The following is a 139730-nucleotide window of genomic DNA, read 5'->3' on the forward strand; positions in this document are numbered from 1 at the left end:
ATCAGCAATATTATCCTCTCCCCACCCCAAGGGTGGCATTTTCTGATTTAGACTGTGCAATGCAAACCTCAGCTGAATGGCAAATCTGCCTCTGTAAGTCTCCTTCAGAAAAGGAGGAGGGAAAAGCAAGCAATGGAAAAAGTCCTAAATGGTAGGTGGGTGCCTCTTGGCTTTGACTGAGGTGCAAACACCGAGGCTGAGAAAAGTTTGGGATCCAAATACACCTCCTCAAACACCTGGCAGAGCAGCATGGGTTTGGATGGGGATTAAGGCTTGTGCAGGTCCGTAGGAAAGGTGGTCACAGGGGTGGTACCTGAGAACCATGGAATAGTTTGGGTTGAAGGGGCCTTCAAAGCTCATCCAGTGCCACCCCTACCATGAGCAGGGACATCTTCACCAGCTCAGGTTGCTTAGAGCCCCGTCCAGCCTGGCCTGGGATGTCTCCGGGGATGTGGCATCTCTATATACAATTAATTACAATAAAATACATATTATAGCAGCTCATCAGCCTGTAAAACAGTCTGAATCAGCCCAAATCCTGACCATAAGAGGACTGGGAAACAACAGGATGCTGCTGGGGAAAGGGTGAAGCTGGGATTAGCGGGGCTCAGAGCCGCTATCAGCAGTAAGCTGAGCAATGTAACAAGGCGATACGGGCTCCCCGTCCCGCGGTCAGGTCACGCAGGGATCCTCCTGTTCAGCGCCGAGGGCAAGTCCCAGGGCAATTACTCTCCGTGTCCTTGGGTCCCGCTCTAAGCAAGACTGCTCTGTAATCAGCAGAGCCTTGCTGCAGAGGAAGCCCTGTTTTTTGGTTGTTTTTTTGTTGTTTTTGAAGCACTTCTTGGATGGGCTCCAGTACCTTTGCAGAAGTCAGCAGGAGAGCATAAAGCAGCATCTTCGGTCCCACGGGAACCCTCTCGCAGGGCTGCTGTCATCCCTAACTATGCTCTGGGGGTTCCTAGGAGCAGAAATAGCCCTCATGCCCAAATTCCGCAGCCCCGATGGGGCATTTAGCTGCATATTTCCATGGCACCCTAAGCAAAGAGCTAGGAAGCAGGTCCCTGGGGAGCGTGGCTTTTAAATCAAGGTGGTTTTGGCCATGCTGTTCTTGCTGGAAATGCTTGTGCTAGTGGGAGCTGCTTTCTGCCTCTCTCCTTTTCCCTACTGTGTGTTCCGGGCAAGTTAAGAGTCAAACAGAGAAAACATGAAAAATACGTGGCATTTATTTCCGCACATAACCAAAGTGCTGGTTGTCAATGTCTCCAGATGGAAAACCAGGCACATTTCCTTCCCCCCAAACCAGAGGACTCAGTGCTACATTGTCCTAATTTAAAAAAAATGCCCAATGTCCCTCTTTTTCCTAAAAAGCACATTTTTCTCATTAAAAAATTTCAAAGGCACATTCTAATCAGGAAGGAATGAAGAAATACTGCGTTTTTCCCTCCAGCTAGGGAGAGCTGTTTGGTGCTTGTGGCTGATAAGGGGAGCAGAATGCGAAACAGAAGAAGAATGTTTACTTAAAGCTAATTGCAATATTCACAAATGGTCACCAAAAGAGCCCAAATATCAGCAGAAAAAGGGAAGAGCTGCTGTATCTTGTTGTTGCTGGAACACGTAGGATTGAGGCAATCTTATCTCCATCTGCTGCCTCCATTAGAAGAGAAGGGGAACAGCCGTTTGGGTGATAAGAGAGGCCAGAGGCTTCTCTATTAATATGTAAACTTCGGATGAAAAAGACAGAGGAGAGGCTCTAGGCAGAAGCCACCTCTCAGGAGGTGGGTTTTGAATCTGCATGCACCAGCAAAAGGCACATTTAGTAGGTGTTGGCCTCTATAGGGAGGAGGAAGGGGACATGGTGGGGGTGTGACCCCACTGCTTAGCTTTCCCAGTTTGGGTTAGGTAATGCCCACCCTGAAAGATGTTTCTCTGAAGTCACAGCTTTATCATGTTTGTCCAAGCTCTCTGCAATGGATTCGCTAATCCAGAAAGGACCATGTCAGTCAAACACAATCTCTTGGTCTCCATGGCAACCAGCATCTGTGTTTGCCCCATAAGATGGACTCGAACCACCAATGACTCATTTAAAATAAAAATGCCCAAGGGATGGAGAACTTTCTGGTGTCACCCCTGTTAAAGTAGTAAGTCCTCTACTTTTAGTGTCTATGTCCCATGCTGGGATTCCAAGTAATCTTCAAAGACCTTTTTAATCCACTCTTTGCAAACGCTAGAATGCTTCTGCTCCTGTTGTTTTTAATTACAAGGGGTTTTTAATGGCCTCAGATAATCATTGTAGCCCTGCCTGTCTTAGAGGGAGGAAAAACATGGGGAAAAAATCCCATTGCAGGCACTAGAGCAGGAAGCAGTGGTTGGGGATCAGCATCACCAGGGGATGTGTAAAGCTGCAATGAGAAGCTTTAGCACCTTGGAGACACCAATGTCTCTTTTTCCTTCAGCCAGTCCCTGCTTCAGTCCCCCTATCTCCTTCCAACCTCCTCCAGCATCCAGTGGGTCTCCAGCACTTATACCACACTTTTAAGCTCCATTCTCATAACAATTTTCCCAGTTTCAAGATGATGGTTGAGACTGCAGGTCTGTGCTCTTTAGGAAGGTTTCTTGCAGTTTGCTATGCTCTCCCCTGCTCTGTTTTGATTTCAGCAAAGCTCTGTGGGTTGCATTCCTCTTCTCCCTCCTTCTTCACCCCCCTCCAAGAGTGAATCTGATCCCCCCTGAAATACAGGCTGTTCCCCACCAACAACAGCCTCATCCTTGCTGCCTGATGTGGTACCAGCCAACAGAGTGCAAATCGCCCCCATGAGTTAAGAGGATGGCATCAAGCTGTAAGGGGAATCGAGTTGCCTCCCTATGCAAATAAATGCAAACACCTTCAATTAATCCGGAAAGAACAGACAATAATTGGCAACAGGTTATGCAGCGTTTTGTCTTGCTCCTCTGCCTTTCTCCCTTAGGATTATTCTGGGGTGAATGTCTCTGTGGTTGCATTTAAAAAAATCATTTAAAACCCCCACATCTCCTCCAGAAACAAGCCTTTTCTATGTTCCTAGAGGCTTGCAGCAGTTGCTAAATTGTGCGTTCAAGGAGGGTCATTCACTCCATCCCCCAGGGAATCTCCTTCCCCCTGGCTGCAGATGTGCTTCCCTCCTGCCTGCTTTGATAAACAGAGAGAAAACTCGGTGGTTTGGGGTATAGGCTTGTCCAAGGGTTTCTTGGGTTCTGAGAAACTCATTCATTTGCAAAAAAAGGCTGTTTTGTGGGGAAATCTCAACCTTTGCGGGGAGGGGGGGGATGGAGGGATGGGGGATGGGGGATGGGTGCTCCTCCATCCCCGAGTAAAAGGTGCGTCTTGCTGTTCTGCCACAGTTGTTCTGGTGATCTCACTTGATACCCTTACTGCAGTGTTGTTTTTTTTTTATTAAAAGATGGTTGTGGAGGAGTCGGGCAGGGCCCTTGACAGCTCACATGGGGTTCACAGAGAACTGGGGTGCGGGGTAGGCAGTCATCCAGCCCCAAAGTGCTCTGACTGCCCTATTCTTCTGCTGTCAGCAGGAGGCTGCAGACCTTGGAGTTGGCCCGGTGCAAGGCGAGCTCCCTACCGGGCACGCTGCCCCGCCTGCCCTTTCGAGTTGTGATGCTCTGGCTCCCAGCAGACTTGGAAACTGTGAACATTTCCCTGTGGGACAAGGCAACAGCAAGAGGATGAGGAGGTGGGGACGGTGGACTCAACCTCCTACCCGACCGTGGCCTGATGGTCTGGGCATAGTGCTTCCATCAAGAACTTGCGGTGTCCTTCCACCATCCTTACCGGTTTTGACCCACTCTGCTCAATCATTGTACAACCATCAATTCTGTCCTCTCTCCAAGAAGTCCTACTTAATCTCAAACATGTTATAACGTTTCTACAATATCTGGCCATATGCAGAGCATACCTGTATGGGACCTGCTCCTCTCTCAGCTGCAGGCACATGAGCACAGGGCTGCCAGAAAACCTCAGGATGGTGTCAAAGTGGATTGATGCCTCCATCTCCATCTGGCTTCTCAGGGTGGCTTGGAGGAAGGGGTCATCAAGTTCTGCCTGGAAATCAATGGTGAGGCTTCCCCTGTGAAGTGGAATCAAGTGCGTTTGGTCACCGAGCAATGGGCCTGTGCTGAGCACCATGTACCAGCAACAAACCACCCCACAAGCATCTTAATTTTAGCTCTGACCATGGAAAAGGACTATGTAACCAACATTTATCCCCAGGTGACCACCAGGCAGGGCTGGAGAAGAGCAGGGGGCTGTGGAAAGCCAGCCTAGCTTTGCCAGCCTAGGTGCTGAGCCCCCCGAGTACCCTGCACCCAGAGACCCAAGCCATTTCCCAACCACTAACCTGGTGTTCATGTTGGTTTTCAGTTCCTGCTCCCAAATGCTCACGTCCATGTTGGCTGAAATGTCAAGGCCCAGCCCGCCTTGCAGTTTGACAGTCACTTGGAAACCAGACTGCAGAGGGATGACCTGGGAGATGGAGAAGACAGATCTTGCTGTGACCAGGCACTGCTCTGGGACGAGCAGCTGACACCAGCAGTGACCTGTGGTTGTTGGAGCTGCTTATTCCAAGCCCACAGCCTGGCCTGCATGGTAGGAACTCAAACCATGTGTGGTCCCATGGCAGAGCCGAGCCATCCTGCTGTTTTACCAACCCCAGGAGACTTCTGGTGGTGACACCTCACTCTTAGATGTCTATCTGCAGTGAATAACATACCTAAAATCCATTATGGGGTTCACTAGGACTTGGTGTGGAGGCAGGTCACCCACCCCAGCAGTACCTGGTGATGGTCCATCAGCAGGAGGTTCCCTTTGACCACACTAGTGGGTTCTCCGCTGCTTAATAGGACCTTGGTCATTAAGTCTGTATATCCTTGGAAGAAGATGATGGGCCGCAGCTGTACATCGAAGAAGATGGCAGACATCCCGGCCATCAGCTCTGGCTCCTCTTCACCTTCCAAGGTGTTTTCTCCCAGCATCGACTCCAACCCTTGTGCTTCAATAGTGACCTGGAACACAGAAGCCATGACATGCAAGCTGCACAGGGCAAAGCTGAAGAGTCGGTTTTGTGCCCTGCAACACTATCGGAGTTGTTACACTGGTCCAACCCTTGGATAGGCACCCTTTGAAGCAGGAGGACAGTGATGGGGTGGGTTGAGAGTGGTGTGACACTGGCCCAGGTTGGCCAGAGAGGTGGTGGGTGAACCATCCCTGGAGACATCCCAGGCCAGGCTGGATGGGGCTCTGAGCAACCTGAGCTGCTGAAGATGTCCCTGCTCATGGCAGGGGGGTTGGACTGTGTGAGCTTTGAATGTCCCTTTCAAGCCAAAGTATTTGATGATTCTGTGGGATGGATGTGGCATCCAAGCTATCCCTGAGCACCATGCAGCAGCGGTATCACATCCTTTGTTTTGTGGGGGTCTCCCCTTCTGATATGAGGCACACTGAGTGGGGAGGTGAGGTCAAGCACTGTGAGGGCGTTAAAAGGGGACACAGATGGGGCAGTGGCACGGCCGGGTTGGTGTTGTCACCCCCCCCATGTACGTGCTGACCAGCAGCGCACCTGAGCTGCACGGAGCTGCTGACCACGGCTGAGCAGTGAGAAGCTGGAGATGCTCTTCCTCAACAATCCGCCCTCCAAAAAGAGCAGGTCCAGCCCAAAGGTGGAAAGCAGGTCCTGGGTGACTGAAAGGCAGAGGAACACCCATAAGCATCCCCAGGGAAGGGCCTGGCACATCCCTTTTGTAAACCTCCTCAATAGATTGTATGGCCAGTCCTGTAGAATTGTCCCATCTATGGTCAGGATGACCGACCTGCCCAGATCTCCTATGTTAGCCATTAAATATCTGCTAAAGCTGAATGACTGGGAGGGAAAGCTTCTCTGCAGCATCTCCTCCCACCCTTGTAATAATAGAAGGATTTAGCATTGCGAAGTTTTTCTTCCAGGGTTTGGATGTTTTGCCCTCAATTTGCCCCTATAAGGCTAATGTGAGCAGGGACAGAAATGAGAGCTGAGGGGTGAAGATTTAAGGAGATATCTATCAAGCATCAATCGTTGCAGTCTCTCTGAAGTTTGATGATGTTTATATCAGTACAAGGATGCTCCTCTTTGAAGAGCTTATTAAAAATACCTCAGGGAGGTAAATATCTTGGCTTCTCAGGAAAAATGCAGGAACTCCCACCTATAACCTACCATTGGTGTAGGTTCATTGGTGAAGTTCATCTTTTAAGCTAGTGGGATTTGGGAAAAGTATGTGGCACATCTCAGTCCTCCTGCTGTAGAACACCAAGTGGTTGCAGGAGTGTCAGATAAAGGTCTGTGCACCTTAGGTGTTGCCAACCAGCTGGTGCTGGGAGACATCAAAAACCTCACACCGAGATTTTTAGGGCTTTTCTATAAAGCAGAGGTCTCTTGCGAAAGCTGCCTTTCCCCACCTGGCCCCCTCTTAGCCATCTGAGGGGACCCTGGGATGAGCGTCCTCCATGGCGTCACCTGTCAGAGGTCCTGAGAAGGAAGAGGAGATGCCAGCTTTCGAGAAGAAGTGGTAATTATTTATCCGTGGGTCTCTCAGGATGTCTTTCATTATCTTCCTGGAAGTGAGAGAGAAAGGAAAATGTAAGATGTCATTAAAGAAAACTGTACAGAGAAAAGGAGGAAATTCAGTTCTCCAAAGTGTTCCTCTTGGTTGCTGACTGCCCAGAGGAGCCTGAGCAAAACAGGGAAATGAGCAGATGTGGGCTACCCTGGAGTTTCCTCTCCTCTGCTTTATTAGGATAAACCAGTCAGCTATTTTTCTACTGCTTTTGGTTAGCTCTGAGAAAAATGTCGGTGCTTGGTTCATTTTGTGCAGATAGGGAGATTAACACAGCTATAAATCGTGCGCTGTCCCACGAGCCGCAGCTTTGGCCTCCAAGGTCTCTGCTGAAGCCGTGAGCCTGGGTCCTGTTGCCACGGGGCAGGATGAGGAGGGATGCTGTGTTTTGAGAGCTCCAAGAAGTGATGCAGGCAGGCTTTAACATCGTGCTGGGTCAAAAGCCACAGCTGGAGTGAGAAGAACAAATGATGTAGATCTAAGGGGAAAATGCGACCTTCCCCTCCACACCCACCTTGCTGGGTGGTGGTCGGCATGTAGGCTGCTCTGGATCTTCAGCAGCAGAAATGTCGCCATCTCCACCTCCAGCTCATTAGCGGCCAGCAGGATGTTGATGATGTCCATGGGTGAGGGCTCGTTATCCAGGAGGATTTCTGCAGCAGCCAGGCGACAGGTTTTTTCGTAGCTCTTCCTCTTCTCGTGGAAAATCCTCCTCATTGCTTGTTTCACCTGATGTGAGAGGGCAATTAAAAGGGTGCGATGTGCAAATTGTGACTCTGTGCCCTGGTGGCTTGGCTTGGAGTGGGAAGAAGAGCACCAAGCCTTGGTAGCTTCGGTTCCTACCTCACTGGAGATGTGCTGAGCGGGGAATCGCCGCAGGGCAGAGATGGCCGTGGCAGTGATGGCAGCAGGACCCTCCTCAGCGAAGTCCAGGAGGCTGGGAATGGTTTCGGGGAGCATTGCGTTCCCCAGGGCCAGCAGGTAAATGGCCACCTGGGATTCCTCCTTGGCGCTTCTCAGCCCCAAAAGGATGGTTTCCACCCCACGCTCCACCTCCTGCTCGGGGTTTGCAGGAGGCCAGAAGAGAAGGAGAATGAGGAGGGGGACAGGAGACATTTTAGGCATCCCTGCACCAGGGCGGTTTGTCCAGAAAAGGGGGTTTGCAGAGGACCCACCTGTAGTCCACACAGCTTCTGCTGGCACAGCTTGCTGACCAGAGAGCCCACAGCAACCACCCCCGTCTCACGGACCTCGGGGGCGAGCTGCTTCCCATCCAGCTTGTCCTGGGCAGCGGGAAAGGGGAATTAGGAAGCAGGAAATAAGAGAAAGGGGGGGGGGTGTGTGTGTGGAAGAGAGAGAAGGAATATGTTTTACCTCTTATCTCAAAGCATTTCCCACAAAAGTAAGGAAAAATTAGTTCTTACCTGGTTTGAAAGAGGCAATGGATGGTTTAATTGGATAAAATGCTGGGTTGTTTCACAGTGGCTTTTAATTAAGCTTTTTCCTATCTGTAATGCACTGATTATAAAGCACTTCCTGCTGAATGCTTTTCCTCTGAGAAGCATCTACTCCCATCACCAGTACCTCATTAAAAGCACATAAAATAATCCCATAAGCAGAAAGATGTATTTCTGCAGAACTGTATTTTCCTTTTCCAGGTAAACACAGTTGCTGTTCCCTCCTGGCTGACACAGACTGAGGATCTATGCTGGAGTCCAGAGAGAAATGCTCGTACTTACTAACACCAGGCGGAGGAGCTCTCCTGAAGGCCATGGAGAGAAAGCTGCCGCGTACAGAAACTTCTCCAGCAGGGACGTGGGCTCCTTGCTGAAATCCAAAAAGTCCGAAAGAGCTGCCAAGGATGCCAGTGACCGTGCGGCCACTGCTGCCTCCACAACGAAGGGGCTGGAGCAAGAAGAGGGAGGTGATCAGTGGCACAACCCACCAATGGAGCTGGAGAAGGTACAAGATGCCCTGTGCAGCTCCTCATTCCCCTTTCTCCTCTTGCATGCCTTCCTCTTGCTTTAAGGGTCTTGGGAGCTTCAGTTTGTGGGTTAAAAAAACCTCAGAAGGTTGATTTTTGCTCTGAACTCACCCATGTCTAGGTGTTTCACTGGAGAGAGGAGCCCAGCCCCAGTGCCCACACTGAAAAGAGATGGGTGCTATGGCTATGGGTGGATGGTCTGTAAATAACAGACTTCCACTGATATTTGTAGAGAGCCTTTGTGACGCTCCAAAGTGCACATGTGCAGCAGAGGTATCAAGAAAAAACAAAGCACACTTGCAGTAATCAGGGCAGCTGCTTGGACCAAGTATGGTGGATGGACCAGCACCAAACAACCCCAGCTACCAGGTCCAGGAAAGACCTTCGGTGCCAGGGTTCTACATGCACAGGAAGTCAATTTTGAGCAAGATAGCTCCTGGGGGTCTCACAGCATCTCCTCGGGTGCTCTCCTCAGCAGCTGCAGAACATCTCTCTTTTCGGCACTGCGCAGCATCTGGATGAACCTCTGGAACTGCCAGGTTGTTGCTGCCTTCGAGGTGTCTATTTTGACTCTCTGGCTGTCAAAAGCCTTCAGGTAGGCTCTCAGCTGTGAAGATGAAGTTTGTTAGCCTCTGTTTGTTTAGCCTCTTTTACCCCCATTATCAGGAGATAATGTTTATACTTAGGGAATATTTAGGAGTGGCTCATGGGGGTCATGCAGTTGTCTGAAGGCATTTGCTGCATCTTCACACCCCCATGGCTTAGGACTTGTGCAGTAGCACAAATGCCCCAATTTGTGGTGTGTACAGGAGAACCTGCGAGCATCACTGGTGCCTGAACCTTGTTGCAATCCCAGATTTCCTAGGTGAAAAGCCTGGAGGACTTGAAGAGGCAGAAATAACCCCTGTTTTGTCCTTGCTAGCCTAACCTACGGTAGAAATGTTTCCTGACCTTAGACCTGTGATAAGTTTAAGCCAACGGGATGTGCCCAGCTGTGCACCAGGTCACTTCCCTCATCACAGAAACGCAACTACAGGCCCAGGTTGGCCAGAGAGGTGGTGGATGCCCCATCCCTGGAGACATCCCAGGCCAGGCTGGACGGGGCTCTGAGCAACCTGAGCTGCTGAAGATGTCCCTGCTCATGGCAGGGGGGTTGGACTGCGTGAGCTTTGAAGGTCCCTTCCAACTCAAACCATTCTGTGATTCTATGTCTGGGGAACAGAGGGGTCCTTTCACCATGGGTAGCAACATTGAATGCTACTTAGGAGAGGTGACAGGTTGGGCTGATGCTCCACAGTGCTCCTGGGTCCGCAACCTGCCTCGACAGCACTAACCAGCTCCATGCTTTAACACTAAATCCTCCGACCTTCTCCTGCCCACCCAGGTACCCAGCTTGGGGGAGAGCATGCAGCGAGTTTTGGAGGTGGATGGCATCACCAACCGATGGGCAGTGGGTGCAGACCCTCCTGAAGGGCAAGCTGGCCATGGCCAGGGGCTGGTGCCTTTCCTCTGTGCCAGCCAGCACGTCTGTGAGGCTTTGTCCGGTCACCTCTGCCGGGCCGGGCATTGGAGGAGACATGAGCTGGAGCTGCTGCCTGCGGAGGGAGGAGAAGCCATCAGGAAGTGCTTTATAATTTATAGCCTGGCTGGTTGCTTCATGCAGGTTTGGAAAAGGAGGAGATGTGGGGAGAAGCTGTCAAAGGGTGTCTGGAGCTCCCTCTGTGCCATGCCCAGGTGCTGCACCAGCCTGGCAGGAGAGCAGCCAACACTTCGGCTCCAACAGATGCACATTCAGCCCACACCAATTTGGGCAGTGCTGTGGGGGCATCGCTTACCTTGAGCTGATTTTGATGCTGGTGGTGGACCTAAGGGCTGGAGACAGCACATGGCTTTCTTCTGTCAGCACCGCCTGGAGGAGGTTGTCCTTCACTATGTACTGGCTGCTGCTGCTAGGCTGCCACTGCACTCCAAACATCTTCAAAAAGGAAAAACAAGAGGAATGATGGAACCTTTTCTCTCTTCCCCTTTCCTCAGGAGATTCCTCTGCTTTCTAACAGCAGCAAAAGTGCTTTCCAGCCCACCAAGTCACCCGCTTTGCTTGCAAAACGTAGGAAAGGAAGATCCAGAAGAACCCAACCTCTTTCCAGATGTGGGAGAAGGCAGCACCAGGTGAGGACTGTGGCGTGGGGATGTCCTCAGCCATGGCTGATTTCAGGGAGATGGACTTGGTGACACCACACGAACTTTCTCTTCTCACTACAAAGTGTTGTCAAACTGGCTCAGCCCCAGCAGAAAACGGCAGCAGAGGGAGGGGGGGATGATCCTGCCTGGCATGGGTGATGCCTGGAGATTGCAAACTGGAAATACATGTCCCCCAAAGCATTTCCCTTCCTTCAAGCTAGCTAGATCCATAGTTGTCCCAACGCAGCTGCCTGGTGTGGGAGGAGATCTGGCCCTCAATGCCAAAACCTGCCTCATCCCACACCAGCAGCAAGGACACCCTCCAAGTGAGAGAGAAAGCCAAGCAACAGCAATTTCCACCCAGCTCATGCCAAAAAAAATGCTCAGCTTCCTCGCTGTGCCGCATGGTGACCTTGGGGAAGCTCTCTGGATGTTTTTTCCCTTCCAAAAGCAATGACGCACTCGCTGGGCTTCACCTCTGCCTCATCACCACCCAGTCCCGGTCACGCCGGGAGACGTTATCAGAGCAGCTGGGCTTGCACGGGGCAGGTCTGGGGGAAGTGGAAGAGCTGAACGATGTGTTTTTTGACAGCAAATGGCATCAGCAATAATATCATTGTCTTAATGGAGGGGGTTTTTATCTACAGGCTTTGCCTTTTCCAGAGCCAGGTAGCATCGTTGTTTTGCTATCACAGCTATGGATATAGGCAAGGTCCAGAGAGCTGCCTCAGTTTCCCCACGGCAGGCTTATGGGAAAACCCTAATGCCAAAAATGTGTTCTGGCCTGGTTTTGTTACTTTCTTGTGTAAGTTTGCCATGATTCATACCCCCAAAAAGCTTTTAGTATATGAACACTCAGAGTCTGACTGCCGGGTGTTGAGATGGCTGCCACAGCCTGTGGGGTCTCTGTGTGGTGATATCCAGTTTTTAATGGAATTCAATAGAACTTATATGATTAAAAAATATTCCATTGATTTTAATCATAGAATCACAGAATAGTTTGGGTTGAAAGGGACCTTCAAACTCCTCCAGTGCCACCCCTGCCATGAGCAGGGACATCTTCACCAGCTCAGGTTGCTCAGAGCCCCGTCCAGCCTGGCCTGGGATGTCTCCAGGGATGGTTCATCCACCACCTCTCTGGCCCACCTGGGCCAGGCTCTCACCACCCTCATTGTAAAAAAGATCATGGCAGGTATGTATATAATCACGGTAGGTATAACTGCATTAAGACCCACAGTGTTTCGTTTATTAATGTCAGGGCTAAACACCGGCTACTGTTTTAAAGGAAAAAAGCAGCGTTCTTTGGTCCTGTCCCCTGTCAACCTCCTCCCCAACCTGATGAGTCTGAGACCCTGAAAACATATCTGCACCTCCACTTTCCCAAGCAGGATTAGCTGGCAGGTCAGAAGTGATAACAAGGGTGGGGATGGGATGACCCAAGACATCTTTTCTGCTCCTATCCACCTCAAAACTACCTTGCTCCTGCTGAGGTGTGTTGGTGCACCCCACTGTGGGTATCGGTCTAAGAGCCAGAGCCCCAAGCCAGGCTGGTGCAGGAGGCTGAAGCCAGCTGGGAAAATGTTGGGGGACAGCCCTGATGTATTTGATGTAAGCTGAGCCCACCACCACGAGAGAAATGGACTTGCTTTGTTTACGGAGGTGAACCCGGAGTGTGGGTTTGTGCAGCTGAGGAGATCTTTTGTCTTTGTGATGGAATGGTTGGACACAGCATATGTGACTTGGCAACTCCCAGAGACGTCCTCCTGGAACATAAACGTAAGTGACCATGGTTAAGGGTAATTTGCTTTGATTGAGCGTGAACAAAATGATCAATGCAGAGGACAGACACAAAGGACAAACTAATAAATAGAAAAATAATCAAGAAGCTAGAAACTGGTCTGTATGTGAGAGTGTTGGATGTCTCCAAATCCATCTGGGCAGGAAATTCGCTTTTGCAAATTCAGGCTAACACTAGTGGCAGCATCTTTGTGCCTGCATTTTGGGTTTTGAGGTTTTTTTGGTTTGTTCACAGGTTGTTCACAGCATCAGGTTGTCTTTGGAAGGAGGAATTTTACAGAATCCCGGAATGTCAGGGGTTGGAAGGGCCCTGGAAAGCTCATCCAGTGCAACCTCCCTGCCGGAACATGAACACCCAGCTGAGGTTCCACAGGAAGGTGTCCAGGCGGGTTTGAATGTCTGCAGAGAAGGAGACTCCACAACCTCCCTGGGCAGCCTGGGCCAGGCTCTGCCATCCTCACCATGAAGAAGTTTCTTCTCAAATTTAAATGGAACCTCCTGTGTTCCAGTTTGCACCCATTACCCCTTGTCCTATCACTGGTTGTCACCGAGAAGAGCCTGGCTCCATCCTCCTGACACTCACCCTTTCCATATTGATCCCTATGAATGAGTCTCCCCTCAGTCTCCTCTTCTCCAGCTCCAGAGCCCCAGCTCCCTCAGCCTTTCCTCACACGGGAGATGCTCCATTCCCTTCAGCATCTTGTTGGCTGCGCTGGACTCTCTCCAGCAGTTCCCTGTCCTTCTGGAACTGAGGGGCCACAACTGCACACAATATTCCAGGTGTGGTCTCCCCAGGGCAGAGTAGAGGGGCAGGAGAACCTCTCTGACCTACTGACCACCTCCCTTCTAACCCACCCCAGGTACCATTGGCCTTCCTGGCCACAAGGGCCCAGTGCTGGCCCATGGTCACTCTGCTGTCCCCAGGACCTCCAGGTCCCTTTCCCCTACGCTGCTCCCTAACAGATCATTCCCCAACAATTTCCCTGCTGTTTGGCTGCTGACTCGGCAAAGTGAATCCCACTTGGCAGAAATCTTTGTAGAGCTTTTTTTCCTCCACTTTTCCCACTGTCCAGGGAAAGACGATGATTTTATAGTTGCAGTTTCATCCTGCCCTGGCTCTGCACCTACCTCCACGGTGGTGCCGGCGTGGGGCTGGAGCTGGAGCAGACTGATGACACCACGCTTCAGGTTGGAGATGAGGATGCTTTCTGCTCCGTCCCCATGGAAAGCTTTGACCTGGGGAGGGCGAGAGGTGGTGTCTGTCTGTGGGGATGTCTCTGGGGGCATCTCCCTGCAACCTGAGCTACACCCTGTAGATACCTGCAGAGTTTTCACAAGGAGAACCATACAGCTCAACAGCATAAGCTTTGTGCATGCATATCCACAAAATTTCCCTTGATTCCCCAGCCCTGTTTTTCCAAAGCCTTGAAGGAGAAGGTCAGAAAGGAGCTTATATCCCATGGTTAGGACTGAAGCCCTTTTAATGTGCCCCTTTGGAGGATGGGGCTCCATCTGAGGCTATACTGGACCCCCTGGGAGACTATATATTCCTACATTTGCCACTCTGTCCGGTTCCTCATGCTTTGATACGAAACCAGAGGTGGAGCAGAAGTTCGTACGGGCTTCACAGCTGGGGAAAATTTGGGATATGGGCAGGAGTGTTCTGTGGAGGGCATGACCAAGCCCAGGAGGTGTCCAGCTGACCTTGCCACTGCTCCAGGAGATGAACACGGGCTGCTGGAGCTCTGCCTGCTCCTCCTGGCTCAGAGCAATCTCTGCAAGGGGACCTCTGGGGCCGTCCTCGCCCCTCTCCTCTTCTGGCTGGTGTTGGGCTTTGAGGTCATGGATCTGTGAGAGCAGAAGGTGGCAGGGAGCAGTGAAAAAGCGCGTTTGCTGTGGATTTTACCCACAGTGGTCACAGAGGTCATTTTTCGAGTGGGAAGGGTGTGAGGAAAGGCAGCATCACTGCTCCCAGGAGGAGCTGCAATGGCTTTAGCACCTGACGCACCTGCACCTGGAGCAGCTCTTCCCCTCCCGTGTCCCTCCAGAGCCGGCGGAGCTGGACCAATGCCTCAGCCTGCAGCCGGGCCCCACGCAGGGCCGGCAGGGATGTGTGCTCCAGCCGCACATCCAGGGAATAGCGGTACCGATACAGCGTCCCGGGCTGGAAAGAAAGGGGCTGCAAATCCCCTGAGGAGAGGCACACACATTGAAGGTACGCAACGGTAGACCCCAGCCCCAGCATCCTCCACCCAAGGAGGACCTGGACCCGCAGGGGTACTTGTGACCTGCAACGCTTTGCCTCCTGGAAGTGTCATTTTTATATCAAGCAGTAAGTATAGATGAGATGTTCGGGGGAAAACCTGGGAAGGTTTTAGTGGGAAATGATTTGTGTCTATAGTTTGGGGGTTCTCGGGGTGATGGCTGATCCCTGCTTGTTTTTCCAGCCCGGCCTTAGAAGTGATGGCCAGAGTATGGGATCTCCTTGGGGACTTCAGGACGTATTGAAACTGCCATGGAAACACACCACAGTCCTGCAGTAAAGTTTCCTGAGCATACCCACAGCCAGGGGGGATGTCTCAAAGTGTCTTTTCAGCATTGTGCGTTAACTGGAGCAATGCTAGCGTTTCTATCTGGGGGAGAAGAGAGGCCGTATTCTTTACATTGTGTGTTTCCCTATCAGAGCTACCAATATTTAATTAAATCACTGACTCTGTGATGGGGCAGCTTTAGATCAAAACTCCTTGCTTTAATCTTATTTATCCAGAATGACTTACAGTTCCTTCTCTTGTTCATATACAAATATGACTGTAGGGGGGAGGGTTGCCTTTGCCATGACACAACCAGTCTAATCTATTTTCTAAAGTCATTTGAAATTCTCCTGCAAATCTAATGCTCTTGCTTCTGCTACTTCCTTAAAAATAACAAATGAAAGTAATAGATGGAAATCCCCACTCCCTGGGGCTTTTCTCTGTGAGTCAGACCGAAAAGTCGCTCTATTTCTGCACCACATGCAGTTTAAAAAGCTCCAGCACTCTGTTTTTCCTCATTCCCTCAGAGGGGACTTCCATGGTCCCAAATGACTTCCCCACCTTGGGAGATGCTCGGACCATTTATAGTTGTGGAAATAACTGGGGACCGGGGAGATTTTGGGTTATGCCGAGTCCCAGGGGGCTCATTGTGTGTGGGGATGAGCATCCCACATCTCAGGGCACCTGGATCCCCTTGTGTCCCTGAACCCAAAGCACCCCAAAAATCTCTTACCTTTCACTGTGCTCACGAAGGAAAAGCAAAGCAGGACAACATATCTCTGTGGATTCATGGTGGGTTCTGGGAGCTGAGCGGGAGCCGGGGGAGGAAGGGGGATGGGAAAGGGACTGTACAACAAAAGTGGGCCAGATTAGTGGCGTCAGGCGATGGGGCCCAACCTTCTCTCTTATCCCCGCCTCGCACACCCAAGGAGAAGCAAATGATTAAACCTTTGCCGCAACCCCCAGCAGCCACGCAGGGTTTGGAAATCAGCTGAAGTTTGCCAAGGACCAGCAGGAGGTGGGGGGCGAAAACTGCAAAAAACAGGCTGCAAGAAGCATTAGCTGGGTGTGGGAGGGGGATGCTCGGTGACCTGCTCTGTCCCCTGGTGAACTATCGCTCCCCACCAGAAGGGCAAGGGGAAGAAATGGTTGATTTTAAAAGAAAACACCCAGAAGGGGGAAGGGGAAAACCTGCTTTTCTATGGTTTTAGTTAGAAACTGGGATTTGTAGCCTGGAGGCTCAAGTTACTTAAAGGGCCAGGCTGGAGGGGGATGTGGAGAGAATGCTGATGGGTCAGAGGGTGAACGTGGCTACCCTCCCCAAAAACACTGTGGGAAAGGGTTTAGGAGACGAGTGCTTTGCTGGTCGTGCCCCACACAGCCTGCTAACCCCTTGGCCCACCAACCGCGTTTTTTATTGTCCGTGCGTGAGCTTTCTGATTGCTGAATTTAACTGGTACCTAAAGGCACTATAGGCCGCACAGGGACAAAGTCCTTATGAGGTGGTGATGGAGTGGCTTGGGGTCCTGTGAAGTCTTTTTGCTAAAAGGCTCTCTGTTTTGGGAGTGGGAGAGAGCGAGGCACGTTGCACCCTTCTTGTACAGGGATCTGAGAGGCAATAATGTTATTATGGAAGTGATCTGTATATTGCAGATCAGACCCCAACAGTTTCGGTGTTGCGGCATTTTCAAGGGCACATCTTCCAGCTCTGCATCACCGCTGGCTTTTTGGCCACTACTGTGACCTGAACAGCTGGGCAGATTCAGCTGTGAGCTACCCGGGGAAAGCCCAGCTCTGGGTTTCCCATGTGTGGTGTCTCCACTTCATCCTCTGATGTTCTTTATGGACAAGTAGCCCGTATTTAGGTTGAAGCCTTTTCTTCTCTTTGTTCTGGCCTTTCTTTCTGGTTTGTCAGCTTTTCATTCGGAAGTTTCTCAGGCACGAGGAGGAAATTGTTGTCCCTGAGGGTGGTGAGAGCCTGGCCCAGGTTGGTGGTGGATGAACCATCCCTGGAGACATCCCAGGCCAGGCTGGACAGGGCTCTGAGCAACCTGAGCTGGTGAAGATGTCCCTGCTCATGGCAGGGGTGGCACTGGATGAGCTTTGGAGGTCCCTTCTAGCCCAAACCATTCTGTGATTCTACAATATTTCAAAGAGTGAACAGGAAAGGCAAACAAGTTGCCTGTGAAAAAAAAACCCTTGAAGATAAGCTGGCCTCAAACCAGAGCTGATCTTTGGCAGGTTTGCTGATCTAGATGTGGCCACTGAGTCCTCCAGGACTGGGGTGTGGGAAGCTGACAAGCTGTAACCTGCTGTCCCGTAGGCAACTCCGGACTTGCTGAGAATGTTGAGAGGCAAACCCATGCGATAGTCCCTCAGCAGAGTCTTCCCAGAGGTACAAATGAAGGGAGTTTATCCACTGTCTGTGCTACTGGGGATGAGCTGCTGAGCTCCCACTCGAAATCTGCATGGGAGGCATTGGTGTCACCTCGTGATCTCCTCTGACATAAGCTCATCCTCATGATAAGGCAGCAATAGGTAGGGAAAGTAGTTGTGTAGCTGGCAAGTCACCAGGAATGGGATTTATTTTTAGGTTCCTAAATCAGGTCTCTAGACTCAACCAACCATCCCAGATCCTTCTAAAGGCAGCGGCAAGAGAGAGGTGTCTTTGGAGGATGCTCCATGCTGCTTATCTTGGGCACTGCCTTACTGTGACCTTTATCTCCATCTGATGGTATTTATTTAACTCTGTCAATTACGTAGGCAACTTAATATCTAGCTCAGACTTTGTGTAACTTTGAAATGAATCTTGCACTCTGTGCAGTTTTTCCAGTCGCTGTGACAATTTCTCTGCCTGGAGAGAAACCCCCCCAGCTTTACTCATGCAGGAGGAGAGCCAGGGATGCGCAGTGATTTTCAGTGCCTGTTCTCATCTGGTTTCTCTTCCTCCTGACCCAGTTCTTGCTTCTGTCTCTGGGGGAATCACTGAAAGAGTAAAGCAGAAGAAATCAGATGGTTTATATTCCTGCTGCTGGTCATGAAAATGAAGGGCAGATGGCTTCATGTTGCTGTGTTTGTCTGCTCCATAGTGACTATCCAACACTGTAGTTGTGAGTCCAGGCATTACTACTCATTTATTATTACCCTACCCTGTGCTTTCATCTACGTACTTTTCCCATGCGTGCTGGACCTTCACTTTAAATTTCTCATTTTAAAATTAGCCGACTTTTATTAGTCTCTAATTTGCTAACCCTTCTCTCATCTGGGGCTGTCAAGCTGTTGAAACGCTGCCTTTATGAAGCTTTGCGAACCTACAGACAGATGCACAATCCTAAAAATGTCTCTGCTTACACATGGGATCTCCCATTTCCATCCAGGAACTACCTGCCAGTGTAAATCCTCTTCTAAAAAATTAAATTAATGTAGTACAGTCAAAGGTGCCTCTTAATCATTTCACACTGTGCTGCTATCTAATTGCAGGTTCCTTTGGAAATGACCTGGTGGCAAGCTTTGTGGGCAGAATGGGGGTGCCAAGCCCACACTCTGGTCCCCAGCCCTCCTGCTCCAGGTGTTCTCACCTCGCTGGCCAGCTGTGAGCAGCCACTGCTGATTTCCCATGGGGGAATCTGGCTGCAGGACCTGATGCAGCAGCTCTGAAATCTGTTGGCAGGAGAGTGGAGCAGAGGGGGTCGGTGTCACCGTGCCCCTGGGTCAGAGAGGCATGCGGGGACCTGGCCAGTGAGGTGTGACATCAGGGTGGACTTTGGCAAAGGTTGGTCAATCTGCCCAGAGGCTGAACCGACCTAGATGAAAGCAGGATGGAGGCAATGAGGTGGGTTGCATCAAAGCCCCAACCCATGAGTGTTTGCAGGGGATTTTCAAGTGCAGAGTCTCATAAATGCATCTAGTGGAAATAATGAGAGCCAAATACTCCTCACCCGCAGGAATACCAGTACTGGTGGCCAGGCTCTCTGCTTGGAGGCTACTGTACCGAGGTGACAGATTTCCCAGCCCATATCATGGCTGGCTGGGGAGTTTCCAGCTCTGTTTCCAGTATCTGATCAGCCTGGGGCAGGTGGAAGAAGGATGGAAGGAGAGACTCCCTGAGAGCTCTGTTGCTTTCCCATTTTTTGCATGTGATCTTTAGTTACGCACCCACTCCAGCCTCTTATTATTCAGGAATTTTTAGGAAAGACCTGGAAGCAAGCAGAAAAAAACCTCTGGTGCTAAAATATGCAGACAGCCTAGAGGGAGCGGGAAATAGGAGATAATGAAGAGTATATAACAGGCCCTGGGGGTAAATCTTTAGAGGGTGACTTGGTGGAAACCAGCAAAGGATGCAGATTGCACCTCCAGAGCAGGGGAGGTGTCATTTTCCAGAGGGACATGGTGGCTGCTGGTAACCAAGATATCCCACAGCAGGTCCCCTGGGCAGCGGGGATGATCCACCATGGAGCAAATCACCAAGGGAGTCAGGATGCTCCATCCCTCGGTAACCTCAAAGGCAGAAGGACGGCTTTGCTGGAAGACATTCAGCAGCACGAGGATAACCACGTGAAATTCTTCATCTCTGCTAAACACGGCAGATGATGTGATATGATAACCTATAGTGGTTTTACATCCCGATTGGTGCCACTCAGGTTTTCTACTATGGGCCAGAAGCTTGTGAGAACAGGCTGGTTGTCACAGCCACCTCAGCTTCAGCTCCTCTTGTCCAGCCACTCCAATCTCTTTTCCTCCCCAGAAGCTCTTGCGGTTGGAAGGAGAGGGCAGCATCATGTTACACTTTATTCCCCATTTGCAGAGGTCTCTCCTTCCAGCTTCTGCTTGAGCCTCTTCACTCCTGCTCCAGATCAGCTTTTCCATGCCCCGTGGTCCTCCGTGGTCTTCCCCCATGGTCCTCCTTGCCTTTCATCTCCAGCTCTTGGTCCATCTTCTTCTGGGGTGTCAAAGTTGGGGCTGCATTGGCTGTGGTGTGTGCTGAGGCACGACTGGGCTCGTGATTCAAGGAGAAAATAGCTGTGTCAAACCAGTTCTCAGTTTGGCTCAACCCACTTTGTTTTTGTTGCTGCTGGAGGCACTGGGTTGGAGTGGTGAAGGCAGGTTTCCAGTACCCCAGGGAAGGGGTTCACGGGGCACCAGAGACTGCGAGTTTGTACACGATAAAGGGATGCAAAGCGCGTAGGCTTGGCATTTAGAATGGGAAACCCAAAGCTCAAAACTCTCGTTTTTCACCCTCCCATCTTTGCATGTTGTCGCATCCACAAGCTGGTGCCCACTGAAGTCGGGGATGGGAGGAGAAGCTCTGTCTGATGTTCTCCCATGAACAGGTGAAACCAAACCCTTGCCTCGCTAGAGAAACAGCTGGGTGGAGAGCCAGGCTTGCAACCAAATCACGTGGTGTGGGGAGCGAAGTGGTGGTCAGGCAGGACAGGATGTTTTCTGACTGATGGTCCACCTTGCTCTGCTTAATTGGGGTGCTCCTAGTCAGGTAGCCCCTGATTTTGCCTTTACAGTCACGTATTTCAAAAGTGAAGTCCATGCCCCTTCACGGGGGGACGACTGAGGGGCTGTTTGCTTATGCAGCAGCTGAGCTGCCACCCTGCAAAGGTCCCCAACGACTCTTTAAAGGCCAAGGCTTAAGTATCTAGTGGAGAAGCTGAATTGTCTGTTGCTCTTCTAAGCTACTGCCCCTCTACCCTGGACCATGCATCGCCTGTCTCCTCCAGGCTGGAGGTGACTTCTCCATGGGGATAATGGAGAAACCTTGAAGGAGTATCTTAGAGTCATAGTATAGATGGGGTGGGAAGGGACCTTCAAAGCTCATCTAGTCCAACCACTGCCATGAGCAGGGACATCTTCACCCAGATCAGGTTGCTCAGAGCCCCATCCAGTCTTCTGAAGCCTCTTGGAGCTCCCTGGGAGCTGTTGCTCTCCTCCAAAAGCATGCAGCACTTTATTAGGGCGATTGAAGGTATGTATGGCGATGCAACAGTTTCTAAACACCCGTTCTGGTGTGCCTGGTGGGCACTTCCAATTCTTGTGTTCATAAACCTGTGCAGACTCTTGTTCTTCTAAAAACTGTGCTTTATCATGGAGTCTCTTAGATGGGGAGAAGCAGGTCTAGTCTGGTGCCCTGGGACACACTGATCAGGAGGAGCCTTAAGGCCACCTGTGTCCAGGATAAAGCTGAGGGCACTAATGAGCCTTAATGAACCTCACCTGGGGCATCCACCCATGAGCCCAGGAGCATATTTAAGCTCAGCCAGCAGCTCTGGGTGAGTTTATGAGCCTGTGCTTTTGTACTTGCTCACTTGCTCTTTCTGTCCTGTATCCACTGTTTCTGAATGGACCTGAAGTTGCTTCACGTCCTTGCTGTGTCGGGGGTGCCGATAGCACCTTTTGTGAAGACCCATCCTTAGATGCTTCTGGATGGACCTTGTTGATCAGGTCACTGCCTGTACTGTATCACCCTAGCTCATTCCCGTGCATCATCTGGGTCCTCCGAGGAGCTGTTATCATTCCAAAAACATCTATGTCTTCCTCCTGCTTCCCCTTGCACAGGCCTTTGAGGTAGGTGGGATGAATCCTTGGACTTTTTGCTGTGCAATAATGTTTTTGTTGTTGTTGGGCTGGGTATATTGAGCACTCACCACTACAGTTCATCATATAAATGCAATGAGATATCAGGAGTGATATTGTGTAGATGTTTTTTTCTACAAGATAGCTTAGGCAATTCTATATGCTCTTGCACATCAGCCTGTTGCCTGCCCTGTGAGCAAGGGCAGGAAAGTATCTGACTGGTACTGGTGTTAACTTTAAACAGCAAATAATAAAGAGAGGTGAAAAAACTCAAATGCCCTCAGGCAGCAACAGTAAATATTTGGCTTTGAGAGGTTTGGGGCTATTTTACTTGTGAATCTGTTCTGTGGTTTTTCATGCAGCTCTGGTCTTGGACCAGGCCTTTTTAAGATAGTTCATGTAAGCCGGGTCTGGCAGCCAGAGGTGTTATCCTCCCAGTCTGGCTTTTAGACAATTTCTTCCCAGGGGAAAACAGACAGACAAACTTAATTATGGTACCTGAGTGGAGGAAAGCAGTCAACATCAGTGATGCGTTTGTTAGGAGATTTATAAACGGAGTTGCACACCACCAACCCCCCAAAGCAGCTGAAAACCCTCATTTTGCAGGGCGCTGTCTGCGCGTTTTGTGCTTTATTGTGTGGAGGTTGCTAGGCTGCTTTTCTTGGGGCAGCAGCAAAGCCTGCCACCTTTTTGTCTTCCTTGTTTCTCTATCCTTCCGCCTGAAACAGGCTGTGAAATAACCTCCCGGGCTTGGATCCTTATGAGTTGTGAGTTGCTCACCATAGCTACGTGTCAGAGAGGCTCAATTGATGGGGTCACAGGGGTGCGCAGAGCCTGAGGACGGCAAAGTGGTAGGAGTTGGGTTTAGATCACAATCTGAGGTCTGATAAGCTGAAGAAAAGACTTTGCTGTGTTGTTGCACAATGATATTTTGTGCAATTGCAGGAAAACAGGGCTGGGATCAACTTCAAGAGGTCACCTGGCCCATCTCCCTATGGCCAGCTTTACTGTGACAAATGAGTGTCCAACCTCTTCGTAAAGAGTTTCTGCTGATGGAGACTTCTCAGTTTCTATAGTGAATTTATCCCAGCGCTTTACTACTATAAAGATGTCTCATCTCGCTGCAATTTTACCTTATTACATCTAACCCCACCTCCAGCCGACATGCAAAGTTGTTTCTGTTCCTCAAGACATCTCGGCTACAACTCCATTTCCCTCCTCACTTACCTCAGAGCTCCTGTTTTCCAGACATTGTTCTTTCCCTACAAACCCCTGATGTCCCCAGCTGAGCTAGAGGCTCCAGTTCCCCAGCTCAGACTCTGGTATTTGCTTGTTTTCCTGGGAGCTATGGGTGAAGGTCCAGCTTTGTAAAGCCCATCCTGCTCCCTTTGCTCAAGCAACCAACCTTGTAGTTATTTTAATCTCCCTCTGCTGCTCTTGCTTTGGACTTTGGCACTGACGAGGGCTTCCTCAAGTTAATATGAAGCATTTGCTGAAGTGAAAAATATCCAGGAAACTTTTTCTTAAGGCTATAATGCTTTCTCCAACTCCTTGAAATGTGACCATATTTGTTAAAAACTGACAATGGAAGTGCCCTCCCCCCATCCCTTCTTTTCCCTGCATGGTTCATTAGTTTGTAATCTCAACAATTGCCAGGGAAACCTTTCTAATCTTGTCAATTGGCAATGCGACTGCTTTTTAATTTAGTTTTAAAATAGATTTTTAAGTCAGGCTGTGCCTATGCTATTAATTTGAATTCCTGATTTAGTAAGTCGCTGCTTAATAAGATTTTTGCTACGCTTCTTTAATGCCTTTCTCCAAGGGTCAAGGAGTAACATTTATGAGGGGGAAGAAGTGTTGTCCAGTAGTTATTTACAAATGCAATGTATTAAGCCAGGTTTCTTTAAAAGCCATCTTGTGTAATTTGCATTGAGTGAAATTAAGGCATTGAATTAATTTGGAAAAGAGAGATCCACACTGTAAAACGTAGAGGTTCACCTGATGTGTCCTTCGACCGATGTAGGGTCAGCCCCTTCAAGAACTACGTCTGGTTTGAGCTAAGCCCAGCAATGTAGAGGAACAAGGCATAAGTTGAGTTTAGCGTGCTGTACACGTGAAATCCCCCTGATGAGCCTGAAGCGTGGTCCTCCCCGGCAGCTTTTCTCGTAGGTTAATTAAAAAGAAGCTAATAGCTGATGCTCGGTACTTCGGGAGGGGATGAGCTCTGTTATTGCGGGTTGAGCGGTGGAGTATCGCCAGTCTGCAGACAGATCGCTGCTGGTACTGATCAATTCAATGCAAACAAGAGGCTTTTTAGAAATGGAAAGGATTTAAGAGAACAGAAATAGGTTGGAGCACCGCTGGCATAGTAATTGATATTTTACTGTTTATATACTTTTTTAAAAATATACGTACAACATTAACTTTTTAATACAGTGTTTTGGGAGAAACGCTATAGAAAAACCTCACAATGCTGCTGCTTCCTTTGTTCAGTTTTAGTGGCCAGTTTTCTTCATCCACACGCTTTACTCCTGTGGTCAGCTGGTTTCCTGAACTGAGATCCCTTGAAGTGATCAAGTTTCGTGACGTCCAGAGCCTTGTGCTGCCTGAGAGTTTCTTTTTGATGACACAGATGTGTTTTGGGAGAATCTTTAGGACGTTGTGCACCTTTGCAGCTCCGGTGGTCACTTTTTACTCCGATTAATGCCAGGGGAGCAGACGGCTCGAGTGAGGGATGACAGGAGCCGCCTTTCTGCAACTGTTGGGAGTGATTTCACAGCATCTCGTCTCCGAGACCTAATGAGGAGATGCTGACATTGGCTCTGCAGGAGTCAGAATACCCCGAGGATGTGAAAAGCTTCATGTCAGTGCACATTCAAGTCCTACTTGGCCACAGATTTTTCAGTGTATCATAAACAATGTCTTTGTTTACACGCTGAGGTGTAACTACTGGGTTACTTTGCTGAGCATCCAGTGTTGAAAGCAAGATGTTCTATTTACCGGTGTAACCAAAGCTGGCTGGACACAGGAGCAGGGTCTGCTAACAAGCACCGAAGTGGCAAGAGAAGCCAATGCTGGGGTCACCTTTGAGCTGTTCCTAATCTCTGCTGCCACCAAAAGCGTCACCTTGTTGCGTGGTGAGGATGGAGAACAAAGTCATGGGTGGTCCCCAGTTCGGGGTCCTCACTCTTTAACTGGTATTTTAACTGATGTTCCTCAGGCATCAGGAAATCACGGAGGCTTTCCTGGCTCTGACACACATCTTGTTACCCATCAAACCACTGCTGAGCTCCAAGAGAGCCAGAAATTACTTTGAATTAAAATGACGCTTGACAAGCCTCAAGTGCAGCTGAAGAATCTCTTGTTTCTCTCTTTGGAAGGGATATCCAAGTTGTGAGGCATTAGGCCAAAAGCTCACTGCATTTTATTTACATTTTTACAATTAAACAAGGGGTTGATAAGATTGACAAGGAAGATACGCCTTAGGAGGTTGTTAAACAGCAACCTCTAAACTGTCAGGGTGATTTAAAGGACAGTAGGGTACGAAGAGACTTTTCCAGTGTGAGATTAATCAATAACAACATGCTCACAGACATAAATCACTTCTTAAAAGCCATTTAACATTCAGTGAAATGCAGGAGCTATAGTGTTTGACAAAGCCCCAGCGGAACCATGGAGAATATCACTGACTGATTTCTTTCTCTTGTTATGTCAACGAAGAGCAATTAATCATGCTTAAGTGTGGTGTGTGGGGCTTTTTTCCTCTTCTGCGATCCCTTGTAGTTTGAGGGGAAACAGTATCCAGGGGCATTAATGATTTAATCTGCATTGCTACTGCCTTCTGCGTGTGAGGTCTGGGTGTTGTGCTGGGAAGAGGGGTCAATATAATTTCTGGGCTGTATATTGGGACTTGGAGTTGAGTGCTTGCTTTATTATTATTTTTAAAGAGGTTAACACTGGAGATTCAGCTCCCTCTATGGCCAAAAGGAGGAGAGACACTTTCCTTCAGGGGGTCTTTTCAGATGATGCTCTTGCCAACTTGTGTAGCAGCTGAAGTTTTGCTTCTTCCCAAATTTGTGGTGTAAATCCCACTAAGGGTGGTAAACCCTGAGCTGTGAATTGAATTGTGCCCTTGGGGGCTAATACACCTACTATGGTGTGACAGGTGGTGCAAAAAAGCTCGCAAAAGGACAAAAAATAATCAGGAATGGTATGGAAAAACTGCTCTGCATTAAAAGACAATAGGCTTCGAAATGCCTGTATATTGCACTGAAAATTTGGCAAGAAATGGAGTGTGTAGTGTGTTAAGCATTCTTGCCTAGGGCCTGCTGGAGGTGAGATGGGGCTAGTGCACAGGAACTGCAAGTACATATGTTTTTTTGCAGCCAGCGGCCTGTGTGGATTTGCTGTAATTATGAGGCTGTGGTTTATCAGACTAGAGGAACCCCTTAAAGAACTGCAGAGATGGGATTTTAAATGTGCATCCTCAGTTGCTGAGCACATGTGGGCTTGGAGTCTCTGGTTGCCTCTTAGGAGAGCTGAAAGGCACAATGTGGGCAGCAGTTCCTCCTTGATCACCTCTGAGCTGCTCTGTTGTGAGCGGGAGAGCAAGGAACAGCTTTGAAGGCAACATGCCCTGTTCGTGGTCAGGAAGATGCTGCTGCTGCTGAACCTTCTCGATAGATAGCTGCAGATAATGGGCACTTCAGTGAAGTGGGACAAATCCTGGCTGTGGTTTCGGTCCCACACAGATAGCAAGGAACAAGCATGCAGGTTTCTCAGGCTGATTTCCCACCATGGGGCTGTTGAGAACAGTTTGCTATCGTTAGATGTTGGAAGGGGGCTGTAAGTGCTGTTACATGTCTGTGTACCAAATGGAGTGGTGGTTGCAGATGTGGCTGTGCTATAGGAACAGGTCCCTTGTGAGGCTTGGAGATAATAAACTATACATGTGAGCACAAGCATGTGACAATAGAACACAGTTGTCCAAAATATGGTTTATTGTCTTGAACATGGGGCAGTTGCAAGCACCTTTCACAGGGGTTTCATCATGCTGAAGCTCAAATTGCTGCGCCATATGGAATAGTCTATGTTGTATTTCCATGTTACTGAATATATTTGGTGTCAGTACGCGAGGGCAAAGAAACAAATACGGAAATCCTTTGGCATAATATTTGAGAGAGTTTTGGCCCAGTTTGGTAAAGAGCATGGCTTTTCATTTCTGCTAGCTTGCCTTGCAAAGCGCTGGGGTTTTCATGTTGAAGGGAGAGCTTATTGCTTCCTTCTCCCTTTCCTCCACAGAGTGAAGCTAAAAGGTTTTTCCACTGAGGAGAAGCTCTGAAGAAATCAGTGAGGAATCAGTTGTGAGACTGAAAGAGCAAGGTTAAACTGCAAATATTACTACAGCCATTCTGAAGCCAGGATGATGAGGTACTTGTTGCAGTAAATGTGGCTGGAAAGGTGCCTCTGACAGGGAGTGATGCCTCTACCTAGTGCTGGGTAAGCAGGATTTTCTCTGAATTCCAACAATGGGGAAGGTGTTAGAGGCTGCCTCAGTTGTGGTCTAATAGTCTGGTAACAACCTGCATTGAATTTATCAATACTCTATCAAGGGAATAGTAAGAAGTTTATATCCAAGTATTTTAATATGTATTGGGCTAATTCAGTCCAACGGTAAAACTACTACCATTACGTTGGCAATTGTCATCTTCTTGGGTTTGTCTGGTTTATTTTGCAACTCTCAGGAACATCACCTTGTGTTTATATAATAAACCACCTATTTTTCTGGGTCGATGCTAGAATGCTGCGTGGATGGCAGCAAGATGCGGTCATTTATGGAATTTCTCCAAGCTGGGCTGGGTCCTGGTGCTCGGGAAGGTGAAACAAAGTGCTTGCATGAGCACCAGCTGTTACAAGCCAGCTGACAGGGCAGGATCCTACCCAAACCCAAACCTCGCCAGATGCACCTTTGCATGTAACTTCTGCTCTGTAATCAAACCAGGATGTGACACCATGATTCTCTGAGCTGTTCAGGGGTATAGCACTGGAAAGAGTCGCACAAATCACACGCATGGAAATGCATTAGGACACACAGTGCTGACGCTGATGTTTGGTCCATCTTGTCCTTTTCTGCCAGTGGTCTTTAATATATCCAGCACCTTTGGAAAGAAGCAGCATGTGGCTTGAGCAGGGCAATTGTCAGACCTATAGGGATCAGAGGGATGAGAAAGGAAGAAACCAGGATGGGAACAAGAACAAAGACTGGAGCACTAGAGGTGACAGGTTGGGGAGGACCAGCAGGTGACACCAGGATGTGTCTGGAGCACTGCAATGAGATGACACCTTCCAAGTGACACATGACAGTCCCTGGAAAGGAAAACCTGAAGTGTTCTTGCCATAGACAGCGTCAGAAATGTCTTGTTTGGGAGCACTGGGATCAGTGTTTGCAAGAAACCCTTAGGTTGGTTGAAAAAGTAGACGCTGCAACTTTGCTCCTCAGCATCTTGGATTGTTCAAGGAGCTGAAGGTTTCCTGTTCTCAGCTTGTGGCAGATGGTGTCTGAGGCTCATGGCTCTGCACTCAATAGGCTTTGCTCTTTGTTTTGGAAGGGCAAATTTCTTTTGTGGAGCTACATTTAAAACTGGACAGGAAAGGGGAAAAATATTCCCCTCATTTGTTTTTCCCTGTTTTTCTTCTAGAGAGCTGCTGCTCTTTGATTTGCCATTTCTCAATCTTGGACTGTAGTCATTAAGCCAAGTAATTCCTTCAGAGTTTATACAAAACCAGAGCTTTGTATTTCTTTCTTAATACATACACAGAAGGCATAACACAAATATTTGTTTCCATGTGCTCATATTTCAGCACTTTGAGGAGCTTCTGTCCTGAGCAACTTGGAAACAAGAAAAGACACGGGATTCCTTTTAATTCCACCAATTCCAGTGTAATTATCTATAAGATGAGAACCTATGCTGCCTGCCAAACAGGAATATTGTACAGCTGTGTCAGGAACTGAGCCCATATGTGCACAATATAAGGTTGCATCACTGAAGATTACAGGAAAGAATTTTGCTAGTGTAGCAAATAGCTGCTGGTTTTGATCTGTTTAGTTATAAATCAGACAAATCAACAGGTAAATCCTAGGTTAATCAGACATAATGGGTTTTTTATGTAAACCCATGTTAGGCTTTCATTGTGAGGGCCCTTAGAGCTCATTTAGTTTTATATTGCTTTTTAAAAGTCTGTTCCTCTGGTATGAGTTTTCGTCTAGTCCTCATCCCTCAAAGGTGTATTCATGTGTTTAATTTTATGCACCATAAATTCTGATTAAGCTTGTGCTGTACTTTGAGCTGAGGCTTAGAGCATCTGCTCTAGACAAGACTTGCCTCTTTAGGTCTTCAAGAGTAAGCTGGGAGAAGAAAGCTTCCTGTTGGCAAAGATCTATATAACCACACTTCTTTTAATGCAGTAGTTTGCTGGATGTACTGTACCTGGCTAAGTCTCTGCAATGCATTGAACCTCTGTCTCATGCAACATGACAAACAAATCCTACAAGGCACTGATGCAGTTTTCCCCGAGGCAATTTGGGGTTGTAAACAGCTTAAATCTGGGTTGTCCTCATAACAGCACCTCCCAGCGGAGCTACAAGTGCCCTGTGTAATATGGATGTGAGCAGTCGGCTCAGAGCATGCTGTGCTGAAATATGTCCCGCTCCATCTTTGCAAAATCGTGATTGTTTGTTTGTAAAAGCTGCTCAACGTGTGTGTGAATTGGGGTCCTGCGTGATGGACTGTGCTCCAGCAGGCACTTGGTTGGGTTCACACATGTGAGCCATGGAGTGGGAGAAGGGAAATATTCCTCTTTACCATCAAATCTCTTGTCCTCTGCTCCCAAGGTTTGCACAGAACCACACTAACAAATCAGACTAAATGACAGGAGGAGTGTGATTTGGGCTCTGTTAACATCATGGATGTTTGGATGGAAATGAGAGTCTTGATTTTTTCACAAATCACTTGTGGGTAACAGTGAATTTACTTAGTTTTGCCACATCTACTTTCTGTTCCTTAGTAGTGGTCAGGTGCTTTTCTTAAAACGATTCAGTTAACTATATCACCCAGGTTTTTGAGATTACCTGCTCAGCTGATTAATTGCTTAAAGACTGCATCTGCTCTGTACTAGCTGGGGTCCTTCATCATGAGAAGGACAACTGGTACTAGAGAGAGTGCAGAGGAGGTGACAAAGCTGGTGAGGGACCTGGAGCACAAGTGTGATGAGAAGTGGTTGAGGGACCTGGGGCTGTTCAGCCTGGAGAAGAGGAGCTGAGGGGAAATCTTATTGCTGTCTACAACAGCCTGAAAGGAGGTTGGAGCATGGAGGGTGTTGGTCTCTTCTCCCAAGTAGCAAGTGATAGGACAAGAGGAAATGGCCTCCAGTTGCATCAGGGGAGGCTTAGATTGGATATTAGGAAAAAATTCTTCCTGGAAAGCATTGTGAGGCATTGGAACAGGCTGCCCAGGGCAGTGGTGGAGTCACCATCCCTGGAGGGGTTTAAAAGGTGTTTAGATGAGGTTCTTAGGGACATGGTTTAGTGCCAGAGTTAGGTTATGGCTGCACTCCATGATCCTGAGGGTCTTTTCCAACTGGAATGATTCTATGATTCTAGTTATGAACACTTTAGTGGGTACTTGGTGTGATATTGCCTGTTCTTTAATTAGTCAGGTGAGCGGACGGTAGAAGCCAGTTTGGATGGTAACTTCTCCTTGAGCCTTTCATATCCTCCAAATAGGCAAGTGAAAACTGTCAGTGGGTTATTTCTATTCCAGCTCAAGCCTCTACAAGCCATGGCTGGCTGGAGCAGAGGTTGTAGCTCCTGCCTGTTGCTGAAGTGGAGAGCGATGTTTCTTGTAGGCTTATTGCACCTTCCTTTATGTCTGAGAATTACAGCTGGAGGTTTGCTAATGGCTTGGCTATTGATTTGTTTCTTAATGTGGCATTGGTGATTCGTTTAGGTAGGCAACATTAAACTGCTTGTAAATGCCAAATCTGGATGATGGTAAGTCCCGTGGAATCAGAGGAAGTAATTTAGTCTCTAAAAGAAGCCTTCTGATCAAATGTAGATCAAAACCTTAAATCTACATTAAATTGTGTTACTTCTCCCTGACTTTTAAAGGTTAGCTCATTCCTCCTCTTCAGGACTGCCAAATCTAAGCCAAGTGGGGTTGAATAAGTGGAGCTGTTAGTACCTCAAACTACATCAAGAATATAGTATCCATCTAAAATCCTCACCAAAAATACTGAAACGTGCTTTTTCCTCCCCACTTTTTGCAGCTGTCTCATCCGTGCTTGTTGAAGCCGGGGTGCTGCTGAGACCTTAACTGAGAAGTTCTGTCTCCTGCTGCTTCATCGCAGCTCCTTCTGTTCCCTGGGCCAGCTGGTTGCTGCTCACTTGTGGGAGTGAGCAGGGAGCATTGAGGCCAAGGGAAGAGGAATTTGTCCCATTCAGAAAGTTATGATAATCCCCGCTTTTCATTACTTGGTGGAAAGAGGAAAAAACACTCCTTTTTTCATACTCGACTGCCTTCAGACTTTGCTTTTTCATCAGCCCTTTGGGCGATTAGTCCTGCTGGATTGTTCTCAAGGGCATATTTTTCTCTTACAAATATGCAACCTGTAATAGCCACACACAGCCCTGTTGGCAGAGAGGAGCATTCTTTCTCCATCCCCTTTTTTGAGACAGCCTTTAAAGGAGAGTGCAAGGGCTCTGTTTTAGCATGGCCAATGCTGGCAGGAACCTTGCTTGGCAGAGTGGAGGTGGCCAGACTGTGTGACTCCGTGGAGAAGTCCTCTTGGCATCACTGGGAGGCTGCAAAGCCCAAGGTGCTTTCATCTTATTGTCATCTGAATAGCGGCAAAAGGCATTTCTGCCTGGACTTTGGAGAAGCTGTGTGATGGACCAGAGAAAAAAAACATGGAAACCCTGGTTTATAATGAATACGGGAAACCTAATTGCCATGGAGTAAGTCTCCCACTTCCAAAACAGGTTCTTAAACTCAGGTGTAAAGCTCTGAAGGAGCTGTGGTCCTCTAATGTGCTTTGGAGCAGCAGCTCTGGCTTTTGAGCCTTGTCAGTTATTATTGCTCTAATGGAAAGGCTGCTGCAGGACCTTGGCTCTCTCATGGCTTTAAAACCCCTTGCAGTTCTCAGCCTAAATTTGCATCCATTTGTACTCATGCCACCATTGTCCTTTCACCCAAACAGCTCCTCTTCCTCCCCCACCCATGTATTTATAGTGAGATAGTTTTCTTCCCTACCTGTGCTTTTAGTCAGATTAAACAAAGCAAACCCTTGATTTCCTGGCATTGTGTGAAGGTGTATGTATAGATTGGCAAGGCTTGCAATGATGCATCCTAAGAGGTGTAGTTTTATGTTCAAAGGGACAAACAAGATTTCCTCTCACTCTCTTGAGAGCAAGATGTTACACAGACATATATGTGGTTTTTTTTAAGGTTATTTTACAAATAGCATCATTTTTCAGCAAGTTTGAGGGCCTCACTGCTTATTGCAAAGGTTGTTTCAATCACAAAACACAGCCCTTCTGGGGTCATCTCGAATAGATGCTTTCTCGCTTGGCAAACGCACAGGAAGAAGACCTACTTTTTGAGACTGATCGTGGGTTAGCAACAGATCTGTTTGTTCCCTTTTCTGCTAAAAAGAACATCAGACGTCTAGGAATACTTCTAAAAACACTCCCTGGAGGGCAGTTTTCTTCAGATAGAAGTACTGCCTGGTGACTTATGTAAGATGCCATCTTCTGTGAGGAGACAGCTTGGATGGCACAGCGACAGCTGATGAAAACAGTTATCACTTGTAATGGAGCACAGAGTTAAATATTTGTACTAACTACAAATGCCAAGAGCTGGTACTTGTACACCCATCTCAAAACATTATGAAAACACAGGAGGGGAGGTTAAATGCGATCACTTAAAAAGCCACACCAGGGTCTGTGCAAGAGAATGTACAGATTTATAGATTTTAAAACCAAGATATATTCTGGAGTGACTAACCAGAAGTCTTCGGTTTTAGTTTTCATGAACCCAATGTCTTAGTAGGTTTGGAAGCTTGCAACAACAGGTGTATCTCCAACACAAGGGACAACAAATAACTGCAGGTTTTGATCTCTGGCAAGGGTGTCAATGATTATTCAATAACTGGCTTGAGTGTGGGCTTCAGTCTCTGCTCCCCAAAACCTCCGGTGTAGGTCCAGGTGAAGATGGGCACTTGCCCCTGGTGTCATCTCCAAGGAGGGAGCAGTTGCTCAGAGTAAAGCACCAGGCCGTGGCAGAGGCAGCACCCTGTGATGCCCTGACCTGCTCCACGCGTTAATTTTGGGGCTGGAAATGAGCCAAATGCTACTGTGCTATTTGTGCAGCTCACACCAGTGCCAATGGAAGCATTCACTTGTGTGTTTGCCCTCAAAGTACAACCCGACCCAAAGTCAGGCTGCTCTGCTGTTGCTGTGCATGGAACTACTCCTTCAAAATGTCTGCCTTTCTTTGTGGCACTGCCCTTTGGGTGTTTGCCCTGGATGCCTAAAAATTGCCGTGCTTGCAGGCGGCTGGACCCAAACGCTGTTCTACTTGTTGTGTTGCACCAGGCTTCTGTCTCATGGGGTTCCCCTATCCACCCAAAAGAGTTAATTGTGATATTGACTGGTAACTCCTGTGTTGTGTTCTGCACAGAACATTCTTCAAAAAAAAAAAAAAAAGGAGGCAGGAACACTGTGCATCTAACAAATGTATCATAAAACCAGCGATATGAGTTTAAGAGGAAATGGATGCCCCGAATAACACATTTCAAGGGCTTCGGCTGCTCTTGTGCCAACCAAACCTGTGGCACGCATGAGGGTGTCAGTGCGTTAACGCGGAGTTTTTAAGGCAAGGGAAAACGAGGGGCTGTCCTTGTGTCCCTGACAGTATTTCATGTTTTCTTTAAGGTCTAAAAGCCTGGATTTAATGTTAAGAATCTCACATGACACATTTGAAAAGGTAAGCTTCTGGTTCTCATGGCTGCAGAGAAACCTTGATAATCTGAATGTTAGGCTGCGTAATCAGAAGACAAGCACCTCTACAATCTTTACGTTTAAAAAATCCCAACAAACTGTAAGCAATCTTGTACTTTTGGGAAACCTGACTCCTGAATTTGCATGTTTCGATTTGACATTAATGCTTAACTTCAGCTTTGCAAAACAGTCTTCATGTTAATGTCTAAGTCTTCATATTTTCCATAGGAAATTGTCAGGCTCACTCATTTTTTAGGGACTGCAGCTTTATGACTTGTCAATATGAGTTTGTGAAGACCATAAACACAAGTCTTTTCTAACTATCACAAATAATTCTCTTTTCTCACCCTATTTCTGTATCAAGACCCACTTACTGGATTTCCACATCTGAATTGAAGGAGGCATATATTTATATTTAGAGTATGTTCATACTCAAAGCATGCTGATATTGATGGACCTTTGCAGCTAATTAATTAGGAGGCAGGCTCTGAGAACCGCTTGCTTGTTTAATCCCTTAAAATGCCATTATCAGGGGTTTTCCCTGGCTGTGGTGGTGTGAGGAAGCAGCTCATTGGACCTGGGGTGTCAACAGGGGGAGCTTATAAACCGCTTTTTTTCTTTTAGGCTTTTAACCAAAAGCCAGCGTTATCCCGAGCCGCAGCGCTGATTCTTGTGGCTTTAAAATTGAGGGCAAAAAGCTCTAAATTAGGCCTCATGGTGGGGGGGTGTGTGTTTAGGCCTCTTCGTGGCGCCGCAACCAGCAGGGGGCTCTGCCGGGAGGGAAGCGGGGCGGGAGTGCGAGGGGAGGCGCCCGGGCAATCTCGGTACCGGGGCGGGGAGAGCTCGGCCACGGAGCCCCCCCTGCGAGGAGGACGAGGGAGGAGGAAACAGCAGCAGCGATGGTGAGCGGGGTGTTGTGTGGGGTCGGGCGGCACACGGAGGAAGGAGGGAGGAAGGTGGCCCGGTGCGGCCTGCGCTGTCCCGGGCCCTGAGGCGGCCCGGCCGGGGCCTTGTCCGGTGGGGGACGGGTGTGGGCCGGGGGCTCTCGGTCGCTTCTCAGGGGGCTCCTGGCCTCGCCCGGCCGCCGGCGAGGGGGGTCGGGACGGGGGGGTGGTCCGGCGGGAAGGGACCCTTCCCGCCGGACCCCCCCAGCCCCGTCCCGACCCCCTTCGCCGGCGGCCGGGCGAGGCCCCTGCTTAACGAGGTCAAGATGGGGTGCTACCGAATTTTTCACATATTATATATGAAGATAGTTCAGCATGCCATAACTCTGTCTTATCACTCTGTTACTAATCTGATTTTATATAGATCTGGGCAAATTAAGGCTGAAAACCAAGCTGGAGTAGAGCAGTTTGTGAGTTTAGAGAAGTCGTGTAGCGTGATTAAGGCATTAATCAGGTAAATAGTGTTTAAACTTCCCTCCTCTCATTCTATACTTGTCACAACCAAAGATGTGTCGGACTCGATGATCCTCGTGGGTCCCTTCCAACCCAGGGCGTTCTGTGTTGAGTCCTCAAACTCGGATGGGATGCTGTCTTTTTTATTTTATTTTATTTTTTAATCCCTGCAGGAAGCTACTTTGAAATCGTGGCTGCCACTGGATGGTAGATGAAAGAGCATCATCTCTGGCTGGCTGCCTTTTCCCACTTGCTCGCAGGGAGCGGCTGTCGGTGCCCAAACGCTCAAGTGCCGCTTCCTCTTCCCACTCTGGCGTGGAGCTGAGCCCAGCCAGCATGTCACCGCCTCTGTATGGGTGACAAAAGCAGAGCCCATGGCATGCCTGTCAGCACAGGTACCCTGGGAAAGCACTGAGAGTTTGTACCGCTTGTGTTTCGGTTGCCAAAAGTTAGCTGTTTTGGAACAGAGTAAATATATTGCATACCTTGTGCACCGTGTGGTCTAGACTGGCCTGGGGTTGCTGGAAGCGTGCTGTGTGGTCAGGCTGTTCTTGCTTTAGTCTCTCCGTGCTAAGGTTTTGGGGAGAAAAGTGCTACTTACAGCGTCTGGAGGAGTTGTGCAGGTTTGCTGTTTCATTTGTTAGTCTAGACAGTAGCTATTGGGTTTGGGGCTTCTGGAATGCTAAGTTGGTTGTATATGTGGGGGCTGGAGCTTTCTCTGGAGGAAAAAATGAGTCATAGTGTTTTTCCTATATTGTGGTTTTTACTCTGTGATCCTTCCCATGGGGAAGGGATTGCGAACCATTGGAAATTTTCTTACCTAGATGAAGAAGAATCTCACTTCTCCCAAGTACTGCACACTTCTAGGCTACTAAGAGTTTTCTGCCATATCGCTGCCCTTAAAAGTTACAGATGAATTGCTAACATGAGCAGGGGAGGGTCTGCTGAGATGACACTATACTCCTTGCCTTTGATTTCTCCAGTGCATATTTCCACTGTTTGGTAGTGTTAAGATAAACTTAATCACAGCATTTATTGCATGCATGTGGTTTGACTGGTGCGGCAGTGATCAAAACCTCGCTCTGATTCTCTTGGCAAAAGGTATTTTTGGTACAGCTCATTTCCATGAGTAAGGATTTTGAGATACTGCTGGTCTCTTCTGCCAAACGCGCAATTCTGGCGATAAAAAGACGTCGCTTCAATCTGATCTCCTCTCGCACCAGCCGTCACCCACCACAGACCCCAGTATGCGGTGAGCGTTGTTTTGGAAGCCCTGATTTGGAGTGACGCATTTTTGACCTAGAACTGTCGCTCTCATTCCCCGCATCCCAGGTGGTCAAAGGCTTTTCCTTTCAAGTATCAGCAGGCCTGCTTTCTGGATTATTTGCTACCGAAATCTCTTTGTGCATTGGATAAACGGCTGTGGCCTTTTTACTGGTTAGTGTAGCGATAGGGACTTTGAAGTGGATTTTAGTGCTGTCCTTAGTGTGCGATGTGTAACTGAGATTTGGATTTCATCGATGGATGCTGTAGTAGCAGGTGTGTTGGTCTCTTTGCACTGGGCTGTGGTGACTGTGATAAATTATTCTTTTTTTATTTTAAGGAACAATTTGTGTTTCTTAGAAATTTGCAGGTAAAAGTCATTTGGAAGCCCTTGTTTTCTGAGCATTTCCAGTTCCTTTGCCCTCTGAGCTCATCAAGATCCATCTGGGCCACATTTCTGGAAGGTGTGTGACGAGGTATCGCAGTGTCTGACAGGTTTTTGCACATTGGTGTTGATAAGATGGCCCTTGAGGATCCTGCACTGTGGTCAGAGTTGCCCAAGAACAGGGCCCTTAACGAATAATAGTGACATTCAGTTTGTGCTGATAGTAGAGGTTTTGTCAGAGGCTTGCATAACCCTGCTAGGAAGCTGTGCCAGGTTTTGGTGCTGTCTTTGTTTGCCAGTGCTTGTCCCCAGAACAATTGCCACGCTGTCGTCTGCTTGCAGACAGCTCCCGTCAAGAGTTTATCTTTTAATGCTGCGTGTACCTCTGCATGGCACTGAGCTACTCGCAAAATGTTTCAAATAAATAACTAGTTTTGCCCTGCAGAAGGTGTATAGAAAGGACTGTGTGATCTACATCTGGGAGTACGCTGAGTGGAGGAGTGAAACAATGAGTCTGGGTGAGTCCCAGCACACAGGGAACTGAGTGCTTCTTTTATCCTAATTATTTGGTATGCCAAGAGAGGAGGTTTCCGTGCAGGAACTGCACCTTCTTGGAGCTGGTGACCCACCAGCTGATCCGTGATGGGTTCATGTAAGGCATCTGTTGAGTGAATCCTGGCTCTTGTGAGACTTCGACATCTGTGCTACCTCGTATGTGCCAAGACTTTGCTTCTATAAACTGGTTTGTTGTAGTGAGCACAGTGAAGAATAGGTAGCAACATCTGTGTTTTGGGTTAAAAGAAATTTGAAATTGCATCTAATTTTGTAAGTCCTTTGGGCTCTCATAAAGTTACACATTTTTTTGAGCCTCAAGTCAGCCCTTTTCTATCTTGTTTTGGTTGTTTCATGCTCCTTCTCTACAGTGGAAGCTGGGATGCTGCTGGCCTTACTCCGAGTTGCTGCCTTGTTTGTTTTCGTGCTGAAGCTATAATTAGTCCTAGTCTAGGCACTCCCCTTGAACTCTGAGTGCTGGTGGAATAGTGTGTATACGGTCATTTTGCAGAGGCGAAAAATAATTGCTGTCACTCTGGAAAAAGTAAGATTTCAGTATGGCTGTGGTGGAAATAAACACGACGCAAAAGAAGCTGGTGGTACCAGGGAGCTGTGGTGACATGAGCATGGCCTGGATGTGTTTTTCTTTCATGTAGTTCAGCCTGTCCATCTGAAGGTTCATGATTCTTGATTTCTGAGAGACTCCTGTGCCTGGTATCTCTGTATGCCCACATCCTTTGGTGAGGAGGGCAGCACGTGAATCCAAACCTCCAGCTATAATTAGGAGACAATTAACAAATATTCTCTTACATAGTGCTTATGTCAAGCTGTTTGTCACACTGGGGGTGGCAGGGAGGGCCAGAGGAGCTGCCTCATTGCTGGGGCGGGACTCAAAACACTGCAACTGTAGCACCCTCGGAGGCGGAGCTGGCATTGCTCAATTCCCATCCCGGCTCTCTGGTAGGAAACTGATGGGCTGAAGGCTGCAAGTCCAGGATTTACCTGCGGCCAGGCCAGTTACGCTGGTTGTAGTTGCGCTGGTCAGACGTGTCTTTTGCAGCCAGAGCCTGCGCTGGCAACAAGGTGTTAACTGAGGCATGGCTAATTGAAGCCTTCCTCCTTCTTAGAAACAGAATAAATAAACAAAGCTGCCGCATTGTTGCTGCTTTTCTGCGGTTTATTTTCAGTCGGGAAGCCTTCTCTGGAAAAAAAACAAACTTGTTGCGTAGGAGCACAGACCTTAATTAGGGTGGCAATACCTGTATGCCGTGCATTAGCCTAATCAGAGTTGACCTGTCAGGTGCTGTGCAATCTCCCTCTGCCTTGATTGACTGCGTGCCGAGTTGGGTGACACGGCGCCTCGTTCGTCAGCTTCAGCTTTGTCCAAGTGAGAAAAGACAAATGGAAAATGCAAACGTGAAGGTTTGGACACGGGAAAGGGGGTCAGAGGGCCCCTGGTTTGGGAAAACTTGTGGATTCAGGTGGAAACTGAAGATGTGGTTTGATTTTTGCAGTTTCTGCTCTTACAGTGAGCCTAAGATGCATGCTTCTGCTCAAAATAAACTTGCCTTTAAAAACCAGTTCTATTCTGTGGCCCACTTTAAATACTCTCCTGGGTAAAGCAGATTTTGCTGATAAAACTTGTTTTTTTTTCTCTTTGCACAGGTAAACTTTAACAGTGCTTCCCCTTTACAGTGTCAGAAACAGGGGGCACTTGTAACAGAAGTGTGAGGTCCTCCACTTTATTGCCTTTCTGTTTTTCCTTCTCTCTTTTTAATTTTTAAGGCTTAGTTTAGTTCTAAAACACGCAGCTGAGGAAATGCTGTTCTGGCAAAACTGCGCTGTGTGCTCTCGTTAGCTTGGGCATGTTTTCCCCCCCCTCTTTTTTATCATCTGGGGCAGAACAGCATTACTGCAGTTAATTTGTCCTCTTTTGTAGTGGCGTAAGTGCTATCACTGGAACTGGCTCAGCTAGCTAATGGCTTTTAGAAATAAAGTACTAAAGATGTATTCCTAATCTGTGGAGCTAAAAATTCAATATGTAAACTGCTTGGGTTGCTGGGTGCGTTAATATTGGTACAAATGAACACTGCAAGTCCTAATGATAGCAATTAGTATTTTATCTGATACCTGCGTCTGTCTTAATGCTTTGAGAGTTAAAAACAAATCCTCCAGTGGAGATTTTTCCCCCCATGCTTTTTAGCAGGCTCATAAGTCGGGCTTTTAGACTGCTTTGAAAATACTCCTGTCTTGTGAAGCTTTTGTGGGGGGGAAGATTCTTTTAAGGAAATAAAACCAGCTTATCTACTCTCCTATAATGGAAGGGAAACCTTTTTTAATTATTATTTTTTTATGTGTTCACAAAGAAGCAGGTTATTTTCTTACATGAAATTCTGTCCCGTAGATAGGCTTAAAATCAGGCTGTAGTCCAGCTGGGGAAGCGGTAATAGCAGGAGCGAGTGGATGCTTTAATCCTGCCAAATGCATCCTGTCTTACTGCGTTTGATGAACTTTTCTTACGGCTGAAGTTGATTAGATAAGAAAAATCCCTGGTTTTTCCTTTGTTTTGAGCAGTTCCTTCAGGGCTTCAGGGAAGGGATTCAAAGGGCTTGTTTGAATGTAGGCAACAGATGTATTGCAACCTGCCTCCTCCCTGGAAAACAAGGAAGCGGTGTAGGACTGCAGCTGTGAGACTGTAATCACACCTCGTTGGGTGGAATAAAGAGAGTATGTTTGAATGGGACCTGCTAAATGCCCTCTGGTTTTTCTGGGATTGAATTAGTAATTGGGAAAGCAGAGGTCTTTCCTATCTTGCTGGGTCCTTTGGGGCAAAGGGAGGGTTTAGAAACACTGAGTGCTTGATTAGCCAGGGAGCTGAGGAATGGTATTTCATTGCTAAGTCAGCTTCCATGCCAATTCTTACATTTTTATTAATCCTTCTTTTTAATATCCTCCTAAATTGATCAATCTCTTTCAAACTCTTGTAAGTATGAAATGACTGAAGTAGGAGAAAGTGAGGAATACAGAGGACTTTACCTTGTCAAGCTGTATTCTTTGCGGAGTCATTTCAGGTTGTTTGTTAAAGTGAGAAAGTGAAAGAAATTCTTCAATGGCTTAGAATGAACGTCATAAAAGAAATCTTCTCTTATTTAAGTTCAAAACTTGAGCCATAACCTTGAGTTCCCATGTATCAGTGCTGGTGTGCGTGCTTCTAGCTTGGGCTAAACTTAAGGTAAAATATTTTGTCTTGTGCAGTAATGGAAAGGTGAGCCAAGCTGCAATGTCTTTACTGTGCACCTGAGCCTTTTTTTTGCTGAGATAATAATATGGCTGAGCAGACACCTTTGTGCAGGAGCGGCTGGGGTTACTGCAGTGTCACACCCCGCAGACACCCTGGCTGCGCTTTGCTTCGGATCACCTGCAGTTCGGAGTCTGAATTTACAGAGCAGGCTCTTGGAAAAGAGAGGGCAGAAGGGCTTTTCTGAGGGTTTGCTTAGTTCTGCCATTGGGTGCAAGTTTTGCTACTGCTATTTGTTGTGTCTAGAAAAACTGACTGATTTATTTTTTTCCTCTTTTTCAATGGGGAGTGTGTGATTTGACCACAAAATCTACAGTTGGCTTGAGTCTTCTGCCCAGAGCTTTCCCTGAGAGCAAGATCAGTCTCTTGCCAGACTTATTTTAATTTGGCTACTTACTTAAATGACCACTGTCTAAAAGTTCGTGTTCTGCTTTGATTTTGGGCTTGTAGCTTACAGTATCCTCCATCTTCGGGGGGACAGAAAAAGCACATCCCGCTTTATATTTGATCCCGAAACATTTTTTTGCCATCAGTTGAGAACAGCTATTGAGACACCAACATGTAGGTGGCTCTGTTTCCATCCTTCAGGTGCAGCTCCAAAGCTGGATGCATTAGCTCCTAGGCAGTAAGCCAAAGTCACACGCCTTTCCAGAGGGTTTTCTGAGAAGGCTGTGCAGACTCAGTGAAACTGAAGTATCACCTCTGGTTAGTTGAAAAATGTAGCTCTTCCCTTAAATTCTAGGGTAAATTCCAGGCTTTGTGGTGGCCGGATTGGAGGACATCAGCTAGGACATTGCCTAAGTGCTGTGGTTTATGTGACTCGCTTGTTTTCAAGGCTGCAGTAGCTGGTATGGTTTTAAATCTCCTTTTTGCCAATGGATGAGTGCGAATTTGATGTCTCACAGTGGAGCGCTGCTCCTTGTGAGGAGTCCTGGCTTTGTGTGTTCAGTCCGCATCCTTCGGCCCCTGCTGGGGTTTGGGTGATATTAGCGGGTGCTGCTGTTTTCCTGGACTCTTTTAGCTTTATGTTTGAGTTGCTTAAATATTTTTAAACTCTGTTGCATTATATGCGTTTTACTGCTTTTACAAAGTAGTGAATATCCATTAGTGTTATTTTTGTAAAGAATCCTGCTGTCCTCCGTTGATTATTTGGAAGAACTTGGCCTTTTTATTTTAGGCTGTCCATAGCCTTTCCAGTTGTAATGGAATGACATGTTACCCCTAAAGGTGACCTAAAATATATATATCTTAAATGTTGCTTCTGTTGTTGCCTTGACCCAGAGGTGAGATCTGTAAAGGGTGCTGAGAAGGGAAGCTTGAGCAGCTTTTAACTCCGTGGTTTATTTATATCCATCTTTGCAAGCTGCTCTAAGCCCACTAAGGGTATGACAGCAGAGGTATCAGGATGCATTCTTTCCAAGGTTTATTAACAAACCTTTTGAAAGGCCCCGTGTACTTTAGTGTTTTTTGGTGGGCGAAGCTCTGTAGCATGGGACACTGCCCCCAAGAAAGCTTTCCAGTAAACCTGGGGCAAGCTGGGCTTGGTGATGGGTTGAAACGGCAGAAAGGGTGGGAAAAGTGCTCTGTTGGCAGCTGAAGAGCTTTTTTTTTTAAAAAAAAAAAAACAAACGAGTAGCAAAAAGCACAAGCTTTTGTCTGTAAAGTGCAGCAAAACCTCCAAATGCTGCTTTTTGGTTACCCAAACCAGGTGTGGTTATCTGGATTATTTTTATCTCCACAGCCCTTTTTCCAGGGAGTTGTACTGCAGACCTCTCTTTTGGGGGAAACAGCCTTTTCCCCTTGTGTACATCAATTTTCCCCCACCCTGTTGTTCTGAGACTCTTGAAGAGTGTGCTTTGAAGCTATTGATGAGGTACTTGGGCTCTGTTCCGATATTAATTGCTAGTTTGCCATTGTAATTGTTGCTGCATCACGGTTTGGTGTGCTTCGTTTTGTTTTTTGGCAGCAGTAGTGTTTGTCTCTTACTTCCTCCCTTCATATGGAACATACTAATTAGATCTTAAACTTCGGGAGTTGCTGAGTTACTTAACATCTGCTTTAAAGATCCAGCTCTAGGTACTTAATAAACCTGTTTTAGTGGTACCTGATGAGTGGTGGCTCCTCTCTGATGGGTTGTAGTTGTTCAATCTTCACTTGCCACCTGATAATACCTTGGTAAAAATATTGAAATGAAGACATTTCTGTGGGGCCATGGTAAGATCTGGTGAAGAGCTTTGGGACTGTGAAGATTGCGCATCCTTCTCCTCTGCTCTTGGTCTTTCTCTCTGTGTTTGAAATCTCTTGAAATATGTATTTTATCAGTGCCTCTTCACTACAAATTGTCATTACTGTCTCCTGCCTGTTCTGTTTGCAGGAATTAAGGAAAGCGTGGGGTCTGTGTGCTGAAAAACACCTATTTAACAGACAGTAGACTCATAGACTCTTGGATGCTCTATTTGTGTGCATTTGAACTTTTCTCAAGGTCATTCCCGTTTTCCTTTGCACAGGATGCAATCATTCCCTACAAGGAAATCTTCCAGATGTATTGGGAGAAAGCAACGAGCTTTGTGAATGCTCAGTGCGATGGACTTGAACCCTGGCAGCTGGTTGCATTGACGTTTTCTTCAACGCTTGTAGGCGTGTGGCTGCACGGCTTCCTCTTCCAGTCTGAGAGTAAGTGCTTGAAATTGGGGGCTTTCCTATGGCTGGGGGAAGGGAGGGAGGACAGAGCTGTTGAGTAGCGGAAGGAAAGAGGACGAAACAAGACTGAACACTTATTAAAACAGACTTTCTGCTGTTGACTAGTATTAACAAAACCCTCTCCCAAATGAGGGTCAAGGTCTCTCACCATTTAGACACCCCCATTCCTTCCCAGGGTGCAGTAGGCCAGCCTGGAATGCGCCCGCATCTCCTTCACTTCCTCTCATCTCCCTTTTGCTTTTGGCTAAACCATTTACTTATTGCAACACTCTGCTTGCTCAAAACCCGGGAGAATTTATCTGAGAGCTGCGTTCTTGTGAACTTAGTCACTGGTGCAGGGTGTCTGGATAACTCTTGGTCTTGATTGTTTCCCTTCCTGCTGGGGGAGGAGATGTGGTTTAGATTCAGTGCTGGAGGTATGTTTCATCTTCAGGATGTTCAATAGAATTGCATGTGGTGTTGTGTGAATCACCTGAGGCATCTTCCCGTTTTGTGCAGTTTCTGATCTCGATAGCTCTTCAGTGAGATCTCGTTTGATGAACACGTGTGATGGTCAGAGATGACTACCTTGCCCTCAGAGGGGAACATGGTGCTTTACAGTTCGCTTTAGGGTTACACTCCAGTGGTGGTTTCTTCAAAACAGACGAGTTTTTAGCTTGGTGTTTGCTTCTGTGCGTCTTTGTTCCCCAACCAGCCTTTTGTTCTTTTTACAAGTGAGAGTAGCAGAACAATGAAAATGTCCGTGGAAGGAAGACGTGTGAAGCTCTTGCTCAGGACGGGGTTATGTTAGCTTCCCTACTGGTATTTGTGCTGTTAGTATTGACTGACTGTTGTGAGATCTGATTGTCATTTCATTTCAAGAGTTTTCAGTATTCTCTCGCTGTGGAAATCCTTAGTTAAACAGTGCAATGGGCAACAGAAATATTATTGTCAGAGTGTTAACAAGTGTTTGCTACAGAATGTGCCAAACTGCATTCACTGTCCCTCTGTAGCTTTTCAAAAGATATATGAAGTATTGAGGCGGAATAGAGATAAAATTGCAAAGTCCTGAAATGATTGATTTTTAAAGTTTTAGTTGTTTGTTGGTGTGTCCTTTAACTGCTGCTGCTCAGCTGAAATGCCTGTGGGACTCGAAAGGCATTTTTGGTGATTATAAAGCATCTGTGTCATCCTGCTTTCATTCCTGCCTTTAGAGCTACCCTGGGAGTTTTCCAGTGTTTATCATTCGTGGCTTCTCCCATTTCAGCGTTTGGACTGCGGTGGAATTTCTGCTCTGCCCTCTGTCCATGCCCCGAGTCACCTCCCGTTGCATCATGCGTTTCCTATGGCGGGTGCGCAGGCGCTGACTGGGTGAATCCTGGTCACGTTAGGGCTGAACTGCTGTTTCCTGCTTTGACCTGGGAGCCTGGTTCACGTTGCTGAGTGTTTTTGTGTTGCAGCACTATTCTGGTTCGAAGATGCAGAAAATCATTTCAAAAAGTATTTTCCTTTTTACTGGAGACCTTAACCTTTAGCAAACCCTAAAGTTCTTCTGTGAAATTCAACATGGGAGTGCAAATTCCCTTATAAGTAAGAAAACAAGTCAAATTATTGATTCCCGTAGATGGCTACTGTTTTGCAGGCCAGATGTCATGGTCACTTTTGCATGTTTCTCTTTGATATGCTCATCTGTCTCATCATGTATCTGTGGTCACTGCGTCATTTTAGCCTGGATCCAGAAATACTGAGTCTTTGTCACGGGCTGGATCAGAAGTGTTGTGCTCAGTCTTTTTCAGTTGTTTTTTTTTTTTTAGTCATCTTCGGTTAATTGCTGACTTTTTATCTTCCAGGTTTAACATCACGAACTAAAAAACAGTTCTTTAAACTACTGAGAAAAATGCCATTTGTCGGGGCTATAGTAAGTATTTGAACAACTTTTCTTACTATTACCCCAGGTCCTTGTTTCAGCCTCCGTAACACTCTCTCAGACACCTCACTCTTCTGTGCAGCTTTGCTGTCATGTTACTGTGGTCATAGTGATCCAAGAATATACACCTGGAAGCTCTTCTGCTGCCACTTGGTTTAATTAAAGATATAATTCCTACCTAGTATTCTTGTCATAGTATTGCTCTTGTGAAATGGGGTTCCACCTCGTTGAACTTGAGTTGTTCTTTGGAAACAATATCTTATTCTTGAGCAAGTGTGAGATAGCCAGGTGCTTGCTGTGCAACATGGAAGGATAATTTTCTTATCAGATGACTGACTGTGATTAGTTTAGAGGTCAGATACCTATTAACAACAGTTAGTATTATAGCACAATTATATCAGAAGTTTGTGCAATCATTAAAATAAGGCAAGTTTAGTGTTTGGGAGATTTCTTTTTTGGCATAACGACTTGAAACTACAAATGTCAGCATGTTTTAGCATGTTACCAACTTAACAATCAAGAAATGCCAAGTTTGGTTCATTTTGCCTAGCAAATGATGCTGTCACACTTGATGATTGCCTTTCTTGCTGCTCGATGTGTCGGCAGATTTACATGTTGATTTGGGGCACCAGGTCTGTTATAGGTGATTTTATCAAATGAAAGTAGCAAAGAGGAACTTTTTCCTTTTGCTGTGGACACAGAAGCGATTCTCAAGTTTCTCCTCCAGCCCTTTGGAAGGGACACACATCCCACCTGTCATGTTAAGTCCTCCAGCTTTCATCTTCTGGCTTGAGTAGCCCTTGAGCAGTTGAATTAATGATTTGTTCTCTTCTGCTTATATCTTTTTTTTTTGTCTGCCTGTTAGAAAAAGGCACTTTCTGGGCCTCTTGTATACAACCCCTGTTTTGTGCTGACTTGACCTTCTTCGGGCTGGCACTATTAAACTCTCCCATGCCATAGGATTCCTAGTGGGCCCTATCTGTGTGCTCTTTCTGCTCTTTGGTAGGCTGATACCTGATAACCTATCAGTTGCTTGCAGGAGGCCTTGACTTTGAGGCGTTCCAATGTCCAAAAGTCTTTAGAACTGATGATAGCCCAACACCTGGGCTGCCTGGAAGTCAAGTCTCTACTTTGGAATGTGTTGTGAGAAGTCTGGGCCTCCTGAGTGTAAGGTGTGGGTAGGAAGCAAGAGATTGCCTACCTGTGTCTGTAGTGGAGATTTCTCTGTTCTGTTTTCATGGGTTTATAAACTGTGTATGCTGGCAGTTCCCAGTGTGATTTAGAGACTGACGTGTGCCAGTTTGCTCCTCTGGGCAGCTTGTGTTTGGAGGGAGAGGTTGGTAGGAAGGAGGAGCTGAAGTGTGTGGCTGTGCACTCTGCTGTGGATTTTTGGTCATGGAGCTGAAGCAGTTCCTGTCTATTCTGGTCAATAGTGTGGATGGAGCCAGTGAGTTCAATATTGCATGCACTCAACAATTATTTATAATTTGGCCAGTGCCAGTGTTGATATGGTTTTCCTTTCTTTTTAGATTCAAAAGAAGATTGATGAAGCCTTGAATGATGTCACTTCCAGTTTATCCTTCCTGAAAGATGAAAAGGATTATATCAAAGCGCTGCCGGAACAAGGCATGAGCCAGCCTGAAGTACTAGAGAAGATGAAAGAGTACAGCTCAAAAGGTATGAATGTGAGTCTGTGCTGCAGCAAAGGTAGGTCTGCTTCACAGGCCTAACATGAAACTGCCCTCTTAAATGAGATCTAATGGCTTGTGCTCATGGTTTCATCTTAAATATTTCTTCCTTGATGTTCTTTGCTTGCAGATTTTTGTCTGTTTTCCGCCTGGAAGTCACTGAGATCAGTATTCATGGCTTCTAATGCTGTGTTTGGGTATTTACATTGAAATTCTGTTCCTTGCCCCAAGAGTTCTAAACTGGTGATGGCAGAGCTGAGGAGAAGTATCGAGGAAATGATTTGAATGCAGTTTTGGTTACATTTCTGAGCAGTTGCCTTAATGTTGGACTGTTACCAGAAATGTGTTTTCTGTGAAGCCCCAAGGAATACTCATAATAAACAACACAAACAAAAACGAACAAACGAAACCTACAAGGAAAAACCCCAACAAAAAGACCCTGAAAAACAACAAAGGGAAACAAATAAAGGCTCCTCCAAGACAATCCCCTAAACAAACAAAACCCAAACTAATACAAACCCAACCAATATCAATCAAACAAACAACAACCCACCCAACAACTTGCAAACAGGATTTTTAAGGAGTTACCAAGACTCTCTCTCTGAACTGAAGTCATAATGGTTTGCACCTTGAAAATACCACTTAAGGGAGGAAGAGTCATGATGTTCTTCTCCTGGCTTGAGTCCACCTAAACACTGTCTGATACTTAATTTGAGTTGCCTCACTCATGCAAGTATCTCCACCTGGGTTTGTGCACTTGTTCCTCCCAATGAGCAAAGCGGGTGACTTGCTGTGCAGAGGAAAAAATATGGCTGCCCCAAATTTAAGCAGTGCCTTGAATTTTCTGCTGGAACAGTGTGCCTACTCCAAATTCAGAAGCAAACAGTTTTGCAATCGAGTATCCTGTAACAACTTCCTTCTTTTCTGCTTTTATGTATTGCTTATGTAGCTTCTGTCTTTGTTTTCCCTCAAATGATTATTTCCTTCCTTCATTGGGTTCTTTCCTTTTTTCTTATGGCCCCTTTCTTCTCACTCATATTAAAAATTTATTGGAAATGAGGGTTGGATTGTGACTATGTTCAGCTTATATATGCTTGTGAAGCTGATACTAGTGAGTTTTCTGAAGGAAAGCCGATAACCAAACAAGTGGAAATACGTTGCTGGGGTGTTTGTTACGTGCTTAAGTACCATCGTGTTGGACAGTGGGTTGAAACACTGTTCAACAGGGTGTGCTGCTGCTGCGGTTCCATCTACCCGGTCTCATTTCTAAAGCTTCAGCAGCATATTGTTTTAGGTGGAATTTAATTGAGGCACCTGGCACTGTAGGTTTTAGCAATACAAGCTTGGCCTTTCCATCTCTTCTCACCTTGCAGTGGTGATGGGTGCTCTTTGAAACTGGCTGTTAATTTTAGCAATACAGGTGGACAGCAGTTGGGGGAGACTGAGTGGGGATTAAGTAGATTACACATTAATATAGCTGCTTGCTGCTGCTAGATGTTGTTTATGTGCTGACTCTTGAGTTGCCATCACTTGCAGTTTGCTAAGTTCATGGGATACATGATGCCACAGGTTTAGCGTCACACAAAAATCATACTTGTTCCTCATCAGTGACATCTCAAGAGCTGAATTCTCTTTTGCAGAACTGGTGAGGGGACAGCTTTGCACTCTACATGCTTTCTGCAAGGAGTGTGCTCTTCTTCCTTTTTCAGGAGACGTACGTTGGCAGGATGGGAAAGTCTCTGGAACGGTGTACAGTGGTGAAGAGAAACTCACCCGTCTGCTAGTGCAGGTAAAGTGCAAGCAAAAGTTAGATTTTTGCATCTTTGCAGATACTCTTAGCATCTTCAGGGTGACCAGAAACCCCGCAACACTGCTCCCACATCTTTCAAAATAAATAGGGAATCTTTGAAGCTAAGACTGCCCAACTATGAAGACAGACCCTGGGGTAAATGTAAGTGGAATTATTCGCAAAGCTTTTGGGCGGTGTAAGACTGGCCAAGTGACTGTTGCTGTGAAAAGAACCATGTAATCAGGATCCAATCAGATAAGGTGTTTTGAATAAGAAAATAAGAAGCTGGAAACTGGCACTGATGTTCTAATTCGGGGAATGGTGGGAGGCATAAAATTGCCATAGGTCAGGTTCAGCAAGCCCCCCTGACCTGTGTCTTTGCTGCAGGTCAGAGTGGAAGCAGCCTTGGCTGTCCTGCTGCCGTGGGGCCGGCCGTGGGTCCTCAGACTGGAACACCCTCACTGAGCAAAACTGAATTCCTCCTGGGTTAAGCAAAAAAGAAGTTTGGAAAATGTTTTTTGGCAATCCAGATCTTACAACAATGGAGCGTTGGCATGCTTCAGTGGTGTATTTGTTAGATCTGTTTACCTACTCAGGAACTTTTCCCTTTGAGAAGGTTGGAAAATAACCTCAACAGCCCAAATGTCTGTTTTCAAATATATCTAGTTCCAGAGGTTTTCTGGTAGAAAGGAAAGTCCAGCCTTCTTGCTCCTGGGAACTGCTTTTATAACAGCTGTAATGAGCTCTGTTTGGTGCTTGCTATTGCCGTTTTCTCCTGCGCATCGACTTTTTCTTTGCCACTTCTGGGGAAACATAAAGGTCAGAGCAGCCTTTCTAGAGGGGCCTCAGCTTGGATCGAGTGTTGTGGAAACATTCCCTCTGTTTGTGCTGATTATTCACTCTTTTTTCTGCTGTATTTCTTTTAGCGGCCCTGCAGTTGCTTTTTGATCTCAGCTGCAGGAGGTCAGAACTGGCCTGTTCCACCTGTATCCTGTGACCCCGCAGTTGCAGAGCAAGCATGAAATACTGGTTTCCAGGGCCACTTTTGTTGCGGTGTGGGTGGGCAGCTGTGCTTTTCTAGCTGCCTCAGAATTCCCCTTTAATAGTCAACTTCAAAACTAGTTGTGCAAAGTGAGCTTTTTGACCTACTTCGTGTCAAGCAATCATAGGGTGCGCATTGTGTTCTTTTTAAAAAATAGCCAGACAGTTCAACCTGTCTTCCCAACAAGAAATATTGCGATGTTATAGAATCACTCCAGAGGCCAGAATGCCCTAGAAAAACAAATAAACTTGGTTTTTTTATCGCCCTCAGCTGTAGCTTCCCAGCTTGTGGTGTTTACTTGCAGCAGGAATTAAGTCCAAGGAGATCTGCAGGATTTTTACGGCTAAACACAGCTAATTTGCTTATACAGTGTATTACAGTGGCTTCCCAAATCTGCACTGATAACCCAGTACTTCATCTGTCAGGCTAACTTTCTGTCTTTGTTTTCCAAAGGTGTATGAAGAGTTTGCCTGGAGTAATCCTCTCCATCCAGATATATTCCCTGGTTTGAGGAAGATGGAAGCAGAGGTGGTGAGGGTTGCCTGCACACTCTTCAATGGAGGCCCCAACTCTTGTGGTGCTGTAAGTAGCTTGTCTTCAAGCGTCCCATGAACGTTTTGGATGTATCTGACTTGGATTTAGGGGCAAATGCACCTTGTGCTCTCCAGCAGAGGTCAAACTCATTGTGGTATATGCTGTGCCAGCATGACTGTATGGTGGACAGTTGTTAATTGCTTTATGAGAGATCGTTTAAATCAGGGAAGTACTTCTCCAGACAAGAGGTTTGGTTTTTTTTCGTACTCTTAAATGATACAGGCTTGATGGCAGCTGGAAAAGGGGATTTGCGTAATGTGGTTGTCAGTGGGGGATGACGAACAGAACAGGGTCACTCTGAGTAGCTCTCCCTCAGTTTTAATCTCTGAACTGGAACGTGTGAGCCTGCCAGAACATGAAGATGGAGGAGAAGGCCAGCTGGCTGGCTGGTCTCCGACAGGCAGCTCCAAGTCTCGGTGATGGAGCAGGCACGGCATGTGTTGTCATCTGTCCAGCTGGAAAGGTGTCTTCCCACACTTACATGGCCTTCCAGTGTGCCAGGGTAGAAACCAGTTTTAAAGCCTCGATAGTGTTCCCAGTGAAAGACCAAATGTGTGTTCTGAATCTGATGCTTTCAGCGCTGGTCCGGGAGTAAAAGACGTGAGCTTGTATGGTGAATTATTGTTATAAAAATAAGCTATGGTTTCTTACGTTCCCCTCTCTCACTTTACCTTTTTGGTAGGGATCCTGGATTCCTTTGGCCAAATTCTTTCCCTGTTTACATGGTGCGTGGGACAGTGAGGTCAGGTGCAACTGGGATACAAACAGGCTGCTTAATAACTCGCGAAGAAGCAGTTTCATTTGTGAGAAGAATGCAGATAAGATATTTCAGAGCCTGAGTGTGAAGTGGTTGCAGTCTGCAAATATGCGAGGGAGGGAGAAGGCCAGAAACGGTTGAGGGTCAGTATGGGAAGGCAGTGGTGACACTAGAGCTTGTGGGCAGAACTGGCCTTGAATGGGCTGAATCTGACAGTTGGAGTCTTGTCTGTCTAAGGACTGGCTTAGCCTTATAGTAGTAGGTGTCGTTGGGACCAAACTCCAGCTGAAGATGCAACTTGGCCGTGCAGTGTCTGGGAATGTAAGACATTATTGTCTTTGATAACAGGAGCACCCCTGGGACTTTATTCCCTGTCCCACCTTCAGGTTTTCAGAAGGAGCATGACCCTTTGCTTATAACAAGCATTTCCCCTCCCCTCACCTCCTTGCCGGTTTGCAGTGCTGAGAACACTGATGGGATTATCCCTGGGGCAGGGAAGAGGCTGTGTTTAAAGCTATTGAAACTCATCTTTATCAACAGTTAGGATGTCAATCGATACAACAGTCAGATAGCTCTGTGGCAAACATTGTATTCTTGGAGGACTTTGTTTGCTGAAGTCTGTAATGCCTGCATTCAGTTTTTGCTACATGAAGCATGTGTAAAAGTGTCAACCTTGGCCCCGTGTGCTCTTCCACTCAAATGTAAAGGTGAAATTGCTTAAGAGGAAAGGTTCAGAATGAGTAAAAAACTGTTCCAAAACAATGGGGTGGTGATCACAGCTGACAGGGGAATCCCGCTTTTCCCCCTGCTGCTTTCTTCTTCCTCTCCCTTCTGAGGATCACGCTGTGAAGCCACAGCTGAGATTGCAGCAGAAGCAACCAGGGAAGTGTGCAGCCTGCCGTGGGGTTACATTCTAGCAGGTTGAATGGGCAAATTTGCAGAGTGAGAGGGAGGGTTGAAAAGTTGATTTGCTGGAAACAGACGATTAATTGCATCCTTGTAGTTATCTTGTCCAAAGGAGTCTCTTCGGTGGACTTCTTGTCTTCCTCCCACATTGCCCTTCCTGCCTGAAGTATCCAGAGCTGCTAATCATTGATGGAGAGATGTGGGTGGATGTATGGAGGTCACATACCCTTGAAGTAGTTGGGATCAAAGGCTTCTCTTAGTTTCTTCTCCCCAAACAGAATTAACACTTCAGAATTGTTTCTGGAGGCTTGGACAGCTACCAAGTCCTTTAAAAATAAATAAATAATATATGTATATATTTCCAAACTGATGCTACGCTTTCTGTCTCTGGAAGGTCTTGCTGTATAGCTGGTCGCTCAGGTTGTGGGCGGTTACACTTCTGTAATAAGTGATTCTGTAAAACAGAGATGGCTAAACCAGGGAGGGTGCAATGCTCCCAGTTACTTTTATCCTTAAACTGCTCTGCTCAGGAGGTGCTGCTGGATTTTTACTGAGAAGATGCCTGGTTCAGCTTTCATAGGGTGGTGTGAGAAGTGGTGTGTCTTAGTGCCAGGTCCACTGCCATTTCCTAGCTTGGTTTTAGCAGCTGGTGCTGGTCCCTGAAGGCAGATGGAGCTTGTTAGTGTTTCTGGAGAGTGTATCTGTGGCTATGCAATGTGGAAAAAAGAAAACAACTCCAAAAGTTTGTGTCTGTGCTTCTCAGTGAAGCAATTTCACTTCCTTTGCTCAGATTTCCATGACATGTTGCGGAACAGCATTTTTGGGGCTGATACTCTGCTGCTTAGTCTGGGAAAAGCAGGACAGTGACGTGTTTGCGCTGTTCCCAGGGCTTTCGCAGCCTGGGGATCCCCCGTGGTCCTGTCCGTTGTCACGGGGACGTGTCCCTCAGCAGGATCTCTACAAAGCAGTCCTCTGCCTCCTTTTCGAAGGTTGTCCATGCTTTTAATAAATACTAAACCGAAATGTGTCTTTTTAGAGTTCCGAATGTTGAATCAGATCAGCAGCTTGTGCTATGTATAGAAGTTACCTTTATTTGGGAGATGGGGGCTCTAATTCTCCTTCGTTTAAACCCACTGATGATGCCCTTGTGCTAGGGGGCATGTAGGCACTTTTGCCTTAAATTGTGCGGAGAGATGTTTCAGGTTTTTAAGCAGGTTTCAAAAGTAATCATTTTCAGCAGTGGATGGATGCTTCCTATTTTGCACTAATTACTGCTTTTGTTCTTACTTCTGATTATGTTACACAAGAGTAAAGAGGCAGGAACTGGTGATTTTTGGCTCCTGGGAGATTCTCATCACATTTTTGCAGTGATTTGGGAAGGACTAATTAAGTTCAGCATGCAGAAGAGGAATGGGAGAGGTTGTTCCTGTCTCTGTGTGTGTGTGTTTTTGTTCACAAGGTGCTTTGTTTTGCAGCGCTGACTCTGGATTTCCCCTCTAATTTGGGGAGAAATCACCACTTTTTATGAAAGCTTCAATTATTATATTTTTAGTAGTTTTTTGAACTTCAGAGAAGACCAGCTTTGAAGTGCAGGGGAGTGCAGGTGTGTGTATTTGATGTCGATCTCTTGGTTAATTCTTCTTTGCATTTACTCTGCAACAGAGGACAGGAGAGAGGAGGCAAAATCAGCAAATGCAGACCTAGAGCCTCTTGTTTCTTCCCCAGAAATTCTGTGACTTCTGTGCTTTGTTGGGACTTTTAACAGTAAAGTATGAGTAATGTGTTTTGGGGGATGAGAGGGGCTTAAACTCTGCAGATCCCGTCAGGTTTTACCTGTAGAGACGAGCCGATCACCTTGGGAGGGACAACTAGTGGGATGTACAACCTGCAAGTTTATGGGGGTTTTATGCAAGTCTGCCACTCTGTTATGCAGTGGATTATGGTGTATTTTTAGTCCAGTGCTACCTTAGAAATAAATTGTAGTTTGCTCTCTTATTCGTGGGTTGGTTCAGCTCGCTGAAACTCTTGGTCAGCGTCGTCTCCAGGGTCTGAATGGATGTGTTTCCGAAGGTGAAAACGTGAGCAAAACTTTAGGGACCATGAACCAAAGTGGTTCTTTTATGTCTGACAGTTTTACGGTGGCATGACCAAAGAAATTCTACAATAGGGACTGTTTTGATGGTGTGGAAGGGCTATACTGAGTAACCAGCAGGAGGATAGTTTTTACCCTGTGCTTTCTCATCTCCTCTCCCATTTGGAAAATAATAAATCAATCGAGAACAAAGAAGTCTGCTTGCTTGCCTTTTTCAACACACTTTGTCTGGCTTTTGAAGATAGCTCAAGGTTGGAAAGCTGCTTAAAACAATGCCTGTTTCCAGCTCTTTTTTTTTCCTATGGCGTTGCTGGAGCCTGTGAGTTTTCATTTAGAGGAGAGAGGGGGGAAAAAAAACCCCGACGTTTGCGCGAGCTTTGGCGGGTGCTGAATCACTGCGTGTTGGCCCGGTGCCGGCTCGCCGCAGGCGCTGCGGAACTGTATCCTGTGACAGTGATTCAACAGCAGAATGAGTTTACTGTTGGTAGCAAAAGCCGACAAAACCCTCCTGGAAAGAAGCAGACTCCCTCTGCAGGTATAAGCTGCCCCAACCAAAAGGGGTTTTGCTGTTCTAGCTTCACCACGGGGAAGGTGCCGCCGTAGATCAGGCTGGTCTGGCACAGCTCTGTGGTGTACGCTCATGTTGGTACTGATGCGCTGACTCTGGGCCAATTTAGGAAGCTGATCTGGCTGAAATTTGGCTTTTTGGGTGAATTTTGAGCTACCTGAACAAGCGTTCTGTGCGGTCATCTGCCCGGGAGGAGGATCCGTCTTAGATACTACCAAAAATCCTTGGCTCTGACCTCCCCAAAACTGTGTGTGACTCAGCATTGCCATGCAGGTGATAAGCCAGACTTTGGAGAAAAGTTTGTCATATGTGAGGGCAAGATATTGGTGGTTTGGTGGAAAGATCAAAATGGGAATAAGCCAGAGGCTGCTCTTTAGAAGAGAGCAGAGGTGGGCACTGCTTGCTCAACAAGGTGCAGACCTGGTGGCACCGAGTGTCTGCTTTTCGGTAACAGGAATCACAAGATCCCCAGGTCATGCCTAGCGAAGTTTTCACAATCACTGCAATATTTTAAGCGATGTTGCAAGCAGTGTTGTGGAATGGGATTATTGCATACTTGTTTCTCCCACCCCGCAGTAGGAGGGCATCCATGCTATTTATACCAGCTGTTTCTTTCCTCCAGAAGTAATAGCTGACAGCTTACGGATCTTTTCATAAGAAGGGCTGAGAAGTGAATCACACAGCCCATAAAATGCTTTGGACATTGTGTTCCTGCTACTATTTGCTTCATAATAAATGCAACGATTTCTTTTTCCAGCATGAAGCTCTGCTGGGGTTTTTCTGCGACAGCTGTTGCTTTACAAACTACTGAAACAGCAGAAGTTGTCTGTGGTGTGGCAGTTACTTCCATGCTGCTCATGGTGGCAGCTGCTGCTGTTTGGCTGGTGTTAGGAACAAACAAGCTGCTTCATGTGCCTGCGAACTTTGTTCCTTATCTCTGTACTTAATGTTTAGTCACTGTCACGCAACCGCACTTCTTTGCGTTTTTGGGGTTTGCAGCTATGTCAGCTGGGGAAAAAAAACAAAGAAAAGCCCAGACTAGCAGATGTCATGAGGCTCCTTTTTAATCTTTATTTTTTGGGGGGGAAGAGGTTGAAAGGGGAAGTTGCAGTTGGTTCAGCAGAGCTGAGGATCAAAATTGGTCCTCTGTAAGCGCTATATGTAGCTTTAGGCTTCAGTCTTTCACCTGCTCTTCTGTAGACCTGTCCCAAGTGCCCCCATCCTCACCCAGCACCGCAGTGAATCAGCCCTGCAGGCTGCTTGAGAAATCCACCTCACATTTTACTGGGTTAAAGTTTTACTTTGGAAGGTTTGCACCCACATGCTTTTGTGTCCCCTGCCTGTCAGAACTCATAGAGGCTGGCTGACAAGAGGCAGTCGTCCCACTTGAGGAATTCCTTCTTGTAAAGAGTTTCATTTGCTTTATTTGCAACAGCTCTTGAATTCTGGTGTGCGGTAGTGAAGTTGATCAGACAGCCTGTGCATGTGCCTTCCTCTGTTCCACCCCCTTGTTCTCCTTCCGGTCAGGGTAAAGAGGGCTGGAGCAGGATGGTAGGAGGTTGTGCAGATACTAAGGGACCTGCTGGGGAGAATAGTGCAGAAATTCCTCCTGATATAAACTTTCTTGGGTCCTTGAGGACTTGAAAGCTCGGGCCTGGTGTTGACCAGTCCTAGACTGGCCTCTGCAGAGAAACGGTGGGAGAGAGCTCTGTGGCTTTCCAGGTTTTGGGAAGGTTTTGTAGCTCAGGAGCAGTGCCAAGGCTGAGCCGGCTCTGTGCCTCAGCTTGGGCACTGCTCCAGACCTAATAAACCTTGCTGGCTTCCCCTTGACTTAATACTGAATCAACTTTGTTGTGTCCATATATATGGTGTAATTAATCTGCAATCCAGCTAAATAACACCTGGGTACTCAAGTGCTTAGTCTGTACTAGTAGTGTCATGTTTGGCAGGTAGGGTCTGTGCAGTGTGGTCCCCTCTAATCAGACTTTGAAGTTGGAGATTTTTTTTTGTTGTTTTCCCTTTCCTCCTCCCTCTTTAAATAGTAGAGTCAACCTTTATTTAGACATGCGCTTTCAAGTGGAATGGCAGAAAGATACCTTGAGCTGTTTGCTGTCGTCTTTTGCCCTTGAAACCTGAGTTGTCCTGTACACCTCCTGCCTCTGAAGCCTCTCTGGGCAGAGATGCTGTGGCAGCATCCCTTTTTTATATTGCTTTGCCCTTTTCTGCAACATCCATGTAAGTGGTTGTTTTTCTTGTTTCTTCTTTTCTTCACTGCAGATGACATCTGGGGGGACAGAGAGCATTCTGATGGCCTGCAAGGCGTACCGAGACCTGGCTTACGAGAGGGGCATCAAACAGCCAGAAATGTGAGCAATCCCTCCGCCTTGGTTTTCCTTTTGGGAGCTGGTGGGATTTATTGTTCCTCTGAGTGGAGGTGGCTGCTAGGCCCCAATATTCCTTCATTTACTAGCTCATTACTACCTCCTCCTTGTCCATCTGTGTCTGAAAGAGGAAAGCGTGGGTCGAAAAAGGTGGTGTAAAAGCAGAACCACCTTGAATCAGCCTGAGGGGCATGAATGTTGCTGGGGGGCTGTGGTAGCGATGCTGTACAGGTGTGTTTTGGCAATACCTGCGTGCTGCTCTAGACAGAGCCTCCTTATAGCTGCTTTGGGCCCCTCTCGAGCAGAGATTGTCAGGCCCTTTGAAGTGTTTAAGGGTTTTGATTTAATCAGATCAAAGAGGATTTAGCCTGAAAAATCTGGGACTAAAGCTGGGTCTGGTTGGAGCTGAAATGAGGAATCGTGCTAATTGTTACACTGCTAATAGAGGATTTGTTCTCTCTAACATGCTGCTTTTGTCTAGACAGTGCATCAAAAATATCTCTGTGTTTAATTGCTTATGAGGGGAAAATGTAAAGAGAGATGAAACACTGTGGTGTTGAATTTCTGCTGTTCTTTTCTTCCCTCTCTAACATTTTTGAATGCTATGAAGGGCCCTGATCAAGATACGATACCTTAGAAGACAAGGTTAATTAAGGCTCTTCAGCTACTGCCATTTGAGATGGGAGACAGCAAATGTTATGTTCCTTTGGTGTTATTGATCCTGCTCATTCCCTTCTGTATCATCTCACATGCCCCTCTGAGGGTGGCTGGTTGGTTGGAGATAGTACAATATCCTTTGATATGAAAGAAATCAGCTTGCTTGGCAGTTCTGGTTCCTAGTTCACAGAAGACCATGCAGTGGAATAGAATCACTTTAATAGGTTTTTCCCTGGGTTGCTCAAGGGCTGGTGTTCCATCATTTCAGTTCAGAACAGCACATGGTCCCTATTCTGTCCCAGAGAGTATTTTCCCCAACTCCTTTATTTTTTGCAATCCGTATGATTTTTGGCCGGTTGAAACATGCAGTGGGTCTGTTTGTGACCTGTCACACAGAAATATCTACAAGTTGTTTGCTCTTTCCCCTCCTGTTCGTGGCAGATCTGAGTCGCTGCCTGGGTTGACACCTGCAATCTGTTCCTTTTCCAGGTTGGTGCCAGTGAGCGCTCACGCAGCGTTTGACAAGGCAGCGCATTACTTTGGGCTGAAGCTGATTCACATCCCACTGACCAGGGCTATGGAAGTGGATGTTCAGGTATCGCTTTTGGCAGCATGGCGCTCTTCCGCTGGGAAATAAGCACTGTACAGCAAATAGCGAGAAATCCACCTACCCAGGTGACAAGTCGGTGGACAGAGGGGGATGAATGCTTTCTGGAAATAAGGAAAAATGGCAAGAATTAAGTACCTGTTGTTGCCGATAAAGCTTTGTTTGAAATAATTGTATGTAAACCATCCCTTCCCCCCCGTGTGATTAATTTAGAATAAAATAATTTATGTATCTCAGAAATAGCCCCAGATTTCAGATGAGGGCAAACAGAAGTTTTCTAGTATTTCTGAGTGAATGAATTAAATTACTCAGCTGCTGTCTGGCTGATGCCTTGTAGCTCATTGCTTTGCTTTCTATAGGCTTCTGTGTGTTGGTTTTTAAGACCAGATGCTGCACGTTTTCACTCTTTATCTTTTTTGGCAGGGTGGCACTTGGTAAATGGAATGTGAGCATCTTCTCTCTTTAAATCTTCAGGCAATGAGGAGAGCCATCTCGAAGAACACAGCCATGCTGGTCTGTTCCGCTCCCCAGTTCCCCCATGGGATTATGGACCCGATTGATGAGGTGGCAGAGGTAGGATGCCCCTGGGACTTTGGGATGCTGTAGCAATCAAACCAACATGTACAAGAAGAGCCGAGGAGGTCCCAGGAAGCCACCCAGTTAATCTGATGGGAGGAGCTGACTGGTTGGGAGGGTATTACTGTTCTCAGATCTGGCGTTAACCAGGGTGTGTAGGACACAGTTAGGAAATAAGGAGGAATATGAGACTGTTCTTTTGCACTCTTAACTGCTGTGGGAGGGTGTACTTTAAATACCACAAGTACCTCTGGGTATTGTCACGAAGGTGTGTGTTTGAGGCTGGGTTTCAGACCTGAGCCGGCACACGCGGTGTGTCTCAGCAAGCCTTCTGTGTGTGCTTTGCCTCTGAAATCTCAGGTCTGTCCCACAAACTTCTGCTGTGACTGAAGGTATATGTTGTGTACATGACTTAGGGCTCTGCTGCACACACTGCTAGACCAACCAGAAGGACTCATTCTTTGATCTCTGAGAGGAAATACCAGCAAAGCAGTCTGGCTGGTTAAAAGGTTTTGATTTAGGGCCTCTACTAGTTAGAGCAAGCTTGGTGCAGAGGTCTGAGGAATGTGTGCAGGGAGTAGGAGTTAAAGGGCCAGGATCTTATTTTTCAAACGTGCCTATTGATGTTTCTCTCCCTGCTCCAGTTATTTATTTTGTATGTAACCAGCCAAGGCCTCTGACCTTCTTTTCATTTGGATCACGGCCTTACACTTTATTGCGGATACTCCTTTCAGACCACGTTATTGCATCTCTTTAGCAAATACAGCAAACTGCCAAAACGTGACGTTTTTCATCTTGCTGGCTACCTTCAAATATGTGGAAGGCAGGAGAAAGCACTCCACAAGTAGCCAGCCCGTCCAGGTCTCCTATCCTCACCAGCTTGAAAGCGGCATCATGTTCCAAAAGGGTCCAGGAAACATTGACTTGTGAAATGCAACGTACCTTTTGGTGACTGGAGTTTGGCTGCCCTGACAACATTGTTTTTTTGCCTGATTGCATGTTAGTAACATGAATCTCTTGTTCACATGCAGCTCGCGGTGAAGTACAAAATCCCCTTCCACGTTGACGCCTGCCTGGGTGGTTTCCTTATCACTTTCATGGACAAGGCAGGCTTCCCTCTAAAGCGTCCCTTTGACTTCCGCGTAAAAGGCGTGACCAGCATTTCTGCCGATACCCACAAGGTAAGAAGTGGGGAGAAGAGTCATCCAATTCTTTAATTTTTGGGAGAAATTCCTGATGCCATCCCTGCCTTCAGATGTTTCCACTCCATGATGTGGAGGAGCACTGATGGGCAGGGTAAGGGCTGTCTTATCTGTTTTGTGCGACGCCCCGAAGTGTGGGCAAATGGGATGTTGGTGACGGCGCATAGCGAGTGCTTGAATCTGTTCCTCTGCCCCCCTCCTGCTTTTTAACGCTCTCTGTGCCCCTTGCAGTACGGCTACGCTCCCAAGGGTTCCTCGGTGGTGCTGTACAGCGACAAGAAGTACAGGAGCTACCAGTTCTTTGTAGCACCCGACTGGCAAGGGGGTATATATGCCTCCCCCTCTGTGGCGGGCTCCAGGGCTGGTGGAATCATAGCTGCGTGCTGGGCGACTCTGATGCACATTGGTGAATCGGGCTACGTTGAGGCTACAAAGAGGATCATTAAAACGGCTCGTTTCCTCGAATCAGAGTATGTGTGTGACTTGGTGTTTTGGTCATGCTCTTTAGTCCTGTTCTGGATTCCTTCTCCCAAACTGATTTTGTTTCTCTTGCAGCTTTTCTTTGTGTTTTTCCCCCTGGAGAAGCTATAGCATGTTAGCTGCCAGGCGGGGATCCACCGGGCAGTTACGGGTGAAGATGCTTTGCTTATGGCCAAGCTGCTGTCCTGTGCCAGCCAGCTGAGAGGCACAGAGAGGAGCGCTGCAAACATCTTGATTTGGCTGACTTTGCTTTGAGAGTTTCTTCTGCTGCAGCTATGGCTGAAGGGGAATCTGCAAGGGCTGACTCAAGATGATGGAAGAAGGGTTATACTCTTTCTTGTTGGGGTACTTGTGTTGCTGCATGAACTGATAAGCTGATCTTCTAAGCTATTCTGTCTTCCCTTGCCTCTCTGTCTTCCCTCTTTTCCCTTTCTTCCTGAATTTACTTCACCTCAGAGACTTGAGTCCTCTTGCAAGTCTCAATGGCCTGGACTGGTTGCGTGATTTTTTGATAGGGATGTGCTGTCTTCTGTTTCCTTCTGTAGCTTTTCCTTTAAGGCTCCAGACAGATGGACAGTGTCTGGCCCCCATAACCCTCCCAATCAGTCACTTATTTTCTTCTTTTTCTTTTCAAGATTGAGAAAAATGGACAGCATCTTCATTCTTGGGAAACCTGAGGTGTCCGTCATTTCCATCGGTTCGGAAACTTTTGACATTTATCGATTATCTAATTCCTTAGCTGCAAAAGGATGGAACTTAAATGCCCTACAGTTCCCACCAAGGTGAGTTTGTGGTCACAGCAGGAACCATCGTTGTAGACTCATTGTAGCCAAGGTACACAAGATACTCATCTTCAGGTCATGTAGCTCTCTTGATTTACAGAGCTGCGTTGTCCATATCTTGACTACTCCATATGTAGACTTTTCCTCTGCAGAGCAGGAGTTACCTTTGTGGTAATTGAAAGAACAGGGAAGGGCTGACCATTTTCCAACCTGATGTAAAATTAATGGTTGTCAGAAAGTTTCCTTGAGTGGGTATTTCTTTACTTTTTCCTGGGGGTAAAAATGGCAGATGCTACCAGATGTAGCTGTGCTGAAACAGTTTTGGACTTGCGGTTAGTGTGAAGCAAAGTCTAGAGAGACTGAAGGGGTAGCTCAGTTTTGAGGAGTTCCATTCCTTCTGGTGGATGCAAAATTCCACGCAATGGGTGACTGGTGGTTTGTTTGCGCTGTAGAGGAAGACAATGATGACAGGGATCGCCCTTCTTGCAGGCAGCTGCGTTTTTCCTACCTGGAATGAGGTGATATAATTATAGCCCTTTAACTGTGTGTGGTGACATCTGGAAGGAAGAGGGAGTTGCCATTTTGTGAAAGAGCTGAACTCTCTGCAGCTTGGTTCTAGCAACTATTTTGCAGGGATTGCCTTTAATTGGAAGGGAGTGGCTTGTCTTCTCCTGCTGAAATGCTCAGGAAACATGGACCTGTTCATACTCAAGGTGGTTAATCTTTCCCCTCTCCCTTGCCCACCCAGCATTCACCTCTGCATTACGCAGTTGCACACAAAGCCTGGGGTTGCCGAGCAGTTCCTGCGAGACGTCAAAGACAGCATCGAGGAGATCATGAAGGACCTCAATGCCAAGACCACAGGCATGGTAAGGCGACCAGCACGTAGCGAGGGAGTGTGTGTGGGGTGAGGGTGTTTCCCTGATGCCTCATAACGACCTCCTCTTCTCTGCTCAGGGCGCAATATATGGAATGGCCCAGTCGGTCCCAGACAGGAGCTTGGTAGCGGAGATTTCTCAGGCGTACTTGGACGGCCTCTACAGCACGGATGTTCCTTGCAGCGAAAAGCACATGAACGGCTCTCCCGGCCACCGCTGACTGTGGAGCAGCAATTGGTGCCTTGCCAGCTAGCACTGGGGTGGTTCTGAAGGTTTTGGAGAGCAGGAGATTGCAGTGAGCCTTTGTTCTGTCTGATGGCGGCTTCATCTTAAAACTTCCTTCCGCGTCTTAGTCTGTTCTGAAGTCCACGTTATTTTCATGCCCAGCTTTAGTTTTAGGGCTTTTCTTCTCTTCGCCTTGCCTATTTTCATCATGACTCTTGATGGTGAATCAAATGTCCATTCCACAACTCAAAATTCCTCAGGTATTCTGCGTGTCACTTCATTCCTTGCTGTTTCTTCTCCTCAGACCTGATATTCAGCTGGCATCCAGCCAAGTGTTAGATTTGAGTTCTCACGTTGTGTTCCAAAGCTTCAATCTTCCCACAAGTTGAAGGGAGAAAATAAATCGGATATTTTGTTTTGAGTATTTCTGCAAGCTGCTGCATTTAACAGACTGCGCTGGGAACCTTCGAACTATGTCATTCAGAGCTGATAAATTGGCAAAGGAAAGATGGTCATGTACTCTTTTGGAAATCCCTTCTGGAGATCTCAGTGAGACTGCAATCGATAACTGCTAAAGGAGGTAAAGAAACCTCAAACAAAACCCTGTTTCTGGAATCTCTTGGTTTGAATAACAGCAGCAATAGAAACCAAGTGGGTGGTATAGGGAGAAGAACTGGATGGTGCTGAAAATCCTAGGTACGTAGTAACCGTTTTGCTTCCCTGCCTCTTTTAGAAGCATTTGCCACTTAGAGTGCTTGTTGAACCTTGCACAGTTTGAGGGATGTGCAAAACGGCGATTTCACTGTTTATAACTTGAAGGTTTTGCACTATCTCACGATGCTGTAGTAGAGTCAGCCCAGCCCCGGTGTGTGCCGCGGCCAGGACTTCACCCGCAAACGGACGGCGCCAAAGCTGACCTGTTTTTACTGTGATCTTTTAGCATAAAAGGGCGACTTCTGTCACAGTAGCGATCTCTGCTCTTTGCACTGATTGTTTTAAGGCACGTTTTCAAAAAGGGCATTCACCATTGTGCCTTGATGCTTCTCTGGCTTTTTTTTTTGCTCGTGGGATGCCAGGGAGGGTTTGAGGGTTCAGCTGTCGACTGCAGCGTCTGCTGTGCTTGTTTCCTTATGGTACTATACTGAAAAACAAACCTCAAAGGCAGACTGGCCTCAGAGAAAGCACACTTGCCTGTAAGGTAGGAGAGGAGTCGTACTGAGCCACGTTCCTTCACAGTATTACAAAGATGCTGGTCCAGCTCTGATAGGATGCAGCAGGTTGGGAGATAGTCAAGCCTTGGGTGTGTGGCTCACCCTTCTGATTTTTCTCCACTGTTTTTATGGTGAGAGAGATTTTCCAGTGCAACTTGTGAGGCAGTTGTGGCCTTAAGGACAAGCTAGAATCTCTAGAGTTACTGAACAGCGCTGGAGTTACTCCTGCAGGACTTTCCCTCAGCTTTTTGCAAGCTACCAAGGAGAGTTTTGCAGGCAGAATTTAACACTTGAGAGAAGACTTTGTGCCACACCTGCAGAGCCTTGTGGGGGGCTGAAGGCGTCTGTCTTTTTGCTGTAGTGGGCTTGTTAGCCCTAAAGCTGACCCTCACTGGCCTAACACTCGCACAATAATTATATGAGAAGGTTATTTACCAGGCACTGCACAAACCAGTGGAGCCTTGGCCCAGCCATAGAACACTTGCTTTTTAACAGGCTCATTCTCAGTGCTAAGGCACAAAAGTGTTCTGGCGTTCTGCCCTTAAATGGGTGACTTCATGCATGTCTCTGAGCCCTTTGGAAAACAGTTGGATTGTCTGATAGTCTCTTGATGGTGTTACCAGCTCTGGCAGTCAGTTTGTGTTGGACCTGTTTATTCTGGTAAGACTTGCCAATGTGACCATTATTGCGTCTCTGAGTTCACTGTACTTCGGGGGCAGTCTTGAAGTGTCTGGCTACTGTGATGGTTCTCTTTAGAACCGAGATTTAGATGAAACAAGACAAAAAAAAGGAGGTACTTTTTGTGTTTCTGCTTTAAAAGAGAAAGACAGGAGGGATGGATTGGAGTGGGGTGAAGGAGAAACTCCTTCCTCTTCACTGGCTGCGATCTCCTCCCAAAAGTAGTGGATCTAACAGATCAGTGCTCCATTTCACATTTCTGGATGTATTTAAAGATGTTATTTGTAAGTCAATGTATTCCATTCTGGGCTTCACTTACTGGTAATATTTGTGGGTTTAATTGTTTTATGTGTGTTTGTTCTATACTGTAAATGTAATCTTCTGGTCAGGAATAGGACGCTGTAATTTACTATCTAGTCTTTATTTATCCTCATCATCTAACTTGTAATCTGCATCTCCTTTATCATGCCAAATGGTCTTAGAAAAAAGGTGCGATTAACAGGCTGTATAATTATTTAAAAGGTGAAAAAAAAGAAGAATTTTATGGACTGGATTATGAGCTGAAACTGGATGGTACTTCAGACCTCAAGGGATCTTTGCAACTGTTAATTCCTGCAAGATTTCTGTGAGACTTTCCAAGTGGGACACTGAATTTGTTGCTTGTACAAAGCACTCCCAAGGGACTTGAGTGCTCTTAGGTACTAGAGTGAAGAATATCCAGTGGGACGGACCAAGGAAAGTTGGGTGTCTTCATGCCATGGATTTCATCTACACTTTCTGAAGTGGAAGGGTTACGTACAACACAATGATGTCTTGCGTGGTGATTACACGTGGACTTTTTAATGAAGAAATGGGATGAGTGTTCTGTATTGCTCTAATTGGCCACCGTACAACTGTAGGCTGAAATAGCTGAAGAGATGGTGAAAATGAGCCTAGTTTGTATTAAAATGGTGCATTTAGCTGTGTAGGCTCATTGAACTCTTTATGATTCTGGTGTCAATGCTTATTTGAATGAATGGGGACCTATTGCTGCTGGTCTTTGCTCATGCACAACGCAGTGTGTGGTTGGGAGAATGGCTTGTGAATTATTACTAACTCTGCCCTGGGGCTGTTCTTTCCTTCTGTCAAGATAAAGCTGGTACCCATGGCCACATCTCGCATGTGATCCTCAAGGATGCTGAAAATTGCCATTTAAGAGCTATGGATTTTCTCTTAATACTTTACAGAACGTCAAAGAGTTAAGAAAAAAAGCGCCAAGTTGGGTGTTTGTAGTGTTTCTCCCAGACTGTTTTGTTCCTGTTCTATGGAAAATGCAGCAGTTTGGCTGCAGACTCCCCGGAGCTCTCCCACCACCAGACCCACCTGCATCCTCTTTTGGGACGTGTTCCCCTGTAAGCAGCCCCTGGGCTGCTTTGGTGCCTCTTGGTTGTGCCTTCCCTGTATTCGTACTTGGCTACGGTACACTTTTTGGTTGTAGCACAAGCAGCTTTTATCTGATCTGCTGTGACTTTGATCGTCTCATTCTCTTTCAGACCCCGCTCACTTTCAGGTTGCAGGCCTGTGAAGCCACATTGCCGTTTCTCCCTGTTGCTTCATCAAGAAGCACCTTTCTGAAAGAGCGGTCAGCCAGTTACCTGCTATGGGAAGGCCTGTTGGCACAGTTTTGACAGTGAGGCCCCCTTCCAAACTCACATCAGGTTAACCAAGACCTTTATTCATAAATGTTTTCAGTTGGTATACTGCTAGATGCTGGTTACAAGAGGGATGAGAACACATGCCTGCTTATAATACTGCTAGAGAGAGGTTACACTCAGAACCAAATTGCACATCACAGTTGCATGTTACAGAGAAACCGAAGGGTTCGTGTACCATGTTTTGGGTAGAAAGCATATTCCAGTAGGTAAAAAAGCGATGACACGGTGGCTGGGTGTGGTTAGGCTCTACAAAGATTTACTGGCGCAAGTGTGTAACAGGGCTCCTGGTAACAGGGCTCCTCTGCTGAAAACTCAGCAGTTTGCGAGCTCGTTTTGCGCAGCGAGCTAAGGGTTTGAGAATGGAAGCAGCAGGATTCTGGGTGGATATATGCAAGGTGCTTCCATCCACCTGAGCTGCGGTGGGGCTTCTGGTGTAGTGTCAGGCAGGCTGGAACTAGCTTAGGAGCGGGAGGAGGCTCTAGGTGCAAGCGTCCAGGTAAGACATGGGTTAGGGCAGTGGCGGAATTGAGTTTTGACTTCCTGTGTCTCTCTCCAGTCAGGAGAGAGAAGCTGCAACTTGCTCGATGAAGCTGGCCAAGTTGATGTCTCGCTCCGATAAGCCTCCACACTCATGGGTGCTCAAGGTGATGTGAACCTAAGGCAAGACAGACAGACAGACTGACCAAGTGTTGCTGGCAGAAAGAGCAGGAATGGTTTCCCCCAGTGCTGCAGACAGTTTGCACCTGATGAGCCAGGTAGTGCTATTGCTTTTTCCAGACTTGTTCAGCAAAATTTCCTGGGATGGGAGAGGTAATCTGGTGTTTTGCCTGGTTTTGTCCTTCCTACGGCTTGTTCTGGCCACGAACTGTCACTGCAACTGCTGCCTCGGTCACAGCAGCTGGCTCTGCCCACCTTTTGACTCACCCTGCATTTCTCCAGCAGCTTTTCCCCTTGCTGCTACTTCTGATACTGATTTTAAAAAGCAAGGCTGATTTTAAAAACATACCTCTGTAGGCTCTACCAGCTCAGCTGGGCAAGAGGGGAAAATCCCAACAAAACCAAATGGACCAGAAAAGGGAAGGGAGAAAGGATCTGTAGGTGGTAGCTGTAGCCTGTCACTGATATGCCAAGGGAATAGCATCTGAGAAAAGAAGGTCCCACTCATCTGAACGGGCTTTGCTACTGCTGGTTCATGCCTCACAAAAGGGATCTGCTCCCTGAAGAGCTCCGGTTGCTCCTGCCGTCCCTCTTCCTTACCTTATTGTACACATTGAACCATTCGGGGTGGTGATCCAGTTTTTCCGCCTGTAGAGCCACTCTGGTCATGAAGCCGAAGGCCTGCCCAGTGGAGTAAGAAGGAAAGTTACCTCTGAACCACTTACTGTGCAATAGAGTTTTTCACCTCGTTGCTATTTATTTTACACCACATCTTTCTATGCAACCCAACCAAACGCAAGGCATGACATGTTCTGTATATTTTTTTTTGGATTTTCTATGGGTTTTCCTTCTTCTGGGGAACTTTTCCCAGGCAAACCTGGTGTTAGGTCAAGCACTTTGGGGTCTTGGGCAGGTTGTCTCGCTCAGCCATTACATTTCAGGAGAAACACGAGGGATTTATTTGGCTGAGCCCTGCAGATGGGACTCCCCGCTCTGCAAACCAGGTTCCCGCCGCATTGTAAAACTCTTCACTGCCATCGCTCGTACCCGGTTGAAGTCCTTGAAGTGGAACTCTTTGAAGATGGCGTCTCTGCCTTCCACCTCGTTCCAGCCCACGGCTCTCAGGTTGGGCAGCAGCTGCTCCCTCTCCTCTGTGCTCAGCCTGTGGGCTTTCCCTGCCTGATGCCGCAGGGACGGGAGACAAGAAGAGCAGGTCAGTGTGGCAGGGGTGGGATGAAGCGGATGTTCCAAGCAGCAAGGCGTCCCGTGGGGGGGTGGAGTTGTGGGGCCGAGGAGACAGCTGCAGAGTGGGTGCTGGGGTCAGAGTGTGGGTGCAGACCTGAACGGGAGGGTACTGAAATAGGGGACATGGATGCTGTCCTGTCCCCAGCCTTGGGTACATCCTGTGTGTACACAGGCCAAGCGACGCCTGGCTTGTCACTTGTGTCTTCTGACCTGTGACACCTACCGCTTTACCAGTGTATGTGTATATATGTATATATATTCATTATAACCCAAGGTACTAAGAAATTATGACTGTGCTCCCAAATACTTTATATATAATTTTCTGGGGGAAAAAACCACCAGACCAACCAACCAAACCAAACCCAACAACCCTGAAATTCTGTGATGGCTTCTAGAACTAAGAATTACTTGCTTTGGAGGTTTTGCAAAGCACCCTCCTGAAGCGGGAGAGCTTTGTTTGCAGGTCTCTGGCTATGGAGCCCTACTTTAGAGAGGAAAAAAGCAGTGTGAATCAGACAGATGAATCACACTGAACTGGAGTTCAGCTCCTTTTCCTTTTCAATCTCCATTATGTTCCGATGGAGTTTAAGAGGCTGTTTCTATCTGTGAGTAACAAAGGGCAGAGGGAGGGATTGGGCAGAGCTGCTGTTGTTTGTTTTTTAAGAAGAGAGCAAAACCCAGCAGTTTCTTGGTTTTGGGAAGTGAATATAGGCAAAGATGAAACTGAGATGGAGTTCTTGGAGATGGGGGTGCCAGAGCCAGGGTATCCTCTGGTTCAGTGTATTGCTCTATCTGAAAGGTTCTAGCAATTAAAATTCTTGCCTAGTGGGTGATCTGATCTTCAGAGTTAGTGAGGATTGTTTCTTAATGACAAAGGCCCCGCATCTCTTTGCAATTAGATGTGAGTCCCAACAAATGCAGCTTCTTGTGGGTGTTTGCTCAGCTCTCTAAACCGCTGCTTCTGAGCGACAGTGCCCAAGCCGAGTGTCTCCAGGAGCTGCTGAGCAGAGAAGGGCAAATTGTCCTTTCCTACATTCCACCTGCTCACGGGCTGTACCAAACCAAAGAGGCAGGCATGAAACTCATGTTTTTTGTGGGAGGTTCTCTGGTTTTGCATGTTGTGAGGAAGATGGCAAAGGTTATGCCCCGTTCCTACGTTTCTCGGTCTGTTAAGCCATTAGGCTGTGTGGGTGCCTCCCTGTCTGCATAGCTGTGACAGTGCCAAGGGGTGGGGTGGGGTGGGATGGGGTCTCCCCAGCATTGTGGCTGTGCGTTATCCCTCTTGCATGATGTTTGCGGAAGGCAGTGAGTAAACACGGCTCAGTGCAATAAACCCTCAGCCCTTGCCCTTCTGTGCTGATGGTGTGATAAGCTGGGTGCGGGTAGCTTAGCAACTGGATGAGGTGGGGATGGAGGTGGGGACAGAGGCTGGCTCTGCATGGGGGGGTCTGGAGGGGAATCGCAGAGTGGGATAAGGGCTGGGCCAGGTTTTGGGAGCAGGGGCTGAAAGCTCCTGCTGGTGTAGGGATGCTAAAGAAAGGCTGTGTAAAGGCAGAGCAGTTGCTTGCCTAGCTGTGGCTTAATTGTTCTCTGAAGCCTTTTCTGTGTCACAACACATGGGAGGCTGGGCCTGGGGGCTTTTTCCAGGCCCAGCATGGCCAGGCAGAGGTTTGGCCAAGGGACCACACAAACTCCAGCTCCTCTGGCTGTGTCTCGTGAACCCTTTGCCTGAATTGCCCTCCGTGCCTTCCACCCTGCTCCCTTCCCTCCTGCTGCACCCCAGCGCTTTGGCCAGCCTGCTGTTCTGTCGGTGTGGCACGTTAATGCTGTCCTGTGTGCTTACCCCTTTAAAACATGTTTTTCCTATTAGGGAAATTTAATTATTTTGTTTGCTCTTGCTGGCTCTCAACTGCCAGCAGGAAACCAAGTAGATGCATTGTGCAACCAAAGCAAAGGAACCAGCATGGGAGACTGGGAGTTTTGGGCTTTCTGGAGATGAAACAATCCTTTTTGCTCAGACTAACATCTTCCCTTTTGGGGTGAGTTGTCCCCTGGGAGAAGATGAAGGGGAGAGCCCCGGTGTGAGCATAGACCACTAGGCCCACAGTTTTTTTGCTTCCGTCCCTTCCGCTGCTGTGGAAGAGCTGATTTCCAGAGGGCTAGGGTGAGTTGCACAGGTGGGATCCCACTTGCCACGCAGTATTTGAGCGTGGGTTGCGCTGGGCTCTTTCCCTCCCCCTCACAGCAGAACCCAGCCTGCAGAGCGCTGGCTTTGCTGATTCCACAGCGGCCGGCGGAGCTCCCTGCGTTACTGATTAACCACAGCGCCGAGCTCTGCTCCTTTCCTCCCTCACCTCCTGCCTCATCTCAGCAGCCGGAGCCACCGCCGAAACCCTCCTGCCCTCTCCTTTGCTGCCGCCTGAAAAACCACAGCCGGATTTCCGAGCAGCGACTTACCATCGCCCGCGGGTCTCCGTGGCCTCCGTCCCTGGTCCAGGTGCACGCTATGCTGTACCGTACCAGTGTGCTGTACCGTATCAGTGTGCTGCAGCCCTGGCTTGTTGGTGGCAGCCAGAGGCGTGGCGAGGGGGCCGGGTCCACCCCCAGCGAGCCGCTGCCCATGCCTTTCCCAAGGCAGCGGTCGCAGGGGCCGTGGTGCTCGGGGGATGCTAAAACAAGGTCTCTGGGAACCCCTGCACACCACAGTGGTGATTTGTGCACCCCTCGACCGCCCGCCCCTCTGCTGTCGGGTCACTTTTAACCTCTTGAACGAGGGGGATGGAGAGGGGCAGCTAAAGCGGGTACCGCTGGCAACAAGCGTGATGAATGCATCAGTCACCCTCGCAGAGCGTACACTGCCTCCCAGCCCTGGGAGCTCTGTGAAGCGATAGTCATGAGCGGGAGGCTGTGTTGTCTGGGGGCAGCTGGGGTTATATCACAGCACGTGGGCCAAGAGCCGGGGTGCTGAGGGGAGCGTATGCGGCTCCGCACTTCTGAGCGTTTTTAAAGCATTTTCTCCTGTTGCTGAGGGAACCGTGTCTGCGTGGATGCTGCGCGCTCATCCCTGGCTTGTTTTCGCTCTCCAGGCCTGCTGGATTTGTGCCTGTGTCCTGCAGCTCGTCGTCTGCTAAACCCACAATAGGCAATTTTCTAGCGCTGACAACAATTCTGTACCATGCTGATGTATGTTGCAGACAGAAATTCAGTGCCCTGCTGTACCCTCGTGGGTCTTTTTACCCTTGAAGCGACTGATTCTGGAAATTTTTTAATATAGTATGACATACATACCTTGTATATATGGTTGTGCACATTTGTTTCCTACCATTAGGGTTTGTGAGTGCCACAGAGATTATTTGTTTCTCCAGCAGGCAAGTTAGATGGAAGCAAATTCTTTGTTTCCTCTTTTGAACTCTATAGATTCTCTTTCAAGGTAATGAAAAGGAAAAACGAGCATCTTTCCTGTCCTGGGAGACCCCGAGTGTCTGTCTGGGGAGAAAAGACTTGCAAAGCAATGTAGCACTTGAGAAGAAAATAACTGTGTGCAGGTAGGAAGCTGGAAGCTCTGATGTGGATGAGAAGGGGTGCTGTATGGTTTCCAGCAATGTTTATAAGGTTGGGGAAAAGCCAGTAGAATATTTTCGTGGTGTCGGTTTGGATTGTGTGACTGGCAGTGTCACCAGCACAGCCCAGCAGAAGCGTCCCCGTAAACAGGGGCATAAGCAGGAGGTATAGGAAGCAATATTGTGAATTTGCAGGTGGAGATAGGGGTGCTGCAGGTATCAGCTGTGCTTTTCTCAAGAAAACGCAGTGGCTGTGCTGCTGGTGGTTTGTCAGGGCCTTGAATGTGCCTTGGTTAGGGGATGGTGCTTCTCTTGGCCTCCCTATTGATTTGGAGATGGGGAGGAAGCAAATCCCCTATCTCTCACAGTACCCCACTTGCCCCCAGTTGGATTTTGTTCTTGGGAGCTGTTTACCTTGCCAATGCACGTGCTGCCAGCATAGAGCAACCGATGGACATCTCCACGCATTAGAGGTGAGAATTTCTGTGCTTGGAGAATATCAGGAGAAAAAAGATGAATTATACTGTATCTGCTGATTACCCAGCTCCTTTCTAATTGCGTTTTCTCTCCTGGATTGTAAATCAAGCTTTAACTTCCAGCCTTGTATGAGGTCTTTCGTAGAGCGACATGCTTTTGCTGGAAACTACCAACAGAGCTGTTGTGATTTTCCTCGATCCATGCTGTAAAATTGTGGCTGGGGGGAGTCCTTTGGCCGACACCAACCCCTGAATGTGTGAAACATCCCCTCTGCATGGCTTTAATGTTTACATTTTTAGATGGACCTCTTTAGATTTGCTTTTAATGATTGAGTGATGTTGGGCAAGGTGTTTGCTCGGAGCAGCTTCAGTCCTGTGCGAGGGGTGTGCTTGGATACTGGCCACGGGTTTTCTTTGGTTTTCTCTCGGTTTCCTCCCATCCTTGCCCAGTTTAGAGCTGTGCTGCTTTGGGCTGGGTCAGTGGCAGCTAAACCCACATGCCTGCATTGCTTCTGTGTATTTGGAGGGAGCTCTTGTATCGCTCACCTCCTATTATTATTTCATCAATACCTTTTTCAACAAAATGTACCTGACCCTGAAAGCTGCTTTGGTTGAGACCCACCTCAAGATTTGCTTTTTGAATTCCCCCCTTTTCTCCTTTCACGCTCTCTGAAATGTTTTGACGGTCCCTTTGAGGGCAGAAGGGGACACAAGTTTTCTCTGAGAGCGCTGGCTGCAATATGTGGCTGCTTGCAATCACATAGGATGTGGAGAGCATGGTCCTTGCTGCTTCTTGGAGAGAGAAACTCCTTGTGGGAGCTCACGACTCCAGGAGCAACAAATGGCTTTGTAATTCTTTTGGTTTGTTATTTCCCCATGGTCTGTGCTGGCTCCTCACTTAGCAGTGTTATAAATGTGCTCAATGCCATCTTCCTGCAGGTGTGCTTTTCCAGGCAGCCCTTGGGAGCCACTGCCCTGTGAGGTGTACATGAATATGGTTCAAATCACGGTAAATTCACTCTGATTCTGCCTCTTGTCCCGTCTCACAAGGCAAATTGGATTAACTGGTAAAGAAAGCGATGGCTTGTTTGCTGCAGTGCAGGTTTGCATTGGGTTAGCAGAGCCACTGACTCAGCAGTGGGATGTTTGTTGATGACACTGGCAGAAGGAGTCTTCTATCTCAACAAGGAGCAGTTCCAGGGCTGGGTGTTTGCTTTGTGCTGTACTTTGGAAGGAGGGTGCGTGTCCTGCAGCGCTGCCTAGGAGAGGTTTGTCTGGCACGGACGGGAGGGACCCGCGGGGGATTCCTAAATGGGAAAACACACACCATGTGAAGATGATGGAATAGTTGGGATGGGAAGGGACCTTCAAAGCTCATCCAGTGCCCCCCCTGCCATGAGCAGGGACATCTTCACCAGCTCAGGTTGCTCAGAGCCCTGTCCAGCCTGGCCTGGGATGTCTCCCGGGATGGTTCATCCACCACCTCTCTGGCCAACCTGGGCCAGGCTCTCACCACCCTCAGGGCCAACAATTTCTTCCTCGTGTCCAGCCTGAATCTCCCTCCTTTAGTTTAAAACCATTCCCCCTTGCCCTATCGCAACAGGCCCTGCTCAAAAGCCTGTCCCCATCTCCTGTGAAGGCAGAAACATAGAGAAGGTTCCTTTGTGTTTGATGTGTTCTTGCATTTCCCAGGTTTGCTTCTGCCTGCAGCTGGAGACAGACTGAACTCGATCCCGTGTCAGGACGGCCCTTCCTGCTCCTTGGAGAGACTTTTAGAAAATTCTGGGTGTGCTTTTAGTTTGCTTCACCTTTAACTGATGCACGTGGCTCCTCTTTAGATCTGGCACCATCTGCCATTCCCTTTTCCCACTGTTTGGGAGGGAGAGGGTGTTTTGTGCATCACTTCTGTTCCCCGAACAGGGGGGCCCAGGGCAGGAGGACTGTTAGCAACTCATGAAGTCAGGGAACAGACTTCTGGCTGGTGGGTACTGAATTGTCCATGTATTGTGTGGCTCTGAGTTTTCTCCCATGCTGAGATTGAAACTCGTGTGTTACGGGCAGGGTGGGAACAACTGCTTAGTCAACAGGGAAACAATTAACGAGCTGTGGAGCCTCAGGAATTCTTCGGGAATGTGTTTTCAGAGTTTGCATCCATGCTGACGGCATCTGAGCAAGTTGCTTGAGGGTCACAGGTGAACCTCAGCCCCCAAAGGGTGTTCTAAGCTGGGTTGGGCCAACCTCTTTCATCACTGACTGATCCACTGGTATCTGAAGTATTGCTCTTGTGGCACAATAGATTTAATTAAAGGGTTTGTTTAGCACTGGAGGGGATTTATGGCAGTTGTGACAAGTTTAAGTTGACAAAAGGGCCCAATAAATAGAGATGAATCATTAATTATTCCTGTGTGAGACGTCCTCTTGTTAGAGTCATTCTATCAAAGTCAGCGAGGGCTGGGAATTGGCCTTAGTGCAATGAACAAAATAAATCGGAGGCTGATACAAGTGTGGGATTCTCTGAGCTGCTCACATGATGCTTTAGGTTAAGGGTCCTGGTGTCGGGCAGTGTGTGGTGCCTCTGAAGAAGGCTAGATTGGAAAAAATGTCAATAAAAGTGGCATAACCACTTGTAGTGCACAGCAGACGTGGATACCAAGGCGGGACACAGCTGCGTGCGAGGCGACGGAATATCATGTGGAGAAATCTTGCATCAAAGGGATGTTTCCCAGAGGAGGAGGAGGAGGAGGATGCAAACGTGAGTCCAGGGTACCTGAGTACACATTGCCACGAGTACCTTCTCCTCTATCAGACTGGTGCTGGAAGAGATGACCCATTCCTAGCCCGTGCGCCGAGAAACCTGGCATGAATTAGACTTGAAAATTTGGGATTTAGACAGCAACAATCCTTCTTTGAGTTTGTCCTTGAAACCAGGTGTCACGACAAAAACAAGGGCCGCGCGCCCTGGCAGTTAACACACTCCCGTGTCACAGATTTTACCCTCGAGGTCCCCAGGAGTGTGCTCTATGGTCCGTGGCGGATGGCGGTGGGATCACGCAGTTTGCTGCCCTGCCGAGGTCGCTCCGTTCCCTGCAACAGGATGCTTTTGCCCCGAGGGAAGGTAATGCTTCAAAACGTGCTTTGTCCAGTCTGCTGATGGATTAATCACGGAACCTGAATCCCTGGGCACAGCTGGAGCCTGGTGCAAGGGAAACTTCTTGAAATCAGCTTGTCTCTTTGCTAAACAGGTTGGATTTTCTGGCAAATTTGTGGGGGTTGTGGAGGGTGAGTAACTTGATGGATGTGGAAACCTTTCTTCCATCTTAAAGAGTGAATTTTGCTCCTTGTTTATGCAAGGCTGGTCAGGCACTGTGTGTGAAGCGGCTGCTGTACAGCCATGTCTTGTCACTAGGGGTCAGGAAGATGCTGAGAAATGGGAGAGCTCCCTTGAAACCTCAGTCCTGGCAGGACAGCCCAGGGCTGGCGCTTTTGGAAAGCCATCTCATCCCTGCACCCAGGAGCGAGTGCTGACATGATCGGCCCTGCTAAAGAGTGGCTGCACTCAACAAAGCGGCTCTTCAGCAGGACCTTTGCTGCCAAATTGTTTCTGGTGAGAAACATCTCCAGATCCTTTGGCAGACCAAAGCATTGGTACCCCTCCTGGGGTGTGCTTGTCCATAGATATATAGCATTGGGGATGTCTCTCTAACCAGATTGGGAGATGCCTTTGATTACCGTTGCTGTTTTCAAGTCCTAGAAGCCCTTAGGTTTTATTTCCAGCTTCACAATTGCTGGTCTTGCGGTAACCCGCCCTGCGGCAGCGGCAGGAGGGGGCTCTGCGTGTGGATGTGACAGGCAAGTCTGTCTGCACAGACCTTTTATTGGGCAGGATTAGAGAAGGCAGAGAATCTTTTGGGCATACGAGCTCTTCCTTGATTGGAACTGGAAATGGCAGGCTTCTAAGGCAAAGGAGTTGAAAACTGCGGCTCGGTGAGATATTTAACGTGCGGTTGCTTTAGAAGCAAAGAGTGTCTGTAATGTGCAGGAGATGATGATGGGTGAGTGAAGAAAAAGAATGTGCGAAGGCAGTGATTTCCTTGGAGACAGAGACATGGGGAGCTTATGGCCCGGGCTGACAGAGGGGACCGGCCAGATCCAGGAGCTTTGCTCTGTGGTACAGTTGTGAATTTTATTTCCCAGAGCTGCCTTCAGGAGGTGTTTTGTAGTATCATAGTACTTTATTTTATTTATTTTTCCTCAAATCACAGATGAAAGAGCGGAGGGAGTGATTTTTTTGGATAAACGGTCCCAGTCTGGCTGCTGCGTGTGCTGGTCCCTCGCAGATTGTCTGTAGGAGCCTGTTTGGGTGCTCGGCTGCAGCTCCAGCCTCCCCAGCAGGGCGAAACGTATCGTATCCCACTGCTGGGAGCACAGGGGGGTGTCCAGGCATGGAGGAGCTGCTGGAGATACAGGGGTGGTGTCCAGGCATGGAGGAGCTGCTTGGAGATACATTGGCAAGTTCCGCATTTTTCTGTACAGAACCTGATTGCAGAAACTCTTGTGTGAAATCCATGTCAGGAGCAGTGCTGATTTTATTTTTTTTTTTTCCTTGTTAGCATTAAACCTTTTGGTGAGGTTGCTCTTCTATTTATATTACCACCTCTCTTTTTCCCCAGCCTAATGAGTTTGTACTGCTTCTTACGGACTGAATCCATCTGCTTTGCTTGTTCTCGCTCTTGGTAGGAACGACCACTGGACCATGCTGTCTGTGCTGTTTGTTCGAAGCAGGGTAGAAATTAATGGGAAAATTGTGTACGCAGCAGTCCCCAAGAAACCAAAACACCACTGTGAATCACCCGTCGGGGATAGCAAATTAAATAACGTAGCAGCTCACTTCAAAGTCTGAGGTAAAGAGTTCCTGTGGCAGGCAGGGCAAGGAGGGAGAGCTGAAATGCCACCAACTGCCACCGATTTGCAGCCTGTGCTGGAAGTTTGCTGATGTGTTCCAGCAAAATGGAGCTGTGTTTAATTCCAGCTGCCTCTGCTTTCTCCTGTGACAGCTGTATTGTAGTGAGGTGTTGGGACCTGTTGCTCATAACAGTGTGGCTCAGCTCCCAGACCTCTGCTTACATCCCTCTGAGGTGCTGTTGAGGGTTGTGGTAGCCCAAGCTTGTCTTGGAAATTGCTGCTTGGTGTAGGCTTGATCTGAACCAGAAGCCTTGCAGAGGGTCCTTGTGAGAGCTTGGTCCTCGTGCTGATCACACAAAGGGAAGGTGAGAAGTGGGAGTGTGCCCCAGGATGGGGAGACAATGATTGTTCATGGGATGGGAGGGTTTCTAAAGTGAGGGTGTCTTGTGGGGTCCACCTCTGACATTCATCAGGCTCGGGAGAACTCATTTGCTGGTGATACCCCCTCCTCAGCCAGCATGGTCCCTGCGGCTTTGGACAAACTGCCTGCGAATTAAATGGAGAGGGAACACCTGGTTGAAGTAGAGCTGGGACAGGGACAGACCCGGTGGCCAAGGGCAGAAGAGGGAGAATAAACCCAGGAATTTTCTTCCCCAAAACTCCTATTCCTGCATCAAGCAAGTTGCATTAGGAAAAGGACCATCAGTTTCAGTGCAACTGGGAGATGTGATCTTGCTGTGGCAGCAGGGCCTGAAGTCAGCAGGATCAAACAGCAACCTTTGTGCCCCAGCAGCAGCATCACTCCACACAGCGGGGGTTTCCCTCCAGGAACCAGCTGTTGATCAGCAGTTTATGGTGAGTGCCCAGCATGTAAATAAATACAGACACTGTAGTGCTTCAGCCCACCCTCCAGGCCCGCGGGGCCATGTGCTCTGGGATAACTTGGCTGTCTCCTCTGCACAGTTAGAGCAGGTGAAGCTAATGCACTGGTGACTGCAGCTGATCCACCTTCTTCAGTAGGTAACTAGTGGCTTATGGGGCTGAGAGATGCCTTAAATCAGCATGGATGCTCCATGAGGTATTGGAATGTACCTCAGCCTGCTAGACGCTTGGGAATCCAGTCTTGCCTTTGCTATCAAATTCAGCACAGGGAGGGAGGACTGTGATTTTTAAAAGCACTTGCATTTTCGGGTGCATCCCTGATGCCATCGTGGTTCTTCACGTGGCTGTTCTGGGGCGAAGGAGTGAGAACCTGTCTGCTGAGAAACTGGGCACATCTCACCCACACCCCTCTACACACTAAAATTTGGGATCTGAATTGGTCTTTCTGGAGCTTTGGTGTGAACCGCAGCTTAACGCTTCCCTTTTGCTTGGTGGTGCAAAGCTTTCATTAAGTGATGCTGTAAAATACCTACATTACGGGCTATGAACCAGAAGAATCAGACCGCGGTTGCTGTGGTTCTGGATCACGTTTTGCATGCGCTTCATTGACACAAGTAACCAACCAGCAGAGATGAGCTGGGCAGAAGGTTTTTACTGTCTTAGTGGTACTGTCTTCCAACGACATTTGAGAGACAACATGAGGTCTGCTCTGTGTTTAGTTTAAGAGAAAGAAAATAGTGTGCTGGTTTTTAACTTTAGTTGCTTTCACTACTCTGCTGGGAGGTTTAGCCCTACTTTAGAGCATGGAATTTATTTATCTTTTACAGAACCCCAGAGTGGGCATTTTAGAGCTTGGAGGAAACTTAAACAAACTGGAGAACGGGCCAGGATCTCACCCTCTTCGCCCTGTGTCTGTATCTTCATTGGCGCTAAGCATGCTGCAAAAAGCACCTGTCTTCTTTTCCAAATCACTATAGCCAGTGATGAAGTCTGCCTTGTCAACAAAAAGCATTAAGACCTCTGCTTTCTGCTGATGCAGAACGATAATTTGTGGCTCAGGCATTACTGAGATGTTAGATGCTGAAATTATGACCACTCTGTCAGATTCGCTGGATAATTTTTACTCCTAAACCTTCCACCAAGATGATTTTCAGTGCTCAGAAATTAGTCTTACTCTGCAGAGCTGTCAGTGTCTCCCAGCTGTGTCAGTATGTGCTCCAAGAAATGTGTGAATACATGATAGAGTTATTTCATCATCATTCCCTGTGCTCCTCCAGACACCTGGGAGCTTATCTTAAGTGCAGCTCTCCTCTCCCAAGAATCACTTTTGTTTATTCTTTTTTGGATTGTTTTCTGGTAATGTAGAAAAGCCCCACAACAAGCTTCTTGTTATGTTGTCTGGGTTTTTTTAGGCCTTGTAGACACATGGGGAGAGAGATTTTGTGCTTTGAGTAGGTTATGCTTGAAATGGATGCAGGGAGGTTTTATTTATAGAGGCAGGAAACTGAGGCAAGGAGAAATCAAGACCTCAGAGGTCTTAGAGACCCAATTCTCAGTGAGTTTCTATCCCCAAATGGTAGAAGCCAGAAGATTATTGTACAGGAGCGCTGTACCGAGGTCTCTTGGGCAGGTCTGCAAGGGTTGCAGGTTCCCTTGCAGAAAGGGGAAAAGCAGGGCTTAAAACAGTAGATCTTGGAGAAAATGGAGCACCCATCTGCTAACCTTCCACCTTGGCAACCTGCAACCACACTCTTGGGTTGGTACAGAGGTTCCATCTCCAGGGCACTGTTCCTCCCCTGAGGATTCCTGGCCCCGCAGCAGCTCATCCTGGTCACGTCCCTTCCTGGCAGGGGGTGGGAGATGACAACGAGCCCTCTGGAAGAGCTGCTGCCTTTGTTGCCTGTGTTGAAGGTGAGTTACAAGCCAGCGGTTGCCTCATCTTCTTTTTGGATATGTTCCGCGACCGATTTGGGCTCTGTTATTAGTAGCTGATGTGCCAGTAGGGTCACTCTCCTCCTAACTCTGCTAATTAATGCCCTGCATGGCAGCTCTTGACCACTAAATAATTTTTAGTAGTATCCAGACCCAACAGCATGGATGAACCCATCTGTCTTCAGTAGCTCTTGGATTTCAACATGGGGAACAGGAGCCAAAAGTGACAGCAGAAGGGCAGTTTCCTGTCCAGTCCCTTCCTCATCCCACACAAAACTGACCTTGCTGGTATTTTTATGTTCCATTCTCCCTGCCCCATATTGTGTGTTGGTTTAAGGAGAAGGTGGGCAGTAACTTCAGCTCCTCTCCTTATGTAAAGTGATTATCCTTAGGAAAACAGTGGACAGAGGTAGACAAACAACATATGATTACCCTCGTTCTGTAGGTAAAACGAGAATGTCTTTCTGAAAGAAAGTGAAAATCAATAATTATTGATGTCTGAATTACCCTCTTCCATGCCAAAAATTAACGTTGCCAGTGGTGAACTGCATCTGTGCTTGGTAACGCTAAACTGGCCAGAATTGTGTGCTCAACCTCAAAAGCAGGAAGAAGGAGTTACGCTTTGTGGAAGCATCTCCTGACCTCACCCAACATCTGGTGTTTTCCTGGAAGCGATGAGAAGCCACTGCTGCACGCTCAGCCTTGTCCTGCAGAACGAGAGGCCATCGCTGTCCTGGCTCACTCGCGGGGTTGTTTCCTGGACACCGGTGTGTTATAACACGGCAAATATTCCCTCATGCTGGGAAGTCGTGTCACTTCCTTCCTGCCAGTTTGTGCCCCTGAGGTGATTCCTCCTTTTGAGAGATTAATGTGATTTAGGTTAGAGAACTAAAAGGCCTCGGAGAGGCCTCCTGAGATGCTGAGCTCTGTCCCCTGCTCTTGGATTCTATGACGTGGTCTTCCAGTCCATGAATGTTGTGAGGGTGGTGGGTTTGGCCTCTGTTAGCTCCAGTTTCTCATAAAGCACATCCTTTTCTGTTGGATGGGAAGGAAATAAAAGAAGAGAATAAAGGCCAAGCTTTGAAGAATTGAGGTGGCTGAGCAGCTTTGCTGTTCCCATCGGGTGTTCCACACCACATCCTCTGTGCTGCCCAAAGACCCGTCCCACGCGATGGTGGCCTGTGGGGTAGGCAGCGTCTGTCTGTCCCTTCTCAGTAAGAAATTGCACTGCGTCTTGCAGACCTGTTCATTTTCCCAGTAGTGTTTTGGGGATGATTTTTTCCCCTTCTGTATATCTTAGTGGGTGATATGTGTCTGTATCTGCTGAGAACCCTTCTATCTGTGCCCAAAGCCACCGCTGTAAGTTATTTATACAGTGATTAGTTAAAGCTTCAGATGTTTAATGCAACTTTTAAATCACATATCCACCAACAGCTATTGGTCACATAAAATTTCATGGAGCGGTATCTATCACTTACTGTTTTTCTCAATGTGTGCATACATTTAATTTTCTACAGACCTCTCTTGCTAATGTTTTCTGCTGAGCAAATAGGAAATCGAGGGGCTTCAAAAAGTGTTTTGTTGCATTGCAGTGAGTGACTCGTAAAGTGAACACGGGCTATAAAAATTCATCTTGCAAAAACGTTGCACTGCTGTATAAATCCCATCTCTCTCTGTGTTAACAAAAGGCTCAAACCTTAAAATGAAATGTATTTTCACAGCATATGTAGCTAGTAAGGCCTCTTACAACCAGCCAGCTTTGAATAGCTACCCTTGTTGGGTTTGCTTCTGGTTTTTGCCTCTTCTACCTCAGCTTGTGGTTTGCTTATGGGACAGCATCTGCTTTGTACTGGTGGTTTAAAGCCGTGCGTGCAGATTCAAATGTACAGTCAAAATGTAATGTTCTTTGGTTGGCTCAGAAAGCCAAGTTCTCCAGCTCAGCAAAGGAAATGAGAGTTGGAAGAAATGTGGGTAGAAAATGTAAAGCTGAAGTCTAATGAAACGAACTTCATTTTTGGAACAGGTATCATTGTTATTATGGTAATTAAGAGAAGTGAAAGAAGATTATGCCTGCATCTGCAAGTGGAGTGTCTCCAAGAGCTGGCCCGAGCCCAAGCCAGCACAGGCCCCGAAGTGAAGTATCTGGGTACAGAATCTCAAGAGAGATGCCTTGAATGAATCTCGGGGGCCGATTCAGACCCTGGGTATGCTGAACTGCTCCATGATGGTCCCATCTACGACCCCCGCTGGACCGGGAGCAAAGAGCCTGGAGCTTGAGTTCCATCCTAAAGATTCAGGTGCTTCTGTGCACGTGCAATGCAAATCCTCTTTTTCAGGTGTGTAGGGCAGTTTGGAGAGCTGTGCTTTATTTGTTTGTCCTCAGCTTGGTATTTAGGGGCACTGTTTTGCTGTGCATTTGAAAATGTTGCAGTTTGGTTGGTCCGGAGTTGCAATATGTTCTGTAATTAGGTGATTGATTAAAGAACTCTCTGAATATTTCCTCTCCCCCTTTTTTTGAAGTAAGGATGGAGTCAGACTTCCATTTGGCCAAACCGTACCTGATGGGACTAAGTAATAAAGACACAGTGGTAAGTGAATGGAGGTGATGGAGGGTCCTACCTGTGTGTCTTCCCAGGCAGCTGTGAGTACTTTACTCCAAGCCCTGTTATAAATAGGGGCTTGACCTCTTTTTGAATGCAATTAAAAGCAGCATAGCCCCTTCCCAGCATTGCGTGGTGTAGCACAAGAAAAGTAGAAAACCTCCATGGACTTCAATGGACCCTTTCCAAGAGCAAGGGAGCTCCTGCTGTATTTAAAGTTCAGAGCCAAAGACTGTCTTTCAATACATTGTATTTAACTTTGTCCAATTCTGTTCCCTTTTTCTGCAGTGATAAACCTGCTATTTGCTCTTTAATCTCTCCCCCTTTCTTCTCAAGTAGATTGTGTGCAAACAGCGTTTTGGGGCACTAAATCACCAAATGGAACCATGCATTCATAAAATGCTTTATGCCTCCCTCCATCAATATTTCAAGGTGCAACACAGATGCCAGCATTTCATTTTAATTACGCTGCAAATTTCCCCGTCGAGGAGGAAAGCTGAACTCTGCTAGGTAGCCCAGCCTTGTCCCCTCCATGCCACGGGAGCACTGTGACATCCAATTAGCCATCACGTCTTTTGTTCCTCCGCGTCATGGAGGTGTCTGTGTGCCAGCCGGGCTGAACCTGGCCCTGATCGTCCTTCTAGCCATGGGGTGAAGAGAGGTCTTGAAGCTCGTGCCCTTGCGTAGCCCTCACTAGGAGATTTAAGCTTGGAGCTGAGTGGCCGTACAGGAGCCAATACGTTGCACGCACAATTAATGTGCTAACCCTGCCAGAAGATACCGTAGCAGACTTGCTCAAAGTATTAAATTCACAGGTACGTGAACCAGGATAAAAATATACATGGCAAAATGCTAAAGGAAAGGAGGGGGCCCCCTAATGCAATGGAATACGTCCCTCGTGGTGGTGCTGTTCCATCATTGTCAATTATAAGGAGTGTTAAATGTTCCTCTGTAGCAGCTGGTGTGGGGTATTATTTTAGAGAGGGCATTAAATTAGATGGCTTATCAGTGTAATTCAATATGACAATTTCTGTGGTCATATCCTGGAGACAGGGGAAAAGGTGGGGAGAGGGAGCAGCACCCGTGACACGCATAGATGCCAACGGGGAGGGAAAGAGGCTTTCATTTCTTGTTAGCGCGTACAAATGTAAATGTACCAATTTATGTAACCTCCCAAAGCTGAGCTGCTCAGCGCCTGGAGAAGCGTTCCTAAAACACACATCCAAATTAAGACGCCACGTGCCAGACAAATTGCTTAGTGTAGAAACTTTGTTTGCAAAGTCAACACTTTTCTAAACACCTTTTAAAAGTCCTTAAAAAACATGAATTGTCTGGAGAAACAAATGTCTGTATGTTGCTGGTGTCAAGGTCCAAGAGGTGATTTTGAAGACAGAGAAAACCAGGGTCAAGACAACCCAATCTTGGATGGCCAAGTGTTGACATCTTTGCATATGTCGTCGTTAAAATGAATTCAAGTCCAGACAGCACCAAAGGAGTAATGGAACAAATGAATTTGATTATTTTGACTGGGCTGAGCACAACGATTTGGGATTCTGGAGTGGAAGGCTCAGTGTTTCAAGCTGAGCTGGGGAACGTGGGATGTGTTATGCTTCACCCAACATCTCAATGCAGCATTTCCTCTGCGGGGGAAGATGTGAAAAGTAAAGTTAAAGCTGTGATCTCTCTTTTTTCCCCCTAGAACTGTTGTCTCCCTTTTACTCAAAGCTACACCAGGCTCACAGAGCGCATCTCTCAGGTAGTGTGAGCCACGGGGTAATGGGTTTTTTCCTACTCTGTATGTATGCTTAATAACATATATACGATGCCCAACTGATGTTAGGGCAAGAATAGTTACCATTTTGGAGAACCTGTCCTAGAACCACCTTGAAGTTCCTCTGAAAAGAGTTCTGGGTGAGCCCCACTCTTGCAAAAATTGATTTGGTGTCTGTGAAGACAGAAACCGGGGAAGCACGTACAAGGCAGAGGGCCCTGAAATAGAGCTGTTGTGTAGAAAGACCATCAACCAGCTTCACCCGCGAGCTGGGAGAGACTCGCCTGAGCTGGGAGCTGTTGGAGGATGTGGGATGGGAGGAAAGCCGGGGACACCCCCAAAAAGCATTTCTGAAGAGACAGGACCTGCAGTCCTGCTTGGGACATGGTGGGTGCCAGATGGGTCACCCTGTGCATTAACAAGGAGGATTTCCTTGCGCGGTCTTGAGATGACACAGACCATCCTAACAGCCAGTGCTCTTGAACAGGAGAGTTCACGAAGAGGTGGGATTTGTCTGTCTTTGCAGGAGGGGAGCGCCGGTGGGTTTGGGCTGATCTGCAGGAGAAAAGAGTGTGGATGGGAAGGGTTCTTTGCCGGGTTAATTTGCCTCCCTGCACGGTGCAGTGGTTGCTGTGGTCTGTCCCAAAGAACCTGTGGCTGGTGTGCGTGGCCTGTCGATGTTGTCAGGGAAATTTGTTTTGGGGTGAGACCTTTTTATCTAGACCCTGAACAACAGCACAGCAGTAAAAAAGAAAAAAAGTAGTGTTTTCTGAGCATGCCCTCCCCAAATACCCATTGGCATGTCCGCCTGCAGCCTAGAAATAAGCAGAAGGGATCTATTGGCGTGCTTCTGGGTTTGCTGTCCTTGGCTCCTGTTGGAATACAACTCCATCCCGGAGTTGTCTTGCATTTCACCAGGGAGTCTTTTGTCTAAAGGGCATCGCCGCTACAGCAGAACAGAGCGTGTCCCTGCCCCTGCTCTCTCCAGCGGATATCACATTTCATTACCCTGATGAGCCCCAGCGAATCCTCCCGCTTGTGTTAATTTGCCCACAAGCCAGCCTGTGTCACGGCCGCAAGAAGCCTGTGACATTTTCTGGCCTCCCTCATTCCTCCCGCTTTTGAAACCTCGATTAACAATCGCAGCTTTGTCCTAATGCTTGATTTTTTTCTTTCCTTGAAGCCTGGGTGCATCACTAGGGAGAGGAGCACATAGCGTTGGACAACGGATGCTGTAAACCCGGGATGCGAATGCTGCGTTTCGGAGTGCCCTGCAGGCAAAGCACAGAGGAAGGATTTAAAATTAGATGCGTGGGGGCAGGTGAGAAGTAAACTATTTGTGTTCTCAGTGTGGTGCTGCTCCTTCCCCAGGTCTTCCATTTAATCCATGTTTCCTATTGCACAGATAGTACTGGAGAGTTAAGGCTGTTTCCCAAAATGTTGCTATCCAAAGGTGTGAAATCAGGTGTCCTTCTGGATGTATTCGTGTTGGGTTTTTTTTTTACGTTAAATAATGAAACTTCTGCTTTAGCTAATGATACATTTAAATGATGATAATTTTGCTGTTCTGGTGGCCTTGGAGTTGAGCTGTTGAAAAATCAGCGGTGCTTGTATCAGCCTGACCTTAAGGACAGGTTATTCATTTCTGAAGAAGTCAAACAAGCTCTAACAGGACAGAGAAAATTAGCTGCTGATTATCGGTACTTTTAAGAGACATGAAGACTCACTCTTTCAAGGTACTTCTCCCGTGATTATGTCCCTCATCTAACCATCCGAAGAAGGCAATTCAGCATTCTGCGAGGCTTAGCCGTGCCGCGTGCTCTTGACTGGTTATTGGGCCTTTTGGATAACCATCGTTCTCCGTGTTCAGGTTTCTGAGAGGAAAGGTTAATTCAAACTGGCTCATAAAAAACCGCTCTGAATGCGCCGAGATGCTTTGTGCTGAGCGCACGAGAGCCTCGGTTGTGCGTAGACAAGAGTCACTTGTGCACGGAGAACCGGCGGCTGATTGAAAAAGAGTGTGAGGCTGTAAGTGTGTGAAGGGGCCTTTGGGTGGGTTTGGCTGTCTTGCAAAGCTGCTGCTGGAGAGCTCTTCAGCAGGAAGAGAGAGGCTGCAACTAAGTGTTGGTTGTGTGTTGGATCAAAGACGAAGGGTTGGGGATTGGAGTGAGTGGATCTTACAGTAAATGATCAAAGAGATAAGGATACGGAAGAAAATGATAGGTGAGAGTAACCACTAATGAAACTTGAAGCCCCGAGCGCTTAAAACATGGTGAAGGAGCTCCAGGAGCTTCACTCAGCCCTCGATAAGCAGGGTGGGTGAGTGCTGACCAGTAACGTGCTCCTGGGTGGGACAGGGTGATGGTCTGGGTAGCCACGGTCTGCAAGGATATTGGGAAGGATCCAATTGCGGATAGCGTGGGTGTAGCATGCATGCCCACCCCTCAGACCTGATTGGGAAGCAAAACCCTTGTTTTTTTTTTCTGAGAAAAGGAAAGCCTGGGAGTCTCAGGCAGACTGGGTGACAGCTGGGAGGCTCACCATGCGCTAAGGCTGTTGTCGAGACCCCTTGCTTGGCTTGCTTCACACCTGGGGACGGATACGTAGCACCATGGATCCTGAGCATGTTTCTGATTCGTATTAACCATTTCCCTTAAGACCAAGGCGGTAGGAAGGTTTTGGGTGCTGTTGAGGAGAATGTTTGGGGTGTCCTGCCTGAGTGCACCAGCTGTTGAGATGTCTGCTTCTCCCTCCAGGAGCCTGCAGTCCTAACCTCACACTTGAACATTTGGGGACATCAACGTACCTCCGTGGGACAAAGAAAGATGTAGCCCAGCCTGAGCAGAAGCAGGTGATCCAAACGCTCCTAGCCTGGCCAGAAGCTGCTATGGTGAGGGATTTCTAGTCCAAAGAGAAATTTCTTGTCTTGACATCCCTCCGAGACCTTTGTCTTTGCCCTGAAAGGATTCCTCCCTGTGTGTTGAGCCACGCTTGAAGAAGCACTTGTTAGAGAAGTATCGCTCAGCTTTGCTTAAAACAAATGAAGTTGATTTAATAGGGCTGTAGAGTGGCCAGGTATCTGTGTTATTTAAGAGTATAGGCGCTTTGAAGGCCGAGAGCTAAAAGCAATTCATTTCTATTTCGACTGTTAATTGAAAAATCAGCTGGCTTGTCTTGTTCTTTCTGCCACTGCTCCTTGTCCTCGGCTCCCTCATCCCCTTGCGATGGCATCACAGCCGTGAACGCAACACCCCTGCTCAAAATGTGGCACGAGGCCAGGCTTTCACTTGTGGTTTATTGGTTTAATTAACCAGGCTCTTGCTAATGCTTCTTTGTGAGGCAGAAATGAGAGGGTCTAATGTTTCTTGGGTTGGATCCTTACATCATTTTTAGGTACCTGGCGAAGGCACCAAGGTAAGAACTTGGCTTCTCTGATTAACCTTGACTGAATCCAATAATACCTTGGAATCACATTATTGCTGACCTTGTGTTTTGCTACCTTCTCATCTTTCTAATTTGTCTGTTCTTCCTGCCTCTGCAGTAACAGCCAGAAGTGTTGAACAAAGTCTCTTGCTGTCTCACGGGAGAGCTTCTCTACTTGCAGTATTTCTGTTTAAACTTTTCAGTGTATTTCTTGGTTGTGTTTTTCTTGTGTTTACACAAGTGATTTGCTATTCTTTGTTTTCCTTCTGTCCAGGTTCCTGCTGACGTGCTCTCCTCTCATTGTTTTGGTCTGTGCTAGCGAAGGTGTGTGTACTATTTTGGGTGAGGCATGGAACTGAGGGTCTGAGCACTTGTTATGACCTGTGGAGTCTGTGGCATCTGTTTAGGACAAAGTCCAGGGTCTTGTTTAGGGGTATGTGCGTGGGTGAAGCAGAAACCTTGTAGATCAAAGGACAATAAGGCCAGACCTTAAATTCCTTTAAGAATTTTGAACACTGTAGCCCTGCTGCAGTTCCAGTTTTGGGGTAAATGCCATTTACCCTTCCTGCTTGAAGTTTGTTTCTCTTCTCTTCATTTTCCTTTACTGATACCCAACATCATACACGGTTCACGTGGTCCGCCCTAAAAGGTGGTGGCAGTGATTCTTTATTAGGACTTTATGATGATCTGAAGGGGAATGGTTGTGTTACAGATAACATTGATTATTGTCTTAATTGATGCATCTCCCTTGCTGGGATCTCTGCAAATCAAGCCTATGGCAGGTCACGTTCTCATGGGGTGTCTGAAGCGTGCTGCCAGTTTCTGGAAGCATCTTATCAAGTGGGTAAATAGTTTATTAAGACTTGTCTTCGTGCAGGGATTTTTCCACTGGAGTTCAAGATTTCTATGCGAGCAATATCTCCTTTACTAGGAACTTTGAAGCAGAAATGTGGAGCTTGTTTCAGGCCTTCAGGAAGAAAAAATGCTTGCAAAATACCCCAAATACCCACAGCCTTCAGTGGAGTGGTTTCTGGTCCCTGTGTGCGTGAATGGCTCCAAGATAGGCTGCAGGTGGGTGAACTGCGTCATGCTCTGTCCCCTGCTGTCACCACCTAGAACCGCTCTGATGTCACCCCAGGAGCTGCAGTCACTTCACCCACCTGCTGATGGTGACAGAGCCAAGTGTAAGGAAAAGACCATAGTTGTTGTCCTTGCTGGAGTTGGTAGCTAAGGCACGTAGCTGGTATTTCTTCAGTTCTCTTGACACAGCTGCTTGGTTGATCAGTGTGATCACCAGTGTGACAAGGGTTTGGCCAGAGAGTCCTTGCATTTAGGTGTAGGCAGGTGGGGCTGGCAGGACCATGGTGTTGGCTCCAGTTCCCTGTATTTGTGGGCAGCCTGAGATGATGTTGAGTCCAGAAGGGTCCAAGGAGCTTCTGTTGTCCATAGCTACTGCATGGACTGGCTGCCAGCTGTGACTTGTCCTTGCTCATCCCAACACCCAGCACTGGGAGACATCTCTTTGTGAGACGGCGCTTGCAATGTGCTCTGCAACAGCAGCAAATGTAAAAATCTGGTAAGTATACTGCTTTTTTCCTCTCTGGAGCACGGTGCAATGCTAATTGCCTGCTTACTACCGTGTGCAACTTAACGTGTCAATTGCAAGAGCAACAACCATAAGTGACATGATTGCTGGCTACCTGAAAGGTGATCTCCTTGCTTGGATAGCGCTTCTCCTCTTGCAAATCACAGTCGTGGCGGAGTTCATGGTCTGGTGGATTTGCGTAGGACCATCTCATCTGGAAACAGATTTCATCCCTCAGCTAATCCTCTGCTGACCTGTCAGATGCATCGTAGGTCCCAGCCATTTCTCCGGGGCTTTAGGAAAGGGGTGCTTACGAGATACAGGATGTTTTATCTTTCTTTGGGGAGTGGGTTTAGTCCAAGAATAAACCAATATAGATTTTTCTCACCTGCAGGTCAAGAGGAAGTCCACGTGTATTTTTAGAAACACAGACAGTCAAACGATTAAATTAATTTGTCTTTGCTTTAATAAAAGTGCTCCTTGCCTTTAGAGAACTATAATGGTACTAGATTAATGTATCCAGGAGTACCATCGTGAGTGGCAGCTGGAGAATGAGACCTTGATGGGATTTAAAATGAAAGAAAAATGTTTGCAATCAGTTTTGTGCTTCATTCTCCTCTTACCCCAGCTACCTGAGATGTTCGACACATAATTCCACAATTATGCGGTGTTTTTTTTAAAGAAAGGCATTGTAAGTCTTCCATAAGAAACTCTCAAGATGCTATTTTCATGCAAATAGCTTTGTGTGCTAAATTGAGGAGCTTAAGAACCACAGAAAATATAGGAAATGTGGGCAGAATGCATTTGAAATGTAAAAGTTTCCTGGGAGCTGTCAACAGCTCTTTAAGGAGTGTGTTGCCTGTACCTTTCAGCAGCTTCTCTTTGTGATTGCTGGGGGGAGAAACCCAACAATTACCCAAGTGAAAGGATTTGATGTAGCTGTTGCACCAAGGAGCAGCTCTTGAGAAGTAGTAAACGGAGCAGAGTGAAGTTTCCAGTTCCTGATGAAAATCAAGACGATGGCAACGCCCCGATTGTTCTCCTAGTTCCCAAGCTTAGAGTAAGAGACTCCCCATTTCCTAGATGCTTTTCCCTTCAGGGTTCTCTGGCACGTGTCCTCATACTCCTCCAGTGCCAACCCCAGCAAACAAACCCGAATTTCCTGGTAGGAGGATCTTGATTACTCCCACAGGCTCGTGCCGAAGATGAGTGTGTGTGCCTTGATTCTTGAGGACAAACCCAGCCTGGAAAACATCCTCTTGAAACGGAGTGTGGTATGAATAAGGCGAGTGACTTTTCCACACCGCAAGGATGAACACTTTCTACTTCACTGCTGCGGATGATTAAGGAAAACAATTGCGTTCTGACAACACGCATTGACATTTGAAAATGAAAAAGAAATGAAGAATAGATTCTGGGAGGCATGCCATTAATGATAATGGATCTCCCTGAATGGGAGCCTTTTTCAAAGTCTGATTCTACTCTTTTTCGTCTTTAATAATGCTGCCTACAACAGGCAACCCTGTCACAGGGGATAAGGTCAGGGAAGTTCAGGGGGGTCATCTGGGGAACTGTTCTCCAAGTAAAAGGAGCAGAATAGCACTACACATACAGCCATGAGCCCACTTAAAACCAGACAAGAAGAATGCTTGTGAGAGCAAAAGAGGGGAGGGGAAGCTAGCTTAATGTTGATAAATGAATATTGGGCATTGAAGTTCAACTTGCAAATGAAAACTATTGTGTCAATGCTGCGGGAGACGGTCTGTGCATGTTTTGGGACTTCCCCTCCAGAGATTAATTCTTCTTTGATTAACAAAAAAAGTGAGAAACGTTGGTTTTAAATGATAGGCAGTGTGTGCTGCGCGTGGACAGCAGAACCCCGCTTGAGCGCATGGCGGGGGCTGTAGTGTATGTGATAATGCAGCATTGATGGAAAAGCTTTCCAGACAGGTATAAAACCTATTGCACATAGCCGTTTTGCTGTAGAACTGTAATTTTTGTGATAACTTTCAGCTGCGGGGTTGAAGCTGGGACGTTTACAGCTGCATGTTTTTATAGGCACCATCTGATAGGTAATTTTATGTGAAAAGATCTGTTTAGTCCCCTGATGGAAGAAATAAACTTAGGTGAGACTCTTCTTGGCGTGCCTTAAAAAAACTCAAAGATCCGAAAGATCAGCTGTAAAACTTGTGCCTTGTTAAAGTTCCAATGGGAAGATGCACTAAATGGATTATTTAAGCATACATTACCGTGTAATGTTAATCTCGGGGCGCTTGGATTTGGGCTGGGTGGTGTACTGTACTCTGCCTGGCAACCTCATGGTGGCTGCTGGGGTGGAAAACACCAACCCTTCTTTAAATAATGCATCCCTTCCCCGCTGTGTCTCTCCTCTGCTTCAAAGAGCAGTCCCCCGTTAAAGTTTAATCAGTTGTTTTATCATTGCTCATGGGCAGAAAGTACTGATCCACAAAAAAAAAGCCTTGGGATGGAGGAGTTGAACACTGGGTGGAATTGCACCTTCTCTTGATTCCCGCAGTTTTTCATTGATTCTTCATAATGATGCTCCTGGTGCTCCCTGGTGCCTTTTCAAGGGTGCTTGGAGGTGATTGTGGGACAGGAATGGTTTGTGTTCCCAGGGGATGTTCCAGTCACCTCAACCTGGGCCTTAATTTCCATGCGTCTTGTTTGGTCTAGAGCCTGCTTGGCCTTTTGGGCTGAGACTGAATTAATCCTGGCTTCTCACATTACTTAAGAAGGATACCATCAATCTGTTGGTATATTGGCACACATACGGGCATTAATATCATAGGCATTCTTGCTTTCTCGGAGACTACTACTAAGCCAGTATTGGGCAAAAGGCTCATTTCTCACTCAGATTGAACGGTGTTGCCTGGGGTCTCCTACAAGCCTAAACTGGGCTTACAAAGCTGGTAAAACCAGTTCAGCTTAGGGCAATTGAGACAGAGGATGCTGTTGGTTTTGCTCAGTGGGTTCTGCTCTGTTCCTCAGTCATTTTTATGCTTTTCCAGCAAACCTTTCCTTGGTCAGTCTGCTGCCGCGTTACATTTCGACTCTTCCCGTGTTGCTTTTCTGTTTGAATAGAGATGCAAGAAAATCACAGTGTAACAACCGGGGCTGCGAGACATTTCCAGCCTTTGAAGAAACTGTATGGGATTTTTCCTCCTTTTTTTGTATTATTTTTTCTTCCATGATTGCTGTCCCCACAGGTAAAACCAGGCAAATGCTGATAATTCAGATAAAATGCACGGCATTAAGGCCTTGTATTGTTAGCTGTAGAGAGGAAAAGAGGCATTTAGTCCAGCTTTGCAGTGGATTCATATGGAGACGGGAGCAGAGAAATCTCTGGTGTGGGGTTTTCTCAGGAGCTTGATGCAGAATTTTGATGCAGCTGCACAGGTATTTATCCATGATCTAAACAGGAGATTGGCATCTTTATAGATCTATTACAGATATGTTCTCAGCTCGAGGTGGCAGTTGTCTTTGTTTCTCGCGTGTGGCTCATTTGCTGCCTCCCTTCACTCTGGGCTGCGATCCACGCTGTGACCTCTCCTGTCTCCCGCATCCAGGTCCTGTTGTGCTGGTTTTTATCTACAGGGGTTTCTCCTATGAGCCATACCTTTCCTTGGTGGTGTTGTATGGATAACATTTAAATGTTTGGGTTTTAAATTGTGCAGATTCTAAGCTTTTTTGTTTGGAATCTAGTAAGCTTGAGGGTGGGAAAAGCACTTGAAGGTCTTTGTTTTTACCTCTTAAGTGTTCCCCATTCATAGGATGGGTTGCTTATGAAACCGTCTGGCTTGCTGCTTCTTTCAGCCAGAGCTTGATGCTCAGATCATGTCAGATTGCTCGAAGCATCACTTGATTCCCCCTCACCATGGGTTGCACAGTTGCCTGTCTGGGTTTTCTCTCCAGCTCAAAGCCCAGCAGCTGCCTTGGAGCCTCTGCAGCTCTGCCATGGCAATGTGCTTCTCCGTGAGCTGCGCTCTTCTTGTCCGATGAGAAGCAGCCTCCTGCAGAAGCCATTCCTACCAGGCAATGAATTCCAGTTTGACTTCTCCCCCGTTGGGTGGCTCCAGGTGAGTCCTTTCTGTGGGACGTTTGTTCCTCTAGACCATTGTTGATGTGTTTGATGTACACCTCGTCTCAATTTATTGTCATGACTTACTTTTACTTTCTCTAGGTGTAATATTTTGGAGATGACCACAGTTTTCTTGTGTTCCCATTTGTGATTATTTGCCAGATGACTTTTATTCTTTTGTCTGTAGATTCTAAAACACAGTAAGTTCCTGGTGTTTAAAACCTGTAATTAGAGAGGTGGATAATTTTACAAGGATGTACTAATTGTCTGTTTCCTCTTTTAAAGGGGTAATGTTTTAGGAATGGCATTTGCATCATGGATTTCCTCTTCTGTCAATTCAGATTTTATTTTGCAAACATTCTCCAATATTCCTGTAAAATTCAGTTTCACCAAATGTTTCCTTCTGGAGACTTCAGCTGCCAAACTGTGCAGAGATACCGAACGCAGAGCAGAGAATTCACGGAGGTTGCTAGAAGACGCTCTTGGCAAGCTGCATTCAGCGTTTTCTGTGGGATTATACCAAGGAACCCAAACCCCTTGACTCTCCAAGCTATTTAATAGTAGTTTTGTGCAGCTTCCTTCTCCTCCCCACCTACCTCAGCCTACTTGCTTAGCCGAGCAACACCTTTCCCATCTAACCTTCAAGGCTTTCTCTCCAGCAGAAATGCCTGCAGGTGGAGCTGGAATGACGTCCTGCTACCGGAATAACATACGAGGCACCGGTTGTCACAGAATAATTGCTTCCTGGTGTGCCCATGCGTGCAGCCGCCTGGCCGGAGCATCCTGCACAGAATCACAGAATGGTTGGGGTTGGAAGGGACCTCTGGAGATCATCTAGATCTTCTAGTCCAGTGTCCCTGGGTTCTGCTAAATGAGATGGTTCGGCCACTTCTGGATCGTGAAAACTGGAATATTGAAGGATGTTGTGCAGCAGTTGAGTTTGTTTTCTTATAACAGGTTTAATTCTGACAGGAGGGAATTTTATTGTGTGGTTTGTCCCCTAAGGACTGCAATGAAAGGCGTGGTTTCTAGCAGAACACAGTTTGTTACTGGACTCAGCTATATCAGTATTATCCATTATAAGATGGCTTTGTGGTGATTTATCTAGAGAGACCTCTTAGCTTTCCCAGGTGCTGAGCAGCTCCAGGATACCTGAGGACAGCAAGAAAATCAGGGGCGGGCTGCGCTGCTGGTGGTTGATTCTGCAGTTGAATTGTTTTCTGCAGGTGGCTGTTGGCTCTGAACCTCAAACCGGAGCTGCGAGCCACCGCTTGGGCTCCCCCTGCGCCTTCGCTGTGCTGTCACATCCCACCAGCAGAGTGTCTCCCAGGCTGAGAAATAACAGCTGAAGCACAGGATTGCTCCAAAAGGTTTGGAACGTGCTCAAAAACACCAAAAAGAAAAGGATCTGTGCAGGATTCCAGCTGTGGGCAGCAGTGTAAAAGGGTGGAAGCTTGTAGGAAAGGAAGGAGACAGGTTGGGTTGTGTGAGAAGACTTGAGAGAATTGTAGAGGGGGCTGGGATATTTTCATTTCAAGTTGTTCTTCATCCTGGAAGAATATAGTATGTCCACTCTGGAAAGGCTGTCTTTAGGGCCCTGCTTCAGCAAAGTGACCCTTATTTCTGTGCACAATTGCTGTCATTGAATGGTTTGGCTTGGAAGGGACCTTCCATGCTCACCCAGTGCCACCCCTGCCACGAGCAGGGACATCTTCACCAGCTCAGGTTGCTCAGAGCCCTGTCCAGCCTGGCCTGGGATGTCTCCAGGGATGGTTCATCCACCACTTCTCTGGCCAACCTGGGACAGGTACTCACCACCCTCATCGTGAAAACTTCTTCCTCGTGTCCAGCCTGAGCAATGCTGTCCTGTGGGTGCGCTGGAGAACGGGATGCTCAGTGTGGGCCAGGTTGCGTCTCCGCTGTGCCTGCCCTCAGTCACCTGCTGCAGGTGGCGAAGGGGCTTGTAGCTATGGGTACAGCTGGCCGTGGGTCCCCCCACAAGGGGACGTGCTTCTTGGGACCACACCAACAACCTCACAGCCCCTGTGCTACTGAAATGTGCCCATCAGCCAATTATTTTTTTGCCCTCTTCCAGCCTGGGATATTTTGCAGCTTAAGGGCTTCCTAAGCTAGAAGTGAATCTGTAATTTGGTGTTGAATAGCCCTTGATGGACTCCTGCCAGTTTGCTTAAACATTTTTGATGCCTTATTGCAAGGAGCTGTGTGTCAGAACTGGAGATGTGTTTCAGTAATGCTCCAAAACCTGGTTTTCCTGTTATGCTGAGGGTTTTTGCAGCTACCTCTAGAGCCTCCTGCATCCCCGACCTTTCTCCATCCAGGAGAACACCTTGCAGTCTTGCTTCTGTGGTCTGTTTCACTCTCTGAAGATGTTTTGGAGAAGGGTGGTCCCACCACCACAGGCCAGGGCTGGGTGAGCTGCTCTGCAGACTGTGGAGTAAGTGCTGGGCTTTGGCACGAGTCCCACAAAGCTCTGCGTTAAAAACACAAAGAGAAAAGTACGTTCTCAGCTCTGTCCAAAACAGCAAAGCGCCGCTCAAATAGCTGAGCTAAGTCAAGCAAAACATTCCCTCCTTCCCTGCTGCTCGGCTTTCGCTGCATCTCCCTGTAAATATCTGCTAGAAGACCTCGTGTATGCTCATGTCACTGTCTACCCAGGCATGTCCGTGCCCCTCATGCAGAGCTGTTGTTCTCACAGTTCCCTCTCCCCTGGGTGTTTTCTCTTTCTCTTTTTTTTAGTTTAATTTTCCCTTGCAGTTGAAGAGCCCAGGTTATTTTAGCACGCTAAACATTTTTTTGAGAGTTAGTGACATGAATAAATCTTTTCCCTCTCCTCCCCCTAGTTTAGTATTTAAAGGGAGAAGATGATTAAACCCAGCAGAACTGATTGGAGTTCTCAGTGAGCAGGAAGGGGGGGCGGCCAATCCGCAGTGTTTGCGTTGATCAGCAACTTGGGAGAACAGTGATGCCAGCTGCTTAGAAACATCTGGTTTTGGTTCTTGTCCCCCCACCCCCACCTTTACTTTTTTCCTCTGTTTTCAGAGACTTAGCGTTACTGCTACTAAGCGTTGGCTCTTATGGGGAGCGCAGCTTGGTTTCTGCTCAAATACCTGAGCCCTGCCAAGCGGTTGGGTTGGAGTCCAAGCGAGGGTCAGCAGAGCAGTACAACCTCCTGGCTGGTGACAGGTTTCTGAGGTTTTCTGTTGTGGGGCCGTGCTCCGTGTGCCCGAGGGTTTGGGCTCTGGTTAATGTAACGCCAGCATGAAGCAGGGAAGGAAAGCCAGGGCCCCTCTGTGCAAAGGGAGAATGTGTTTTCCTAACCTCGGTGGCATGGAAACACCAGCAGTGAGAGTGAAAGAAGCCCCAGTAGAGTTAATTAAATGTTGCATTTAGAAGACAGTGTCAAATGGAATTGCTTTGCATTTATTGAAGTTAGCTTTTGCCCGCTGACGAGGGTTGAGTACCTGTGCTGTTCGGGATGGGAAGGTGATCTCAAATCATAGAATCACAGAATACTTTGGGTTGAAGGGACATTCGAAACTCATCCAGTGCCACCCCTGCCATGAGCAGGGACATCTTCACCAGCTCAGGTTGCTCAGAGCCCCGTCCAGCCTGGCCTGGGATGTCTCCAGGGATGGTTCATCCACCACCTCTCTGGCCAACCTGGGCCAGGCTCTCACCACCCTCAGGGTAAATAATTTCTTCCTTACGCTGATCTTGAAGCAGTGCATTAGTGTGAACGCAGCTGTGGGGTTGGAGAGAGCAGCCGTGAGCTCCTCTGAGCAGCAGTTTTGCTCGCCAGCAAGCCCTCAGCTCCCGTACGCTCAGGAAAGATGCGAAGGTGGAGGGTCCCCTCCTCTCTGTCCCCTTTCCTCTCGTCTTGACTAAAAGCTGCATCTGTAAACTGGTACCTGCTGAAGACTGGATGAACCAAGCTGGTGTCATCCTGTCCACAGGTGCTGCTCTGTCATCTCCCTGTGGTGCTCATTGCTGGCTAATTAATCAGAAGCTGGATAACCCAGGCAGTGCTAATGTGATTGACCAGCTGGGCGTTGGCTTGGGTTCTCCATCAGCTGGCGGAATCAGTGGCTGTGCAGTGCAAGTGTCCCCTAAAGGCTGTGGCTTGGCCATCGCCGAGGTTAGGGACCTGCAACTTGAAGCAATCAGTGCTGTTTCCTGTGGCCTGGATGCTGTTAAGGCTGGAAAATTCAAAGTAATCTTGTTTGGTGTCTGCCCGCGCCTTGCTGGAGGAGACTTCTGTTCTGCTGGAAGAGACGCAGCGCACACCCGTGCCAAAATCAGCAGTTCTAACACATAAAGCTGAGCAGGGTCCTTCTCTCAGCATTGAAACAGAGCTCCTGGCCTCACTTGGTCACATCCCCCGCTGCCAGTATTTCAGTGGGATGGATGATGTCTAGGGGTGTTTTGGCAATAGAGGGTGACTTGCAATATCTCAGATTTTCTTGAGGTTGTCCTTTCACCTGCCTGTCTTCAGTCTTCTTTATTATCTTTGCTATTTCTAACCCTGTTTTTGGTCCCTGTTGGAGCTTGATTTCTGCTGGAGGGAAGATGGAAAAGGTCAAGCTCTCACTAGTGAAGCTTATTTAATTTATTTGCCGCATCTGTGGGCAAACTTATGTGTCTGTTACAGGTATGAACTACCAGGACCCTCTTGGACACCCAAACCCCATGGTTGCTTATTTATTTACCTGTTTTCTCTGTGGTTTTTTTAATTATCTTCTTTTTTTTTTTTTTTTCTCCCAGTATTCCCAGTTTTATCTTTCCTATAAGAGAAAAGTTTAGTGGACTCCAAACAGTGAATGCAACTGGTATTTGCAGCAGTCGGTGTGGTACAGCAGGACCAGGGTGCAGCACCACTTCTTTGTCTGGGCTTGTTTCCACTCCTTATTTAAAACCTCTTTTAATCAGGAGCTAATGACAACTTTTGCTTGTGAGAGCTGATGCACATGAAAAAAAACCACCACAACAGTTTGCATTCAGAATAATGCAAACTGTTATAAATAAGAAGATCTGCAAGGATATAATCAAGCTAAATTGCCCATTGTTACTCTCACCACAGATGATTTCTGGTCTCTGCTATTTGAGTTGGATTGTCATCTAGGTTTAGGAAAAATGTGTTCTCTCCTTTATTCCGGTTCAAACCTGTGCAGCAGCACCTTGTGATTGCAAGAGTGGGGTTTGCTCAGGTGGTGGTTTTTTGGTTTGTTCTGTGCGGATCAAGCAGACACTTTGGTGGCTTAGATATTACCATTTGAATTGTCTCGGGGAAAATTGTCTAACAGGCTTCTGCCACTCTCTTTCTGCAGCTCAAGTGACCCCTATGGTGGATGCATCTCCCTGGGGAGTGTGTTGCAGACAGATGTGGAGGATTCTTGCAACAGGTCAGAGCAGCAGCCTGCCAGGAAAACAGCTCCGACTCTGCCTGCAGATGGTACGCAATAAAGCTCTGGATTTTAATGACTCCTTGCAATTTATCCTATTGAAAGTAGCTGAGCCTGTAAAGAATTGGGAGCTGATGCTGAAGACTCCAAAGAGATCGTAATACATTTAATACTTGGATAGTTTGTGTTCTGATTTTTCTCAACTGTGTTGTACATGAATGCAACGTAAATGCAGCGTGCTTTTATTAAAATGGGTGTTGAAGAGGTGGCTTGTAAACTGGGCAGCCGTATTCTGGCCTTCTGATTTTTCTGCTAAAAGGTCTTTTTACATTTTTTTATAATTTTGTTGGGTGTGTTTTTTTTGCTTTACAGTTCTCTGAAAAGCGTGGGTGTCTTCAATTCTGGCATGGTACTGTAAGTACCACAACATGACAAAAGCCTTCATGGTTGTGGAAGTCAAATGCTGCTTCATGATGTCACTTTTGTCCCCAAACACAGCATTTTGCTCATTTATTCTGCATGTGTCCTTCTCTGAAAGCGTTTCCCCTTCACTTCATTGTGTGCGGAGGAACCTTTGCTGAGGAACGATGGCGTCCTGAGGGTTAAGCGACCTAATTTAATCCGTGCTGCTTTCTTCTTTCTAACCTCAGAAGACAGAGACCCTGAACTGAAAAGTGTATAAAAAGATTCTAATTAGTTCAGGACAAATAGGAAAATAAGGCCTAACTTGAGAAGGGGATTGATTTTAATTTTCTAAATTAATAGAAGGTAGAGTTTAGACCGAACTGCAAGTGTGGCACCTACTTGAATGCTCTACAACATCTTTTCTTTCCCTTTTTCAGCCTAGTTCTTGGTAGGAAGGCAAGCACCTCGGTAGAGATAGAGCTCTCATCAGAGAGTAGTCTTGTTTGGACACACTGACAAGTCACCAATGACCTTGTCAGCTGTAAATGTCAACGTGCCTGTCAGAAGGCAGCCATGGCTGAGAGGTGAGAGTTTCTGGTCTCACCTCCTGACTGCTCGTGTGGCCTGCTGGGGACAGGCAGCAAAATGTGGCTTTGATGAGCAGCTGGGAAAGGCTACTGGCTCGTGGTTGAGCGTGTCATCAAGTCGCATCTCGAGGCTGTCTCAACCCCCTTCTCAGCATGAGGTGCTGCGAGGAGGAGCTGCTTTCCACCTGCCTTCACCTCCTCCTCCATAACAGACAAAGACAGCCCTGGAAAGATGATTTTTGGAGTGACCAACAGTGGAAAACTCTTGGAAAAAGGCCCTGAGTATCTGGGTTTAGCCAGCAGTAAGACATCATGGCTTGTAGCATCTTTGGCCAAATACCTGGTGAGCTCTGGGTGCGTATTTTTGTCAAGTTAAGAGGAAAAGTTGTGGGCGCTTGGGGAACCTTCTCCTCCACCTGCAATTGTTTGGCTGAACCTTCATTCATCTTTATTGCTGTTTTTCTAATTCTTCTTTGGGCTCCTAGTGACAGTGATTATACCAAATGTGGCACATTTCATGTACTGTTGAAATGATTTTCAGGCCCAGTGCTTGGAGGATTGTTAAAAATACACTGCTTTTTAGAAGGCTTTCTATCCTCCCTACTCTATTTCCAGTCCCATGTTAACCTGCAAAGTAGTAAAACTGCTGACTTTATTATGTTGCATTAATTAATTATCTCTATAGCAACATGCACAGATGCCATAAATATGGGAATGCACCGGCACAGTTGTATGGAAGAAGAGCTAATAGATAAATGGGGAGAAAGCCCTTTTTTTTTTGTTTTGGTTTAAATGCTTGAATACCTGCAGTAGTTAAGGAAACACAAGATTGTTTTGCATGGTGTCTCTTTGACTGCCCCATTCCCCTTCTGACTGTTATGTAGGTCCTGCTGAAGAGGTTTTTCCAAGCTGCTGATCTGCCCCTCCACCTGCTCAGAGAACTGGGTTATCTCCTATTGGTATGAAATACTGATACCGGGAAGCACAGGCAGCAGGATGAGTCCCTTCGCCAAAGGTACAGATCTCGAGAAGGGAATACACTTAATTTTGGCACTGGCAGGAGATGCCAAGAGGCAGAGGAGCTGGAAGAAGTGGATTTTGGCTCTGAGGCAGCCAGGACTCTCTGCTTAAAGTGTGTGCCAGTGGTGATGACTTGTCTGGCTATTAGGAGCCCTGGGTTACCTCCAAAGCTCCTGGTCAGGCTGGTCCCTGAACTGAAAAGTATATAAAAAGATTCTAATTAGTACAGGACAAATAGCAAAATAAGACCTAACTTGAAAAGGGGATTGATTTTAATTTTCTAAATTAATAGAAGAGTGGAGTTTAGACCTAGATTTTTCCTGGCCCCAGTACTAATGTTTTGGAGGAAAGGCAGTGGAGAGGCATCTGCAGGAACGGTGCCTGCGCATCGTGCTGGTGCTGAGCCCTCTGCAACAGCGCTCAGAGGGGACTCTCCCTGCCCGGAGTAGTTGTTTCAAGGGAAGAAATATGGTAAGAAGAAACAATAATTGCACTGCAAGTCTAAAGCTCCCCAAAGGTTGAGACCTCGTGCTTTTCTAGCAGGGTGCGGAGGAGGCTCAGTATGCAGCGCTGCTGTGTATGCAGCATCCTGGCCACGCTGATGCAGTTTGCGGGGTGAAGAGCTGCTGATCTCAGAGAGAGCCGTTTAGAGTGCCAGACGCTCAGTGTTCTGCTTCATGTAGAAGGAAAAGCTGTCGGGATATTTGCTTAGTTTTGCACTGAGGTGGAGCAGAGAGAATTCACAGCACGGATGTGATGGACACTGATAGGTAAGTTCCTTGGGATGAAGACACTGAGGGTTAAAACCCTTCTCTGCACCAGCCCCAATCATTGGCCACATGGGAAAAGAAGGCCTAAATATTGCTGGTCTGCTCCTTATTTAATTAACTGCTGTACCCAAGCCGGGGAGGATTTAAGGCCGAGTGCAGGACACTGCGCAAACTTCACTTTGAAAAATCAACACTTTGTGCTGTGTTATGCACAGAAAGGGTTAATCTGCCGAACAACCTGCCCTGTTCTAGATAAATAAAAAATCAAAAAACAAACGAAGAAACGAACAACACAACACAAAACTGTTAATTTGGGAATATTTTTATTTCTGCGGAAAAGTGTTTATTTTGGTAGCGTGTGCAGAGTTTCAGCTGTTCTAAAGCACTGCGATTTCACAGCCAAGCTTTCGTGTTCCCAGCCGAGAAGGAGGTGAGACACTCAGAGAATGTCTGTTCTTATTCCAGCACCGCACTCACCAGCCACATTCTCAAAAGTGCCCGGTTTGCCAACATAAATGGGGTTACTGATGTGCTGCAAGAGAAGGAAGCGCCGGGGAACATATTCCTCACCGGGTCCAACTCTCTCCCATTTTATCTTGTTCTTCCATATGTTTCCTCTGTAATGAGAGGAATTATTTATCATTAAAGCGATACATAATTAAAAAATTAAAGCTAAAGTTAATGGACGCTAAAATTAGTTTACTGACAAAAATAAATGTCTGTCCTTCAGATCCTATAGTTTTAATTGGAGTGGGCTACAGCTTAATTAACATGTATTGATTGTGGTCCTGTGCACATTTATAGGTGGTTGGAGAGAACCTCCTCGCAGACGAAGGTGCGTTGAGATCTGCTGATAACGTTCTGAGTCATTGTCTCGCAAAGAGACAGAAAAGTCTTTGCTCTCAAGCTGTTTTCTCCCCAGAAAGCTTAAACAAAATATGTTGTTTAAAATTAGGGCTAAGGATTGGCATGGTCACTTTAGAGATGGGAAGAGAATTTCTGCTCCAAAACCGTTAATGATCTGAATCATTAATTAGATGCATGATGAACACAGAAGATTGGAAGGAAGTTAGAGTGAATGAAGAAGCTGACCCACCGGGAAGTTTTATTTTGGGGAGCAAAATGTAGGCTTTGGTTTGGTCCTGACTCCCTCTACTCTTTCCCCGTGGGCAGATGTCACCTGTTTCCCAGTGCGAGGAGGAGGAAGAGGGCAAACCCTTCCTCCTGCGACAAAACTCCCCGCCTGATGCTGAAGACTTTTTCCCTGACTGGTTCTGCACGGCAAAGGAGCCGCTCCCAGCCTTTGCCAATCAGTCTCTTTAAGGAGAATCCTGTACTCTCCGGTGTTAATATTTTATGTTTTGTCAATACTGTGAATTAACGGAATGGAAGATGTGCCACGTCTCACCTTCCAGCCTCTAAATGATTCAGGACACCCTTCCTCTCTGCTATAAGTGGTGTGAAAGGTGCCCACAGGAGCCTCTTGGCCCTTTGGGGTGGGTTTTCTATGGATGCAAGGATGTCCTGGAGAAGGGGGTTGCTTTTCAGATCTGAGGAACATAGAGGGATGATAAACCTGCTGTGACGGGCAAGGTGATGTGCCAGGCTGTGGGTGCGGAGCGGAGGATTCCTGTGCTGAGCTGGCAGCCCTGTTTTTGCCGCTGTACCCATCCCAGTTGAAGGCAGAGGAGATGGAGGTTGAGAGGGCACGGGAGGGGGCGCAGGGCACCCTGTGCTCAGTACCCAACTTTTCTTGGCCTTTTAGGGTTTGCTGAACCATGGTGATGCCACAGGACAAGCTTGCAGCTCCTCCCTTCTCTCCTGCATTGGTCTTCGTGACCACCAAGGGCCACGTGGTGGCACAATCTGGAGGTTCAACCCTCAGGCTTCTCAAGCTCCACTTTCTCACCTAAATCCAATTCAAGGTGCCACTTCTCGTCCTGTAGTGGGGCAAAGATTTTGTAATGACAGCCAGAAACAATCTAATGAGGTTGTGGCATTTGATGGAATGTATGAGTCACACATGAGCCCCTTCAGGAGGTGTATTTTGATTTATCCAGCGGGCCTGGGTAAAGGGAGACTCCCCTTCCAACTTGTCAAGCCCAACCCTTGCGTTATCCCTCTTTATTAATGTGGTGCACAGGCAATGCCTTCCCAGAGACTTATTTTTTCTCCAATATATTGAATAAATTCTACATCAGGAAGGAAAGTAACTTTCGATAATGAACCATCAGTGGGTATTTAAGATTGCTTTAATGGGTCACATTGATGTAATCTGCACTTTTTCCTGGGAAGATCATACTGGGCCATAACCTTAATTCATATTTATGTCAGAAGAAAATATACAGTGGAGATGGCTTAGAAAGAGCATTTCCCTGCTAAGCAGCTGGATATGAATGTGCAGATCTCCTAGAAATATGGTAGGTGTTGGAGGGGGTGGGGGCTGTTAGGTCTTTAGGATATTTTCTTCTTGCATAGAGAAGTTCCTCAAAAACTGGTTTCTCACCCCAAGATGATGTTTGCTCATGGGCCCAGAAGTGTGCAACTTCAAGTTTACCTTTAAGAGCATCTTGATCATATTATTATTATTTATTTTCCAGTCCTCTGTTTTGCCTGTGGCTTATAAAGGTATGGGAACATGAGGGGTGGCTATAGGTAGTTGGGCTGGTTTAACAGAAGGCCAGTGAAGAGTGATATAAATAAAAGCAATTGAGTTAAATATGATCAGTAAGGTTTAACCTTCCAGTCGTGTCCCTCTGTGTGTTGGTCAGACTCCTCTGAGGGCCACAAGTGAGACTGGAGGGGGGTATTAGCGGCATTTAGGTTTTTTGCAGGGGAAAAGGATGAAAATTGTATTTAAACCCGTTCCTCTTGGCCAGGACAGGCAGTTCTGTCTTGATCTGCTGCAGGAAGATGAGGTAAAATTGCAGGTTCGCTCGCTCGAGATAGATGTGGATACAGGGGAAAGCAATGAAAACAATCCAGATTATTGGAGCTGGGAGGAAGGGACAAACATGACTAACGCCGTGTGAACCGTTTGCGGAAAATGATTTATTCGACAAACTTTACCTTTATAGAGGCAAACTGTCAAAGGCCACAATGCGAGGCTGTTGATGGGTTCATGAGTCAGAAGTATTTAATGAGGAAATGAAGCGCCCGTTCCCCGGGCCTCAGAGCCGGGTCACCCGGAGGACTAATGCTCCTTTCGACAAGGAAGGAACCCAAAGAGCGGCTCCAAGCAACGAGCACGTGTTCTGGAGGCCCCTCCGGCTCCTCCGAGAAAACAAAGCTGCTTCATTGGGTTTTTTTGGCTGACGGGGAGCACGTCTGCGGTGCCAGGAGCTGGGCAAGCTCAATGTGAAGAGGGGATCAGTAGCGCAAGCGTTCAAGCGTTGACACTGGTGCTCTGTTTCTATACATATTTCTAGTGGTTTGTATCTATACACACTTTATATTTTTCCTTTTCTGATACACCGCCTGGTTTTCTGCTCTTTCCTTGTGATACACCTGTGAGAAGAATGATTCATTCGGCTGTTTGTTTGGTGTGATTATCTCCAGCAGAAAGCCAACAACTAAAAATTAGTGGTTTTGCACCAATATAGGCTGAAGAACTAGACTTTCCTCCTTTTTTTTTTTTTTAAAAAACATACATAAATGCATGTGTTGAGAAGTAGGGCTTGAGGTCAGCTGCAATGGTTTGTGTTGAACTCAACCAAAAATTACAATAGAAAGTAGCAATTTGTAAAAAATCAAACCAGCTCTTTGTGTGGTGTTGAAATGAGATGCTTTGACTTGTGTTTTTTTTAAGTGATGTTTGGAGCTTCAATGAAGCCGGTGCTGACTTTGAAAAACAGTGTTTTATGCTCCACCAGTGAATGTATTTTCTTTTTGCCCCATTTTCTCCTTGCTTTTAATTTTGTTTAGTAAGAAATAAGCAAAACTTTCTTGACTTGCCCCCACCTCCCTGACCAAATAGTAGTAATAATAATAATAATAAAAATCTATGAGTTAGATGGTTATTAAGTGGTCGAAGCTCCCATGAATAGAAACACAAGGCACAAGGAAAGCTGCCAAGCGTTTGACATTTTCGTTCCAGCAAATATTTGCTTTTTTCATTTGGTTGCCTGAGCTCCGATTCGGGAAGGCGTTGCTTGCATGCCTAATGATGAGTATCCACTTAATTCCCTTTGGCTTCTTTGCTTTGAGGTGCGTCTGGCCACCTCTCTGAACCGGGAATGCTTCGAGGCTCCTTTGTGGAGGCCACTGGAACCTGGGGGCTCCTGGAGGACCTGCAGACCCATGGGTGAGGTCCAGCTGCAGAAGTCCTCTTGTCTCAGGTGTCCATCCCCCCTGGTTCTTGGGTACCTGCACAGATGTGACCACCCTCTGGAATGTTGGACGCGACGGTGAAGCGTGATCTGAATTTTCGCTGCTGTGAAAATGGAGATAATAAGCCACCAGTGCAAGCCAAAATAAGTGAAACGAGGAAGGTGGTGACGTGGAGCTGGGTCTCTTTAGCTTGGAGAAGAGGAGACTGAGGGGTGACCTCATTGATGTTTGCAGATAAAAAAGGATGAGTGTCAGGAGGATGGAGCCAGGCTTTTCTTGGTGACAACCAGTGGTAGGACAAGGGACAATGGGTTCAAACTGTAACATAGGAGATTCCACTTAAATTTGAGAAGAAACTTGTTCATGGTGAGGGTGACAGAGCCTGGCCCAGGCTGCCCAGGGAGGTTGTGGAGTCTCCTTCTCTGCAGACATTCAAACCCGCCTGGACACCTTCCTGTGGAACCTCATCTGGGTGTTCCTGCTCCATGGGGGGATTGCACTGGATGAGCTTTCGAGGTCCTTTCCAACCCCTGACGTTCTGGGATTCTGTGATCTGAGCAGTCCCCAGGCTGTCCAAGCACTGAAGAGCAACGCCTTAAAGTAACTCCTGCCATCTGAGGTGTCTCAGATCCCTTTTTGCAATGCAAGGGGCACCAAAAGGTTGAATGCTGCAGAGGCTGCTGGAGAAGCAACATTGGGAGGGGAGGTGATGTGTGGCCTGATCTGCAGGACGGGGACTGGGCTTTGCTGCATTCCCGCTGCCAGAAAGCTTCGAAGCCTCCCCCTTGCTTGCCACACAGGTATCGCTCCCATCAGCCTCTCCTGGGATAGGGAACGGCTTGTGCAAGCGTGGAAATTGCCGAAGAGCTAAGTGAAAGAAGACGGCATTTTTTCCTCGCTTTCCCAAGCAGGAGATTCATGAGGTGACCTGGATGAGTTTTAAGGGAACTTGCAGTCTTTTTATCATATTGATGGGTGGATGGATTTTGTTTCTTGGAGTATGTTTAAGACTTTAATTAAATGAGGAGTACACTCTCTGTGATGGTTCCCTGCTGCTTATCAGCCTCTTAAGGCCTTGATTCATTACTCAGTATTATTTTTACAGCCTAAAATAAGCTTTAAAGTCCTGTTATTGGAGAGATTAAAGTTATAACATAAACTCATATGCATGTTGTTTTCCCACTGAAGATGCTTTTAGTATCGTATTAAATGTTGCAAACAAAACCATTGCTTATAGCGAGCTTTGCAGCCTGGATGCTTTGAAGGGGTAGGTACGAACCCTGTTTGATCTCGTGCTATTTGGGGCTTTTTATTTGCGTTTTGTGGCTCTTATCTTGTAAACAAAGGCTCCTTTATGTGTCTGTAGATCAGGATGTCGCTCACAGAGCTCCGCGGAGATGGGAGACAACTCCAGAGGGTGCAAGGGGGCAAATAGAAATCAGGGATGGAAAAACACTTCTGTTGCAAGGCTTGGCTCATCGCAGCAGAGACTAGAGGTAACTGTGCTGTTTTTGCCATGTGTGTTTGATTTTTGAAGAGGTTCAAGGCTGCACCTGCCACTGTTGTTGCTGGTGAATTCACTGGAAATTTGCAGCGCCTCACCCAGAAATGCAGAGAGGTGCAATATTTGCCCCTGGGCATGGTCCCAGTGCCACGGTGAACTTCAGCTGTGCATCAGAAGGCAGGGAGGACAAGAAGAAGAGGGCAGTGAAGAAGAGAACCTGTCCATTTGTTTGCTCGAGGGATGCATTGTGCTGGGAGTCGGATGGGGTGGTTGTTAGGGGAGGGCTCCCCGTTTTTTGCAGGCTTGCTCGTGGTGTGCAATGACCTTGGACCATGGGAAAGCTCATGGCCGAGGACTGGTGACTGATGCCTGCTGGAGAGGAAAACCCTGTGGGAGCAATGAGGAGGCTCCAAGGGTCCCGCTGCGCCAGACACTTGGGGTTGTGCCACCACGCAATGCCGTGCACAACCGTGGGTGGCCTCTGGTCCTGGGCCCTCGAGTGCCATTGCCCTGTGGGGTGGGAGATGGGTGCCCCCAGGTCCTCTGAAAGGCAAGCCTGCTAAAAAGCCACCCTCCAAAGCCACCCCTGCATGGTGACAGTTGAGGCTGATGCGGTGGCAGCCAGAGCATCGGCCCTTTTGACACGCATGTACGAATGGGAGGACGCAGGAATGAATCAGGCGCTCGCTGCTGTTGTGTGCGAGCAAGTTTTTTCTAATATAGTTATCTCTGTAAAGGTTATAAAAGTAAATAATCCTGCAATAACAGAGTGTCCTCGCAGTCCCCGCATAGCTCCATGGATAACTCTTGTTGAGGCTGACTCGTGCTGATTAATACACTACACAAGGAAATGTTTGTGGTTTTTTTTGAAGGGAGCGAAGAACTAAAGCCGAGAACATGCCTTGAAGAAGCTTGTTCCCTTCATGTCCCGCATGCTTGAGGCTGATTAGCTCTTGTTTTCTTCCTCCAGCCTTAACCAGGGGAACGTTGATCCCCAGCAGTGCAAGGGTTTGCAAGCGGCCAAACGCATTGGGAGGTGACTTTGCTCTGCTGTAAGATCCCTTCTTGCAGGCCTGGAGTGCTGGGATGCCAGGGGGAAGCAGGGAGCATCCCTATGGACCAGGTGAGCACGCCGTGTAATGCCCAGGGAGTCCGGAGAGGGACTGAGGAGAGGATGGGAGCGATGAGGAAGCACAGGGCTGGGCAGCAGAGATGCTGGCACCGTGCAAGAAGAACAGAAATGTGTCACCCCTTCTCTTCTGCCAAAGTAATATTTGCACTGGTCCGATCTCCTGTAATGTTTTTTTTAGCACTTTTGCAGAGATCTGTGTGGGGTAATTCTTTGGGCTGGAGCCAAGAAATGGGGGACCACTGGTAATGAGGTTGGTGCTGCCCAGTGTTTCTCTGAGGAGCATGGCAGGGTACCAAGCACAAGTAATTCAGCTGCCAGGTATCTATGTCCCAGGCGCACAGGGAAATGCTGTGCTGCGATGCTCAGACGCAATTAGCTGGTTCCCACCACAACGGTCTTCTAGGTGAGGTGCGTGCCTGTTTCCCAAAAATAAGGAGAGTAATGAAAATTGTACCTTTTTCTCAAAAAGTTCTCAATGTTGCACCCCTTTCCCTTCATCCCAAATGCATATATTATCTTGCATGGTATGTAAGTTCTTCAGTTGTTTGTTCCCTAATTTACCAGGAATGCTTCATCTTTGTGGACCACAAAAGTTGCTCCGGGCCATCTAGCTCTGTTTGCTCACTACAGACGTGGCTTCTCCAAAGCTCTCCAGTTAGTGCTCAGGTCTCCTTTGACCTTTGGAAGCTTTGGTTTGGGAGGGAAAAGTCTTTCACCCCAGCGTCAGTGCTACTCCCCGCACAGGGATGCTGCAAAATAAATGCCATTGTGAGGAAGGGAGAAGCATCTAATCTTCCTGCTCCCTAGATTTAGCTGGGCCATTAGCTGGACCCTGCACATAAAGCTAATTTTATAATTTGTAAATGTAGCTGAGTGGATTTTATAGAGGAATGCCGGGAAGTGCTGAAATACCTTCAATAGATTTATAAAAAGTTTAATGCATAAAGCTCTCTCCCCGCTTCCACCCCCCTTCCTCTGTCTTGGAGCTGCATACAACAGAAAACATGTCCACGGTAAGGGCTTTGTGGCCAGCACTCAAGCCTTTAATTTTGCTTTTACAAGACAGTTTTACGATGTTGAGAAGAATGGAAAAGCTGCAAGCTCCTGGAAAGCTTTGGATGGGCTCCAGGCCGTGTTTGGTGGTGAGGAAAAGATGAAGGTCTTGGAAAGAAGAAAAGAATGAGCCAAAGCCTCATCCCACGATCTTCCTGGTCTTGTGAGCTGGGGACGTTGCGGTAGCACGGGAAGGACAGAAAACATGTGTTCTTGCAGCGCCACGTCTCCGAGGGTGAGTGTTGGTTGCATCAAGAATAGCTTCTTCTGTTCCACCCTGTTGAATTTTCCTTATGTAATGAATATCAACCATCCTGTGACCTGCACGCCTGAAACCCCTGCTCTTCGCTTGCGGTTGGGCTCATCTTGGAGCTTCTGTGTGGTTTCTCTGAAGTTTAACAAGGGAGAAATTCCCAATGGCTGTTTGTTTTACTCTGAATCAGAAAAAATGTCCCCTCTGTCTGCTTTCACCAGGGAGGATGGTATTGGTGGTACCCAGTGATATTTTTTTGGAGGGGGTCTCTTCCATTCTTTTTGGATGGAGTTAAAATGGACTGATGGGTTTGAAAGTGATCAGCAGAGGGACAGATGGACCGATGTCTTCACTTGCATGTACCCTGTTCCCTTAGGAAATGGGGTTTGCATCACACACCACCCATCACACCAGCACCCACCTCAAACAGCCTTCGCCCCGTATGAGGGCTTGACAGGGTCAGGCACAGAGTTTTAGGGATTTAGAGAGGGGAATTAGCGGGCTGTGCCCAGGCTGATCATCAGCATTCATAGAGCAGCCTTACCGTAACCCTACACTCCCCCTGCTTTGTTGCCCAAGGACCGAGCGAGCACGATGGCTGGCTCTCCTTAGTTCTCTCCTGGGGGTTATCAGATCTCACCTGGTGTGGAGGAGGCTCCTCCCACGCCGGTTTTGCCCATCTCCAGCTTGGCAGCTCACAAATTAATCTCTGCGTTAAGACTTTACATACCTGAGAAGTGTCAGAGGGCGGCTCAGAGCTGGAAGGATTGCCTGAGAGGCTTTTTCTACTCCATCTCTCGTTTTTTTACGTTCTTGTTTGTGTTTTCTTTTAATGATTCCCAGCTTGGACTCTTCCCAGATATATATGTATTTTTTTACTGTCTTTCTATTGAACGCTGATGGAAAATGAGAATGCTTTCCTCCTGCCTACTTAAATCTTTGGCTGACTCGCGTGGAGAGCACAGTCACACTTACTGCAGCTCCCAAAGCCTTCAAATCACCAGGGGAGAGAGGAGGAGGGAGTGCGAAGGGAAGGAAATCATTTGTACAGGCATAGAGTGAAGAATCACCTTCCTTTAAACCCGTGATCTGTGTTCATACAGATTGCTGTCTCTGATCTTTTTTTTTCTCCCTGCCCAATATCTCTTTTCTGTTATCCTTTGCTTTCAGATCTGTGGTGTGTCACTTTCTTGTGCTGGGACATCTTGCTCCCATGAGAGCCTTGAGTAAGGACGTTGGGACTTGAAGATCCAGGTTATTGACAAGAAATCATTGCTGAAACCTTTTAATGCATCTTCTGTAATCGATACAGCGATGGGGAGGGTGCTTTTTCCTGTAGATGCAGGTTTGGTGGGTTTTTTTGTTTCCCCCCCTTAATGTCTGTCAATCCCTGAGCATGGGTCCTCCAGCCACTTCCTGATGGGTTCAAACCTGTTGGTGCTGTAAATATTGCCCTGTTCGCTCCTTACAGATGAACCCAGTTACCAGCAAGCAGATGGAATCCAAAATATACTGGGCAGTGCAAAGACCTTGAGGGGCAGAGAGCTCGCTCCCAGCTAAGCACCACCCTATGCAGGATTTTGGGGTCCCCGATTTAGCTCCTGAGCCTGAGTCATGACCCTGTTGTCCAGAGTTAAGCTGGGTGATTCCTACAGGGGAGAGACGAACTCTGAGCAGGGCTGAGAAACACCCCCAACCTCTTAACTGAGCCATTGGGGGCCAAATGCAGCCCGGCTCAGGGGTTGCGGTGTGTAAGGAGCACAAGGAGGGGGAGAATGAGGGAAAAGCCCCTATTTCCTCAACCAGAACTCTCTACTGACCATCTTCCTTGGCTTTTTTCTGGCATCTGTTGCTAAGAGATAGAAAGCACCCTTTTGAAGCATCCCCAGCTGCCCTCTGCCTTCCTGGGCACAGCTTCGGCTCCCTGCAGTCTCCCCTCTCCTCAGCTCAGACTGACCCCTTCCATCTTTTCTTGCCTCCATGCCCAGCACAGACTCACCTGGTGCTTCATGGCACCATCCTTGCTCCCAAACGCCCTTTAGAGATTGTACGAGAGAATCCTAGAATCATTTTGGTTGGTCATTTTAATCAGCATGGGATTCCACAGCAGACACCCGTTGGTGAATGTAAGTCCCATGCCAGATGTTCACCTGCCTCCCCACGGATGGACTAAGAAAAAGCACCTCCTCTGGCTCTGCACGTAGATATGGGCCGTGCAGGGACCACCTGCACCACCTCCTCGGTCAGGACTTTGCCTTTGGGATGGACAACAGCTCCTCAGGACATTTCTCTGTTTTGCCTGGGTATCAGCCCCACTTCAAGCAAAAGCCTGATGGTGCTGCTGAAAGCCAGGCAGCAGACATGGTGAAAGCAAAAAGAGAGGTGAAGGACACCGCACAGGGACAAGTATGTGGGAAGGGACATTTGCCCCAGTTTCGGGCTCTAAATCACTCAGTTTGCCTTTAAAAAAAAAACCAAAATAAACGAGCAAAATGTATAAACCAAGGAGAAAGCCCGCGCTGCAGCCCGCTCCCATCGCCGCAGAGCTGCAGATGCCGAGCAGGTGGTCACTTCGGGCAGCAAAACGTGCAGCGATCGCCTAGCGAGTAAGTGACATTTTCCAGCTTGCCTAAGGATGCAAGAAAAATGCATACGTGTCTGCAGCGGCCCCATGGGCCGGCGCTGACCTATCTGCGTGCGCATTACGGGCACGGGCAGATGCTTGTGTGCGAACCTTGGAGCAAGGGGCTGAGCCCAGCGTGGCCGAACGCCAGGATGAAAAATAGCTGGTGTGGAGGGTTTTCTTCCTTAGAAAGCCCCTAGATCCAGGGACGTCAGTGAAGGACGAGTGCTCGGTGGGGTTGGTGTGATGTGTTTAGCCGAGCTGCTGTTTTATTTGCCTTTGGACGCGGCCAGTTTGGAGGGAGCAATGAGAAATCAAGGCGGTCTCCCCTCTCCGTGTCCACCGATGCCCAGTGAGCGAGGGGATCCCTGCTATGGCTGGCCGCCTGGCTCGAAGGCAACAGGGCTGGTATGTCTCTCGTGCTCTCTCCTCCTCCTGTCCATGCTGATTTACCATTTCCCATCTTTCATTTTCATCGTGGCCTGCGGTCCAGCAATTGCTTCACACATTTGTCATGCTGCGGGTGTGACAGCAGGATGGCTGGTGCCTTCGTCTGGCTTCCCAAAAACCCTTCCCCTAAACCACCAAGCCCCAAGCCAAACCAGTTTTAACTTACCTTTAAAGCTGAGATTGCAGGAGCATTTTTCCATGGGAAGAGGAGAAGTTTTTAGCGATTTGTTACTCTTTCCCCCTTGCCACCTCAACCTAAGGTTTGGTTTCAGCATTGTGGGCATTGAATTCTCAGGGAATGCTTTATTTTGGAGTGAGAATGAAAAAGGATTGATCTCAAGGGCTAAACTGATCTCTGTAAGTCAGAAACTTTTCAGAGACGTTCTTCTCAGGCTGCGTGTTAACTCGGGGTGGTTGGCGGCAACTTGGAGGCATCTTGCTTCATCACCAAGGGCTCCTTTTGCTCTGCCACACCTGGCCAGTATCACCAGTTTGAGCCTTAATTCCACCTGTGCTTCGTGTATGGAAAATGGAGAAGCTCACTGTAGAAGGAACACCAATAAAAACCAGTTTATTCCATAAGGAAGGGCTCATAGGGAACATATTGCTCACGTTGAACTTGAGCGAAACAAGCTGCCTTTCCTGTACCCTGGGCCACCACTGGCTGTGCAGCCACTCTTCTGTCCCACTTAATTACGGGGCCTAACGAGGGAAATCAATCACGCTGCCCCGGGGCTGGCCATCCATCTCTGCCGACCTGAGCTTTCGGTCCCCATGAGCATCTCGTGGGAGAAGGGCGCAGGTTGTAGGGAATTGCGGTGCTGCAATTAAAAGCTAATATTTCAACAGTGCTGGATGCTTTTAGTCGCTTTCTCGGTGTTAATAATCATCTTTTTAGCTAGAAGGTGTTCATGCTAGATCTTCTTGTTTCTAGCTGAAAAAAAAATACAACCACCAAACATTACAAGACCGTCTTGAGTCCTGTGTCAAATCACAGATGCAGTGAGTTGTGTTGGAGGACGCTGGCCATTTGCCTTATTTTTAACACCGGATCTTTGCAAATCCCCCATGGAGGTGCTTGGAAAGAACACATTTCCCCCCCTCTTTTCCTGATAGTTTTGTCATTCTGACAAATTGTTGGTGTGTTGGTTGTGTTTCTAATGCTGCTGGAAATGGGTTGTGGCTTTTGTGTCTTTGAGCCGACACCAAATGCCATTTCTGCAAAGAAACGAGAGTGGCTGGAGATAACTGTTCCTCTGGCCCTGTCGCACCCCACTGCAATTTGCCATCCTACAAACAACACCTGCTTATTTTACACCTCAACTACAGCTTTTCTGATTTATTGAAAGGCTGGGGTTTCTGCGGGGATATTTCCATGTTCCTCTGCTATATCTGGTGGTTGCACTGCAGCAAATTGGTCTCCAGCTGCACCTTTTCTCCTCCGTTTTGGCTGAAGGGTGCTTGCTGGGTGATTAAAAATCATCCCACAGAAGGGTACCCAGTCCTGCAACGAACCTTTGGGGGATATGGTATTAAAAGTAACGCCTTGCTTGGCAGCAATGCCATGGTGCGCGGGGGTGATGCTTTGTTCCTCTAGGCTGCCTGGCATCTCCCCAGGAGTCAACGACCACCAAAATGGAGTGGTGTACCCCTCTGGTTCTGGTGACACGAGAGACAGCTTGTAGCAGGGAGACAACAGTGCTGGGTCTGCTCCCCACATTGGTTGCTGTCAAGAGGAGGTTGAGATGGAGCACGAGAAGTTCTTTATCCTCTGTGGATCGCAACGAAGCTGCTGTTGAGCTGGTCTTGGTCATCAACGAGAAGGGGAGAAAAACATGTTTACACGAGGCAGAAAGCAGGTTTTGCTGGGTTAACAAACATCTTTGGGTAGGTGGAAAAGCAGGGCTGCTCTTCAACAGTCTTTTTTCTAAATGTCAGCGTAATCACAGCTGCAAAGACCCTGAGTTTCTGTGCCTGTTTGTCTCAAGGTGTCATATCCAGGAACAAAGCACCTCCCAGAAATAGCGGGGGTGACGATTGCCTCGAGCTGGGCCCCAGCCATAGCCTGGGTAAGTCCTCAGGCACGTGGCTGCACTTATCAATCTATCCCTTTTTCCCTGGCATCGAAGGAAAGCTGTGCTAAGCACCAGCATCTCGTTAGAAAATGGGAAATACTACTGCCATGAAGGATCCAACGTTATGAACACTGTTAAGCAAATATTTAAAAGGAATAGCGTCAAGTCTTTAATTTCCTTAAAGCTCTGTGGGTTTGCTTGCCGTACCTCATGTGTGTCTGTTGATGTGACGTTAGCTTTTTCCATCTTTATGAAAGCATTTCAGGTATCCTGGCTCTTACTAAAATGAGCATTAAGTGGTCCAAATGGCTGGCTCTCTTAAAATTCTTGGATCACCTAAATATAGCTCCCTCTTGTTGCCACGTTTTGTGACTTTTGCGTAATCTTTAGGTTTTACGAAGTCCAGGAATTTGACTTCTTAGCCGAATGGCAAGTGAGGCGGCAGTATTCACGTCCTCCGCTCAGCTGGACGTGCCGTTCTCCTTTTGCAAATACGAGCTGCTCTCTATCCCCAAATAAGATAATATTTAATCCGACGGGCATCATATGGTTTTACAAAGTGGCGTAGCGTAATTGGAAAAAAAGAACAATGGTTTGGGATTACGGCGAGACAACTCGGCCAAAATGTAAACTGGATGCATTACAAAGCACTACGGGACCTGCTTGTGTTCCAGAGCGCTATTTATGATCTTTAACTGCTGCAAAAGAGCTGACAGCTGAAAAGATGAGCCTGTCTCTGTTTGCTATTAGGCTCTCTGCTCACGAGTATCTGTTTTCTAGGAGACATCACCCCTGACAATTGTATGGCTGAGGGACACCGGAGCCGGACCAAAGAACCGGGGCTGCGAAAGGGCTGCCGATGTGATAAGAGAAATGAAGCTTGAGTGTTTGGAGGGAAGATGAGGAAAGCCTGACTTAATTAAATTAGCAAAACGAAGGCTGAGGAAGATAGCTGCCTATAAATACACTGGTGAAAGACAGGGAGGGGAGAGCGTCAGCAAAGGAGAACTATTTATGCTTGAGGACAGTGTTGGCACAGGAACAAATGTAGGTAAACTGGCCCAGAATAAATTCAGCCTGGAAATTGGAAGATTGTTTCTGACAATTAGAGAGCAATCAGGCTGCGCACGAGCCTCCCCTTGGGAGCAGGAGGGATAAAACCTCTCCTGTTTTAGCAGGTGCTTGCTGGAGGGCTGGACCCGATGAACTTGGGATGCCGTGTAGCCCGATGCTCCTTCTCCTTTCCATATTTTCTTATGATTTCTGCCTCGGCTTCATATTTATGCCAATTCTCATCACGTCCCACTCGCCTCCCTGTCCCCTGATAGGGATCTCAGTTGCTGGCATTGCTCCCTTCTGATGCAGGTGGCTTGCTTTCTTCTAACTGTAATAACTTTCCCATGTGGTCAGAAGCCTGCAGTATTCTTGGTGCTTTTAAATGTCTTATCTCTGTGCTCAATCCCTCTTAGTCCGTCTGTCCTTCTTATGTGTCTAAGTAGCCTTTTTGCTAAAAATATGGGCAGCGGGTGGATGCAAGTGGGTGTGAGGAAGCAAAAGGATTTCTTCGCTTGCAGGTTGTGCCCGTGACGCCGGGCTTGGAGCCTTTCTTCATTTATTACCATCATAACTAAGAAATGCACTCTGAAACTTCCAAAAAGGCTGGAGGAGAAGCATAAGACCAAATTCCTTCTGCAAACCAAATCATAATGCTGAATCCCAAGTGTCCCTGACCAGAAAGAAAAGAATAATAATAAAAAAACCCAATCTCTGTAAGGTATTATGTGAGCTTTCTGGATTATCTTAAGAAATCTCTTCAGCAAGGTAGTTGAAAATACCGGGTTTTCAGGGGAATTAGATGCCTTGCGGTGTATGTTTTGGGCACCTGTAAGGCCTTTAGAACGCCTGCCTTCATTTGTATTCTTCATTCAGTGCTTAACTGGCCTCGGCCATCCACACTCATCAGATACTCAAACAATTCCTCTTGATGAGGAGCAAAGCTTTGTGCGACCACTTCTGTTCTGCACGGGGCTGGCGAGTGCATCCCTTAGAACTTTGCACTCCCTTCATTTCGTTTCAATTATATATTTAGTCATTGTTATCAATTTTATCGCATGGGAAGCTGGGGATGGTGGGAGGGGATGTGGAAGTTTGCAGGCAGCCAGAATAAAACCCCTTCAACTGGGATGCTTCATCTCATGTCCTAACCTACCACCTCGTGTCTCAAAAGCGTTCATTTCTAACCCCGTTAACGCCCATCCTTTACAAACCTCCATTCCCCTTCCTGTCATTATTGCAGGTTTTAGATTAATTCTTATCAATTCTTTTTTTCATGGAGCAAAATAGAAAAGGTATCTAGAATGCATTAATAAAAATAATCCTAAACAACACAACCAACCAATCTAATTTAGTAAAGCATCAGTTTGCACACAGCAAAGATTTTGTTTTTATTATTCCCTTAATGCTTCAACGTACAATTGGGCTGCAGGTAAGGTTGAATAAGTCATTTATGGAAGGACAAAGATGCAGAGTTTCTCAGCAGAGTGGGGTGAGTGACACTGGGGACAGCACTGGGGTGGTGGGACTGGCCCAACTTCTCTTTGGGCAAGACCTTAAAGGGAGTGAACCGGTAAGAATCTAAACTGCACAACTTTTGCCTGCTCCTTCAAACTCCTCGCCACCTTGGCTTTTTTGGATATGGATGCATAGGATATGGCCCCAGGACAGTTACATGATTGTCATTGTACATATTCTGATCCCAACCAGGTCAAACCTTTTATGCCAAGTATGAGGCGGTTGGGCTGGATCTTTTTCCTCCCCCCAAATGAAGCTTTTTGCTTCGTGCACCTGTAGAATGACTTCACAGTGCTGCGTGTAGTATTTTTTTCCCAATTTCTCCCTTTGTTGATTTGGATCCTGAAGCAGGAAAACTAATATTGAAATTCTCGCGCCTTCTCTTAATTTATTTAGTGTTACCGTGGCTCTGCTCAGCGAGGGTGCCTCAACATGAGGATTTTACCAGCGGAACCCTGCTGTGCGGTGCATGGGAGCATCTCTGCTTGCAGCCCCCTGAGTGCTGCTGGACAGTAAATCAATAATTCTTCGGTAACTCAAACCCAAAAGCAACGTTGTACTCAGCTCCATGCGTGGCCGGTCTGATCCTCCGCTCCTCCTCCCGCTGCCCCAGTGCATTTCTTCTGAGATGCTGTTGTAAAGACTCTTTTTTGGGGGAATATGTTAGATGGGGTGGAAAACCAGGCTGAATTCCTTGCTGAGCTGCCTCCTTCGTGCCTCTCCGATGCGTCTATCTGGTAGTGTAAAGGAAAATGTCATTAATTTTCAGCCTGATCTCTACTGAAGGATTGAGCTCCTTCTCCTCATGGTCACCGCCGGTCTAGGAGATGCCAAGACAACTTCAGTGCTGGTCAGGGCTGTGGGAAGTGGTGACCCCGGCTGACAGGTTGGTTTGTTTGCAGGTGCTGCCACACAGCTTCTAGTACCCCTGGGACTAGACCTATGAGGGTTTTTGCTGTTGCTTTTATTCCATTTCAGGGGCAACGCCCTGTCCTGCTCTTCAGAAATAATTGCAGTCTCTCCTCCATGGTCTGGAGATGAGAGTTGGGGTGTTCAGCCTGGGGAAGAGAAGCTCTGGGGAGACCTTACTGTGGCCTTTCAGTACTTAAGAGGAGCCAATAAGAAAGATGGGGACAGACTTTCCAGCAGGGCCTGTTGCGATAGGACAAGGGGTGATGGTTTTAAACTAAAGGAGGGGAGATTCAGGCTGGACACAAGGAGGAAATTGTTGGCCCTGAGGGTGGTGAGAGCCTGACCCAGGTTGGCCAGAGAGGTGGTGGATGAACCATGGCTGGAGACATCCCAGGCCAGGCTGGACGGGGCTCTGAGCAACCTGAGCTGGTGAAGATGTCCCTGCTCATGGCAGGGGTGGCACTGGGGGAGCTGGGAAGGTCCCTTCAACCCAAACTATCCTATGATTCTATGACCCAGTCTCTCTGTGCCAGGTCTGGTGGTGGCTGCTGCTCCACAGGCGAACAGGGAAAGAGAAGATGAGGGTGGAGGAAGAGTGACCTCTTCAAACCTGGGCTGGTATCTATTGCTACCGGTGCAAAGGGGCCACATTTGTCCCTTCTGCAGTCCTCCCTGTGACCTGCTGCTGTGGCATGCTTCCAGGAGAGTCATCAGGAACTAAAAATACCCAGGAATAGCTGATGGTGTGTCTTCTCTCCGCGTGTTAGCGGAACGAGCCGGGAGACTGACTCCAGCTGGGACGCTGCTGGCCGCGGTCGGCTGCTCCCCCGTCCTGCCGGGTGAGGACAGGAGTTTGCTGGTCTCCTGAATGGGACTTGGAGGTCACGGCGCCTTGGCTTTGCTCCACAGCCTCACCGCCACGCTTGCTGGGCTGTCGGAGGCACTTTTCCTCTTACACTGTGAAACCAGGGCTTGACAGGCAAGTCAGCTCTTCCAGTGCTCATGGCTTTTATTGTCTTTTGCAGGCAGGGCGTCAGACCTTTGGCACAGCTTCGCTTGGCTCTCTGGATGTAACTTCACATCAGAGAGACTGAAGTCTTCCAGCTTCATTGCTCTCCTCATCCTCAAGTGGGTATGAGGAGCTGGTGTCCGGAGTATCCAAAGTCTTAAAGCACAGCCCTTCTTTCTCCTTATCTGGGAAGGGATGATGGGTGCAAACACTTTTACCTTTCTCTTACAGGACCAGCCAGAATTCCTGGAGTGTTCCACAAGAAAGGAAGAGCCGAGAGCTTGCAGCGTGTACTGCAATGTTCTTCTGTCTCTTGTGTGACCAGAACTTTGCTTCTTTTCCTCCTCTCCACACTTCCATTTGTTGCTTGTTACCATTCAGGGCGCTGTTCCCTTCTCTGGGCTTTCCTGCTAGATGGTGCAAAGCCAAGTGCCACAGGGCTCCGAGGAGCTGCCGTGGACCTCACTGGTTCACTTGGGCCTCTTTGGTGGCCAGATCTGGAGGTTACAGCCGTGGGCTTGCTCTGGTGCAGTTGTGGGTCATAACCACCTAATACAAAAGCCTTAGCCACTCTGGGCACCCTGTGGCAGGTGGAGGAGGTGTCCTGGGCACCCTGCTGTGTGAAATACCTGTTCTATTCTAGTCTGTTCCTGAAGGGACCCATGCTCCATGGCCTTGTGTGCTGGGTTGCAAATAGGAGGATGCTCTACTTCAGCAAAGCGTGTTCAGTTCTTTAATCAACCATCGCCGTGTCCGTAACCTTGCTTGTAACAGCCCTCAGAAATTACTACGCTTTGTCATCCATGCTAAACGTATTCAGCCTTGGAAAATAATGATGGGGAAGGTGTCTCTTGGTGGAAAAAGAGACAAGTTCTTTGGCTGGAAACGCCAGCTCCTGTGGTGATGCAAACCAGGTTCAAGGGCTGGTCAAATGCTGTGATTTGACTGTGCTCAAGCTCTGTTTTTTTTTTACTTTAGACTCATCTCTCGCTTTTAATTCAACTGTTGTATTTATAACTCTCGCTCTCTAATTACAGGTGATACGTTTCTTCCCGGGGAAGCTGGTCTGTGTGCGTGCTGCGGGGAAGCGGGATGCAGTTCCACTCGCTGCAGCTCCGATCAAGTGTGGAGTTCACCGAGGGGACAGCGAGCAGGATTCAGAAGGAGATGGGTGTCTCCTGTCCTCCCTAACTGCAATTGCCTCTTTCCTTATTTATAAGTGTAAGCAAACAGGTGCTAAAAGCTTTTTTCTCTTGTCCTCCTCCTTGTGTTGCACAGACTGTCTCCCGAGATCTCTCCTTGCAACGTGCTCTCTCCCTCCAAAGCTACTTCTGCGTTTCTTGGCATTTCTGCAAGGACTTGATTTATCTATTTGTCTTCCCATCTCCTTTGTTACAACTGGGGTTTGGGCAAAGGACCGGCTGGAGTCATCCTTGAGCTCTCTATGGGGGACGTGGGGTTTGGAGACTGCCTACTCACATCAAAAATGGCTTTTTTTTTTTTCATCTGAGTGCTATCTGGCATCCCCATTCAGGGCCACGTTTTGGACTTGTTGAAGGATTATGCTTTAACAAAGTCAGTACCCATGAATCTCTGCTTTGGTGCCCTTAGTTTGCGCATTCAATCCAGTTGCCTGGATGGATCCTGTGGGTATTGATTCGCCCTCAGAAGTACATGGCTTTGGGAACACGTTGCGTACGTCTTTACATGGCATGGTTCCTTAACCTTTCTGCTCCACAATAACCCAGAAAGCTTCATAAATTCCTTCAGGTGCTCATTCCAGCTGTTCCTGATGTGTTTTTAACCAGGCAGCTCCTAGTTGTGCTCTCTTGGACTGTCTGCTTTGCAGTAAAACAAAACCCCATCACTGATGCTGTCACTCGAGAAAAATGTATTCATTATTATTATTATTATTATTTTTAGGAAAGATGCAATCTCACCTCATGCATAAAATTAGTTTAATGAAACGGCAGGAATGGGAAGGAATATTGGCCTTCCTGTGCTTGTTTGCGGAGCAAGCGAACGATTTCTTTGCTCCCTCTCAAGCCATGGATGAGCCACGTGCCATTGAAACTGCTTCCTGTGGAAGACAGGAGTAGTGGGGAGAGGAGGACATAAATGAAAAACCTGATTGTTCTCCACACCCCCACTGTTCTTGTACCACCCTCTTCTGGTCTGTCTGAGCATGTCCAGCATCTCTCGATACCCTTTGCTTTGCTGTTGTCCTTACCCAGGTCTGCATGTGTCTGTTGATGTAGATGTAGATGTAGATTTTCGTGAGAGCTGGTAGGAACTTTGTATCCTGGGGAGCCCGTTGACCCACTCCACCAAAGTTTGAGAAGACAACTATTAATAGAATTAGAGTGAGAAAGGCCAAAGGATGGGTTGGATATAAGTGTGGGAAAGAGGCAATTAGAGGCCAACTGATTTTGTTTCCATCAATAGATGTGAACCAAGCTCGAGGTTCTGCATGTCTCCCCATTCCTTCCTTCCCTTGCAGTTTGTATGGGATGTTGACACTTTTTCCCCTTCTTCTTGGCTGTAGGAGATAGACGCTTTTTAAACTTCAAGGTGAGGGTTCTTTCAGGTCATCAAATCCTCTCTGGTGGCACCAGGGTGGTGAGAAACCCTAAAAGACTTTGAGATGGGCTGCATGCAGTCTTCTTTCTTTTGGATGCCAACCTCTGGCTCTCCGTCCTCCAACAACCTTACATCCTTGTGATGGCTTCCCAACATCTCCTCACCCTCGGGCTCCTGCAGCTCTCTGCTTACTCCAGTCGCTTTCCTCCCTCCAAGTTGTCTTTGGTCCCCGTCCATCTCTCAGCTTTCCTCTACAACTCCTCTTAAATTCGTCTCTCCACTGTGCTGCTCTTCGGAGATCTCCTTTCCATTCCCCACGCTTTCCTCTCATAACAGCCCAGGTACCTCCACACTGGTGTTTGACCCCAGCTCCTTCCCAGAGGAAGCAATCAGCACCTTCCTAGAACAGCAAATCACATGCACCACAGGAATGTGCTCAGATTTATGTCATACTGTTAAATACCATTGACTTCGCTGACCAACATCTACATTATGTCGCAGCGACAAAATCTCCCTGAAGCCTGGAAACAAGTGAAGACACCATGAAAGAGCACCTGGGTGTGAAAACAACTCCACTGGTGCACAAAAAGGTATATACAAATGTATTTTTAAGCCTGCTTTTCCTCTTTCTCCCTGTTGCCACGGCTTGGTCTTGCTGTAGAGCAGGCACGCGTTGGTGGCTGCTGGCGGTGCCCGGATGATGGAAGCATCGATCCAGCTTGCTGCCCGACCCTGTTTGACACAGCAATGTGCTGTGCTGCCAGCGTTAAGGTCATCTCTAGAGCTCCTCTAAGTCAGGATCACAGGCCAGATTGAATCAGAGGAAAACCTTAGAGCTTTTCCCAGAGCTCCTGCTCTCTGAGGGGGGATTCCCAGAGCACACAGGGATTTGTTAGTGACGTGGGATTTTGAGTAGAGCAGCCTTGGCTGGGAGATTTTATCTGTTTTTATAGCTAGCACAGGTGGGTTTTTCTGCGATAAAAGCTGTAAACACTAAAGAAGCCAGAACGCTTCTTCCTGGATTGTAATAATCCACTTCTAGCTCTGAATCACCCCAAAGGAATAGGGCTTGCTGCAAGTATGGCCCAGGTCAAGCTGTGTTTGTAGGAGATAAGAGGGTCAAGCCTGGAACCAGTTCCTTCAGAGGCGAGCTGGGCAAAGAGGGGGTGCTGCTGGTGTCCCAATGGGGGAGAAATTCAGGGAGAGCTGGCCCCTTAGTATACATCAGAGAATCCACCAATACCCATCCCTGATTTCTTGGGGAGAGTTTTCCTTGCTCTTGCAAAGAAAAGTGGACATTCCCTTGAAATACCTTTCAATGTGAGCTACCTGGTGCTGTTTTACTTGGCAGGAGCCCAGAGTTTTTCTCTCTCTCCCCTTTAAACTGGCTTTGATCGGAAGAACGCTTCCCCTAAACGTTCCCTAAAATGCTCTTGTTAAAATAGTGATGACCGCAGCACTTGGGCTTGGTGCATCCATCCCGTAAGGCAAACAAGCAGCCCAAGCTTAAATCCTGCACCAACTGTAAACCTTACATTTTTTAATTGGGAAATTGGTTTTAAATCCAAACCACTTTAAAAATCTAATTAATTTCCTTAAAAAAAAAAAAAAATAGGGAGAGTCTTTTTCTCTGTCATGCTCCAAAGGGCAAAAGAGAAGGAAATAATTCTTGGCTGTGTTTCTTCAGGGCGTCCTGTTGATAACCTGGATAATACGATTCTGATTTTGGCCTCGAGTCTGTTCCTGTGGACAATCGCATTTCTTCAAGGACCGAAGGCTGCACTGGTAATTCAGACCCGGAGGAGAATGTCTGTTTTAGTGGTAAGCTTTCATGGTTGGTTTTTGTTTTCTTAGCCATCAAAGGCTCTAGAAGCAGCTTTTATCCTCTTACCAGTGGCTGCTTTATAGAAGATAGCTGCGGGTATGCCAACCACAACCCAGGTTTCCTTGCTTTCCTTCCTTGCTTTCCTTCCTTGCTTTCCTTCCTTGCTTTCCTTCCTTGCTTTCCTTCCTTGCTTTCCTTCCTTGCTTTCCTTCCTTGCTTTCCTTCCTTGCTTTCCTTCCTTGCTTTCCTTCCTTGCTTTCCTTCCTTGCTTTCCTTCCTTGCTTTCCTTCCTTGCTTTCCTTCCTTGCTTTCCTTCCTTGCTTTCCTTCCTTGCTTTCCTTCCTTGCTTTCCTTCCTTGCTTTCCTTCCTTGCTTTCCTTCCTTGCTTTCCTTCCTTGCTTTCCTTCCTTGCTTTCCTTCCTTGCTTTCCTTCCTTGCTTTCCTTCCTTGCTTTCCTTCCTTGCTTTCCTTCCTTGCTTTCCTTCCTTGCTTTCCTTCCTTGCTTTCCTTCCTTGCTTTCCTTCCTTGCTTTCCTTCCTTGCTTTCCTTCCTTGCTTTCCTTCCTTGCTTTCCTTCCTTGCTTTCCTTCCTTGCTTTCCTTCCTTGCTTTCCTTCCTTGCTTTCCTTCCTTGCTTTCCTTCCTTGCTTTCCTTCCTTGCTTTCCTTCCTTGCTTTCCTTCCTTGCTTTCCTTCCTTGCTTTCCTTCCTTGCTTTCCTTCCTTGCTTTCCTTCCTTGCTTTCCTTCCTTGCTTTCCTTCCTTGCTTTCCTTCCTTGCTTTCCTTCCTTGCTTTCCTTCCTTGCTTTCCTTCCTTCACGTGTGTTTGCCATCTGCCCTGAAAAGAAAGATGAATTTGGAGAGGGGGCTGTGTGTACGTATCAAGTCCAAGATGTTTTGGCTTAGCAATCCATTTTCCATGCTTATTTAGGTAGCGATGCTTTTGCGTTTGGCTGGGGCTGTGGGATCTGCTTTGCCTATCAGATGCCTATAGGTCAAGTGCTCAAACCCTAACTCTTGAGTCCCAAAGTCCTTTTCTCTTAACCTTTATGATCTATCTTTTACCATGCTCGCTGCAGCAAGGAGTTCACCAGCCTTTCCCGACTTTTTCTCCAATCTTTGGCGTAGCTGCAGCTGATTTTGCTCTGGGGAAGAAAAGGAGATGGGTTGTTCTGCTTCTGTAGCTGCCCGAGGATGCAAACGTGTGTGTCCCGCGTGTCTTTTTCTTTGCAGAGGGGCTTCTTCCCCTCCCTGGTCTTGGTGAGGCATTTCTCCTGCAAGCCGAGGGATGCTGGAGCAGGGGAATGCCAGCAGACTCCTTCCCTCCATCCTTTCGTGCCCATCACGTACCTGCAGCCACCTTGGAGCTGGGCTTGTTTATAGAAACATTGTCAAGCAAAATTCTTTCCACCAAGAGGGACATTTTCAGCTACTCAGTCACCCTCAAACTGCGAAGACACGACACATCATCTGCATAAAATTAATTCATTTAGTTAAGGGAGGTGTTAATTAAGAGATCTCATTTATTGTGTTTCTGCAGACAGCTCTCGAGGGCCTTTTGAATTGTCAGCTCTGGTGACAGCAAAAGCTAATGGTGTCACCAGTTAATAGCGGAATGATTCACGCTGAGGGACAAAGTGGGAGATGGTGGAGGAGGACTGAAGGAGACATGGCAGGAGCTGGCAGCAGAGCCTCGGGAGCACCTTGGAAATGGCCTCAAGTTGCATCAGGAGAGGTTTAGATTGGATATTAGGAAAATTTCTTAGTGGAAATGGCTGTCGGGCATTGGAACAGGCTGCCCAGGGCAGTGATGAAGTCACCATCCTGGAGGGGTTGAACAGATGTGTAGATGAGGTTCTTAGGGACATGGGTTAGTGGTGGACTTGGCAGTGTTGGGTTCGTGCTTGGGCTTCGTGGTCTTAATGGTCTTTCCAACCCAAATGGTTTGGTGGTTTGCAGGGCAGAGCAGCTGGGTGCTCTGGGCACGTGCCGCCAAAAAAGCAGATCACAAGGACAGTCGGTTATTTTTAATTTGATCTGAACTGGAAAAGAATCTTTGATTTATTTCATATAATCAACTCTTTCTGCACACCGAGAGGTTAATTCTCTTTGGTTAATCAGGACATGTCAATGTGATAACCGTGTGTAGGAATGCAGGCCTAACACCAAACTTACGGGTTTATATTTAAAATCTCTTAGAAAATGGCGAATAGCCTTTATCTGATAGAATTACATGCTCCAGTACAGCTGTTTAGAGGCATCTCCTTCAGCAAAAGCTGTGTCTACACTTCTTTCCCCAATTTTTCTTTTCTCTTCCTTCTCATGATCTGTATCAAGTTGCTTTTGGAGGGAAATTGAAATACTCTTGATGCGGAAAATAGGCCAAAAGGAAAACAAAAACCCAAAGCATTCCAGGAGAAATGCTGGACTTGCTGAGCAGGTGGTTCTGCCTTCTCCTCATCAAAGACATTTTGTTTTTTCAGCTACACGATTTGTTAAATAAAGGCAGCATTGCTTGTGCTTAGTAAACCAGCCCCATGTCTTCTGGGCTTTCCTCCTTGTGTGTCCTCCAGTCTCACAAAGCTCGCTCTGTTTGCAAAGCCAAACTTCCAATTTCTGTCCCCAAAGAAGCGTGAGAGGCGGAGGGTGACGGGTGCCACAGCCGTTTTCCAGCAAAGGAGCCTCCTCCTGGGCTGTGGCGAGATGATTGAACAAGTTAGTATTCAGGGAGAATATGGGGCACCTATAGAAAAATATATGCCTGCTAGAAGATTATTGTAACCGTCTCTTGTTGCACATACTGAACTGGCAATTTTCTCCAGGTTGCTGATTTGTTTTTCTTTAACTAGCAGACATGTATTACTTCTTCCTTTTTAAAATGACTTTCAGTGATTTAAACCAGTGTAAACAGCCTCATATAGGCTACCATTACTTGAATCTTTATATATATATATTTTAAATTTGTTTTGAAGCATGTGTAGAATGGCAGCGGCCATGCAGCTTGGATGAGCCCCTGGCTGTGCCCCTGCCAAAGGGGATGAAGGTTTTGGGGGTAGTTTGCTGCTGTGATGAGCTCAGCATTGGTTTGTGTTGTGCTCAGCTGCTCGGGAGTGGTTTGAAAGAGAGAAAAGGCATTTTCTCAGGCAAACATTGTGGGGATTTCAGTGTGAAAGCATCACCAGGCTCCCATTGCGGCAACGGGACCTGTTCCCCCCTGAGTTAGCTCTTCCCTTGTGATGCTCTGCTGGAGACAGGCAGAAAAGGAAAATGTGGTGTGAGATGGAAGTTTCTTGTTCCTGATCTAACCCCAAAGCAATAGCCAGGCTTTCCTGTGATGGGAGCTGTAGGGTGAGGAGTTCTTTTCCCTTTGGGAAGAGTTTTTTCTGCCTGGGGATCGGCTCCTCCAAAGCCATGCAGGGTCTTATCAAGGCTTGGTGTGGATTCTCCGCTGGCTGCTACGGTTGCATCCCCAGGGCTGCCTTGCCTTGCAAACTGCTCTTGTACAGCACGGCCTCGGTTTGTGCAAGAGGAGCAGCAAAGCAGTGGCCTCGCTGGTATAAAAGATGGGAGATGGGTGGAAGGGAGCACAGATACAGCTCCCGACCTGCCCGGGAAGGATTATTGCTCTGCACGGAGCGGGAGCACCAGAGTCCTGAGGAAGGGGATGCTGGGGGAGCAGGAGACAGGATCATTGGGGATTCATTTAAACCGTGGTGTCGGATCCTATAAATCGGAGGGGCTTTTGCATATTTCCATATTTATATATGAAAATACCACCAAGTGGCTTAAAGGCAATTGAAATAAAAACAGGGCTGTCAGAGCTTGAAAAGTACCGGCAAATCTCTAACAGACCGTTTAATACGAAAGTATGGGCTCGGAAAAAAAGCTGCAAGCGGGCGGAGGATTTTTGCATGCAGACGCCTGGCCAGCCCCATGTTTGTGCCTCGGGTTAATCTGGGGAGGGTGTGGGGTGAAGGGACCTTTCAACCTGGTTCACATCACACAAGGAGAGTGCCGGAATGGATTCTGGGCTGCTGTGGTTTCCCTCGGGTGCTTTCTCACTGCCTTGTTGTGCTGTGATGGTTTGGGGGTGGGTGGGAAGCTGACCTCCATGGCTCCTTACCCCAAAGCTCCAGGCTGGGGAGGGCTGTACAGCTGAGCATCAGTGTTAGGGATACAGACGGGAGCACTGGTGTGACGGGGTGAAAGCATTTTCCATCCCACAGAGGCTGTATTTGGGTGCAGGCTGTTTCCCTTCCCGGTGGAGACTGTCTCCTTCCCTCTCCCATGAGTGTGCTCTTTTCCTTTCTGATCTTTGGTTATCGGTCAAAATGAGAATTCTCCAAGCCACTGGTCCGAATCACCCTCACTGACCTTCTGCCGGTTAGTGAGTCTCTTCCCATGGATTAATTTGAGGAAGCATTGCAGAGATTTACGCTGAGCAGGTACAGTGGCCCTCCAGGTTTGAAAACATGCTCCTTAAGTGACTCCAAACATCCTCGTGCTGGTTTTTGGATGCCTTTAGACCTTGTTCTCCTTGGCTGGGCTTGGATTACCTGGTCAGTGCTCAACTCTTTCTGCTCTCCCCGAGTCAGCCCTGAATGTCAGTGCAACATACTGTAGCTCTTAGGTCTGGCCTCCACTTTTGTACACACCAAACACCTCTAAAGAGAAGCTCCAGCTTTCTTGATGCAAGGACAAGAGTGAGCCTCCCCCTTCTCTGTCATTCAGGGCTTTTTTCTCCCCCTCTTCAGCTGCAAACTGGGGGCTACTGCCACATCTTCACTTCTGAAGTCTCCAAATCAAAAGGAAATAATTAGCAGAGGACGAGAAAGCTTGGACAACAACAAGCTGTCAAGAAGGAGAAGGTGCTAATGTGGCTGTCATCCCTCTTCCCTCCTGAGCGCTCCCCAGAGGTGGGAGCCTGGGTGCTCAGTCTCCGATGGAGGAGAGGAGAGAACGCCCCTGCTCGGCGTTGCTCGCCCGTCGGCCGTGGCTGTCTCCAAACATCAGCTCTCATCTCGTGAAGACACATCTTGCTCCCAGGCCGGTTCCTTCTGCTGTCCCCTGCTGCGTGGTCGGGAGGGATTTGCTGCATGGGCAGCTTGGACATCGACGGCTGCGACTTCCCCAGCGCAAGTGCTTTCAGCTTTTATCCGCTAACGTGGATGCCTGAAATCGATTTGTATCCTAAAAGTGCCTATTTCTCTTCATTACAGAGAGACAGGCATGCAGAATGAGGAGCTCAGATGTAGGTGTCTGCAGTTATTAAGTTAAGCAAGACGAATCCCGGTGTCAGCACTTCCCTTGGCGTTGCTCAGGGGTTTGCTCCTTCTCCCGCAGGACTCCTCGTGGTGACTTTGGCACAGGGTGACATTCTTGGGAGCCTTGAAACTTGCTTGATATGTTCTGCCTGAGGTACGGCATCGCCTCACAGGAGGAGGCAGACTCTGAGGCTGTATTTCTGCAGTGGTCCTGCACTGTGCCTTCCTCCTGTATAGCTCTTTGCCACAGGACGTATTTTTTTAATACTATTCAAAGAGAAAAAAGCGGGGTATTGGCTTTTCATGGTCCTGTGCCTCTGAGAAAGTGATGAACAAAACCTCGACTGTGTGACTGTTTCCAGTGACAAAATACACCTCAGTTATTCCTCGCGTGTTTTTGGGCTGAGGACCAAGCTCTCCCTGTTTGCAGGTGCTTCTTGCAAGTGTCCTTCCTTCGCCTTGATGAGAGCAAACAGCATGTGTAATTGCATCTCTAAGGGATCTTCAACTAGACGTTTCTCCCTGATTTATCTTTAATGTTGCTGTCGGCTGAGGTGCTTTGGGATGATTCTGCGTTGTCAGGCTGGAAGATGAGATTCCATGGAGATCTTCTCTCTTTCTCTCCCCCGTCCCTCATCCCTGCTATGGTGATGCTACTATAATGGGACACACTGGGCCACTTAACCCTGCAGGAGGACAACACTCCGGTTCCCTTGTCACCCCTTCCCTCTGTGGTCCCAGCCTCTGGCCACCAGTGTGCAGAGGCTGTTTCCACCTGTGCAGAAGAGGCCACGGTTTGAAGGAGGGACCCAGATTCTGGGGTGCAAGGAGCAGTGGCCCCACAGGGCATGGCCAGCTCAGGTCATTGCTACCACCTATTGCTGGGTGGGGAGAAGAAGCAGGGCTTAGCTGCACAAATCCAGAGGTGCAAACATCTGGGGAGCTTTGTTCAAAGTTGACACAGAGGTTGGGTGTAAATCTCCCCAAAGCTGTGAGCTCTGTAGTGGGCCTGTTGCTCTCCATTGCCCTGCTCCATCAGGGACTTTCTCCTGGCTGGTGCCACCAGCCATGGACATCACAGGAGGCAGGTTTTAAGGCTGGCAGTGAATTACTAGGGGGTTTTTGGAGGCCAGGGCTTGTTAAACTCTTAAATGAACTCTTACACACTTCAACCTTGGTCTTCTTGCTGCTGGCAAGCCTTGGCTATGCAGAGGAGACTTCACCTGGCCAAGGAGAGCCCAAGCATGGGCGAAGCTCCCAACAGCTGGGGCAGAGGGAGCACCAGCTCAGCCTTCAGCAAGACTTTTGCCTGTTGATTTTGAAGAAAAAAGGGGAATTTTTGCCAGTAACCGTGGGCTAAAGTACCCTGTAAGGGTGTACAGTGCAGTGGCAGTGCTTTCTCCAGACAGACAATTCATTCCTTGGTCTGTTCTTGGGCTCCGTCCATCACATTTATGGTAGCATCTCTCACCTCCTGGTGGGGATTGCTCCCACCTCCTGCTGCCCATCTCCCCACAGTCCCTTGCCATATCCTGCAGGACCCACTGCTTCTTCCTCTACTTGGCATTAGAGGGCACTCAAAGGAAACCTTCCCTCCCACCCTGCTCGCCAGGCTCTGCAGGCTGCCGACCACACCTGGAGCAGAGAACTGACCCCAAAATGAGACCCAGCCACAGCTTTACCCTTTGCCTTCGCCCTTACCGCTTTGTTTTGGGTTTCTGGCCATGCCTTTGCCGGTCAAAGCCACTCAGAGTTTTGTCTCTGACATTTGGAAAGCAGCATCTGTGGCGCTGATAAACACCACGCGGTTTCTCCCCCGCCTCGCCCTCCGTCTCCTCCTAATTGACATCTCTGAATCTTGTCTCCGTTTGACAAATCAGGCTACTTATTATAAGTGATGACATGTATAAATATTGCAGGCATTCGTTTTACATCTGGATACCCTGATAATAAAAGCTAGCAGAATCTCTTCCTGCCTGCCTTGCATAGCAATTACTACCAAAGGGTTTTCTCCTCCATCACCGGAGCGGGATGTGGAGAGCGAATTGTGTCTGTGACAGCAAGATTTCCCTCTTGCATCGGGGAAACGTGGTTTTGGGCAGTTAAATGACTTCTCTTTTCTAGATTAATGCAGTAGCACAGTGAAACCACGCAAGCTGTGGGGGTCTTGCAGGAGCCCTTTTGCTTTTGAAATTCGGGGGCTGGGTGGACCCAAAATTCTGGGTTTGGTGGACCTTGGTGTCTGGGGTGGCCACGACGGGTGGCAGCGGGTGCCATACTGGTCATGGGTGCAGTTTCCACTCGTGGGTGCTGTCCCTGTGCCTGGGTGCTGTGGGAGCCCAGAGCCGGGCTCTGCTCCTGCATCCTGGGCTGAGGCTGTCAAATAGCAGGGTATTATTTTTAGCCTGATTTCCCGAGGAAAAGCAGCTTATGCGATTGTACTGTCTGTCAGCGCTTTTCCTCCCACCAGCCTCCTCTCCACGAGTTTTGAACCCCTTGTCAAATTTATCAGGAGGGACCGAAAGCTCCCCAGACGTGACGTTCCTGCACGTTCCCCTGCAAATGAACGGCTGGAGGCACCTTCCCGAAGGACCAGGTTGGGGCACAGCATCCAGGGGCAGGAGGAGATGCTGGGGAAGGTGCGAGACGGAAGGCTGGGAATGGCCTCTCCGCTGAAGGCTTGATATCTCAAATACAGATATTAAGCTTTCATGCCTTAATTAAAGTTAATTTCTGGGAGAGGCATTTTTATTACAAAAGATTTCTGCAGCTCAGGCGTGTCCACACCATCTGCTTGGGGCTGCAGGAGGCAAAGCCCTCGACCCTGCTGGCAGCAGGGACGCTGCGAGGAGCAGCCACTCTCAGGAGGACAAGCTCAACACATAAACCTCTCTTCTTTCCCCCATCCACTTATTATTGACAGTAATTTATCCATTTTTATAAGAGCCAAGTGCTGCTGCGGGCAGGGGACGGTGCAGAGCGTGATCTCCTATAACTTTCCTTGGCGTGGCTTCCCCAATGGCTAATAGTGAGGTTGAACAGATTGTTCTTCACAGGGCTATCGCTGTCTCCGTTGTCCAGCTATTTATTTTCGTTAAGCTTTCAGGGAGGTAACGGTTTGCGATTCCTACCCTGTGACAAAACTGGATGGAAGATATTAAACAGTGGCTTAACTGAGGCAGATGTGTGTGCATGCACAGGAGCTCCCGTTTCTTAGGAAACTAGTCTTAATAAGAGACAGCTCTTATTAATGCTTGCTTACTCTTTCGGTTGGGGTGTTTGCCACGAGTGAAATTTTTATGGGAAATCTTAAATGAAACAATGGTGCTGATAAGCTGTAATCAAAACCAGGGAGGGAAGGGACCTACTTCTTTCCCATCCCACAACCCTTCCTGAGATTGCGAAAGAAGCTCTTTTTCTTACTTCAGGATAAATCCAAGATACTCTTAAAAATTATTATTACTTTTCTTTTTTTTTTTTTTTTTTTTTAAACTGACGCCGAGAGTGAAACTCCCAGGATTGGTTTGTGAATGGGGATGTTGGACACAGAGAGGTACAAATCCCTGCTTTGAAGAGCTTGACTGAGCCATCTGCGCCCCTGGACAGTGCCCAATGTACCACGTTATTTGTACTTTGTAAAGCTTTTTTCCTTATTCTTTCTTCCTTTTTAAATCTTATCATTTTTTTTTTAGCTGCTGACAACCCCACAATGATGCTGAAAAACCTCTGGCCTGGGTAAATAAGTTCATCATTTGAAATGGCCTTTCTTCTCTCTCCCTGTGAGATCTTGGGTTTGCGAGTTGACGTTCTTGGATTAAACCCGTTTTGTCTCAATTTCTGCCTGTCCTTACTCACAGTGGAGTGAGTGGATTTTGCCCATAAACACACAAGTTGCTGCGTAAACCTGAGTAATTCTCCGCTTAGAGGCCTTTGCTGCTGTCTTCTCCCTCAAATGGCCAACGGAATTTTGAGGCTTATTGCCTCGTATTTTGATGTAAAACCTGACCCTGGCTCCTGGTTTACTCAAGAGGGATCCAGATGTACTCGGAATGTGCCTGGGATTCCTTGTGAAATGTTCACCTGCTTAAAGAAATCTTTTAAAAAAGCCCCATTTATTAAGAATAAAGAAAAAAGAAGGAAGAGCCCTTTTTACCACTTAATGCAGCGATGGATTTTTTGCATGTGTGTGCAAACTTTAGATAAAAGGGGCAGAACTTCTAATTATATTACCTAGGGAGGCTTAATAATGTTTGCCCAAAGTATCTTGTCATGAAAATTCACCAGAGTAAATTCAGTTTAATTTCCACCCAAATCCCTTCGCTTCATTCCTTCCTGCTTTGCAAAGACCCTTGCAAAGGAGAAACTGTGATTTTTGGGTTCCTTCAAAGGCGATTTTTGCATTTGGAGAGGGCTGGTGAAGATGTGGGTTTGGAGATGCTGTGTTGCACAACCTCCCATTCTAGCAGGACTTAAGACCAGCTTATATTCCATCTGTTCCTCAGCGGTTTGGTTTTTGAGATACTTATTGATACCTGTATTCTTGTAAAATCTTCCAGGAATGAATGAGAGGTACTTAACTCCGGACTAAACTGGGCTGGCTCAGCTGCAAAGGACCAGCACTCCCCAAATGAGTAAGCCTTAAATTAGTCTGGTTTGGACCTGGGTAAGAAAATAAAACCCAGGAGGGTTATTTCCGAGCATCTGTAAGAAGCGAGGCCCAGAAGCCCTTAAATGAGGCTGTCTCAGGCCCTGGCTCTTATGATAGCAAATAGTAATTAGCCAACCTAAATGTGCTGATGAGTGTTTTATATCTGCTCTCTCCAACCTCACCACAGTACTGGGGATGCAATCTCAGAGATGTTCTTCATTAGCAGTTAATAGGTTTTTCTCTCTTGGAACTACTCGGAGTTGTAGATGCCATTTTATAATGGGTGTTGTCTCGGTGGCTGTTGAAGGGCAGCTCAGCCACACAGCTGGGGCTTCTGTGTCATCTCCACCAAATTCCCATCCTTGCCCCTGCTTTTTTAAACCTGCCCTTGGCTTTTGTGCCATTGAACGTCATTCCATGTCTGTTTATCTGGTTCTCAGAGTCATCATTTCCTTCCAAATGATGCCAAAACTCATTGTTTTGGGTTGTTTTGCCTCCTAAGCAGTGAGTTTGATGAGCGTTGGTCCCCGGTTGTTAAGGAGATGTTGAATGTGAGTGGTGACCGAACAGTCTGCTCAGCAAAACCCCTCCAGACTGCCTCCTTTTTTGGTATTATCTATTGCAATCTTGCTTTTTAGGCAAAGCTTTTCTTTGCTTCATAATTCTTATTGCAATGTTCTCTTCCTGCAGCTTAACTAATCATTTGCCCGTGTGACAAAGCATCAAATGCTTTTCTGAAGTCCAGATGGTCAAGCTCTCTCACAAAAGACAAAAAATTGGCTTTTGTCTAAAAAAAAAAAAAAAAGCTGTTATCTCCCAGAAAAATATATTTACCAGGCTTTCCTGATGGAATCCATCTGCATGAGATGCAGTTTGCGTTTTACCCATTTTCATATGTTTTGTCTTGGCGTTGTTTCTCGAGCAGAGATGCTGCTTGGCCGGCCTGAGCAACCTGTAGCTGCCTGAATCGCACCCTCCCGCCCCAGTCTTAAATATTCTCTCTCCTCTAATCTCATATCCTCCTTCCCTCCTGCTCCCCCTGCCTTGTTAGATTAGTCTAAAATAATCTGCGGAGAAAAAAGTCTCTGGGAAGCCAGGCAGTGCCGCTGAAGTGATTATTTCCACTACAGTAAAGGTTGAAAACCGGTTACAATTATCACTCCTGGTTTTACATGCTAACAGGATTTGCCTTTGGGGGATTAAGCAAACTATTCTGTCAGGCAGGTGAGTGTTTTGTTTTGCTCCTTTGAACCGTCCTTTCTCAGGCTGCTGGGGAGTTAGCAGGGGAAGATGAAGGATGCCGAGCTGTATCCGAAGCGTGGATCATGTTTGAACTCTTTCAGGCGATACAGCAGTGAGGGAAATTAAACTTGGATGTTTCAAGAAAATAGAAATAAGGAGACTCAAATCCGGACTGTACATTGAGAGGAGGATGAAGCTTTCAGGCTGGCACCATGTGGCTTCTCAAGGACTTTGCTCAAAGGACAGCATAGCCTCCCGCCAGAAACTTAGGGGATGGAGCTACTGCCTCCAATGGATGTCTTTGTACAAAGTGCATGGTGCCACAAGAGCCAAGGTCCTTGGTAATGGGAAAATGCAGCTAATTAGGGCAGTAGACCATCACAGACAAGCAGCCTTCAGCTCGCCACCTACTTTGTCAGTGCAGAAGACATCAAAAACTGGATGGATGGGTTTAATTTACAAGGTCACAGCTGGGTTCCACTGGACAGAAACAGCCCCAAATGGGACCAGACCAGGGCCTTGAAGGGAAAGAGGAAACTCTGAGGCCAGTCATGATTTTGGGGAAAAATAACCAGAAAAATGATCTAAAGCTTTTATGGGAGATCGGGCTGATTTAGCCAGTGAGCAGCACAATAAGCTTTTGTTACAGAAGATGGTCCTGCGCCACAGAACTCGGGTCCATTTCCACATCTCAACCGTACAAAATCAGGAGATTTCACTTGTGCGTTGCTCTAGGTTTCTCTGAGAAGGTAAAGACCTTGTGGGCCCTAAAGGGTTGCGTTCTGCAAATGTCCACCCTCCTAAGTACAAAGCATCCTCTCTGTCCTTCCTGCCTGAGCCAGGACTACCTTAAACACCCCCAGGGAACCAGCCCTGTCACCCCTGTGCGGCTGGTGTAGGGGGAAGGCGGGACCAGAAACCGGCTTTCTGTTGGCTCTGTGGGGAGGCTGTAGCTTTAGGAGATGATTGCAATGAAACAAATCCCTGGTGAATTAATTGAAAGGGTCAATGTCTGTAGTTAATCAGTTAAAATTGCCTATAGTTACCCAGCTGTGTCTTTCATGTCTGTGAGGCAGGAGCCATCTAATATGTAGACTGGGTTTCTTTGGCAGTGGTTTTTCAGTGGACACATGGACAAGTATGTTTTTGACACTTATCTGGGTTTTATCTGAGATCTAATTTTGCCTTTATTGCCCCTTGCTGTGTTGTTGGTGTATTTTTTTTTTTTGTCAGTTAGGTGGTGGTTGGAATAACTTGACTTAATGACATGTTTTCAGCCCTGGTTTCAGTGATGACAGTTATTAACGGTTTCACGATAAGAAACAGGTGTTTCAGCATGGCCCATCAGGCAGAAGAAGAACAATGCCTCCCCAATGTCATTGTTCATGATGTATTCAATGACTGCTAGTTTTTTTTAATGAAGATTTTATTCAGCCTCATAGGTAGCATTTGCTATTTAGCATGCAGGCTTTGGGCAAGCTAGTGGAGTGGAAAACCTTTTAATTTCTTTTTAATGCAAACATGGATCTTGCAAGACCTTGTCAAGTGATTGGAATGGGCGTGGGCTCTTGCTGATGTCTCTCAGCATCACTTGATGATCCCCTGCAAGAAAATCCTGGGGACATTTTCTGGGAAATGTGGTTCAAAGGACAGGTCAAAGCCTGAAGGGATCAGGGTGGTTCTCCTGGCTACCTCTGTTTTGCAATGAGGAGGAGCCACACTTGGGATGCTTTGGGCAGAAAACATCATTAGGATCTTAGTGGCTTTGCAGCAGTTCCCGGGCTCTGCTGCCACTTGCCATGGATGGGTGGGTAAGGAGCGATGGCTTTGATATATCAAATACCCTGGGTAGCTCTGCAGACAAGGTACAAACATCGACCACTTGCCCTCAGTATGAGGAAGGGTTTGCTGCTCTTTTTGCTTGGTTAAGACCTTGCACCATGCATTTCTGCTTCTCCTTTCCTGTTCGTGGTCTGCCGTATATACATGTTGGGTATCCCTTGAGGGATAAATTTCTGTGTCTTTCACCTTCCCAGAAGGAAACTCCATAGGAAGAAGGAAGAGACAGAGCCTTCAGCATTTGGAGGGCTGCCTGAAGAATGTGGCAGTGGACATCTTCTCTTCTTCCTCATCCTCTGAGGATGCTGTGGTCCAGCTCTGCGAGGTAGGGCCATGCACTCCTGACCTTGCTGGAGTGGCTCTATGAGCCTTGAAAACAGGACTGCGACATTTACAGCCTTCATTTTGTACCACAACTTATGGGTTCATTCCGCAATCTATTTATTGCCCAGTGATGTTGGATGTCACAAAAGGGTGGATCAGCACAAGGTTTCCCCAAAAGTGCTTGATAAAGGCCCCTTGGCCTTCAGCGAGGCAGCGCTGCCTCCCACCCCAGTCCTACTGCTCGGGCTTTCTAGAAAAGAGGGAAAAAAAGAGATTAATTGGTGATAAATAATGCATTTTGTTCCTATCTAAAGGTTGTTTGATCTCCATAGTCTTCATTCCTCCAGTGACAGGGAGCTGAGTGTTAATAGCTATTTGTCACCCATTGAGGTGCTTAAACAGCCTGAGCAGAGCTGTGCTCAGCTAACACAGCCGTGCCACAGGCAGGGCTTCCCATTATTCCTTTCTTTACAAAAATTAACAAAAAGAATATTCCTGTTCTCCTGTGGTGACTTTTCATAGCAATTTCTCAAAGTGAAACAATTAATGAACATTAAACATCCTTTTTCTGGGAAAGCAGCAATCAGGAGAGAAGACACAGTAGCCCTCTAAAACCTCCCTGTATGTATATGCACACAGAGCCCCTTCAAGGCTGGATAGAATTGGAAGTGATAGTTACCAGTATAATATTTAAATGAGTGTTAATTACCATAAACCGTTTGGATTTTAATGTCTCCTTCTCTACAGTCTGTAAATCAGGGCTGGAATGAACTTGTGAGCTTGGATTGGTGTTGTGGATAAGAAGGACTGTTTTTTTATACTGTAATTTAGCTGCCTGATTTCCATCAATGTTAATGGGAGCAATGGGGCCAAACCCTGGTCGCCATGGGTGACAGCCCTGCCCCAAGCTTGTCCTCACTTTCCCATCCCAGCTCCCCACCTGCAGAGGTTTCTCAAGGAGGATGCTGAGGTCGCATATTAGATGCCAAAACAACTGGGGTTTGGATCTGGATGGAGGGACATCTTGCTGTCAGTGTGAGGTAGCAGCTCATATGTATTTTACTGGGTACTAAGAGTATGTTTTATAGGGTTTTAGCCTCCAAACCGTGAGTGTTGTAGTTCCGCGGTACATGGTTTGCTGGTACCCACATCTGCACCCTTCATCTCCTGTCCTCCCTCCTTCCACCCTGAGCTGCAACCCAAAGCAGAGGACAAGGAACTTTGCACAAAGCTGCTGGAGATCAGAAGATCTTCAGGTACCTTCTGATACCTCTCCAGCCCGTCTTGTCCTTTCCCTTTGCCCCCCTCTCTGTGGGGACGCACTTTGCCTTGCAAAGTGTTCTCATTATAAATGCATCAGCCTTTACCGGTGTCACACGCGCAGCATTCATTTAGCCCTCCAAGCTCGATTACATCTGAGGATGTCTTGGAGTAATTAAGTAATATTAGAACATTTTCTTTTCTATTTTTTTTCCCCCCTTCCCTTAATGCAGCTTTCAAAGCACAAGCCTCAGTTCTCACCCACTGGAGCCCACTTCTCTGAGGCTCTGAATTCTCCCTAATGTACCTCTCCTTGAATGAAGGCTAATTACATTTCTGAAAGATGTCATTAGTGTCATATTCATGCTGGGTTTGGGAGAGCTGGCGTGCAGCAGGGAGCGCTCCCTTAGGTGTCTTTCAGCTTCACCACGTGAGGAGTGAGGTTCAAACCGGCTGGGCTTTTGGACAGCAAAGGGGAGCTCAGCCGGCAAAGCAAGAGATGCATTGGGCTTTGTTGTGAGCAATCTCTTGCCTTGGATGTTTTGCATCCTTCATCTCCAGAACTCATCGTAGTTTGCAAATATTAACTAATTAAGCCTCTCAGAGCTCCAGTGAGATAAATAATTGCTATGCTAACGTCTGGCATTATACCTGCTCTCTTCTCCAAGTATCAGGCAGTGCTGTTCGCTATAGAGGAATAAAGAAACAAATCTTAAGCATACAAAAAGACAAGCGATACTTTTGGATTATCCAGCCATCTAAACTGCTGGCTGGTGGCCAGAAACCTGGAGCTACTGCGACAGGTACCTGTGGCATTGCTTTCGAAGCCTACGGTCCACGTTCCTTCCTCTTCTGTCTCTATAAACCCAAACGAACCTTCCTTAGAGGGAAGAGAAACCAGACTTTGTGTATTTAGGTAGCCCATTGTTCGCATCACCGATGGGATGTTGGTTCCCAAGGAAACAAAAAGAAAATGGTGGTCACACATTATTATTTCTTTTCCTCTCCCTGCGTGGTTACAAGGACAAGGTTCTGGTTTTGCACTGTCACAGATCTCCGGTTCAGCCCAGCGTGAGGTGGCCACCAGGCTCCCACAGGTGAGCGTTGCTTTCAGGAGGTATTAGATGCTCATAAAGAGAAGTCACGTATAATTTAGGGTAAAACTGCCATGAAAATGCTTGTTCATGTTGTACCACGTAGCATTTTGTTGTCCTGGAGAGACGCATTAGCTGTTTTTGCTGCCTCTGAAAGACATCACCTATCCCAGGCGGTCCCTGACCATCGTGGTCCCCTCTGCCTGCCTGGCTATTTGGGGTCCTGCTATAAGCAGAGCCGGGACAGGGACACTGCTGCTGTGACCCAGGCTCACTGCAGATCAAAGCAGGGCGATAAGGGATGCTGCAGCCCAGCCCGCTGTGCAAACAGCAGGACATGTA

General features: G+C 47.4%; 3 protein-coding genes and 4 long non-coding RNA genes across 10 annotated transcripts in view; 5 read left to right on the forward strand and 2 right to left on the reverse strand.

The window, feature by feature from the left end:
• Positions 1–1205: 1205 nt before the first annotated feature.
• Positions 1206–23082, reverse strand: LOC136104649 (microsomal triglyceride transfer protein-like). Its single transcript, XM_065843773.2, has 19 exons — positions 22936–23082; positions 15860–18111; positions 14604–14785; positions 14300–14443; positions 13724–13831; positions 12445–12561; positions 10453–10592; positions 10059–10212; positions 9067–9224; positions 8373–8538; positions 7809–7916; positions 7477–7689; positions 7148–7362; positions 6534–6631; positions 5604–5725; positions 4822–5049; positions 4386–4510; positions 3945–4115; positions 1206–3688 (listed from the first exon to the last, which is right to left on the reverse strand). Exons 2-19 carry the CDS (start codon positions 15915–15917, stop codon positions 3544–3546), a joined length of 2652 nt encoding a protein of 883 aa, XP_065699845.1. The 5' UTR covers positions 15918–18111; positions 22936–23082; the 3' UTR covers positions 1206–3543.
• An 11461-nt stretch (positions 23083–34543) lies between these two features.
• SGPL1 (sphingosine-1-phosphate lyase 1) lies at positions 34544–65339 on the forward strand. 3 transcript variants are annotated; one of them, XM_071811616.1, is made up of 14 exons: positions 34544–34665; positions 43166–43331; positions 45188–45255; positions 46794–46941; positions 48593–48741; positions 50237–50365; positions 56978–57066; positions 58228–58333; positions 58820–58918; positions 59953–60102; positions 60355–60593; positions 61239–61385; positions 62134–62254; positions 62343–65339. In XM_071811616.1, exons 1-14 carry the CDS (start codon positions 34663–34665, stop codon positions 62481–62483), a joined length of 1755 nt encoding a protein of 584 aa, XP_071667717.1. In that variant the 5' UTR covers positions 34544–34662; the 3' UTR covers positions 62484–65339. The 3 variants fall into 3 exon arrangements, with proteins under 3 accessions (XP_071667717.1, XP_065699579.1, XP_071667718.1); XM_065843507.2 differs by having other exon boundaries at positions 48662–48741; XM_071811617.1 differs by lacking the exons at positions 61239–61385; positions 62134–62254; positions 62343–65339 and adding an exon at positions 60679–61217.
• A 731-nt stretch (positions 65340–66070) lies between these two features.
• On the reverse strand, positions 66071–70662 carry PCBD1 (pterin-4 alpha-carbinolamine dehydratase 1). The gene is made up of 4 exons (XM_065843560.2): positions 70431–70662; positions 67776–67907; positions 67329–67409; positions 66071–66726 (listed from the first exon to the last, which is right to left on the reverse strand). Exons 1-4 carry the CDS (start codon positions 70593–70595, stop codon positions 66628–66630), a joined length of 477 nt encoding a protein of 158 aa, XP_065699632.2. The 5' UTR covers positions 70596–70662; the 3' UTR covers positions 66071–66627.
• Positions 70663–89956: 19294 nt separating this feature from the next.
• On the forward strand, positions 89957–98941 carry LOC139828536 (uncharacterized). The gene is made up of 3 exons (XR_011740227.1): positions 89957–93201; positions 94430–94573; positions 98549–98941. It is a non-coding gene; the product is annotated as an uncharacterized lncRNA (long non-coding RNA).
• A 310-nt stretch (positions 98942–99251) lies between these two features.
• On the forward strand, positions 99252–105495 carry LOC139828482 (uncharacterized). 2 transcript variants are annotated; one of them, XR_011740157.1, is made up of 3 exons: positions 99252–99958; positions 100500–100630; positions 101176–102146. It is a non-coding gene; the product is annotated as an uncharacterized lncRNA (long non-coding RNA). The 2 variants fall into 2 exon arrangements; XR_011740156.1 differs by lacking the exon at positions 99252–99958 and adding an exon at positions 102210–105495 and having other exon boundaries at positions 100378–100630; positions 101176–101405.
• A 1044-nt stretch (positions 105496–106539) lies between these two features.
• On the forward strand, positions 106540–119178 carry LOC139828483 (uncharacterized). Its single transcript, XR_011740158.1, has 6 exons — positions 106540–106657; positions 107101–107230; positions 108209–108361; positions 109433–109658; positions 118165–118281; positions 118841–119178. It is a non-coding gene; the product is annotated as an uncharacterized lncRNA (long non-coding RNA).
• A 1179-nt stretch (positions 119179–120357) lies between these two features.
• The window catches only part of LOC139828484 (uncharacterized), a 24626-nt gene continuing 5253 nt past the window's right edge, over positions 120358–139730 (forward strand). The window contains exons 1-4 of the long non-coding RNA XR_011740159.1: positions 120358–120537; positions 122398–122486; positions 123584–123717; positions 136908–137035. This is a non-coding gene — a long non-coding RNA (uncharacterized lncRNA). The remainder of the gene's footprint in view (positions 120538–122397; positions 122487–123583; positions 123718–136907; positions 137036–139730) is intronic.

This window comes from Patagioenas fasciata, chromosome 8 (genome assembly GCF_037038585.1).
Source record: "Patagioenas fasciata isolate bPatFas1 chromosome 8, bPatFas1.hap1, whole genome shotgun sequence".
Classification (NCBI taxonomy): Eukaryota; Metazoa; Chordata; class Aves; order Columbiformes; family Columbidae; genus Patagioenas; species Patagioenas fasciata.

Excerpts from the sequence above, each read along its gene's own strand:
- LOC136104649 (XM_065843773.2), bottom strand. The coding sequence starts at position 15,917 with ATGAATCCACAGAGATATGTTGTCCTGCTTTGCTTTTCCTTCGTGAGC. Across the intron at positions 10,213-10,452 it reads AGCATCAAAATCAGCTCAAG|GCAGCAGCTCCAGCTCATGT; the intron begins GTAAGCGATGCC and ends CTCCCTCCGCAG. Across the intron at positions 4,116-4,385 it reads AAAACCAACATGAACACCAG|GGGAAGCCTCACCATTGATT; the intron begins GTTAGTGGTTGG and ends TCCACTTCACAG.
- SGPL1 (XM_071811616.1), top strand. Across the intron at positions 43,332-45,187 it reads CTTCCTCTTCCAGTCTGAGA|GTTTAACATCACGAACTAAA; the intron begins GTAAGTGCTTGA and ends TTTATCTTCCAG. Across the intron at positions 61,386-62,133 it reads GCCCTACAGTTCCCACCAAG|CATTCACCTCTGCATTACGC; the intron begins GTGAGTTTGTGG and ends TTGCCCACCCAG.
- PCBD1 (XM_065843560.2), bottom strand. The coding sequence starts at position 70,595 with ATGGGCAGCGGCTCGCTGGGGGTGGACCCGGCCCCCTCGCCACGCCTC. Across the intron at positions 67,410-67,775 it reads ACTTCAAGGACTTCAACCGG|GCCTTCGGCTTCATGACCAG; the intron begins GTACGAGCGATG and ends TCCACTGGGCAG. Across the intron at positions 66,727-67,328 it reads GGTTCAATGTGTACAATAAG|GTTCACATCACCTTGAGCAC; the intron begins GTAAGGAAGAGG and ends GTCTTGCCTTAG.